This window comes from Oncorhynchus gorbuscha, linkage group LG05 (assembly GCF_021184085.1).
Source record: "Oncorhynchus gorbuscha isolate QuinsamMale2020 ecotype Even-year linkage group LG05, OgorEven_v1.0, whole genome shotgun sequence".
Classification (NCBI taxonomy): domain Eukaryota; kingdom Metazoa; phylum Chordata; class Actinopteri; order Salmoniformes; family Salmonidae; genus Oncorhynchus; species Oncorhynchus gorbuscha.
The window spans coordinates 58285818-58405186 of record NC_060177.1 but is presented as its reverse complement, the minus strand read 5'-3'; the positions used below and the strand labels follow the sequence as shown (position 1 = coordinate 58405186).

Sequence of the window (119369 nt, the reverse complement as noted above, 5' to 3'; positions counted from 1 at the left end):
GGAACTAAAACGCAGGACCACAGTATACTGCACCTTTGGTAGAACCTGAATGCTAAATCTGAATGGAACTGCAATGCATATGGAAATGTAAAGCAATGGATGTCAATGTCGTCCTAAATATAGTCAAAGAGGAGGAGGAGATCGAGGCCAAACACACAATCGACAGTAACATTGTCCTGTTTAGGTTATCTGGAGATTGATCAGTGGAGCTGCTGCTTGCATCATGTCTGTGATCCGGCCCAGGAGTGGTCCATTGCCAGAGGGGGGCCTACTTATCTGCTCAAGGCTGAGCGAGGCGAGGGGATTTTGACAGGCTGTACTAACAGCAGCCCCTCTTCTCTCCCCTGACAGGATCCCCTCCTTCACTGACTGACCTCCACTCTCAGGCCCACTCAAGGCTGGAGGTGTGGAGTCCCTTTCAATGGAGATGTATCATGCAGGGATAACAAAGGGTATGAAGGGGAAAATGTATCCTGTGCATGGATTGTGTTAGATGGTGTACACCTGACATAATAGCAAAACCTATCAATACCACTATTTACTATCTACCACTCACAATAGAGACACGGGCAATACCGTGAGAAATGCAGTATACGCAATTCAATGCGTTATGATGACACTATAAAAGTCACAAAATCAATAACATTGTCAAGACCAAAATGTTCAGAACCAAACATGGTTATAGTATGTGTTGTGCAGCTCCCAGTCAGGACAGGGTTGAGAGATCTTAATTGCAGGCCCCTGCAGCGTTAGGTTTTAGTTGGCCCACCATAGCGGGAGCTGCCCTTTAGAAATGCCACCCTCTGAGCCAGGTTCTCTTATCAGAACTAAAAGTCCAATATCCTATCTCTTTGATAAGAGCCAGAGGTTTGATAAACACTGAGTTGGAGCTGAGATATAAGAGCACAGTACCACAGACTTTAGGGGAGGATTGCTGCTTTGATTAAGATGTGAAGACAATCTAGAGGAAATGACATCTTTACTTGTCCTGCCAAGGGGTTTCGTCATAACAAGCCTTTGGGATTCACGCATTCCTCCAACTGCACCATCATGTGTTCATTTTGTTCGCTCAATGCCTTGACGATGTATGCTTTTACTCTAATGTGACTTTGTTGGTAGCAGTGGTGGTGTCAGTGTTTAATTGAACTAGCCCCGTGACACCTGCCTGTGCTTTAGGTTGAGCCCATTTACGTTACTCTTGGAGACATGTCAAGGCTAGGCCTGACCCCCTCACCAAAATGAGAGAGATACAAGTGAAGAGAGAGAGAGAGAGAGGGGGATGGAGAAAGTGAGGTAGGAAAAATCCTTAGAGAGGGTGGATAAAGCCATAGAAAGAGAGAGAGAGAGCGGGAGAGAGAAAGAGAGATCGAGAGAGAGAGAGATAGAAAGAGAGAGCATTTCGGTAGCATGTAGCATGGACTGTAGGGAAATGGTGGCATCAGAGAAATGTGAGGGAACAAGGTTAGATCCCTCTGAACGTGTGTCAGTTGGCGGAGGGTGAGGAATGGTGGGATTGTTATCGTAAGGCTGCGGGGCTGGAGTGAGCCAGGGTCAAGGGGAACAACATGATAGGGCTCCCCCAAGGAGAGGGGGGAGATGTGGAGAGGGGGGAGACAAGAGAGAGAGGGGGAGATGACCACACCTGGAGAAACCACGCTTCAGGAGCGTGGCAGAAAGGACACAGGCCAATAAATCCAAGAGGACACTGATAGGCCTGAACTGTCAAGGCTGAAAGACGCTTGAATCTCCATAATGATCTTCGGGTTGTTAAAGGAGAAATCTGCAGTTTGAACAATAACACAGTTGGGCCTGGAGAAATGTAACCACTGTCAAATTCATAGACAGAGCAATGCATGCATTGACTGATCATCCATGATATTAAAATGAATAATTTTAACCATGTTTTGGGGCTATGTTGCTTACAAACAATGGAGTAGAGCAAGCTTATATTTTGAGTTCTTACTGTATATGCTATTCTTCAAGAATCAATGGGTATATAATGAATGTAAAAGTTTAACAAGTAAAAAGTTTTTAAAAATTCAATCAATGTACCAATGCCAGATTGCCCAACAGTCGGTCCCTCTCCTTGTTCGGGCGGCGTTCGGCGGTCGAAGTCACCGACCTTCTAGCCATCGATGATCCTCTTCATTTTCCTTTGGTTTTGTCCTGTCTTCCATCACACCTTGTTCCAATCCCATCAATTACATGTTGTGTATTTAACCCTCTGTTCCCCCTCATGTCCTTGTCAGTGATTGTTTGTTGTAAGAGCTTGTGCACGTCTGTCCTGGTGTGCGGCAGGTTATGCACCCATTCTTTGATTGTCCTGTTTTCTGGTGGGGTTTTTGTTATGAAACTGTGCCGTTTGGAAACACTGTTTTTTCTCTCCTGCGTCTGACTTCTCTGCCACCATTATACACCCCTTTTACAAACAGGAACAAATGACATGTCTGTTGAGTTTATAAGGAAATAACGATTGAAAATGGATTCAAATATTTTTTTAAATATTGTTTAAGATATGTTTGGCCTTATAAATATACATATATTTTAAACATATATATTTTGTTCTTGTCTCCTCAAATTACCTGTCTGGTGTCAGAGATTTATAATGGACACAAAGCTATAAATGCTACAATCTTACCTAATGAACAGCTACCAGGCTGTTGTAACCTTGAATGGGCTTCTGGCAGACACCAACATTTGAACATCTGGTTGTCCAGTTAATCACTTCAATCTGATTCCCTTCACTAGAGCATGCTCATAAATGGAAACAACATTTTAATAAATGCTCATATCAAACATTGAGCGATATAACCCTGATTCTCAGGGCCAGGAAATGAAATTGAGGGAAAACAAATGAGAATTTGTTTAAAGTTTTGTTTTTGCGTCTATAACACTTTGGAGGCAAAAGAGATTGAGGACTTTTAGATCTGTCTCCAAATTTTGAGAGGAGAGTTTTGGTCAAGGACAGCCCCAGGAGGTTTGCCAGGCGGTAACAGTAATATCTGTACTGTACATGTTAAAGTGGCTGTACTGTCCAGAGAGTCCATATTGACAGATCCACCTCAAACGTTTATTATAGTACACTACTCTGTACGAGACAACTGGGTTGCTCCTGTCTTTCTCATTACTGAATGTTTTGCCAAACAAACATTTATAAATGCGGTTTCTGAAGATTTCTGACATGTTAAAATGTGGAGGACAGAGAATTTTTGGACTGAAGTGAAAGCGGAATAATATTCTGAAGAGAGATGTACCACAACAATGGACTATATAGGCCCTTTTGACGCATACCAAGTTGATACTGCATGAAATTACTTTGACTGCTATAATGGATTATCAAACCAAAATATAGTGATATGTTTAAGTGTGTGCAAGGTTTCATTTGAGGATGACCTTGTGAGGGCATGTTTCTATTGTTGTTGAACACAAAGCTGACTTCTCAAAAAAGAACTAACGGAAAGGGTTGTTAAATTTCAGTAATAAGTCAAGGCCAAGGAATGGTGTTAATGTATTGAGGTGCTCCATCTATGCTGTAGGCCTTGTCTTGCATCTCCCAGCTCTGAGCATCAATAAGACTAAGCACAAATACTGAAAGGGCTGCATTGTTTTATTGGTTTCTCACAATTATTATTCAATACCGTCTCCTACTACCTTATTATTACTACTTACTTACTTACTTACTTACTACTTACTTACTTACTTACTTACTTACCTACTTACTTACTAATTACTTACTTACTTACTAATTACTTACTTACTTACTAATTACTTACTTACTTACTCAGTGGTATAAAGTACTTAAGTAAAAAATACTTTAAAGTACTACATAAGGAGCTTTTGGGGGTATCTGTATTTTACTATTTCTATGTTTGACAACTTTAACTTTTGCTTCACAACATTCCTAATAAAAATAAAGTACTTTTTACTCCATACATTTTCCCTGACACCCAAAAGTTCTTGTTACATTTCGAAATGCTTAGCAGGACAGAAAATGGTCCAATTCACACACTGATCAAGAGAACATCCCTAGTCATCCCTACGGACTCTTATCTGGCGGACTCACTAAGCACCAATGTTTTGTTTGTTAATTATGTCTGAGTGTAGGAGTGTGCCCCTGGCTGTCTGTGAATCTCAAAAATCAAGACAATTGTGCAGTCTGGTTTTAATATAAGTCATTTGAAATTATTTATACTTAAGTATACATACTTTTTGAATTTTAGTAAAATTTCTTCTGGGTGACTTTACTTTAATAGTTTAAACTCAAGTATGACATTTGGATACTTTTTCAACCACTGTACTTACTACTACTACTTACTTAGTACTTACTTCCTATAACAATGAATAGCTAATACAATCCCCAATGCTCACAGTAGGCCTGCTGTGCAAGCTTCAACCACTACTGAAAGAGTGTTTGCTTTTGTCATCCTTGGTAGTTTATATGCATTAGGATGGTAGTCCATATACATAGAGTAGACCACCAGAGGGCATAACTCCAAAATAGTCATAACAGATACACATGTTCATCTTGTCCATCACATTTCATCAAACCCCATGGTCTATTGTAAATGTGACTAATATGGATATATGCAACTCTTTGAGGGGAAAAAAGATTTGAGTTCCAAAGTAATTCTAGCTCTTAATTAAGCGTTTGTGGGAAGACACTGGCGGAAACCCCTTGCACGTTTGCTTTCTTAAGATGCTATTGTAGTTTGACCATCTTTGCTCCTCCTCCAAGTGTTTTGTTTGGTTTAGTTTGTGCAGTACCCTTACCCAAAGGACAAACGGAAGACACTGACATGTGTATGGAGCCAGAGGTTATCGTATTGTTCATGCTTGCTTTGTGATTTGTTGTTGACAAATAGAAATGTAGTCTCTCCATATGTGTATACTCTTCTTCGAATGCAATCTCCACTTTCTTCTGAGAAAGCAGTGTCCTTACACTTTCTCCTGAGAAAGCAGTGTCCTTACACTTTCTCCTGAGAAAGCAGTGTCCTTACACTTTCTTCTGGGAAAGCAGTGTCCTTACACTTTCTTCTGAGAAAGCAGTGTCCTTACACTTTCTTCTGAGAAAGCAGTGTCCTTACACTTTCTCCTGAGAAAGCAGTGTCCTTACACTTTCTCCTGAGAAAGCAGTGTCCTTACACTTTCTTCTGGGAAAGCAGTGTCCTTACACTTTCTTCTGAGAAAGCAGTGTCCTTACACTTTCTTCTGAGAAAGCAGTGTCCTTACACTTTCTCTCCTGAGAAAGCAGTGTCCTTACACTTTCTCCTGAGAAAGCAGTGTCCTTACACTTTCTCCTGAGAAAGCAGTGTCCTTACACTTTCTCCTGAGAAAGCAGTGTCCTTACACTTTCTTCTGAGAAAGCAGTGTCCTTACACTTTCTCCTGAGAAAGCAGTGTCCTTACACTTTCTTCTGAGAAAGCAGTGTCCTTACACTTTCTTCTGAGAAAGCAGTGTCCTTACACTTTCTTCTGAGAAAGCAGTGTCCTTACACTTTCTTCTGAGAAAGCAGTGTCCTTACACTTTCTTCTGAGAAAGCAGTGTCCTTACACTTTCTTCTGAGAAAGCAGTGTCCTTACACTTTCTTCTGAGAAAGCAGTGTCCTTACACTTTCTCCTGAGAAAGCAGTGTCCTTACACTTTCTTCTGGGAAAGCAGTGTCCTTACACTTTCTTCTGAGAAAGCAGTGTCCTTACACTTTCTTCTGAGAAAGCAGTGTCCTTACACTTTCTCCTGAGAAAGCAGTGTCCTTACACTTTCTCCTGAGAAAGCAGTGTCCTTACACTTTCTTCTGGGAAAGCAGTGTCCTTACACTTTCTTCTGAGAAAGCAGTGTCCTTACACTTTCTTCTGAGAAAGCAGTGTCCTTACACTTTCTCCTGAGAAAGCAGTGTCCTTACACTTTCTCCTGAGAAAGCAGTGTCCTTACACTTTCTCCTGAGAAAGCAGTGTCCTTACACTTTCTCCTGAGAAAGCAGTGTCCTTACACTTTCTTCTGAGAAAGCAGTGTCCTTACACTTTCTCCTGAGAAAGCAGTGTCCTTACACTTTCTTCTGAGAAAGCAGTGTCCTTACACTTTCTTCTGAGAAAGCAGTGTCCTTACACTTTCTTCTGAGAAAGCAGTGTCCTTACACTTTCTTCTGAGAAAGCAGTGTCCTTACACTTTCTTCTGAGAAAGCAGTGTCCTTACACTTTCTTCTGGGAAAGCAGTGTCCTTACACTTTCTTCTGAGAAAGCAGTGTCCTTACACTTTCTTCTGGGAAAGCAGTGTCCTTACACTTTCTTCTGAGAAAGCAGTGTCCTTACACTTTCTTCTGAGAAAGCAGTGTCCTTACACTTTCTTCTGAGAAAGCAGTGTCCTTACACTTTCTTCTGGGAAAGCAGTGTCCTTACACTTTCTTCTGGGAAAGCAGTGTCCTTACACTTTCTTCTGTATCATTCAGATAGCTCTTCTTTAAGGCACGATTGATCCAATCAATAACTGGTAAACGGTTGTTACACTTGGGTGAGATGGCTACACATAAACTGACGTTCTACATGTTGCATCCAGTCAGTCTGTTCTACTGTAATTCCATCCTTGTCTGAACCATCAGCATGTATTTTATATTGCATAATTATATAATGAATGCATTCAATTAAATGTTCAGAGAAAATAATAGGTACTTTTTGAATTACTTTTTTTGCGTGACATATTTACTCTTCTTTTTTGTTTTGTTGATGTGTCACGTGTAAAAGAGATTAGCATAAATGCACTTTCACCTATAAAGCAATTGTTTTCCGATAAATTTTTTATCCCAGAGATTCTGCTGTTTTAGCAGAAAATAGCTGCGGAGGGCACAATGAGCAAAATATAAATGATGAAGTCAAAACAACATCGAAGCCCCAATCCTGCTCTTTATTTATTGTCCTAATATATCTCAGAGACAGAGACAGAGCGCTTCTGATGCTGGGGTACCATTGACCTGTAGCCACAGCACACTCGCAAAACAAAAGAGTGCTGGAAACAAACATTAGATAGGCCATATTTCTGGGATTCATTGACAAGAGGCCTAGCCTGGTGTCTGCCTCTGCAGGCCCTCTTCCTCCTCCTCACCCTGTCCTGACAGTAGGCTCAATGTTTGTTTTCTGCCTCTTAGATATAATAATAGGATGTGTTGATAGCCTAATCAGGGACCTTGTTTTTGCCTAAACTGAGACCTTGGAGGGTCACTGCCCCATACTAAGATCCTTCACTGCAGTGGGCTCAGGGAACTATAGGATACATACAACAGGGAATGTAGGATAGATGTCTCATTAGTCTTAGTCTCATAGAGCTAATGCCTCTGTTACAGTAACACTTAATGCTGCTGGTGCAATAACAACCAATTAGAAGTTTCTTTTTCATTCCGTCTTTGCAACGGTGAACCGTATGTGAATAGTGTAATTCAAATGTAATAGTTTAAAACTCCTGCTTTGCACCACCTCATAGGATAATAATCATGTCCACAACCTGCAAACAATGGGCAGAATGGAGAATGGAGCAAATGTTTATCATGATTCATGAACAGGAATTCCAAAAGACATACCTTGTGGGTTTTGTATTTCTCCAGCTATGCAGACCAATTGATACAACTAGAATGACTAGATAACCAAATGCCTGGTGTAGACTTGCAATGTTTCACCACAAACGTTATGAGCTTTTACACATTCAAACATGAGGTTGAATCGATCTTGGCCTTGATGTAATTATAATAGACAGGCACTTGAGCACAATATCTTAAAGGTTCAATACAGCCGTTTTATCTCAATATCAAGTCATTTCTGGCTAACAATTAAGTACTTTAATGTAATTTTCTTCAATTACAATGGTAATATATAACCCAAAATTTCTCAAGCAAGAATTTTGCTAGGACTGTCTGGGAGTGGTCTGAGTGAGGGGCCTAATTGGACGAGCCTAATGGGAGGGATATGTAACCTCATAGTGTGGAAATATATATAAAACAAAGGAAATTGCATTTTGGACTGCACTGGGCCTTTAAGAATATAGCATCTCTATACAATATCTCCCCTCACCGAACCTATGTTCTAAATCCACATCATTAACTGGGTGGTTCGAGCCCTGAATGCTGATTGGCTGAAAGCCGTGGTATATGTGTGTAACCACTTTATAATAGCAATAAGGCACCTCCGGGTATCCAGTCACTCTGTGTTGCGCCGTGCGTAAGAACAGCCCTTAACCATGATATATTAGCCATATACCCCCCCCATGCCTTATTGCTTAATTATACAACGGGTGGGTCTAATCCAGAATGTTGATTGTTTAAAACTGCATTACAGTCAGTGTCTATTCCACAAGTTACCACCAGGCTAAATCTATTACATTAAAATGCCTATTTACTCTGTTCCATCTGACTGCGCAATCCACTGGCTCATCAGTGCAGCCAAGCAATTTATAAACTTGATCTCCACTATAAAAAGCATCTAGACACTATCTCACATTTCTTTTAGACTAACATTTCGTTTTTAACAGCGGAAGATGTGTATACACTTTGCTGTCTGTCTCTCCGACATTTGAAACATTGTTTCAATATTCAAATTTGTTCATGGCTCTCATGAGGAATGGAAGACCCAAGAATGACCTCTGCTGCAGAGGATACGTTAATTAGAGTTACCAGCCTCAGAAATTGCATCCAAAATAAATGCTTCACATAGTTCAAGTAACAGACACATCTCAACATCAACTGTTCAGAGGAGACTTGTGTGAAAAATATCCAGCTGTCCCATAGCAATGAACATGTTGGGAGTCAAGACGAGACAGACAGGCACACAGCCAATCGAAATCATGAATCAACTGGCATCATTTTTATGGATATATATAAAGAAATGTAAATTGAAACAAATGTCAAACCCAACAAAGTGCAGCTAGTTTGCCTTCTTTCCAGCTTCAGTTTGAAGTGATTGTGTTATCTGTGTTGTTGGCTTGCTCCTCTGAACAATAGTGTCAGAGAGAGCCGAACAGATAGAATGAACCGAACAGATAGAATGAACCGAACAGATAGAATGAATCTAGCCGGCTTGGGTAGCAACCCTCAATTTGTGTTGGCACTATATCTTGTGGAAGGATTAAATAATATTTTTAATACAAATATGTCAGTCATTATTCGATATGTTGGTAACCCGTTGTACAGAAGTGATAATGCACTCGAAGTCGGTGTTATTGTCATGGTTTGCCGGCCCTCGACTACCTCTCGAGCCCATCAATACCCATGCCAATATATCCTCCTAACACCGGCTTCCTTTGCATTATCACTTAATTGTACACACCACTCTCATTAACACAGAACATACTGTATACAGAAGTGGTTATTTCAGACCCGATTCAACTGCAGATTTATTTCTTAGAACTCAAGAAAAACCTCGAGTTTTATTAATTAGATTAGGCTGCGCTGGTGGCAACAATATCATGGAATATGGACTCAGGTAATTATCATTCCTGATTTTATAAATGTACAATGTTTGGTTAAACCACTAAGTTCAAGTTCTCCCTTGGAGTTTATCCTCGGGAATTGTAGATAGATGGTAGTGGTTCAGATGATTATGTGTGCCTCGATGGTCACCGAGGGGCTTGCATTACACAATGCATTGACCTACTGTCATTAGATTTCTGAAGTATATTAATGACATATTTTCTACAATTGTAATGCGATTCCGTATGGTCTTTGTCATAGCCAAAGTATGGCAGTTTCACAGTAAGAAAACATGAATAATTACATTACCTGATGGAACTGCCATACACAGTGCTCAATGATAGACAATACAATATGGATTGTTTGAAATATGTCCATTTTGTGGCATATATGATACTGATGAGGTTGAGGACTGATAGCCCCGTACGATACACTGTGTCTGTATGTGTGCATCTCAGTTATTGTATTGCTTGGATTGTGAGAAAGGGGCGCATCATCGTATCCGTGGTCGTCACATGACATGTCGATGACCAATAAGAACTTTAGTAACTTTTTTTGCTATTTAATAAAGAAGGAAGAGCAAAGACAAAGCTGGAAATGACTGCAGTTATTCGTGGAGATCCCCATTTTCCTAAACCATCTGTTTTTAGGCTAAGTATTTGTTTTGTATATTCGGATTTTATAGGCTAAAGTGGCCAAAGCTTTGCAGCATCTTATTTAAGGTTGTATTATCGTCGACGTCTGGCCTACCTCATAGGCAATTAAATGTTGGGAGAAAAGGCACAAGGTAAGTCGAATAATCCGCTAGTTGAATCTGTACAATTGTCTTCAATTTTGGATATGCCAACATGAACTTTGTAAACCCACAGATAGGCTTATGAAATATTTTATACATATAGCAATATGCCTCTAATGTTTTGTTGTAGCAAGCCCATTTCGAATAGCCTATTTAAAGTCATTAAGAATGAGATAGACCACAATTTTAATAAAGAAATTCTGTCTGCACTTCCCATATTTGTGGCTAGGCCGTAAAGCATAATGCATCCTGACACATATGATATAAACCTTCATTAGGCAATCTGGGAAATAAGCTATTCAAAAGAATTTATCCTTGAACACTTTTATTTTTTGTTTGTTTGGCTTCTTCATGTCTCAGTAAGAAAAAGAAGAAAAATATTACGCTAGCTACCTAGTTTGGCGCATTTGAAATAAAAGTGGTACAAAATGAAATGCTTCCTCTCCACATCTGAACTTGAGGTTATAGAGTAGGCTAATAGATTTGCATAATTGCCAGAACGTCAAATAGAGTCAGTGTGAATCAGTGAATCTAATTTAATTCTACAAAATAGCTTATACCCGAACAAACTAATTAAGCCTACTTATCGAATATAACCTAATCTTCCTATTTTGTAATGAATTATTAAAAAAAAGAGATAATAGACTAACGCTACTTGTTGAAATGTATTGTTGAAACAGCCTTGAAATATAATTAAGTCATATGCAAAGGGCCTGCGTTTCCTTTTATAAATCTACCTAGCATATATCTAAGGCCTGTTGATGTGAAAGTATACGTCTATCATTTGATGCGTAGGCTATAGACCTACTAATTTATTGTAAAAACAATATTGCTGTTCACATCAATATGGCCTAATTTAGTCACATAATTAAAATAACGAAAACTAAAACGACTGATGATTATGAGAGAGTAATATCAATAACAACAAATGCATGAATAATAACAACAGTAATTGTAATAACGATCGATATAGCCTAACAATGCTACATAATGTTAATATAAATGTGATTATTATTAATCATCATGCTAATACGATTAAAAAGAAAATAATACTAATAATAGGCCTACTAACAATATTAATAGTAATGGCTAATATCACCTTCGGTCATCCTCTGTTCCTATTTGATGGTTCACGGCATTCTCCTTCAGATTTGACATCTCTAACCGTTCAACATCTCTAATGTTGCAAGAAAGAGTGCACCGTACCGCTTAGGTTGTGTCCGAAAAATAGGTGGTCGCATCCACTGATCAATGACCAATCTCCCAATAGAAGAGCCTTGATTACAGCACCTGTGTCGAAGGCTATGCGTGCGAGGTTTATACAGACAGAAGACTACTGAAGCTGAAGCGCGCGTGGCGGTGTTGTGTGTTTGGATTATACAACGCGTTATTCTATCCTGGTTTCGGGCATTTCTTGTATGCGTCTTATATTTGGTGTCTTTTGGGCTCAATGAATCTGTCTAATCATGTGCCTGTTTAATTGTAGGATGTTTGTTACCCCTAATAGACGTAACATAAAAATAAAATTCAATTGGATGTGTATAAACTATTAATATAAAAATGGTATCTATGCTCGCATACAGTATGGAATCATCGGTCTTATTTTTGTGAAATAGATCAGCTCTCATTATTAAAATGCGAATATCACTAGATCAACTATTTATCGTGTTCAATGTGGAAATCAATAAACTTCTGCATTCTTCGCCTATGTACATTATGATTTGTCAACCCATATTAAGATCATAATTATTATTAGCCAAACTTGTTTTTGTTAGGTTTTAGGACTATTGGAATTACGTTTGATTTAAAACAGACATTTTTGTCACAACTGCTATGAATCCTGCAATTTCGTCCTGCATTTTACAATGTGTCATGGGCAGTAAATGCATTCGATTAAGAAACGGTACATTATTTGAATTAATTGATTAATGACATCCTGCGTCACCGTTTTTCTTGACCCTTGATTTTATTCGCTAACTAGGCGTCCCTTTGAAAGTAATGGACTACACCTATGATGCCGATTTGGAAGAATTGTGTCCTGTTTGTGGAGATAAGGTCTCAGGATACCACTATGGACTCCTTACATGTGAAAGTTGTAAGGTATTTTCATTTGGAATTACTCATGATTTAAAATGTCCCCCCCCCCCCCCCTTGTGTTTGTGGGTATTGTGGCCCGTCAACCTAATGTAGATATTTTCTCCAGGGCTTCTTCAAGAGGACAGTCCAGAATAATAAGAGGTACACTTGTGCAGAAAACCAGGAGTGTAAAATAGACAAAACACAGCGGAAGAGATGTCCCTTCTGCCGATTCCAGAAATGCCTCAATGTTGGCATGAGATTAGAAGGTATGGTTCTCCTCATCATTTTACCCCTTAATTTGACCTTATCAGTGAGAGCATTTCAACATTATTGTCCAGAAGAAATATGCCCTTTATGTTGTGGCATATTTTTCCATATGCAAATCAAATTTTATAATTGTAGATCTATTTGCATTTTTAAAAATCATTTGCTAATCATCTAAAATATGTACATTTCTTCTTTATGGTCAGTAGGCCTACACTAAAAATAAAAGGTATCTGGAGCATCCTAGGGGTTCTTCAAATTGAAACTGTGGGGAACCCCTATAAGTTCTTCCAAGAACCCCATTTAATGGATCCTCAAATAACATTTTGGGGTACATTTCTGAACTATCCCCCCTTCCCTATTATTATTATTAATAATAATATGCATAACAATAACACACATTTTTGTTGTCAGTGTTTATTTTGACTTTAGTGGCAAAGCAGAATTTAAAAAAAATCTAATATGACGTAAACTCCGAGCAGAGCCCCCAGTTCAATGGGCATATCCTCTGGAGTGTTGATGTTAATGTGTTGATGTTCTCTGTATCTATTGCCAGACTGATTTTACAGTGAATGGTGATGGAACATGTTTCCTGTTATATTCATCACAGGTGTAGGGAGGGTGAAGTCTGTGAATCCAAAAAATAGTCATTACACAGATGATTAACAGAATATGCACACGACAGTATGCACCTTGCCCTATTTGGTAAAAGACCAAGTCCACATTATGGCAATAACAGCTCAAGTAAGCAAAGATAAATGACAGTCCATCATTACTTAAAGACATGAAGGTCAGTCAATACAGAACATTTCAAGAACTTTGAAAGTTTCTAGAAGTGCAGTCGCAAAAACCATCAATGGCTATGATGAAACTGGTTCTCATGAGGACTGACACAGGACTGGAAGACCCAGTGTTACCTCTGCTGCAGAGGATAAGTTCATTAGAGTTACAAGCCTCAGAAATTTGCATCCAAAATAAATGCTTCACAGAGTTCAAGTAACAGACACATCTCAACATGTTCAGAGGAGACTTGTGTGAATCAGGCCTTCATGGTCGAATTGCTGCAAAGAAACCACTACTAAAGGGCACCAATGAGAAGAAGATTTTTATGAATTGTTCAGCAGTCTAAAGGCTTGGGGTAGAAGCTGTTGAGGAACCTTTTGGTCCTAGACTTGACGCTCCGGTACCTGTGATTTATTTTGAATTCAAGGCACACTTAACCAGCATGGCTACCACAGAATTCTGCAGCGATACGCCATCCCATCTGATTTGGGCTTAGTGGGACGATCATTTATTTTTCAACAGGACAATGACCCAACACACTAAGGGCTATTTTACCAAGAAGGAGAGTGATGGATTGCTGCATCAGATGACATGGCCTCCACAATCCCCCAATCTCAAACCATTTGAGATTGTTTGGGATGAGTCATGTCGCAGAGTGATGGAAAAGCAGACAACAAGTGCTCAGCATATGTGGGAACTCCTTCAAGACTGTTGGAAAAGCATTCCAGGTGAAGCTGGTTGAGAGAATGCCAGGTGTTCAAAAACTTTTGACCGGTAGTGTATGCCTCCTCCTCTGTATACCTGCAGACACAGACACAAAATTGAGCAGTTCAGTCATCCGCACCCAATACAGCCAGCCTTCAAATTATTCTTATAGCATACAGTTGAAGTCGGAAGTTAACATACACTTAAGTTGAAGTCATTAGAACGTGTTTTTCAAACACTCCCCAAATGTCTTGTTAACAAACTATAGTTTTGGCAAATCGGTTAGGACATCTACTTTGTGCATGACACAAGTAATCTTTCCAACAATTGTTTACAGACAGATTATTTCACTTATAATTCACTCTATCATAATTCCAGTGGGTCAGAAATTTACATACACTAAATTGACTGTGCCATTAAACAGCTTGGAAAATCCCAGAAAATGATGTCAATGCGTTTGAAGCTTCTGATAGGCTAATTGACATCATTTGAGTGAATTGGAGGTGTACCTGTGGATGTATTTCAAGGCCTACCTTCAAACTCAGTGCCTCTTTGCTTGAGATCATGGGAAAATCAAAAGAAATCAGCCAAGATCTCAGAAAAAAAAGCCAGACTACGGTTTGCAACTGCACATGAGGACAAAGATCGTACTTTTTGGAGAAAAGTCCTCCAGTCTGATGAAACAAAAATAGAACTGTTTGGCTATAATGACCATCGTTATGTTTGGAGGGAAAAGGGGGAAGCTTGCAAGCCGAAGAACACCATCCCAACTGTGAAGCACGGGAGTGGCAGCATCATGTTGTGGGGGTGCTTTTCTGCAGGAGTGACTGGTGCACTTCACAAAATAGATGGCATCATGAGGAGGAAGATTATGTGGATACATTGAAGCAACATATCAAGACATCAGTCAGGAAGTTAAAGCTTGGTGGCAAATGGATCTTCCAAATGGACAATGACCCCATGCATACTTCCAAAGTTGTGGCAAATGGCTTAAGGACAACAAAGTCAAGGTATTGGAGTGGCTATTACAAAGCCCTGACCTCAATCCTATAGAACATCTGTGGGCAGAACTGAAAAAGCATGTGTGAGCAAGGAGGCCTACAAACCTGACTCAGTTACACCAGCTCTGTCAGGAGGAATGGGCCAAAATTCACCCAACTTATTGTGGGAAGCTTGTGGAAGGCTACCCGAACCATTTGACCCAAGTTAAACTATTTATAGGCAATGCTACCAAATACTAATTGAGTGTATGTAAACTTCTGTCCCACTGGGAATGTGATGAAAGCTGGAATAAATAATTCTCTCGACATTCTCTTGTGACATTTCACATTCTTAAAATAAATTGGTGATCCTAACTGACCTACGACAGGGAATTTTTACTAGGATTAAATGTCAGGAATTGTGGAAAAACTGGGTTTAAATGTATTTGGCTAAGGTGTATGTAAACTTCTGACTTCAACTCTACATATTCTTACCCCTGTTGATTGATTTCCTTTGAATTGTGTCCATTTTCTGTTTTACAAAGATTTTCACAAATATGAAAGATAGATGGTATCATCATGAAATAATATCAATATAGATCATATAAGGGACATATAAGGGACAAACCTTAAGTTAAGGAGATCTTTACATTTTTCAGTTAAGTGCCTGCACCTGCTGTCCTTTCACATTCAAATGTTTCAGTTTGGCAGTTAGGTTCATGCAAGAAACCCCACCAACTAAGGAGGTTCCTCCATGAACCCCACCTCCAGTGTCAAGAATCCAAAGTTTCTTCAAAGAACTTTGAGGATATTAGAAGAACCCTTGTTGAACACCTACATTTTAGAGTATAGAATGGATTTTATAGCCTGTCTTAGCAATCAGTTGCATCTGGATTGTCAAATGTTTGTGCAAAAGTTGTTGTGGTAGCTTTGCATTAGGGACAGACAACATACAGACTAGAGGGTCCGTGTGGTTTTGTGAGGGGATAGAGCATACAAAACATGACGGTGGCCAGAGCGCCGATATCACCAGTGATTCCCAGGCATGTGATGCGAGAAAGCACCTGTTTCCGTGGAGAAATGACACATTCTTGACTTGCTGATAAAACTCTGGGCTTCTCGCTGATGGTTTTAAGCATTTTATTTACATCAACAAGCTTAGTGTTACGTAACGTCAAAGGCATTAGCTTATGTTGTGTATAGTAAATTGTGTAGTAGAATAAAGGAGAATGGGTCACACTTTCAACAAACTATCTGTTGATGAGCAACTGCTTGCTACAGTTAGTGTTAAGGTTAGGGTAAGGTTTCGAATAAGGGTAAGGGTTACGTTTAGGGTTTGAAAAAGGGTTAGTAGATAGTTAGCTGAAATGCTACTGATACTGTAGTCTATCCAAATAAAGTGTTACCGGAGTATGATACCCTGGCGGTTGTTTTACATTGCTTTTTCAAAAAATGTGTTCAGGAAACTGCCAAACATTCCTGACTAAATTAGGATATTTTCCTGTGCACTTGTTATGGCTGTATTTTCAATGATAGACGTTTGACTGAGTTTCTCTTTATAAGGACTTACATAAGGAGTTATTTTACATGAGTGACATTTTTCCTTGATATCTTTCTGGCTAAAGGAGCCTAGTAACAAATGGCATATAACAGATCCACTGTTGTCGATAGCGGTTCTGTTTCTCAACGTGATGTCTCTTCTTTGACAGCGGTGCGTGCAGACCGCATGCGTGGGGGCAGGAATAAGTTTGGCCCCATGTACAAGCGGGACAGAGCCATGAAGCAGCAGAAGAAGGCTTTGATCCGTTCCACGGGCTTCAAGCTGGATTCTGCTCCTCCACAGCTCTCGCCTGTACAGACTAACTATGGCTTCACCGGCACCCTGCACAGCCTCCCATCCCTCCCCAAAGGCCTTATGCCCTCCATCCCAGCCTCCATCAACCCCACAGACTATGAGGCCAGCCTCTACGGACCCCCCTCCCTGGGGGTGGCCATGCAACCCCATGGGCCCCTGCCCACCCAGTACCAGTACACAGCATTCCCCAGCAGGGCCATCAAGTCTGAGTACCCTGACCCCTACACAAGCTCCCCAGAGTCTCTGGTGGGGTACCCCTTACCGGACGGATACCCCTCCGGTGGCTCCCCGCAGCTTCCCAGCCAGCCCCCGCTCGTGCTGGAGCTGCTGCGCTGCGACCCAGATGAAATGCAGGTGCAGAGTAAGATCATGGCCTTCTTGCAGCAGGAGCAGAGTGGCCGGGGCCGGCAGGAAAAGCTCAGCACCTTCAGCCTCATGTGTCGCATGGCTGACCAGACTCTGTTCTCCATAGTGGAGTGGGCCAGGAGCTGCATCTTCTTCAAGGACCTCAAGGTAAGCTCCCAGGCTCCAGTTCACAGGGAAACAATAGGCGAGAGATGCACATTGAGAAATTATTCTTATAATCATGATCGCATTATCATATCTTATCATTGTAATGATCGTACTTAATAGATAAGCAATATCAAGAATATTCAAGAAAAAATGATAGAGGTGGAGCTTTATCTTTTGGTTACCTGATGTTCATTCTAAAACGTTGCACCCGTACACAGATATTGGCAGTAAAGAATGAAGGCCTGTGTAAAATGATCTATTTATTATGACAGATAGCTGTCATTGTTTCTGTATCTCCTTGTTCCTGGTGGAGGCACTCAAACAGCAGCAGTTAAAGAGGTGACGCCATAACCCATTCTGTTTCCCTCTGGGTAATGATTTGAGATGCATCACTGTCCAAGCCAGATAGGCCTTGTACTTTAATTCCCTTTGTCAACTGAATGGTGCATTTGAGTTGTGCCATACGGTACAGCACAAGTTATGGCCCCAGTCAAATGTTACTCCCGGCCCCAAAGGAGAAAGACATCAATACTGCTGTCGGACACTGTGGTGGCTGACCTGGATATGTTACAAAATACTTTTCTATTTACATTTTTTTTTAGAGCGGTTCACCTGCATTGGTATCAGAAGTCTGATGGCACTACGTTATGATAAGAGCATCTGCTAAATTAAGTAAATATAAATTAAAAAATGACAATTGCAAAGCATGCTGAGAATTATTCTAATGAGCTCCGCCTGACACAAGGCCATTAATAATACCCAGTGTGCTTTGCAGTTAATTTTGGGATGTGTATTTTCATGTATACACTTACATTTTGATCATTTGGTAGACACTCTTATCCAGAGTGACTTACAGTGCTTTCAACTAAGGTAGATAAACAACAACATATCTTGCTATCAGTTATAGCAAGTAAAACGTTTCGGTATCAGTTACTGAGAATATTGTTGTTGTTTTGGGCCAGGTACTTGCAAATTAAATTCTGTACTTCAAACTAGAAAATACATGTATTTTAATTAAATGCATTTGATACATTGATCTTAATGGTATTTTGTAATTGTATTTTGTACTTTTTGCCCATCCATAATGAATGCTGACCAGTGCTATTGCTCAATGGTCACTGTGCTAATTGTTCATGATGTCCTCAGCCAGAGAATGGTTTGCGACGGGAACTTACTAATGGATAGTTTGTTCTTGTAGCACCAGATCTGAATTGAAGCGTACATTTAGAAGCAACTTTTTGCCACGTTATTGTTATTTCTCTCTCAGTCTTGTCTTCGTGACAGTGAGTCCATTGTGTGGATTATCTGATGGGCCACACTCCCTGAATGAGAAAGGAACATGGTACAGTGCTTTCAGAAGGCATTCATATCCCTTAACATATTTCACACATTGTTGTGTTACAGCCTGAAATCAAAATGGATTAAATATTTTTTTAAATCCTCACCCATTTACACACAAAACCCCATAATGACAAAAACATTTTTTAAGACATTTTTGCAAATGTATTGAAATTGTAATACAGAAATGTCTATTTTACATAAGTATTCACACCCCTGAGCCAATACTTTAAAAAAAACACCTTTGCCGGCGATTATAGCTTTGAGTCATAGGTATGTCTGTATCAGCTTTGGATTTTCTCCCATTTCTCCCATTCTTCCGTTCTCAAGCTCTGTTAAGTTATATGGGGAGCGTCAGTGAACAGCAATCTTCAAGTCTTTCCACAGATTTTCATTGGAATTCAAGCCTGGGCTTGGGTTTGGCCACTCAAGGGCTTTCACATTCTTGTTCTGAAGCCAGTCCAGCGTTACTTTGGCTGTATGCTTGGGGTCATTGTCCTGTTGGAACGTAAATCTTCTCCCCAGTCTAAGGTCGTTTTCACTCTGAAGCAGGTTCTCATCAAGGATTGGCCTGTATTTGGCTCCATTCATTATTCCCTCGATCCTTACCAGTTTCCCAGTCCCTGCCGCTGAAAAGCATCTCCACAGCATGATGCTACCATCACCATGTTTCACGGAAGGGATGATGTTAAATGGGTGATGAACTGTGCCTGGTTTTCTCCAGACATAGCGCTTTACATTCAGGCCAAAGATCTATTTTTTATCTCATCAAACCACAGAATCTATTGCCTCAAGCTCTGAGTCTTTCACGTGCCTTTTTTAATTAAACTCCAGGCGTGCTGTCATGTGACTTTTTCTCGGGAGTGGCTTCAAGGAACTATGTAGTTCTTTCAGAGTGGTCATTGGGATCTTGGTCACCTCCCTGACCACGGTCCATCTTGCCCGGTTGCTCAGTTTGGTCGGACGGCCAGCTCTAGGCAGTCTGGGTAGTTCCATATTTTTTCAATTTCCCAATGATGGAGATGACTGTGCTCTTGGAAACTTTTGACACTCTAGAAATGGTTTTATACCCTTCATCAGATATATGCCGCATCACAATTCTATAGTATAGTTTCTGCTCTGACACACTGTCAACTGTGGGACCTTATATATACAGGTGTGTTTCTTTTTAAATAATGTCCAAACAATTGAAATGGCCACAGGTGAACTCCAGTCAAGTTGTAGTGACATCTCAAGGATGATCAAAGGAAATTGGATGCACCTGAGGTCAATTTAATTAGAGTGTCATAGCAAAGGGGTTTGAATACTTACGTAAATGATACCCCATTAGACTCAAAAATACCCAAGACAACTCAAAGCTATAATCACCGCCAAAGGTGCTTCTACAAATTAGCAAAAATGTCTAAAAACATGTTTTCACTTTGTCATTATGGGGTATTGTGTGTAGATGGGTGAGAACAAAATCAATTGAATCCATTTTGAATTCAGGCTGTAGCACTACAATATGTGAAATGAGTCAAGGGGTATGAATACTTTCTGAAGGCACTGTGTCTTTGTATAGGCTGTGTCAAAGGGATACACACATTGGCCCGTGACCCCTCACTTTAGTCTTTCAACTCGGTTATTTTAAGGCTGGTAGGCCTATATGCCTCTGAGGACCCATGTTCTGATGTAGTGATCAGTGGTCAGGAGTTACTGCAGTATCATCAGTACTATGGTGTAAGACCTAACTGGGGAGGAGAATTCTGCCCCCGGACTCACAATGGTCTGAGACATAACATCAATGATAGTAATGGGGCTTTTGTTTTGAAATAATATCAGATTAAATGGTCATCATATCTGATTTTATAAAATCTTATGTAATCTCATCTAGCTATGGGATTATGCTTATGGAAAATGTGAGAGCCTGTGTGTATCTGTGTGTATGTGAGTGTGTGTGTGTGAAATGTTGTATCTGTTTCCTCCTTGAGAGAAAGTACAGTAGGTTGCTGTGCCCTTCAGCTTCCTCCCCATGACCCCCCTGATGAATCAAGATGTTTTGTGTTGGTCCTGTAGCTCCAACCGGGAGCAAGATTGGACTTCTCCTCTGGACAGATATATAGTTTCATTCAAGTGGTAGTAATTCTGTCATCCCCGTGCCAGATGAAAGTGTGTCCGGGTGCGGGACAACGCTATTAGGGGGCTACAGCAACACTCTGTGTGTCACCAGCTGCAGAGCTGCAGAATTACTGACTGAGGCGTCCTTCGGCTCCCAGAGTCATATGTACTAGCAATGAGGAGTGTCCAATCACCTCCCCTGGCCAGCCCCTCACACACCACACGCTACCGTCAGCTTTAATGGGCTAGCTAGGGGGGTGACGGAGGACACGGAGAGGTGAGGAGGTTGGAGAGGTCATCTCTGTGTCTCGTAAATGCAGCGTGATGAGTTGCGAGACACTGACACCAGACCCAGACGCTGGAAATATGGCACAAGGACCCTCATCTTCCTCCCTGGGTTTTATAGTCACCCCATTTATCTGTCCATGTAGCTATGTGTGTTTCAGGTGGAACCACACAATCCCATGTGGATGCTAGCTTTTAAGGGGGTTGATGTTAGATTGATGCCCGCTTGAGTTTGTAATATCAGTGTAGGCTGTTTTATTTGACATTGGGTTTGACATTAGATTGGTTCTCCACTACCACCAAGTTTTGCCGTCTGTGTGGAATGAGTTTAAGCTTTGAGGTGACCTGCTGTTTTCTGTCTCTTCTTTGAGGTGGGGGATCAGATGAAGCTTCTTCACAACTGCTGGTCTGAGCTGCTGGTTCTGGACCATGTCTTCAGACAAGTGCAACATGGGAAGGAGAGCAGCCTGTTGCTGGTTACTGGCCAGGAGGTAAGCAGCCTCACAGTTCCAATATAAAACTAATACAATGCTCATGTATTCATGAATACCAGAAATACATACACAGTCATACACACATGCACATTCATCATGTCGTCATGACAAATATACAACCTCTATGGAGAGCAATACATATTTGTGTAGCTAGATGTATTTTGCAATAACTTGTATTTTTACCGTAATTACTGTCATTACACTGTTCCAATGTAATTACCACACATTATTTCAGTGACACAATATAAAGTGGGACTATATCCACAAGTAGATAGATAGCCTACTACTGTATGTGGAGACCCTGTGAGTGTAAGGAGTGCCCATCCCTGACCAAATGATGACCCACACAGATGCCTGCTCTTGTTTTTCCACATTTGGTCATGTTTTGGAGATGCGGAACAGAACAGGAAAAAACAACCATCAGCTGACAGGCTTCAGCTTGTATCTGCAGCTTGTAACTGACGCCTGGGTTTGGGGAAGAGAGGGGAAATATTTGTTTTTATATTTCTCTTGTTAAAATGGCATTAATTATTTCTCATAAGACAGCAATGGAAAGGGTTTATTATTTCTATAAGCTACTATGGGAATTGGAGGATTTGACGTCCAATATGTTACATAACACATACATCTAATTAATTTAGAAAGTGGTGAGAAACTACAGCTACGGCCATGATTTGGAGTCCCATAGGGCTGCGCACAATTGGCCCAGCGTCATCTGGGTTAGGGTTTGGCCGGAGTAGGCCGTCATTGAAAATAAGAATTTGTTCTTAACTGACTTGCTTAGTTAAATAAAGGCTAAATATTTGTAATTTTGAAATACAGCTGACTCACTGTATGGCATCTATGTATCTGTACTGAAGCTGTACTGTAATTCAGTAAATTTGTACTGTATGTGGTGTGTTTCCGGCACAATTTAAAGCCTGTATACAGCAAAACATCATGTTGTCCTCCGGTGTTGTGTTGCAGATGGATCTGTCATCCATGGGGTCCCAGGCAGGGGTGACTCTTTCAGGACTGGTCCAGAGAGGACAGGTGCTGGCTGGAAGGCTGCTGACACTGCAGGTGGACAGGAGAGAGGTTGCCTGCCTTAAGTTCCTCCTTCTCTTCAATCCCAGTGAGTAGACCACATGGATACACACATATATATATATACATATATACATATATATATATATACACACAGTTCCAGTCAAAAGTTTGGACACCCCTAATCATTCCAAGGTTTATTTATTTTGACTAGTTTCTACATTGTAGAATAATAGTGCAGACATCAACAGTATGAAATAACACATATGGAATCATGTAGTAACCTAAAAAGTGTTAAACAAATAAAAATGTATTTTATATTTGAGATTCTTAAAAGTAGCCACCCTTTGCCTTGATGACAGCTTTACACACTCTTGGCATTCTCTCAACTAGCTTCATGAGGTAGTCACCTGGAATGCATTTCAATTAACAAGTGTTTCTTGTTAAAAGCTCATTTGTGGAATTTATTTCCTGGTATACAGAACATAGCACTATTTGGTAAAATACCAAGTCCATATTATGTCAAGAACAGCTCAAATAAGCAAAGAGAAATGACAGTCCATCATTACTTTAAGCCATTATGGTCAGTCAATCAAAATATCAAGAGTTTTGAAAGTTTCTTCAAGTGCAGTCGCAAAAACCATCAAGCTCTTTGAATAAACTGGCTTTCATGAGGGCCGTCACAGGAAAGGAAGACCCAGAGTCACCTCTGCTGCAGAAGATAAGTTCATTAGAGTTACCAGCCTCAGAAATTGCAGCCCAAATAAATGCTTCACAGAATTCAAGTAACAGACACATCCAAACAGGAACTGTTCAGAGGAGACTGCATGAGTCAGGCCTTCATGATCTAATTGCTGCAAAGAAACCACTACTAAAGGACACCAATAACAAGAAGAAACTTGCTTGGGTCAAGAAACACGAGCAATAGACAATAGACCGGTGGAAATCTGTCCTTTGGTCTGATGACTCCAAATGTAAGATTTTTGGTTCCAACCGCTGTGTCTTTGTGAGACGCATAGTAGGTGAACAGATGATCTCCGCATGTGTGGTTCCCACTGTGAAACATGGAGGAGGAGGTGTGATTGTGTGGGGGTGCTTTGCTGGTGACATTGTCAGTGATTTATTTAGAATTCAAGGCACACTTAACCAGCATGGCTACTACAGCATTCTGCAGCAATACAACATCCCATCTGGTTTGAGCTTAGTGGGACGATCATTTGTTTTTCAACAGGACAATGACCCAACATACCTGGCTGTGTAAGGGCTATTTGAGATGGTTTGGGATGAGTTGGACCACAGAGTGAAGGAAAAGCAGCCAAGAAGTACTCAGCATGTGTGGGAACTCCTTCAAAACTGTTGGAAAAGTATTCCAGGTGAAGCTGGTTGAGAGAATGCCAAGATTGTGCAAAGCTGTCCTCAAAGCAAAGGATGGCTACTTGAAGAATCTGTAATATGAAATATATTTTGATTTGTTTTGATGTCTTAACTATTATTCTACAATGTAGAAAATAGTAAAAAAGAATGAAAACCCTTGACATTTTTTGGTGTATCCAAACTTCTGACTGCTACTGTATATTCACGGTGTACTCTACCATATTAGATTACGATTATTATTCTTATAAAATATATATTATTAATATACCATTTAGAAGATGCTTTTATCTAATGCGATTTACAGTCATGCATGCATACCAGTGCAGTGCAGTGAGGTTGGTGGCTTGGTAAGCACGGGCTATTATCAAAGCCAGATTTACTCACAAATAAACCTTGAAGCCCAAGTTCACCGTGCAACAGATAGCTCCGACAACCAGAGTGACATAGGCTATTAACTGAGATTGACAAACAATTCTCACCAAATGTAAATACCAATGTAGACAAAATACAGAAGTGATAGCCTACGATGGCGACATGTTTGATATGATCTGACAAAATGACACTGAGCTCTGCCATAGACCGATGTAGCATCCACAGTTACAACGAATAGGTGGCACTGAAAGACCAATATATGGACACATTTCATCCGCAAACTCCATAGCCTTTCACAATGGATTTACAAATATTTTTTACACCTACATATATTCACTCAGGGCCAGTTTATTAGGCACAACCTCGTTCCCAAAAATAGTTAGCTCCTACAGACAGTGAGTCATGTGGCGGCGGCTTGCTATATAGAACAGGCAGACAGGTATTGAGACATTCATTTACTGTCCGACTGAACGTTAAATTGGGCAACACAAGTGACCTAATTGACTTTGAGTGTGGTATAATCGACCGTACCAGGCACAGCAGTTCCAGTATCGGCCTGGCTTTTTCACAAATGACAAAGTGCAGGGTTTCTCGAAGATGGTGCGGCAAAAAACAACAACATCCAGTCAGCGGCTGTCCTGTGGGCGAAAACAGCTTGTTGACGAGAGCAGTCGAAGGAGAATGGCAAGAACCGTGCAAGCTAATAGGTGTGCCACAAACAGGCAAATAACGGCGCAGTACAACAGTGGTGTGCAGAACGGCATCTTGGAATGCCCAACCTGACGGTCATTGTCAAGGATGGGCTATTGCAGCAGACAATCACACCGGTTTCCACTACTATCAGCTAAAAACAAGGAGAAGTGGCTCCAGTGGGCACACGATTACCCACACAGGACAACTGGGGAGTGGAAAAACATTGCCTGGTCCGACAAATCCCGGTTCCTGTTACAGGATTTGGCGTAAGCAGCATGAGTCCATGGTGAAATCCGGACTGGTGTCAACGGTACAGGCTGGGGGCGGTGGAGTGATGATGTGGCGAATGCCACAAAGAATTCCGGCTGTTCTGTATGCAGAAGGGGAGGATCTGACCCAGTACTAGATGGGTGTAGCTAATAAACTGTAATTAAAAAGTGTAATTAAGTGTAATTAATAAGGTTCTAACTAAATTATCATGTCAAGAATCGAAATGACTGAAAAATGCCATTCAGAACGTCAAAAAAGTGTCTCATCGAAACACAAATGTTGCTTGATAAATCAAATGCATTAAAGGGATGTTGTCCGTAAATCCAAACCATAAACAGCTCGTCTACTTTAGGGCATGAAATACATATTAAAGCCACTAAAGTATAGACAATGGTGAAAATGAGGAAGTAAGCTACAAAGTCACATTTTTTACAAAGATATCTGATAGGACAGCGCCCCGGGGGCTGTCCTATCATGTGATAGTCTACAGGTTAACTCCGTGGTGCTGAATGGACAGCAGCACTATTCTGATGTTCATTCAACAGTAGCCTAACTCACACAAAAAAATATTGCATTGAAGTCTACCTTTACTTGTAAATGAAGTACAACAGGGTGAAACTCTTGGTAACAGCGTTGTATAAGTCTTATTTAATCCTTTGGAGTTTGAAAAGTCTCTCAGTCTCAATTGACATGAGGGCCAAGGATGCTGCAGTTGTACTTCCCCAACACTCCCAATACATCATCAGCAAAGGCCGTAGCTTGTTTGTCATGCTTACATCATCAAATCCCCAAAGTCACATAATGCAACATCACAGAGATCTGGGCTTTGTAACATCTTTGGTCTCATCTACTTCTACCACATCAAATGGGCCTGTATTAGAAGGACGTCCTTTCGAATCACATCACTGACTGCTTCAATCAAATCATTCTGTATTCTGTTTGATGTACCCCAAAAACACTGTGGAAGTCTCTAGGTGTCTAGCTAACCTTTCATCTTTTTCAGCAAAGGTATACAATCATGCCACATAGTTGCTACGATTACATGAGCTTGTACTCTAATCATTACCGTGAATTTTGAACTCTTGTTTCCCCCGGTAGCATGTTGCTCTAATAAGGTCCTTCAAAACGTTTTCCCGCTAATTGATTTCATTTTTGAACATTTGTGCTTATTGCCTTCTGCCATGTGCTAATTGCTGCGCTGATGTGCAAAAATTGCCTAATAGGTTATGAACAGTTTAAGCTAAACGATCAGCCTCGTTGCTTTTAATTTTTTTTATGCTAGTGGTTGTATTAATTTAGGATCTATCGCATCCCACAACTGGCCCAGAGTATGTTTGGAATATTTATTTATTGCACAGAAGGACACGTTGGTCAACAGAATAGGTCAACTTTTGTACTATGGGGGATAGTAGATTGACATAGGCTAGTGCTTTTGCTGTTCGTCAGGCCTACTAGTCTTGTTGGCTGACTAACAGTAGGCTAAATGTGAACAGTTCTAACATCTTCAATATGCGCCTCGGAATTCAATAAGAGGGACCCGCGCAGTTACATCCCGAATGTGTCTGTCTTCATCCACTTGTAGCCTACTTCTTTGCTAAAATGCCTGTGAGAAAGGACCCGATTACTTGACGGCATTGGCTACATCTGAGAGAGCAATGTGCGTGAGAGGTGCTTCGGAGCACCGCAGCCGGGAGAAGGGGATTATGGGCGGGCCTTAAGGGGCCTGGCCCGCCGTACTGCACCTTCTTGCCCGTCCAAATACAATACTGAAATATACACTACCGTTCAAAAGTTTGGGCTCACTTAGAAATGTCCTTGCTTATTTAAAGAAAAACATTTTTTGTTCATTAAAATAACATCAAAGTGATCAGAAATACAGTGTAGACATTGTTAATGTTGTAAATGCTATTGTTGCTGGAAACTGCAGAGTTTTTATGGAATATCTACATAGGTGAACAGAAGCCCATTAAACAGCAACCACCACTTCTGTGTTCCAATGGCATGTTCTGTTAGCTAACCAAAGTTTATCATTTTAAAAGGCTAATTGATCATTAGAAAACCCTTTTATAATTATGTCAGCACAGCTGAACAATGTTGTCCTGATTAAAGAAGCAATAACACTGGCCTTCTGGAGCATCAGTATTTGTGGGTTCGATTAGAGGCTCAAAAAATGGCAAGAAACAAATACATTTCTCCTGAAACTCGTCAGTCTATTCTTATTCTGAGAAATGAAGGCTATTCCATGCGAAAATTGCCAAATAACTGAAGATCTCGTACAATGCTGTGTACTACTCCCTTCACAGAACAGCGCAAACTGGCCTTAACCAGAATAGAAAGAGGAATGGGAGGCCCCAGTACACAATTGAGCAAGGGGAAAAGTACATTAGAGTGTCTAGTATTAGAAACAGACACCTCACAAGTCCTCAACTGGCAGCTTTATTAAATAGTACCCGCAAAAGAGTTGCAAAGAAAAAGCCATATCTCAGACTGGCCAATAAAAATAAAAGATTAAGATGGGCAAAGAACACAGACACCAGACAGAGGAAGATTGGAAAAAAGTGTTATGGACAGACGAATCTAAGTTTGAGGTGTTCAGATCACAAAGAAGAACATTCGTGAGACGCAGAAAAAAACAAAGATGCTGGAGGAGTGGTTGATGCCATCTGTCAAGCATGGTGGAGGCAATGTGATTGTCTGGGGGTGCTTTGGTGGTGGTAAAGTGGGAGATTTAAACAGGGTAAAAGGGATATTGAAGAGGAAGGCTATCACTCCATTTTGCAACATCATGCCATACCCTGTGGATGGAGCTTAATTGGAGCCTGTTTCCTCCTACAACAGGACAATGACCCAAAGCACAGCTACACACTATGCAATACCTATTTAGGGAAGAAGCAGTCAGCTGGTATACTGTCTATAATGGAGTGGCCATCAACCCATTGAGCCGTTGTGGGAGCAGCTTGACCGTTTTGTACGTGAGAAGTGCCCAGCAAGCCAATCCAATTTGTGGGAGGTGCTTCAGGAAGCATGGGGTGAAATATCTTCAGATTATCTCAACAAATTGACAACTAGAATGCGAAAGGTGTGCAAGGCTGTAATTTCTGTAAATGGAAGATTCTTTGACGAATGCAAAGTTTGAAGGACACAATTATTATTTCAATTAAAAATAATTATTTAAAAACCTTGTCAATATCTTGACTATATTTCCTATTCCTTTTCCTAAACATAATTCCATGTATGTTTTCATGGAAAACAAATACATTTCTAAGTGATCCCAAACTTTTGAATGGCAGTGTATATCATTTATTTCACTGAGACGCGCACCGACAAAAAGGCGCATCAATCTCAGATAAAGTGTCCGTGCGAGCAAAACAGCCACCCCCTGTTTTGCCAGGTGTATAGTCTATGGACAAAAATAGTATTGCAAGCCACATTATTTCTGGTCAGACAGCGTCAGATACATGTGCTACAGATAGCAAGACAGAGGGGCATGTAAAATATGTGTGAAGATAATGTGTCTTGAGTATAATTTAAAATGTTGATACAAGAAGAAGGGGAGGGGTGTGTGGCGAAGATATGCCACATCTCTCTCCAAAATACATGCACTCAGCTCTCCGGAATGTGCTTAGCTGTCCCCCGCCAATTCTTGCGCATAATTGTTTCATTGTGTGAATTGTTGCATTTACTATATTACATATGTTATTACATATGTCACCGGTAGGCCTAGTAAATGTACCGTTAAACCCTGTAATTTGGGTACATTCATTTATGTTAATGAATGTAACAGTTACAGTAATTGACTGTTCTTTAGAGTCCATTAAAATGGGTTCTTTAGAGTGCTACACTATAAATAGAAAAGGTTCCTTGAGTATCCTTTAGGGGTTCTTCAAATTGAAACTGTGAGGGAACCCCTCTAAATTCTTCAAAGATCCTTTTGAGCTACCCCCCCCCCATATTATTATTAACAATAATAAAATGCATAACAATTACACAATATTTTAGTTCTCAGTGTTTATTATGACTTTAGTGGCAAAGCAGAATAAAATATCAAAATATGACGTAAACTCCGAGCAGAGCCCCCAGTTCAATGGGCATATCCTCTGGAGTGTTGATGTTAATGTGTTGATGTTCTCTGTATCTATTGCCAGACTGATTTTGCAGTGAATGGTGATGGAACATGTTTCCTGTTATATTCATCACAGGTGTAGGGAGGGTGAAGTCTGTGAATCCAAAAAACGTTAATTATACAGATGATTAACAAAACGTGTACAGGACAGAATTCATACCTTGGTTTTTGTGGTTAATGTGAATGGAAAAAAAAAACAGTTTTGATAATGGTTTTAAAACACATACCTTGTCCATAATGTAGAGGACAATGGATTTTCATTGAAGAGGTAAGGAAGGAGGATGGTAAAAGTGATCTGCATAACATACCAATACCAATTGAAATATGGCTCCTCCTCTGTATACCTGCAGACACAGACACAAAAGTGAGCAGTTCAGGCATCTGTACCCAATACAGCCAGCCCAACATTCATATCGCCAAGCATCACACGGAACACATCCACAGCCAAACTCATTCCATAAACCAGTCTAAATAACAGGTTGCGCTGACAAGGAAACAAGACATAAGTGAGCAACCTAACAGCTAGACTTGTTTACAATCTACCACATCTCTGGTGAGCACAAGAGACTAATGTAATGGTGTTTAGAAAATAAATGCGTGTCAGATAAGCTAACAGCAACTAAATTCTTTATGATGGCAGACATGTTTGTTTATATTTGACTTGGCGAAAACTCCCTAATCCCAGAATGCCATTCACTATAAGATGCAAAGTCACAGATGGCTGCACTCATTGCCTGAAAAAAAATGAATTTAGTTGAGCCACTTTTCAGCATATTACAAATCGTCAATGTACTTGTTACAGTGTACAGTATACAAGAACCGGAGCACATTACTTGACAAGTCGTTTACTGTTTTTGACAAATCAAAAAACAAATCAAGTGTTTTCACCTCACAGATCATCGCACCAAATACAAGCCTACTGCCTGACCTAACCGTAGCGAGAACGCTAAACAGGGATAAAAACATTTTAGGGGGATTTGTGGGGGGGTTCGTTTAATTTGTAATTTGTGGGGTTTTTTCAGGTCCGTGGGGTGTAGAAATAGGATAAGGTATCATGGGGGGATATGATGCAGGAAATATTACTTTGATGGGGGATTTATCAATAAAGGGGGGACAACCACAAGACAAGTTTATACGCTAAATAAAATTAAAACCCTTGGAAAGGAGGGTCTGAGCTGACAACCCTGAGGTACCAAATTTACAATCTGATGCAGTTCAAAACAACTGGGAACTGGGAAATCTCATACTTCCGACTTTAGTGCGTTCAAGACAACTAGGAACTCAGGAAAAAATTAGCGCTGACTGGGAAAAATCCCTTTGACCGGTCATCCAACTCGGAATTCCAACCTGGGAACTCTTTCTAGAGCTCCGACATTCTGACCTGAAGGTCATTGATGTTATGATTTTACCTATTATTCACAGTTGTCTTGAAAGCACCATAAGTCAGTTGAGTGGTCGATCCCTTGTTATAACATCTTTGGTCTGACAGACGCTTACATGACAACCAGAATGGAATGCATTGTATGATGTCAACAAACATGGCACCACACATAGCTGGCAAATAGCTTAGCAGTAGCTCATCATCATCAGTACAACATTCAAAGAAGTATTTTACACACATCATGTGTGTCCATTACAATCGATGCAAGAATCGTAATGCATGATTTGTCACCAGTACTTGAAAACATGTGAATAAAACAGTAAATACATTATGATCCATACATACATATGGTGTGCTACAGCAGAAACAACAACATGATATACAGAAAATAAGCAACTTACTATGATAGGATCGCACACATGTCCATAGCCCCATTGTAAGGAAAACAACTACGAAGGCAATGCGGGCGCCAGACAGAAAATGTGCTGGGGGAAAACGTTTGTGCAAGGCCTGTTCTGACTAGAGATGCGCAATGTACTTGATCTTGGGAAACACTAGGGAAGTGATTGGGCTCTTGTTGAAGAGAGAAGTTTGTCCGCTCAGTAAAGCCTCAAACATAAATGGTGCGCAACAGTGAAATTAGTTATTTTTTATGCAAATTAACGAGGAGGCGGGTCACACCTCAATTCAAACTATTGTTAGAAAAATAAACTTGTTTGAAAATAATTTGAAATTGACAAGTTGAAACATAGCCTATATATAATTAGCAGGCAGCGTGCCTTGGTTTGAGGGCAGCATGGGTAACTGTCCTGATGTGTAACAATCACATTTTGGAACAGTGACAGCATTCTGACATCACCTGCATGAAAAAACTCAGGCAGGGGTGACAGTTAGATATATTTGTAACTCGTGTGATAAGGTTAAATTGAAGAGATCGTTACATTTTTCAGGTAAGTGCCTGCACCCGTTGTCCTTTCAAATTCAAAACTAAATGTTTCAGTTGGGCAACTAATGAAGCTCCTCTGTGAACCCCACCTCCTATGGGGTTCTTGGAACAATTTTCAGTGTCAAGAACCCTAAGGTTCTTTGAAGAACTTTGAGGATCTTAGAATAACCCTTCTTGAACCCCTCATTTTTAGAGTGCTACGTCATACGAGCCGGATTTCTGCCTGCTTGAACGCCAATAACTCAGATACACATGAAAACATGAAATTACCCAAGGAATCGATGGAACATCACTAGATGCACAAAAACAATATTACATCCAAAATGGGTGAACCTGTCCTTTAACTCATCACTTCCACCAAGAATAAAGTGAGCTTCTTCTTCATTTTTTCTTCACCTCACACAGTACGTCAACGAAGTCTGTTTTTTAAACATCCATTGAGAATGATAATAGTTCCTCACAGTATTTGAAAAATCTTTCCAACACTCTCCTGGCCTCGATAATCACCAACCCTCGATGTGAAAGAGCAAAATATTGTGGTCTGATGATCCCGTATCCAGTGGAAATTTCATAAAAAACAGCTGTCTGTCCCGAGCTCACTGGTGCAAGAAAGTCTGAGGGCCCAAAATAGGCTAGTTGATACAATGTTGCAAGTTTGCTAGTGACAGCTTTGGGCTTGACCCAGTTGAATGATTTGATACATCGCACTTCACCAGCATAGCTAAAGTCAAGACAGATAGAAAGGGAGACAGACAAGCAGAGTAGATAGAGTAATGCGATTGAAAGAACGTGAACTTTAAACAGGTTATTTTGTACTGTTTATTTGTCGGCTTAGGCCTATGTATTTGATGATGGAAGTTATAGGCCTACTGCTGCATTGACCTATAGTCTATCTCTGAGTTACATGCAGCCCCCCCCCCCCCCCCCGCCATTGGATCAACAGTGTTTCAATGTGTCAATATAGCAGAGGCTGGTGCTCTCGCATTATTTACATTTTTGTCATTTGAATTCAGATGTTTATGATTAATCACGTGACAATGATTTTGAGAAATGAGAACATTATTATTGAAATGAAACTGTTCCACGAAAAATCATCATAACTGGCATGCAGACCGGTAGAAATGGTAGGATAAATTGTAAACTTAAAAACCTACAGGCCGCCGATGGTCTTTACTATAACACCCATTAAAAAAGAACGGACTACGGAAATCTGCCTGCCCTGGCATACCCTGACGCCTTTCCTGAGGTTTTAAGGCAGTTTTAGCATTAGATTTGTTTTGCACATAAAAAAAACAACAGAATAGTTTCGAAAAAACATTAAATAACAGAACATAATGACAGTTTTATATAATTTTATTTTCTATTTGTCTTTTCATAACAGCTTTTTAAATGAGATTATCACAGTGTAAGCACTGACTGCACAACATACAGCTCATGTATAGCTCATTACAGCTAGTCCAAGAATGGAATAGATTTGTGATAGACCACATAACAGGACTTTTTTTCTCATCCTTGAAAATGATCATGGCCTTTCAAGTTCTGAATTTGATTGGGTTTGAAGTACTTCTACACACTTTTTTTGTAATGTTGCTGTGGTTTGGGCAAATAACTTTTTCAAAAGCTTTGTTGGAAATAGGTTTTAGTTGACAAGATGGTTCGGATCTATTCAACCCACGCTGTCCCATTTATTTTGAAAGGCAGTAGTGACATTTTAAATGGAAATGTCACAGCCATTGATATATTTTTCCAGAAGGATCCAACTGTTGTCTGAACCAAGCCTTTATTCTCAGGTAAATTCAATTAATTAAATGCAGGGCCTTATCAAAAGGCAACATTAACAAAGAAGACAACTCTACCCATTATTCCTTAATAGCACTCAATGGAACAATAATGGATGGGCCTATCATTGGATAGTCTGACTGACATTCATGCAGTGCCTTCTTCATATGCTGTGTGTGTATAGACAGCAGTTGCCCAGATTCCCTTAAGCGACTGCTATTTAGAGCCAGCGAGCTGGGAACAAAAGGATTTAGAATAATGAGAGCACTTGTCACAGGCAGAAAATATTACCATCTCCGTTGAATGTTTCATTCTCTCGCTCCCTCTCCCTCGTCTTTCAATCAATGAGTCGGGTTTATCAGGGAAATTTAGTTGCCCTTAAGCGTTTTGAAAAGATTATTCAAAATATTGAATTACTATATGAATACCTCTCCTGGCAAGACTCAGCTGATGCTGAATGGAGGTCCAACAAGATGCTGATGCTAAGACGTAACACTGGGATTTGAGGAGCAGTTTAAAATATATGTATCAATATTCTCCCACTTATGTGATCATCTAGAGCAGTGGTTCGCAAACCTTTTATAGTCCGGTACCCCTTCAAATTTTCAGAAATCTGGCAGTGGCTACCGATTAAATAACATTTTCACAGAACCACTTGTTGCAATTTCGATGAGGCTCTCTTGTTCAGATATCAGTAAGTGGCCTGGAGACAGGGCATGAATGGGATAATGAATCCAGTTATTTGTGTAGTCCATTTTGGGAAAGTACCTGCGTAATTGTGCACCCAACTCGCTCAGGTGCTTCGCTATATAACATTTGACATTGTCCATAAGCTTGAGTTCATTTGCACACAAAAAAATCATACAATGATGGAAAGACCTGTGTGTTGTCCTTGTTAATGCAGACAGAAAAGAGCTCTGACTTCTTAATCATAGCCTCAATTTTGTTCTGCACATTGTATATAGTTGCGGAGAGTCCCTGTAATCCGAGATTCAGATCATTCAGGCGAGAAAAAACATCAACCAGAAAGGTCAGTCGTGTGAGAAACTCATCGTCATGCAAGTGGTCAGACAAGTGAAAACGATGGTCAGTAAAGAAAACTTTAAGCTCGTCTCTCAATTAAAAACAACGTGTCAATACTTTGCCCCTTGATATCCAGCGTACTTCTGTATGTTCTAAAAGCGTTACATGGTCGCTGCCCATACCATTGCATAATACCGAAAATACATGAGGGTTCAGGGGCCTTGCTTTAACAAAGTTAACCATTTTCACTGTAGTGTCCAAAACGTTTTTCAAGCTGTCAGTCATTCCCTTGGCAGCAAGAGCCTCTCGGTGGATGCTGCAGTGTACCCAAGTGGCGTCGGGAGCAACTGCTTGCACGCACGTTTTCACTCCACTATGTCTCCCTGTCATGGCTTTTGCGCCATCAGCACAGACACCAACACATATTGACCACCAAAGTCCATTTGATGTCACAAAGCTGTCCAGTACTTTAAAAATATCCTCTCCTGTTGTCTTGGTTTCCAGTGGTTTGCAGAAGAGGATGTCTTCCTTAATTGACACCCATAAATGTAACGGACATATACCAGGAGCTCATCCACCTGTAACATACAATTCACTGGCTTGTATGCGAAGCAGTCATTGTTTCAAAACATCTCCTGCCTGATGAAGATATTGTCTGTATAGTTTTTTGGGAGTCTTTTCCCCCAGCAATGTCCCAGCCATATCCATGGCAGCAGGAAGAATGAAGTCCTCCACAATAGTATGGGACTTGCCTGTCCTAGCCATTCGGTAGCTCACCATATAAGACACTTATAGCCCCTTCTTATTAATGGTATTTGTTGCTTTTACACATTTCTTACTACTTGAAAGGCGTCTTTATTCTCGCTCAAAAAACTCACATGGCTTTTTTTTCAAATGGTCATGTTTAGTTTCTAAATGTCTGCACAAGAGTGAAGGTTTCCCGTGAGTGAGTAACGATTAATGTGATTGGATGTTAATTATTTGACTAGGCTACTAGTATTTGACATTTCGCTGAACACAAGATGGTTTCATTTTATTTTTGGCAGTGAAACGAGGCTACTCAGGCGAGAAAATAACCTCACCCAAATGTATAGCCTCATCGGAAAATCTAAATGTACTGTTTGAAAACGTGAAGAAAAAATCTAGATATTTTAAATACGAATCACATATTTTTGCCGTACCCCCGATGGTATTGCACGTACCCCAGTTTGAGAATACCTGATCTAGAGAGTAATTAAATCCCCCCTAAAGCTCTTTCCTGTGTCCCTGTCCAGATGTAAAGCTGCTGGAGAATCAAGCGTTTGTGGAGAGTGTTCAGGAGCAGGTGAATGGGGCTCTGCTGGAATACACTCTGTGCACCTACCCCCTGTACCTGGACAAGTTCAGCCAGGTGGTGATGCGTCTGCCAGAGCTGAGAGCCCTCAGCACCCAGGCAGAGGACTACCTGTGCTATAAACACCTGAGTGGGGAGGTGCCCTGCAACAACCTGCTCATCGAGATGCTGCATGCCAAGAGGGCCTGTGTATGAGCACCACGCTACCATCACTATATACCAACAGACTGTCTGTGGGACTGACGCTGTGGAAGCCAGACAGGGTTTACGATTACAGCCCAGAGAGAATGATGTGTGAATATGGACTTGTGTTTTTGACAGTTCTTTAAATGTACATAGATAACATTTACAAAAGAAGCTTTGTTATGATACTGTACGCAAATGTAACTTTGCCCTTTTCTTGAATTCAGCAGAGTGAGGTGTTATATCAGAGCTAGTGGAGAAATTTCAGATTCTTCAGATGAAAGAGGCACTATAACACACGTCATTCAGACTTGTCCTAGCCTTTCAAATATAGTGTAAACACTACATTTATTTGAGCACTTGTTCCTTTGTAAATTGTCACCAACTTTACCACAAAGAAATTGTTGTGTGAAAAATAAGTTATGTTCAATATATATTTTTTTCTATTAGATATTGATATTCTAATATATTAACTACACGTGTTTACAAGAATCACATAAGCACACTCATATTCAGTTTAACCTTAGAGTCGATGTCTTTGCCACTGTGGAAATCTAATTAGCATAATACAAAAATCGACATAAATACCTGTCAGTTTAAGCTAGAGATATATTTTTGATGTTGCATTGGATGCGTCTCAATCCACCACATCCTCCGTCGCAGTTCCGCAACTGCGGTGAAAGGTGACAGAGCTAGAGCGCTGTTTGTCAGACCATGAGACATCCCCGAAAATCAGTCTTCTCACAAAATCACCTCCATGGAAAGATGAGACTATCACAAACACAAACATGTCGGTCTGCTCTAGGACACCCACAGGCCTCACATGACATGTCTGAAGGTCCCCCGGTACCAGTTGAAAAAATGTATGGAAGTACACTATCTGTTGTTCCATGTAGTAAATCTGTTATTCAATGCTTTTAAGGCCAAAAATAGCAGTAAAGGCCAAAAATAATTTTTCATCAAATAATTTGTACATATTTTTTTGTGGATACTTCAAGGGGTCTTAAACTTCAAAAATCAAATAGCGAAATTATCCTTGGTATGACCTTCTTAAAACAATTCCATATATCTTAGAACCCCCCGGGTGGGTTAATGACAGTCTGTTACTCCAATGAGATATTTGCTTATAGTGATAGAAAGAGAGAGAGAGAAACAGTGGAGATGGAAAATGTGGCAGTGATGTGTGGGACAGAATGAAAGGAAGCCATCTTTGTTTGCAGCCATTTCTTATTAACAGATGACTGGAGGAGGGCCCCAGAAAGAGAAGCCCACATGTGAGGACAGAAAAATGAACAACAAAGGAAACAATCTCTTATTAAGTAGACATGTTAAACATGAAGCTTTACGGTGTAAATCCTCTTACCAAAGACCTATCCACCCTGGCAACAGAGCCAGGTCAAGGATATGGGGTCGTGCACTGTGGATGTTCTCCAGTCTTTTTGTAGTCACATAATGAATGAAAACATGCAATTGGCGATGTATGCAATGTTTGCTTTCCAAGGTAAACGTGAAGGAGATATAGGGAAATCCAATTGTATTGAAGTGTAAAGAGAATACAGACCAATCGTACTTGAGAAATGGCATATGAAGTGGAAAACAACAAGTATCAGAATTGCAAAGGTGTGAGGAACAACAGCAACAAGAACAACATGTAACACGCACATATCTGTCATTTCAGCACATATCTGTCATTTCAGCACATATCTGTCATTTCAGCACATATCTGTCATTTCAGCACATATCTGTCATTTCAGCACATATCTGTCATTTCAGCACATATCTGTCATTTCAGCACATATCTGTCATTTCAGCACATATCTGTCATTTCAGCACATATCTGTCATTTCAGCACATATTGAAGCAATATGTTTGAATTGGTCACACAGACATGGCAGGGTTGGCTCTATTCACTTCTATTCATAACACTTGCCTTAAGATAACCCTGGCTTGTCTGTCTGTGAATATATGGACCATGGTTTAGTAACTGATGTGAGAGTCATCTGTACCTCTCCGCTGTAGTACATTTCAATTGGGAAACATGAGAAGATTAACACAGTGAGCTGTACCAAGCTCAGATGTTTCAACAAACAGATGTCTCCGTTTGTAATTGGTTCTCTTGATGTTGCTTTTGCTTCTATTGTGTTTTTACCTTATTCCGTGAGGTCCCAGTCTTAGTCGTTTTTGGTGATGAGATCTGTTTATAGTCCTCATTCTCAAACTGTCTGTGCTGGTCCACTTTGTTTCCTCTCTCAGCAATTTGAATGCTTTTCAAACACAAACAATCCAAATGTTTTTTTTCTTTCTTGAAATATATTTTATTGTAATAGCATCACACCAATAAATGCAATTAAGTAAAGCTCTACTTATGTGTTGTCCATTTCTATTGAACCATCCTGCAATTTATCAATGACATTGGGGTCATATATACCCAATACATTCTTTTAAAATACTCGGGAGGCTATCCAGGATAGTGGCAGCAATTTATGAGTCATGATAATGTCATTCCTAGTAACGTGAAAGTCTGTGATTTTTGGCTGATAAGCCAGGGCTACTTCACAAATACATGTGTAAATGTACATTTCAGCCAATGACTACAAAGGGCACAAAGATTGGAGGCCATTAACAGTAATTAAACAATACTTTTGAGGAACAAAGTATAAGGGCTTTGGAAAACCTATCGTTTTCATACAAATCTTAAAATGTATTGTCACGAAACAGATGAACTAGCATGCTAATACTGTTGCACTCGCTAAGTATAGGGGTCTTAGGTCTAGTCAACTGGTCTCTAACCTAATTTAAGATGTGTATATATGTGAGAAATCAGTGCATGAGGACAGTGTTATATGTACATGTACCCAGGAGAAAGCAACCTTAGATCCAGGGGCAGCTCCTTCATGACCTCTTTGATTGTTCAAAGAGGTGATGAAAATAAATATATACAAAAAGGAAAAAACATGACCAGAAAAATAATTCTAAACAAAGTCAAGGGTGCACATGGCTACCAAGAAAACCCAGCAGCCTCACTGCTCTGCAAGCTGGCTCACTCTTGTTTCCAATCAACACTTAACAAGGATCCACAATAATAATAATAATAATATATGCCATTTAGCAGACGCTTTTATCCAAAGCGACTTACAGTCATGTGTGCATACATTCTACGTATGGGTGGTCCTGGGAATCGAACCCACTACCCTGGCGTTACAAGCGCCATGCTCTACCAACTGAGCTACAGAAGGACCACAAGACTTCCTGGCTGAGCACTTGAGCCAGGGATCTCCTGCCCCCTGGGCATGAGGTGTGGAAGTGATTGGTAGTGTGCTTATCTGTCCTAACACTAACCCCCCCCCCATTCATAACAGTATAAAATTACATCAAACGAGAAAGTACAGTATATTCCCCGTGGGATCTAAATCGTTTCATGCAACCACTTGAGCTGTAGTGAATAATGTGTCTCAGTTCAGAGCGCACCTTCCTGTAGTGGAGATAGGGAGAGGCCAGGATTTCTGCTGCTTGTTGTAAGGTAGGGGAGGCCAGGGGAGGGAGGAAAGACTTGGGGAGACAGCCAAGCTGCAACTAGCACAGTCTCAAATACACATAGTGGTTGTCTGGTGATACAGTAGGTGGACAACAGGTGATAGGCTTCATAAAGTCTCTTTATGAGCTGCCCAGTCAGTCCACAGTAAGTCAGCAGCCGATCTCTACTATCTAATACTGTTGATCTATGAGATGATCTGTCATCCTACTATCCACGTTCTCACACTGACAACACAATCTTGTTGTCTGGTCATATGATTTCTTACAGTAGTAAAACCCTTTAATCCTAGATTCAAAGGTTTATATCCAGTTTACAGTGATAACTACTGTCTAGTTATGTCTGTAAAAACAAAAAGTACACACACACACACACACACACACACACACACACACACACACACACACACACACACACACACACACACACACACACACACACACACACACACACACACACACACACACACACACACACACACACACACACACACACACACACACAAATATTATTGTAAAAAAGCCTAAAGGTGTGATCCAGCCACTCTCCAACAGAAAATTAAACTGAAATCTACATGCACATGACAAACGTTGTGTTGCCTCTGTAAAACAGCCATTTCATAAACAGCAGATGATTCCTGACCCTGGGGCACTGTGGAGGAGGAGCTGTCCTCCTAAAATATGCTTCCTGCATCACACACTCTGTGTGTGTGTGTGTGCTTGCGAGTACATATTTGAGTCTTTAATTCTGTATGTAGGGTGTGTGTGTGTGTGTGTGTGTGTGTGTGTGTGTGTGTGTGTGTGTGTGTGTGTGTGTGTGTGTGTGTGTGTGTGTGTGTGTGTGTGTGTGTGTGTGTGTGTGTGTGTGTGTGTGTGTGTGTGTGTGTGTGTGCGTGCGTGCGTGCGTGCGTGCGTGCGTGCGTGCGTGAATGTGTGTCTATTTACACTATCTACTACTATATGTGTATGAGAGTAGATGCATCTATTGTGTGTATCTGTATGTGATATTCACTGTGCAATTCTTCTTTCTTTCCACCAGTTTATATGATACATGTGCCTTGGTGTCCAATTCCATCAGCAGCCTGTTGTAACAGAAGAGTAACAAAACATGTATTATTCTATCATCGTATTATTTATGTCTAATATAATACATGTTCCTTTCTTTGCAAAAAGGAAACGACACAGAACATCTATAAATGGTTGAATCCTTACAGATTAGACCTCACAAAACCTTCAGTATTGTCCCAACACAGAACCTCTTGGGTGGATTGAATGTGTCTGTCTGTCTGTGTGCGTGCGTGTTCGTGCGTGTGAAACAGTCCCTCTGTGGGAGCAGGTGTTTGAGTGGATGATCGGCTGTAGTCTGATTGTCTAACTAATGAGGAAAATGAGGTTTCCCAATGTTCTGACAAACAAAAGTAACAGAGAAAAAAATCATTCAACCTTTCTGATGATCAGACACATGGTGAAGGGACCTGGCCCACTTCAACGAGCCAAAGAGAGCTGCCCATATGTTTACATAACTCACACCTGATGTTATTACATGTAGGGAAAGTAATAGTCCAGTCAAAACATACTTTCAATCTGAAGAAAAGATACTAACTGAAGGGAATTCAATTACGACGGAATTGTCAGCAATTTAGCCTGCTTCCTTACTCTATGTGTGTCAGCCACATTATATTTAATAAACCAAGCTGAATAACCCAAGAGTCAATTGACGCACCGGTGAGTAACATCACAATCTGCTTTTTTTTTTTGCATTGGTTGCGTCTCAATCCACTGCGTCCGCCTATGTCGTACTTCTGCATTGCGGTGAACGGTAGCAGAGCCGGAGCGGTGTTTCTCACCGGTACTGGTTTAAAAGAATGAATGGAAGTATGACAATTGTGTCACGCCTTGGTCTTAGTATTTTGTGTTTTCTTTATATATTTGGTCAGGCCAGGGTGTGACATGGGTTATTGTGGTGTGTTTTTTGTCTTGGGGTTTTGTGGAGCGTCTGAGGCGGTTCTCAATCAGAGTCAGGTGATTCTCGTTGTCTCTGATTGGGAACCATATTTAGGCAGCCATATTCTGTGAGTGTTTTCGTGGGTGATTGTTCCTTTTTAAATTTTTTATTTTATTTCACCTTTATTTAACCAGGTAGGCTAGTTGAGAACAAGTTCTCATTTGCAACTGCGACCTGGCCAAGATAAAGCATTGCAGTGTGAACAGACAACACAGAGTTACACATGGAGTAAACAATTAACAAGTCAATAACACAGTAGAAAAAAAGGGGAGTCTATATACAATGTGTGCAAAAGGCATGAGGAGGTAGGCAAATAATTACAATATTGCAGATTAACACTGGAGTGATAAATGATCAGATGATCATGTACAGGTAGAGATATTGGTGTGCAAAAGAGCAGAAAAGTAAATAAATAAAAACTGTGGGGATGAGGTAGGTGAAAATGGGTGGGCTATTTACCAATAGATTATGTACAGCTGCAGCGATTGGTTAGCTGCTCAGATAGCTGATGTTTGAAGTTGGTGAGGGAGATAAAAGTCTCCAACTTCAGCGATTTTTGCAATTCGTTCCAGTCACAGGCAGCAGAGTACTGTAACGAAAGGCGGCCGAATGAGGTGTTGGCTTTAGGGATGATCAGTGAGATACACCTGCTGGAGCGCGTGCTACGGATGGGTGTTGCCATCTTGACCAGTGAACTGAGATAAGGTGGAGCTTTACCTAGCATGGCCTTGTAGATGACCTGGAGCCAGTGGGTCTGGCGACGAATATGTAGCGAGGGCCAGCTGACTAGAGCATACAAGTCGCAGTGGTGGGTAGTGTAAGGTGCTTTAGTGACAAAACGGATGGCACTGTGATAAACTGCATCCAGTTTGCTGAGTAGAGTGTTGGAAGCGATTTTGTAGATGACATCGCCGAAGTCGAGGATCGGTAGGATAGTCAGTTTTACTAGGGTAAGCTTGGCAGCGTGAGTGAAGGAGGCTTTGTTGCGGAATAGAAAGCCGACTCTTGATTTGATTTTCGATTGGAGATGCTTGATATGGGTCTGGAAGGAGAGTTTGCAGTCTAGCCAGACACCTAGGTACTTATAGGTGTCCACATATTCAAGGTCGGAACCATCCAGTGTGGTGATGCTGAGGGCATCTAGCTTAGATTGTAGGACTGCCGGGGTGTTAAGCATTCCTGTCTCTGTGTAGTTGTTCACCAGACAGGCTGTATAGGTTTTCACGTTCCGTTTGTTGTTTTGTATTTATATAGTTATTTCATGTAATGTCGATTCTACATTAAAGAACATGAGTAACCACCACGCTGCATTTTGGTCCGCTTCTCCTTCAACAGACGAACGCCGTTACAAATTGTTTTGTGACTACCCCAAATAAAATGTTAAATATGAGTAAAAAACAAACTACAAATATTTCCTGACCTTTCTTATATTTCCGAGATATAGGACAAACACATCAAAAGTTTGTTCGTTATGATACAGATTTGTTCTATTATGTATGTGTTATTCAATGCGTTTCTCTGGGCTATAGTATTAAAGGCCAAATTCAATATTTTATCAAATCATTTTTTTTATATATATTTTTAATACCTAAAGGTGTCCTAAAATTCTAAATTAAATACCTAAATGATCCATAGTATGACCATCTTAAAACAATTCCATATGTCAGCTTAGAACCCCCTCCTCCCCCCAACAGTTTACATGCTGACGATCAGGACACGCAAGTTGAAATATCAAAACTAACTCTGAACCAACTATATTAATTTGGGGACAGGTTGAAATGCATTAAACATTTATGGCAATTTAGCTAGCTAGCTTGCTGTTGCTCGTTAATTTGTCCTGGAATATAAACATTGGGTTGTTATTTTACCTGAAATGCACAAGGTTCACTACTCAGACAATTAATCCACAGATAAAAGTGTAAACTGATTTTGTTTCTAGTAATCTCTCCTCCTTCAGGATTCTTCTTCTTTGGACTTTATATAGTGGTTGGCAACCAACTTTAAGGTGCATTACCACTACCAACTGGACTGGAGTGTAGACCTCAGTTCATCTTTCAATCACCCACGTGGGTATATGCTCCTAAAAACCAGTGATGAGATGGGAGAGGCGGGACTTGCAGCGGATCAAGCGTCACAAATAGAAACAAGTTATTTTTTAACACCTGGCTACGCAGACGCTCGTTGACGCACGCGAGCAGTGTGGGTGAAATGACTGAATAACATGTACTGTATGTGTACATTTATTTTGCAAAGCACGCGATGCGAGCGGAGTGGTCAGCATGTTAGATTTTTAAGAATTTTTAAGTCAGATTCACTGTCAAGGAAATTGTGAAATTACCTGAAGGCTTGAAAGCAGTCAGTTGAACCACCTGGGAAAGTAAAACAGACATGTTGATGTCTGGGAGATGGAGCAGCATTCTCAAATACACAATGAACCATTTAGGAGTGATCATAGGCCTAATAGGTGGATATGGGCTCTTTAGATGCATAATACCAAACATACCTGGTTTCCTGATGCTGGTTTCAAGGAGAAGCTCACAAAACTACTTTCTTTTCCATAACTCTCTGAAAGACAAAAGGGCAAAATCCCACCAGTTATTCTCCTGGTATTAATGGAATTCATGTCAGGTGGTGTAGAACACCTGAGTGTAATATCCAGACTGCATGACTCAACTAACCGCCTTGCACCACAACCCACCACTACCCAATACTAATCCACCACAACCCACCACTACCCAATCCTAATCCACCACAACCCACAACCCACCACTACCCAATCCTAACCCACCACAACCCACCACTACCCAATCCTAACCAACCACAACCCACCACTACCCAATTCTAATCCACCACAACCCACCACAACCCAATCCTAATCCACCACAACCCACCACAACCCAATCCTAATCCACCACAACCCACCACTACCCAATTCTAATCCACCACAACCCACCACAACCCAATCCTAATCCACCACAACCCACCACTACCCAATCCTAACCAACCACAACCCACCACTACCCAATCCTAACCTAACCCACCACTACCCAATCCTAACCCACCACGACCCAATCCTAACCCAACCCACCACTACCCAATCCTAACCCAAACCACTACTACCCAATTCTAACCCAACCCAGCCCAATACTACCCAATTCTAACCCACCCCAACCTGCCACTACCCAATCATTAACCCAACCCAACCCACCACTACCCAATCCTAACCCAACCCACCATTACCCAATCCCAACCCAACCCACCACTACCCAATCCCAACCCAATCCAATCCAACCCACCACTACCCAAACCCATCTAACCTGACCCAACCCACCACAGCCCATGCCTCACTCCAGCCCCAGGCCCACCCACCCTATTCTGCCTCTCCTACCGTTCTTGATGACCAGTGAGGTAGAGATGGTGCTGCCGGGGCCTGAGGTCTCGCTGGTCTCTGGGCTGGAGGGACGGGGCAGACTGTGTGTCCACGACTGGGCCGGACCCCTCTGGGATGGCAGGAAGCTGATTGGCTGGGAACAGTTCTACAACCAATAAAAATGCGTGGAACTGTTTAGATGAAGCTGTCTGATTGAGGATTCAAAGCATGTGCATTCTGAATTAGCACAGTGTTTTTCTCCAGTTGGAACATGAAAATGTTCGTAAGGATGTCGCTGCATGCTTTTTGGCTCACCGTGAAAGACAAGGCTTTCCTCTTCTCTTTGATCCTCTTAATGGCATTCCTCACCTTTAAGAAAAGCAGACAATACCATCAATAGCTTGTACACCCACTGACGTATTTGGCAGCGTCAAGTGGTTGTCGTGCCACAGATGGACAACTACATTCGGAGAGAAAGAAGCCTCGCTGAAAGAGTTCTTTGAAAACCTACCTCACTATTGTAAACCGCATACACCAAGAATATGTACAGGCCCTGCAGAAAGGGAAGGACAGACAATAATATATTACCCATGGCTGTAGACTACCTACAATATGTGCTTTATCCTGGCTTTAGTGAGTTAGACAACTTGTTGATGAGGCTGTGTAGATAGAAGTTCCTGATTGTACGATGATGACGAACTTCTTCCTGCTCGGTGAGAACAGTGGGTTGTTTCTATAAGTATATTTTCCGCTCTGAGGAAGACTGTGGTTTATCTCCTCTCCCCTCTCTTCTGGAAGAAACCTCAGTAAATCTAAATTAACTAGCATCTCTTTGAGGGGTACTCCGGGGCCAGCGTCCAGCTCATTCACATTAATTAACAACCGTGCTTGAAGTTCCTGAGAGAAAGAGAAAGAGAAAGAGAGAAAGCCAGGAACACAGAGAGAGAGATATACAGAGAGAGAGAGATAGTGAAAGAGAGAGAGGCAGAGAGAGAGAGAGAGAGAGGAATAGAGGGGAAGTCCAGAGTACCTCCAGCTGATTTACAGGGCTTATCAGGGGTATGATGGGAAGGGAGGTGGAGGTAAATCTGGTGATGGGTCAGCCTAGAGAACCCCGGAGCCCTGCCATGACCTGTCCTTCAAAGGCCCACTCTGAGCCACCCTCTCCCCCACACAAACGCATACGCGCACTCACTCACTCACACACGCACGCCACACCACACCCACCACTCCACTGGACCTGCTGCAGCCCAACTCTGCTTATCTACAGCAAGCCCACCTCCCTCCTCTCTGTGTCTCTCTCACTCTCAGTTTCTCTTGAAACAATTACATACAATGATCTTTCTATGGGTGCTTTGCTCACCTGAAAGGCATTGAGAGCAATGAAGACATACGCCACCACCATGGAGAGGTGCACCAGGACTCCACACAGCCAGGTCAGGCCCAGCACCGGCAGTAGAATAAGGACTGGTCGTGTCACAGCCCTACAGAAGTCATACTGTCAGTATAGTGAAAACACCCACACTCACGCACCAACCCATATGAACACACACACACACTGATGTACGCAAACGTGCACGCTTATATTAAATGAAAATCCTGCATAACTGCACACAATTAAATGGTTTGGAAAACCACAGCTATACTTGATTTGACTGGATTCAATTTAAATTCAGTATAAGTTAATGTCACATTAATATTATGTACACTGTGTGTATAAAACATTAGGAACAACTGCTCTTTCCATGACACAGACTGACCAGGTGAATCCAGGTGAAAACTATGATCCCTTATTGATGTCACTTGTTCAGTCCACTTCAATCAGTGTAGATGAAGGGGAGGAGACTGGTTAAAGAAGGATTTTGAAGCCTCGCGACAGTTGAGTCATGGATTGTGTCTGTGTGCCATTCAGAGGGTGAAACGGCAAGTCAAAAGTTTTAAGTGCCTTTGAACGGGGTCTGGTAGTAGGTGCCAATCGCACCGGTTTGAGTGTGTCAAGAACTGCAATTCTGCTGGGGTTTTCACACTCAACAGTTTCCCGTGTGTATCAAGAATGGTCCACAACCCAAAGGACATCCTGGCAACTTGGCACAGCTGTGGGAAGCATTGGAGTCAACATGGGCCAGCATCCTTTTAGAACTCGTCCGACACCTTGTAGAGTCCGTGCCCCGACGAATTGAGGCTGTTCCGAGGGCAAAAGGGATAGCATCTCAATTTGAGGAGGGTGTTCCTAATGTTTTGTCCACTCACTGTATATGTTCTGATTTGGAAGTTAGGACTTTACATGTTTTTTTCCCTTCTATAAATTCCTCTCAAGGAGTGTAAGAGCCATTTTGTCCTGCTTAAAGGACAGGTAAAACATGTATTTTGGAAGTAAAGGGCATGTTAAAGTGTCCAGATAAATGTTTTGGGTATTTTATTTAAAAAAAATGTTGGCTGATTTTCAAGCCTTTGATCATGTTTTCTCTGTGCCCCTGCAACTGCAGAACGAGCATGAGAAAGTCTACTGCTGGTGTCTGGAAAACGTCATGAAAACGATGCGTGCACTTAAATGGGGCAAAAGGCTGTGTGTTGTTGGGATTTCGCATGGCCACATAGCTAGCAACAATGACAAGAATCTTCCATGTGGAGAATCGTAGGTGGCTCATTTCAGGTAGATTTATCTTGTTCTTGACACCATGTAATGTTTTGAGGTGTTTTGACTGATGTCATGTCTATGCTAATATGGCTCAAATTCACTAGCTAGCTAACCAACAACTGTAACAATGTATTTGAGAGAAGTGCTCATTGTGCAAATATTTGTATGTTTTGTCAGAGACAAAATATAGTTTACATGTTGTCAACAAACTAATAGTTATCAAACAACCAACCCGTCTATAACATACCATTTATATCCAAAATACAGATTTGGTTTAAAAAAAAAGTGAACCTGTCCTTTAATATCAAAAGAAATGCAACAAAAAGCATAATACACAGAGGACCTTCGATGGCATTGGAGCACAAACATTACCATCATGTATTCATCCTCACATAGCCAGAAAAGTTCACAGGGCACTGCAGCCGTGCTCTTCGTTCTTTACAATCATCCCTTTAATCTGTTATATGCTTATACGTGAAATAACGTTAATGTTGCCTTGTGAGGTTGTTTGTTCAAAATGCTGGTGCCGTCGTCTTGCTGCACAGGGGCCGGGAGATTGAGTTCACACTGAACTATGTCCACAAGGTCAAAGTGAGCAGTTCCTCTTCTTTTCTTTTTCAATTGAGTCCTCCTTCTAATGTTGTGACATCATCACATTCTTACAGGGAACAGATCGACTGCGGAGGGGGCAGAGATGACTTGCTTACTCCTTCACTCTCTTTACAAGCAAATGAACAGGCGATGAATGAAACAGAAAATAGAATTTCATAAATCTATTATGAAATACGCTCTTGGCGTTCATAGATCAGCAGGGTGTACAATACACATGTATTTATCTTGTCTCCGCAGGTAGCCAGGACTGAACCCTAGGCCCGGGTCCCTGTTTAGAGTCCACATTAAGCAGACAATGAGCTCAGTGAAAAGCTCTCTCTCTCTCTCTTTCTCTCTCTCTCTTGGACCAGGTGGTTGGCTGATAAGACCCATACAACTCCCACTACTTCAAACTCAAACTACCTCATTCTCACACAGTCACCGTCTCTCTGCTCAGTTTGTCTGTGTGGATCAGTCACTTGTGGATTTGAAAACCTCCTACTCCATTGCGCTTCAAAGGAAACTTATTCTGACTCATCCCTCACTGGAGTTGTCTCATTGTATCTCACACATATAAAGCATACCGTGAAAAGCCACCAAGGGTTGGATGTTGGGGTCGAGTCAGGCTCGAAATACAATTTTTGTGTCCTACGTTTTCATGACACGTGTGTTTGTGAGTGAGAGAGCAGGAGAGTCAGGGAAAGAGAGGACAAGTGAGTGGATGAAAGAGATGATAAGATAGAGTGGATGAGTGTCAATGAGAGAGTGGATGAGAGATAGAGAACAGAGAGAGAGAGAGGGGAAGAGATACACTACAAGTATGTGGACACTCCTTCAAATTAGTGGATAGGCTATTTCCACCACACCCATTGCTGAAAGGTGCATAGAATATAGCACACAGCCATGCAATCTCCATAGACAAACATTGGCAGTAGAATGCTACCTTTCCAACAAGTCAGTTAGTCAAATATCTGCCCTGCTAGACAACTGTAAGTGCTGTTATTGTGAAGTGGAAATGTCTAGGAGCAACAACGGCTCAGCCGCAAAGTGGTAGGCCACACAAGCTCACAGAACAGGACCGCCGAGTGCTAAAGTGTGTAGGGTGTAAAAATTGTCTCTCCTCGGTTGCAACACTCACTACTGAGTTCCAAACTGCCTTTGGAAGCAAAGTCAGCACAAGAACTGTTCATCGGGAGCTTCATGAAATGGTTTCCATGGCTGAGCAGCCGCCATGCGTAATGGCTGAGCAGCCTAAGATCACCATGCGTAATGCCAAGCGTCGGCTGGAGTGGTGTAAAGCTTGCCCCCATTGGACTCTGAAGCAGTGTTCTCTGGAGTGATGAATCACTCTTCACCATCTGGCAGTCCGACAGACAAAACTGTGTTTGGTGGATGCCAGGAGAACGCTACCTGCCCCAATGCATAGTGCCAACTGTAAAGTTTGTTGGAGGAGGAATAATGGTCTGGGGCTGTTTTTATGTTTCCAGCTAGGACCTTTAGTCCTAGTGAAAGGAAATCTTAACTCTACAGCACATTCTAGACAATTCTGTGCTTCCAACTTTGTGGTAACAGTTTGGGGAAGGCCCTTTCCTGTTTCAGCATGACAATGCCCCCGTGCACAAAGCGAGGTCCATACAGAAATGGTTTGTCGAGATCGGTGTGGATGAACTTGACTGGCATGCACAGAGCCCTGACCTCAACCCCATCGAACACCTTTGGGATGAATTGGAACGCCAACTGCGAGCCAGGCCTAATTGCCCAACAACAGTGCCTGACCTCACCAATGCTCTTGTGGCTGAATGGAAGCAAGTGTCCACAGCAATGTCTAATGGAAAGCCTTCCCAGAAAAGTGGAGGCTGTTACAGCAGCAAAGCCAACTCCATATTAATGCCCATGATTAGGTATCCACATACTTTTGGCCATGTAGTGTAGTGTATAGTATATACATATATATAGTTGAAGTCGGAAGTTTACATACACTTAGGTTGGAGTCATTAAAACTCGCATTTTAACCACTCCACAAAGTTATTTTTAACAAACAAAACTTTTGCAAGTCGGTTAGGACATCTACTTTGTGCATGACACAAATAACTTTTCCAACAATTGTTTACAGACAGATAATTTCACTTATCATTCACTGTATCACAATTCCAGTGGGTCAGAAGTTTACATACACTAAGTTGACTGTGCCTTTAAACAGCTTGGAAAATTCCAGAAGATGATGTCATGGCTTTAGAAGCTTCTGATAGGCTAATTGACATAATTTTAGTCAATTGGAGGTGTACCTGTGCATGTATTTCAAGGCCTACCTTCAAACTCAGTGCCTCTTTGCTTGTGGTTCTTCTGTAGCTCAGTTGGTAGAGCATGGCGCTTGTAACGCCAGGGTAGTGGGTTCGATCCCCGGGACCACCCATACGTAGAATGTATGCACACATGACTGTAAGTCGCTTTGGATAAAAGCGTCTGCTAAATGGCATATATTATATTATTAGATCATGGAAAAAAACAAATAAATCAGCCAAGACCTCAGAAAAAAACTGTAGACCCCCACAAGTCTGGTTCATCCTAGGGAGCAATTTTCAAATGCCTGAAGATGCCATGTTCATCTGTACAAACAATAGAACACAAGTATAAACACCATAGGACCGAGCAGCCGTCATACCACTCAGGAAGGAGAAGTGCTCTGTCTCCTAGAGATGAACATACTTTGGTGCGAAAAGTGAAAATCAATCCCAGAACAACAGCAAAGGACCTTGTGAAGATGGAGGTAACAGGTACAAAAGTATCTATATCCACAGTAAAACTTGTCCTATATCGACCTAACCTGAAAGGCCGCTCCTCAAGGAAGAAGCCACTGCTCCAAAACCGCCATAAAAAAGTCAGACTACGGTTTGCAACTGCACATGGGGACAAAGATCGTACTTTTGGAGAAATGTCCTCTGGTCTGATGAAACAAAAATATAACTGTTTGGCCATAATGACCATCATTATGTTTGGAGGAAAAAGGGGGAGGCTTGCAAGCCGAAGAACACCATCCCAACCGTGAAGCACGGGGATGGCAGCATCATGTTGTTGGGGTGCTTTGCTGCAGGAGGGACTGGTGCACTTCCCAAACTAGATGGCATCATGAGGATGGAAAATTATGCGGATATATTGAAGCAACATATCAAGACATCAGTAAGGAAGTTAAAGCTTGGTGGCAAATGGATCTTCCAAATAGACAATGACCCCAAGCATACTTCCAAACTTGTGGCAAAATGGCTTAAGGAAAACAAAGTCAAGCTATTGGAAGGGCCATCACAAAGCCCTGACCTCAAACCTACAGAACATTTGTGGGCAAAACAGAAAAAGCGTGTGCGTGGGAGGAGGCCTTACAAACCTGACTCAGTTACACCAGCTCTGTCAGGAGGAATGGGCCAAAATTCACCCAACTTAATGTGAGAAGCTTGTGGAAGGCTACCTGAAACGTTTGACCCAAGATAAACAATTTAAAGGCAATGCTACCAAATACTAATTGAGTGTATGTAAACTTCTGACCCACTGGGAATGTGATGAAATAAATAAAAGCTGAAATAAATAATTCTCTCTACTATTATTGTGACATTTCACATTCTTAAAATGAAGTGGTGATCCTAACTGACCTACGATATGGAATTCTTAAGGATTAAATATCAGGAATAGTAAAAAACTGAGTTGAAATGTATTTGGCCAAGGTGTATGTCAAATTCCGACTTCAACTGTATATATATATATGTATATTGAGAGAGAGAGAGAGAGAGAGAGAGAGAGAGAGAGAGAGAGAGAGAGAGAGAGAGAGAGAGAGAGAGAGAGAGAGAGAGAGAGAGAGAGAGAGAGAGAGAGAGAGAGAGAGAGAAAGAGAGAGAAAGAGAATGGGCTATAGCGTGGGGACTCACCAGGTCAGGTCAAAGGTGTGGAGTTTAGATGCTGAACTGGGAGTGTGCTTCTTTACGCGACGACGAGCGCTGGACACCGTCACCATGACAACACGGCACAGCACCACTGCATTGACCTAGGAGTACCCAAAGTCTCAGAACAACCGATGGACATGCCATATTGTTGCCGTGTGACACATGTATGACACATTAGTAAACATCACATGCAAGCACACACACACACACACACACACACACACACACACACACACACACACACACACACACACACACACACACACACACACACACACACACACACACACACACACACACACACACACACACACACACACACACACACACACACACACACACACACACACACACACACACACACACACACACACACACACACACACACACACACACACACACACACACAGAAACGCACACACAGGCACGCACACAGTAAATAAGTGGAGTGAAGCTACATACGGCCAAGATTAAAAGAACAGGTCCCACAAAAGCCCAAATCATATCAGTCTCGACATTGAGCCAACAGTGACTGTCTGCTTTGTACTTGTCCAGGGATATCGTCAAGGTTACACCAACAATCACAACAGGCAGACCTGCAAAAATAACACAATATGTCTTGCTTTTAATTCAACAGGTCTCTTATATTCATACAACACATGCATGTCTTTAGTGAAGAGAGTTTACATTGCTGTTGTACAGGGCCAGGGACTACAGAAGACACCAACTGTTCATTCCCCAGCCCTTCTATTTAGTCTGAACAGGTGAACACCTCAGACAGCTGGCTGGTATATCTGGGCATCTTAGAAAACATCATCATGAGTGTGTTAAGCTTTTTGAATGCACACACTCTTCAATGGGGTCAGTAGGAACACAACCTTTGGTTTAGATGAGTGGTGTTCCAGACAGCACCGTGTTCTTACCAAACAATACTTCTATGTACTATAGCATATAGGCCAAGGTCTTATGTGAGTGGATGAGTCCTGTGTGGAACTTTTGGGAACATTGTATAGTATCATTTAAACATGAATATCTTAGCGGAGTGAGGTGTGATTCTGCATGGTGTTTTACCCCAGCCAATGCCGTAGTACATCTTCATCCGGCGGTCTTCGCTGATGTTGACAGACACCACCTTACTCCACAGCAGCAGCCCCTCCACCAGCATCCAGGAGAAGGAGGCCATGAAGAAGAGGTGCAGCAGGGCCGTCACCAGCAGACATGCCCCCTAGTGGACAGGAGGGACATGGCATTGACAGGGTTCCCATCGCCATAGATATCTGTCCACCACTTACTCTTCCATGGTGGCACGGGCTCAAAAACAATAGAAAGTAATGCACATATAGTACTATAATCCAGAAAAGAGAATGGATTCCTATCATACATTCAACGACAGAAGCAGCTAAAAGCCTACAGACTCCTGGATCACTGACACAACTGACCCTGTGCCCTCTTCTAGTCCATAGTACCCATGACCATATACAGAGAGTGAGATGTTTAAAGACAGACACAGCCATGTAAAGAGTCCCACCTCGTTAGCAGAGGCCCAGTCACTGCACATCAGCAGCAGCTCAGCTATCCCCAGAGCCACGATCAGGTTCTTGTGGACAGTGGTGCGGTCAGACTTAGGAACTCTGCCCCCACACCACACCAGGAGAGACAGTGGAGAGGGACACAGAGAGATGATCAAGGTCAGACCAACATACAGACAAACCGACCGTGAGTCAGTCGTTATACAGTCATAGGAAACACAGCAGCAGTTTGTCTGCTCAGCATAGTAAAGAGAAGTGATGTACGGGACAGAGTGAATCATTCAAACAGACAGATGTATTGTAGCCTCCACAAGCTAGTAGATTCTTCGCTGGAGCAGGGCACCACTCACCCCACAGCAAAGAAGAGGATGAAGGTGAAGAGTAAGCCACACAGGGACACTCCGCAGCCGATGAACGTCATGACCTGGAGGGCTCTCTCACTCTCTGGACTCCTCTGACACACAGACACACATGGGTAGGTATTTATCAGAGATTAGAAACTGGGTGGTTCGAGCCCTGAATACTGATTGGCTGACAGCCGTGGTATACCACGGGTATGATGACACATTTTTTTTTTACTGCTCTGATTACGCTGGTAAACAGCAATGGTAGAAGAAGTGCTGCGTTGTGCGTAACAACAGCCCTTAGCCGTGGTAAATTGGCCATATACCACACCCCCTCGGGCCTTATTGCTTAACTATAAAACAGGTTGTTTGGATCCTGGATGCTGATTGGCTGATATGCGGGTGTTGTGGGACAACAACTCCCGAAAAATACCATGACCTGTTAAAGTCATATCTCCAATGTCCACAACACAGGCAGGAAATTCATAAACTATTTTTCCATGCTACTATTTGGTTTGAAACAGTCGGGGGGTTGTATAAACCTACATGGCTGCCTCCACGACCTGTTCAACAATGTATTATTTTACAAATGCAATCTCTCCCGTGCCAGGAAAGAAGAGGAATGCACTGGCTGTCACCAACCAGCGCCAGGACCATGGACAGTTCTTCCACTCATGTACCATCAACGGAAATGTCACTATTAACATCCCCAACTATCTTGGTTAGCTCAGCTAGTGGCCTATTGGATATTTATTAAATCATTCTTTATTGAAGTTCTTCCCTCTCATCATTATTGAATCTCTGCTAGCTAGCTACATACCAATAATTTGTTTAGCATAGCAACATTGAATGAATAGAATGATTAGAATTAACGACTGGGTCAAAACATAAGACAATGACTAACGACCAGCCCATTTGTGTAGCAACTTCACAATGCAAAAACAAATTTACTCTTTAAAATAATGTTTTTAATTTAATTTATTTTTTTACCCCCTTTTCTCCCCAATTTCATGATATCCAATTGCGGCCGCCTCATGGGTCTCCCAGTCGCGGCCAGCTGCGACACAGCCCGGGATCGAACCCGGGTCTGTAGTGATGCCTCTAGCACTGCCTTAGACCACGGTGCCACTCGAGAGGCCTTTATTTAAAACATTTAATTAATAACCATTTTATAACAGCGATAATGCCCTCGAACCCGGGAATTATCGCGTGACAACTCCCTCCAAGACCTGTATTCAACTTATTGGCATGTAGAACGGTTTCCAAATCGTTTATCAAAATATGAATTAAATATTTTCATTAATAACATTATTTTGAAGAGTAAATTATATTTTGCATTGTAAAGTTTCTTCTCATGTTTTGACTCACTCAGAACAGCGCGTGTCGGGAGTTGTCACATGATAATTCTCGGGTACCCAGGCATGACTACTGAACTATAAAGACTATAAGTGTCTGTTGACTGTTCTCTATTGTACTATTTCACAATGTGGAATGTGAGGAATTGTGGAGGGTAGAATGGACCTTTACCTGGACTTCATAGACTTGCAGCAGCAGGGCAAAGTTGGTGGTGTGGTTGCAGAAGCAGACAGTGGAGTCGTAGTGTTTAGAGATGACCTCACAGCCTTTAGTAGACCACCACCCACCTGCCTCTGGCCTAGAGGGGCACAACAGTTTCATAACAATGTATGGTAACCATTCGATTCCCGGGACCACCCATACGTAGAATGTATGCACACATGACTGTAAGTCGCTTTGGATAAAAGCGTCTGCTAAATGGCATATATTATTATTATTATTATATTATTACAATAATAAATCTGATTTCTATAGATATAAGCAGGTTACTGTTTTTTGTCATGAATGTTGTTCTGGAGGCAGCTCTGCAGAGTGGTCACTAGCAGCCACAGCCACAGCCACACAGTCATACAATTTTAACCCTAACCTTAACCACACTGCTAACCCTAATCTTAAATTAAATCCAAAAAGCACATTTATACAATAAAGTCAATTTTCTCTTTGCAGCTGGCCCTCTAGAGGAAATCGCTCAGTTCTGCCTCCAGGACAAGACTCATCCCAATAAACATCAACCTGCTGGACATAATGAGAATTTGCTGTCATTATACTCACATCAGATCAAAGTCCCAGAATGCACAGACTGGGTCATACACGGTCCCTGCAGAATTCTAAAGCAATTGATGGAAAAGGACAATTTCACACTTCACACGGTAAAGGACAGGCTTATGAAGGAGAACAAGGGGGATATTCAGTATCATATTCTCTGTGGAGGAGGCAGAGGTATATAGTGCATAGAGGAATATAGTCCATGTGAGTGTGAGACACTGAGGTCTTTACTTGAGATCTGTGTTGGAGCTGGAAGCGCACAGCCATGCTGACAGGCTGTCCGTCCCCCAGGACTGTAGTAGAGATGACAGAGGAGCCCAGGATGGTGCCCAGGTACCTGACACACAAAGCGCAGCACAGGCCATATGGTGGCAGATACACATAAGACTGGATATCAACACTGGATCATGCTCGGTAGGCACTAATGGAAAAGAAAAGTCTTCATGGAAAATGAAAATGCATGTTCTTAAGGGACCGATTAAAATCTACAGTCATTCATGAACAAAACTACTCGCCCTGTTTCAAATGATTTCTCCTGACTTCGTGCCTACTGAATGTGACCTTGGTCTGAAAGAAGTTCTCATCTTCCATACCTCTGGATGCCATCGGTGACGATGGGAATCATGGTGATGTTCTCCTCCGCGTTGAAAAGAGGCCGCAGGGAACTGTACCACGTGTTGACCACAGTCACCTTCTGGAAGCCTGCTCATACAACATCAACATCAACATCAATATCTCCACTAACCAAACTATGCGTCTCTCTCTTCTAAGAACACTAGACAGCTTAGCAATGCAGCAGTAAGTGGAAACACAGATCAACGTTATGTCTCACAATAGCCAGTTAATATAGATTGTAATGAGTAGTTGACTAAAGTCAAGGCCTCGGGAGTGCAAATGGATGAATACATACTGTCTGTATTAGTACATATCCCACTGGGCATGAACTGGCTGAATCGAAGTTGTTTCAACGTCATTTGTCAATTTATTGTGACGTGGAATCTTCGTAGAAAATAAATTACATTTAAAAAAAGTAATCATCGTAAACTGTTGTTTTGAGGGTGAAATTTCAACCACAGGATTATGTCATCATGGTAACCAAATTTCAGCATAGACAAATCTTGTATAAAATATGCTGAATATGTACCTTTCAATCAGTGTCAGATCTTCAACATTATATTTGCTATCAAAAAAATAAAATAATTGTCTGGGCAGCACCTCCTACTGGAAAATGGATCTATCTACCGATCCAGTGTTTAAACCAGGCCAAGCCCTGCTTAGCTTTGATATTACCAATGTGACTATTACCAATGTGCTATCGTGAGAATGAATGTTGAGAGATATCCACTTAAAAACTAAATAGATTCATTGTTGCTGTGGAAATCATTCTAAAGGGTAGTTTTAACAGAGCAACTGAAATGTAAACATACTTAATCACTCATATATCATTAACAATGCTATTTAGGCCTATATAGAATTTTCTATTTTATTTATTTAACTAGGCAAGTTAGTTAAGAACAAATTGTTATTTACAATGATGGCCTAGGAACAATGGGTTAACTGCCTTATTCTGGGGCAGAACAACAGATTTTTACCTTATCAGCTCAGTGATTCGATCTAGCAGCCTTTCGGTTACTGGCCCAACACTCTAACCACTAGGATACCTGGGGTGCCAAATTCATTAACAGCTATTGTTTAAATTCAACACAGAATTCAACTTATACACTAGGACAAGAGTTTCAGGTTCTGTTTGATTTCAAACATGTGCATTGCTCGTGTTTCTTGACCCAAGAAAGTCTCTTCTTATTATTGGTGTCCTTTAGTAGTGTTTTCTTTACAGCAATTCGACCGTGAAGGCCTGACTCATGTAGTCTCCTCTGAACAGTTGATGTTGAGATGTGTCTGTTACTTGAACTGTGAAGCATTTATTTGGGCTGCAATTTCTGAGGCTGGTAACTTTAATGAACGTCTGCAGCAGAGGTAACTCTGGGTCTTCCTTTCCTGTGTCGGTCCTCATGAGAGTCAGTTTCATACAAGCGCTTTATGGTTTTTTCAACTGCACTTTCCGGATTAACTGACCTTCATGTCTTAAAGTAATGATGGACTGTCGTTTCTCTGTGCTTATTTGAGCTGTTCTTGCCATAATATGGACCAAATAGGGCTATCTTCTGTATACCACCCCTACCTTGTCACAACACAAGTGATTGACTCAAATGCATTAAGAAGGAAATAAATTCCACAAATGAACTTTTAACCAGGCACACCTTTTAATTGAAATGCATTCCAGGTGACTACCTCATGAAGCTGGTTGAGAGAATGCCAAGAGTGTGCAAAGCTGTGATCAAGGCAAAGGGTGTATACTTTGAAGGATCTCAAATATAACATACATTTTGATTTGTTTAACACTTTCTAGGTTACTACATGATTCCATATGTGTTGTTTCATTGATGTATTCAATATTATTCTACAATGTAGAAAATAGTACAAATAAAGAAAAACCCTTGAATGAGTAGGTGTGTCCACACTTTTGACTGATACTTGATCTTCTGCTTGGATAGCTCCATCTGTGTCACTGACTTGGTCTGACTTTAATTCCACTTTGTAAACAAATGAATAATTGCTTGGTTGTCTCCATCAAACCTTATTCAAAGTGCATTTAATGTTTGATATGATTTAGTTCTTTAACGATTTTTGGTTGAGATGGAGTCGAATATTCAACATACCCATTATTAATTTGTAGACGAACTGGAATTCAAGCCAGTGACACAGATGGAACTATCCAAGCAGAATATAAATATCCTTCAAGATGTTGATATTTGGTTGCGTTGACAACCAAACACAATTCAAAATCACTTTTGATATAAAATAAATTGCCTATTAACTTCCTGACAACCAGTTTTTACATTGACAAAAAGGATCCGAACTTTAAGAGGTTAAATGTTGATATTAGGTTAGGTTGTCGAACCAAACACAATTCAATATTATTTTTGTAATACAGTAAATAGCCTATATTACAAACTAAAATAACATTCAACATTAAAATGAGTAACACCTCCATGGCCACATGTTGAAGTTATTGTAACTATAAATGTCTTCTTATGTCATCATATAAAGTGTGGGTGTTCAAGATAACATGGATAGGTTGTCGCAGGATTGTGGAGATCTTCACAATTGCTGCAATAATCTGTGCAGAATCTCGAAAGGCATTGATCACTTGCACCATGTACTTTTAACGTCATCTCAAATGCAATCTCGGCCATTTAGTTGTGCTATTCGATAAAGCACAGTGATAACACATGAATCTGTTATATAAATAAACAAAATATCGGACATTGTATTCCCATTTGAACTTTGCTGTGATTTTACATGGTTGAAAGTGCAGTGGGTGACAAGAAACCCAATAACCTGACGTTGTTTTTCCATTGCAATTTGGTTGTGCTTTTAGATGGTTGAAAGCATGGTGACAACACACTGGAAATTGAACAAACTTTACATTTTAGTTTTGAGTGGGTGAATGTAGGTTGTAATCTCATTGATCAACATCTCAACCAAAAATGACCCAGTTATCCCCATTGAAATGACATGGTGTGCCCAGTGGGATGTGCTGATAAAACACTGCTTGATAAATGTGTGGTATTTCAAATAGAATCCTTCGTCACTAGGTGTTTACTGTTGGAATGCGGAATGCATGGTTGAGACTGTAAAGCACTAGGCCATGGCTGAAGGAGTGCAGATGAGATACGGACACTCTCAGGGTTGTCTCTCACCGTTGTCATGGAGATTCTGCATGTTCTGCGTGGGGACTGAGATACAGTCTATGTTGGTGACGCTCTCTGGACCACAGAACTTAGGCCCGCTCGATCCCTCTCCCAGACTCTGCTGCTGAACCTCCAGTTCTGAATCACATAAAGACATATTCTCAGTGGAATGAACAGAATACTTTTGTAAGAGGAATGGTTGTAGTAACAACAGCACATCCTAGAAAAAAGTGCTAATGAGTAAACATGGAAAGGACAGAAAGGCCTGGACACTAAATGTTCCTATTTGCTATCAACCATCTGGGACCTGATGAAGAGCCACTGTGGATAGGAATGTTGTCATTAAAGGTGTGGTGTATGGTCAATATACCATGGCCGTGGAATACTCGCTACATACCACACCTCCTCGGGCCTTATTGCTTAATTCTATGGTCGGTCCGCTCTTTCAGCCTTTCAGCAGCTCACACTAACATACTAGAGAATGCACTGTACTCTCCTAAGTGACTCACTGATGTTGGACCTGTGGATAAGTAGATGGTCCGTTTCCGTCATCAGCTGAGTGCTCAGACTGGTCACCATGCGGTCAATGCTCTTGACCACAGCCATCGGTCCACTCACCACCTGGGGCACAGGGTGGGGAAAAGGGAATGGGGTTTAATCATGGCGATACACTAGTCATTGGTAGGGCCAGGAGTTTGACCTGACCACGTGACCTAACCAGAATATAAAGCCCATAACTAGGACCCAGAGTTTGGTCAGGTGGTCAGGAGACTCCTGGCTGTGGTTATTGGATAGAGCAGAGACTGTGGGTGAAGCATTGCTATGTGGATGTTTCAGTCCTCTAGCTGCTCTAATACATTCAGCCTGGCTGTGCTGTACTGCTGTGACCTTGGAGGGTAGAAAGGCCTGGGGGAGGGGAGGTGGGTGAAATGGGGGAGGCAAAATCTCGGCAACAATATGAATGCTTCTCAAATGCCTAGCACTAGGATACATAGACTTGCAATACTTGCGGTTTATATGAAGTACAATGTTAGACATGTCTGAGTAATTGTTTTGGATGTGATATGTTAACCATAATAGCACAACACACTTCACTGTGCTCCTTTAAAGAACATTCAACAAAGACAATAATGGATATTATCTTCAAAATGTTCACACACATTTAAACATGACCAGAGATCATAATAGTCTGTTAAAAAGTGCTGCTTACAATATACAAATTAGACCTGTTTATTGTCATGACAGATGTTGATGCAATCCAGAGCAGATTAAATTGAGTGTATCTGCGATGAAGTTTGATCAAGATTCAACCCTATGTGCTCTGTACAAATACACTTATCTAGCCAAGCTTAAGCATTCATTTGATAGTTTCTCATTCACAGTATCCACTTGATCTTACTGCCCTCTAGTGGAGATATGCTCAAATAATACTGCCATACTCCGTATGATGTCATGTTTTACGTTTTGTGTGGACCTCAGGAAGAGTAGCTGCTGCTTTTGCAACAGCGAATGGGGATCCTAATAAAATAGCAAAATACCAAACACTCCAGTAGTCATGTTTATATTCCCAACACCTTGGCGGCACTACCGCCACCGTATCCCAGACGATGTTTTAGTCTGCCTCTCTGGTACCTGATGTAAGAAGGGCTTTATAAATACATTTGAATAGTTGATTGGTACCTGTTTGATGGCCTGCCACTTGGGGGCGTTGTCCTGGCTGATGAGTCTATCAGCCACAGTGATAAAGGTGTGGCTGAGTTCCCCGGCGCTGATGGTGGCAAGGCTGTCGTTGCCTTCCGCGGCCGTGTCTGTGGGCACGTCTGCAGCCCGCGCTAGCAGCTGGACCAGGGACAGCATGTCCCCTGGCTGCAGCCCCTCCCTGGTGTCCTCCAGGGCCTGGCTGGACATGTTGAGCAGACTGGACGCCTGACCCCAGCTCATCTGGATCCCTGGCTGCCCCCCCACCACACCCAACACGCCCTAATACACACACACAGATAGATGCACGCGGGGACGCACGCATCCACACATACACAGCAGAGGTTGGAGAGGAAATCCCAAACAGGGTTCAACAATATTGAACTCACTGACAGAACAACGTTTATTGCTGTGTCAAGTTGAGTAGGTTAGAGATACATCGTAAATGTCCTAATCCAGACAGGCAACCAATGATTTGTAGTAATCAGTCTTTACCTGCGTTCCATTGGAGATCTGCATGAGGTGGTGCATGAAGGGACTAGGATGGGAGCGCTGAGACTCACTCAACTCCTTCATCTTAACATAGCTCTCTGTAAGAAACAGTCGTGTCAAAGACAGTCCCTGGTTCCTCTCTGATGTTTGGTGACGGTAGTTACTAGCATTGTACAAAGTCACAAATATTAATGTTCAGTCAGTTTCCCTCATGTGATGCAAAATGAATTTCACTAGTCTGTTCAGAAATAGACAACTTATGGGTGTACAGTAAAGAGCCATGTTCGTTACAGTATGTAAGTAATGGTCTGGTCGTAGGTCGTGGCAGTCTAGGTAGTGGTTGACTCACCCCTGCTGGTCCTGCAGATGAAGGGTAGTGTGGTGGAGCAGTCTGCAGAGTCATACAGGGGGAGCTGTTGGCTAGACCAGCCCTCCAGAGTCCTGCAGCCCTGTATCTCCCTCTGCTTGTGGACCGCTGCTCACACACACACACACACACACACACACACACACACACACACACACACACACACACACACACACACACACACACACACACACACACACACACACACACACACACACACACACACACACACACACACACACACACACACACACACACACACACACACACACACACACACACACACACACACACACACACACACACACACACACACACACACACACACACACACACACACACACACACACACACATTTTGTGATTTGTGACACCTCTGCTTAATCAGTAGTCCTCTACGTTTTTGGTTTAATTCAGCATGCTGTAGCCTAACATAACTTTGTTGAAATCGATAGCAATTTACAAGTGCAATACTATTATACTTTCATATTCAACATATTCAACAACCTTTGAAAACGTAGACAATTCCTTCCAATTGATTTCACCGTGTTTTTACTGAGAATGTATGCTGGCAAAAAGCCCCTCCATTGTGAGTCAATTCCCTTGTTACACACATCAATGAAATCCATTATTTTTCATGACGGTTAAACATTTGATTGGTTTTCACTATTGAGTAGAGCTCCATTCTCTTCGTAAAGCGGACCTCATACTTGCGCGAATTCCCCTCCCTCTGCCCTCCACATGGCCGTTAGCCAGTGAACCACGCTAAAACAGTTTCCTCTCCCCCATGTATGTCTCTCAGACAGACATCCTGGATGTGTTAAGGCAGACAGCCACTGGGTTAACTGGCCTCTTTCGAGGTAAATCACCCAGAAGGATTCAAACAACCAACTGATGGGAGACTGGGAACAACCACCACTGCCTCAGTATTGGATGAGTAATAGAAACAGATTGGTCTGGAAGAAGGGCTGTAGGTTTGCCATAGAAAGTCCTATAGAGGACGTACCATAAGATCATTGAAAGGCTATGTGAAAGAATCAAAAGACCAACATTCTGATCAAAACCTGCAGGAGGCAACCCAAATAACGTGAGCTGAATTTTATGTGTGAGCACATCCTTCATAAATGGGAAGTACCTCGATAGGAGCAAGAGACCACAAAGGGGCAGGTGAAACAATATGGCTGATGGTAAGTTATGGCGAAGATTCAACTAAGTTGACAATATACCAACCTGGAATCAAAAGATCAACCAATAGAAAAGAGCTGATCAGATTATAGCTAGATTTTATGTAGGGGTATCTCAATGCTGTGTGACTGTAGGTGGAGTCTCACCTGGGCAGAACAGCATGGCTGGCACCTCTCTGACCACTGGGTGACGGGTCATATTATCTATACTCCAGGTAAAGATTGCGTCCTGGGTCAAAGATGAGCAGCCATTCAGGGCATGGAACTGCCTCTGCTCCAAGGCTGTGTCCCAGACATTCAGATCTGTGATATTCCCCACAAAGGGCTCGGTGAAATTCCCTCCAAACGAGTCCTGATCCTGCCCCAGGATAAGTATGCCATCTCCATGTATGTCCCTGGGGGTGTCAGACCCGGAGCCCATGTCCCCCCTCTCCCCATCTACATAGATGGCCCAGTGGCCGTCAGTCTTGCGCCAGGTGACACAGAGGTGGTGCCAGGCGCCATCGTTGGGGAAGGATGCCTTGTAGGGGCGGTGCTGCCCATGAACAATGAGCGCCAGCAGGATGCGTCCTGCCCCGTCCAACTGCCCGCGCAGCTGGAACTCGTTGGTGAAGACGGCCGCGGCGTAGGAGTACATGGTGGACACCTGGTACCACTGGGGGTCCCACTGCACGCGGACACACACGCTCACAGCTGGCATGGCCGGGAATGTCATGTTGACACGGCCGTAGCCCTCCTGGGAGTCCCTGGGGAAGTTCAGGGCTTGGAACAACACATCTGAACAGGTAGAGACAGGAGGGGATCACTTTCAACGCTAACCCTAACCATAAGCCTAACCCACAACACCCAAGTACAGATCATCATGCAATATGGCATCAGGACATAAAGATGTAAGATCTTAATTTGAGCCAGTTTTCTACAGCAGGAAAACAATCCTGCAGCAATTGGAAATGTGAATTATTATGTGGATTATAATTAATGGACATTTTTGTAGGGTTTGATACATTTTCCCATTAGGGCAAATCAAGTCTGAAATTTCAAAGTGGACATGACAAACTTTAGTAGCCTTTTTAAATTTTAAATACACTACAAGTTTGTGTTTCCTGCTGTGAAGGACAATTATCAGCAACAAAAGAGTGATCAAATTATGATCCTATATCTGTAGGTGTTTAAGTTGCTAAACTTACACTGTTTGGCAAGGGCCAGAGACCTGCTGATTGGCCTGTTGGGGTCTCTGACCCACATGGGTCCTTGCAGGCCTGCCTGCCTGATGAGCTCCAGGGTTCCCTCCTCGTCTTCAGGCTGGCCCAGGGTGGTGAGGGAGCTGAACTGGCCCCTGCAGAAGCTCCCTGCCTGGGAGAGGGCCAGGGACACATTGACCAGCCGGAACACCCAGTCTGATGTTTGATGGACCAGGCGCATACTGCTGCCCTCTGTCAATATGACACCAGGAGCACACAACCACAAATAGGCATGGATCAGTCCACATGTGGATATTATACTTTACAGGAACACTTCTGTCATCTCTTTGAGCAAATCTCTATGGAAACAACATGGAATAGCCTTGGCATACAAAAGAGTTTCAAGCATTGTGCATCAGATTGTGATTGGCAGTCCCAGAACTCACCATCTGAGCCACTCTCTCCTCTGTCTAGCCCTGGCTGAGTTGGCTCACATTCACACAGCACCTACCATGGAGGAAACATTTACTTTGCTTTATTCTGTTGGCTATGGCATAGACATGTAATATCCTTGATGTGTACTTATCCTATAATCTCAAAATATAATCAAACAGAATAATCAGTCAAATGAATAGCTGTGTTAAGCCTTTGAAACGTATCAGGTCTACCAACAAAAGCATGAATTTCTCAAAAAGAACACTGAACATGGTGAACTTGTTTCTCTCTCCAGTTGATTTCCTAGTTTACATAAGAAAGGAATAGACATTACCACTATGTAACAGAGCAGAACCAGAGTCAGCAGGGTTCCAGTCATCTCTACGTTCCACAGCTGGAAGAAAACACAATGCTTAACTGGCCTCTGCCTTTCAGGGAACATTTAGGTTTACTTCAATGGATCATACTGTCGTCTCTTTTCATATCAAAGAAATTCAGCTCTGTTCAACAATAAAATGTCTAGCAAAGCGCAAACACATACCGTGTGGTTAAACAATATTTGAAAGATGATAAATACTATACTATATTTTTGGTATATTTCTAAGAGAACTATGTCAAATAAAATAGCTGTATGCTACTCCTTATCTAACACATATGAACGGTACCTCAGACCCAGACTGCAACATGTGATGAGTAACTGGGCTTAATGTAGACTCAGGCTGCTCCCGCTCCAGGTCTTACTGCTCAGTGTTACTCCAAGGCTGCTGTAACTCTCCTTAAGTCCTGATGACCACTACTCCCATGTACTGTGTGTCCTCTGACATATGTTCAGTCCATTCATCCAGTGTCCAGCTCCAGTCTCCAGCATGTGCTGGCTAACTGGCCTCTGTAGAGAAGCCACTGCCATACATGGTGAGGAGCGTCTGTCTGTTGCTGCCAGCCAGGAGGGGCAAAATCACAGCCTTTCTGTCCAACAGTCCACCTCTGCCTCCAGCCAGCCTTCTCCCCCCTCTCCCTCCACCTTCCTCAGCACCCATGAATCAGAAGCACACTTTGTCATGCAAATAGGGCCATAAAAAAAGATCTCTACTAACGCAAGCAGTGTCAAGCGTTTGGCACAGAGAGTTCATCAAGACCAGCAGGGTGGCAGACATTTCAGCACCCCTCCTATTAATGTATTCTACTGCTGCTGAGTTCCTTTAAGTTGAATGTATACATACAGTATCAGTACATTAATCAAGGAGATGCCATTTCACTACAGATGATAATAAATGCAACCAAAGTAAATGATTTGGCATCATCTATTTCAGGTAGTTCATTCCGTATGTAGAACAGACTTACACATACTTTCTTCTTAGATGTACATAGTGTACAGTATAGATTTGTACACATTTACAGCGAGTATACTGCATTCCTGCACTGTATATTACATTAACAAAATAGTATGGACACACACACACACACACACACACACACACACACACACACACACACACACACACACACACACACACACACACACACACACACACACACACACACACACACACACACACACACACACACACACACACACACACACACACACAAGACAAAGAGCTGCATTATTTATTCCCCCGCGCTCCAACTAACCCACCCTCTGAAAGCCACACCACAGACCCAGATCCACAAAGCCTGTTGCTGCTGCATCAAGATGGCCAACACTCCCCTCCCTTTATCTGCTACCTGAACAGAAGCCGGCTGTCTCCCCTCATCCAGACCATACACACTGGTTTGACCACGTAACCATCTTTCGTGAGTTTGCATTTGGAACAATTTAAATGGATGCATGTCTCTCAGATGTATTGAAGGGTTGAAGATGTGCAACAGGCACCTTCAGATTGTTTCAAATTCCTCAGTTCATTGCAGAACATCTAATGTCTGCATGGCCTATTAATCATCTCAACAGGCTTTATGAAGAGTATAAATTAGGTTCTAAGCACGTGTCTCTGTCCACCTTCTGTGTAAACAGTATAAGCCCAGTGTTGCTGACTCACTGCAGTAAAACACATTAGAGGCTGATGCATAAAACGTAACTACCACCTGTTCGCTCAAGCTGACAAAAATAATGGGTATAGTTGTTTCCTCTGCTTCAGGATGGCGCAAAGGACACACAAGCAAATACTTGAAACTCATGATGATGTTTACTGGAGTATTGACGGCTCATGTCATTTGACTTTTCAAAAGGAGTTGTGCGTTTCACATGGGGGTTGAAGTTTATGAATCAAGGGATTTGTCTTGTGTGTTGGTGTGAAAGGGGCATGCCTTCAGGAAAGGTCTCTGTATGCACAGGACATTTTAAATCGCCATTCAAAAACATATTGATTTATGGTTTAATTAACTAACTGACAACACTCCGGGTTGCAATCTGGCTTGCAATTAAACAAACTAGTTATTGTCAGGGATTTCTGCCCTAAGTTCATACAAGAGACCACAGGAACCTTCTTTGATCAGAGGTTAGTTTGTTTAATACGGATTGCAAGTATATACTTACAGTCATTTTCAACTAACACACTCAGTTCAAAAGATGGTGTTTTCCCTTTTTATCCCCTACTGAGGTTCATCCCGCCCAGGGTGATGTCCCTTAACCTTAATACCATATAAGCTCATAATTAATAGTTGCTAATACAATGATGTTCCTGCTAGGCGGAGTTCAGCTTATTGTTATTTGCAGTTAGTGTCCCAATCCTTCCTCCTATTGCTATCATGTGCCAGCAGAAGTAAAACTGGAACACAGTATCAACAGGAACTGAAAGTATAGTTTTAACAAACAGGCACATGACTTTTGTACAGTTGACCTCTTCATGCACTTACAAAGTGTCTACCACTGATTCTTAATATCAAGATAAAGCAAAACCTTAATCCTTGCATAGGTGTTCCTATAATGTACAGATAAGACAACATCTACAGTTGCCCCTCTTAGGACAACGTTTACAAACCAAATGGGCCATCAGATCAATTTGTGCCCTGTGCTCAGGGTTTGGATCAATATCATCAAATTTGAATTAGCTAATATAGGTCAAATAGATTAGGATCAGGTTCACTCTCAGGATCAGGGTTCAACCTCTCCATTCACCAGGGCATGCTGAGAATAGTGTCAACATCTTAAGTACACAACTTCTTTACCCATGTCATACAGTTATTAACATACTAAGAACATACTCAAATCAATCGGTCAGTTTTCAAAAATCTTTCAGTACCCAAATCATAATCAAAACCCAATTAATTATCCAACCCAAAATTAGAATGACAATGCTTTGGTGATTGGTCCTAGTACTCAATGTTAAAAACCCTCAACATAGCACATCAACACTGGCAGAATGTATATTTATATTAATAGACAGGATAATTATCCATAATTATAGTATTCACTTTTTATCATGATTATAACCACAGATCAGTATCCCAATGCATCCTTAATCTAAATGATAATATTTAGCAGTGTGTTAGACCTCTACGATCAACTTGATACCCCAAATTGAAGGCAAGCCTAGGTCAATTTTGGGCACAGTAGACCCCCCCCCTTCAGGCACTCAATCTTCTGGCGTCTCTTCATAGTCTTCTTCAGATAGCTTCATAGTGAAAGTGGATGGCCCATGATAATGTCCCAATTTCAATGTCTCACCCTAGCCAACCAGCATACCAGCAACATGAGAGAAGTTTTGGAACGGATCTCTCTCCATGCTTACTCCATGTGTACTCATGTCGCACTCCTGAGAGAAAAGGCATGCGAGAAAAGCAGCTGATAGCTTTGATTGGATGCTGTACACCGGTTGCTGGCTCGGACTCAGGTCTCTCGGTAGAAGTGATGCAGGACAGCGTCGAATTGAACACCTTTGTTGCTCTTCTTCAGTCAGTTACAGGGGGTTTTGAGGTCCACACCGTTCTCGTGGACAAATGATTCCTACCATGCAAACGACTGCAGTCACCCTCATGATAACCTCAAGAGAGGACAGATCAGAAACACAGTTTAGTTCAGTTCATTTCTGATTCAGGAAATCCAGACAAGCATTGACAATATGACCATTAGTACTTTCACCAATTACTCTTAACACAAATCTCTAAACATATGTCAAAGAGAATTAAAACCCAATCTGTTGAAAGCAATTTTTCCCAAATTGGCTTATACCCCCCATCACACTGTCAACTTCACCGCATAGTCACAGGATCAGGAAGTTAGACCTCTAACCCCTCTAACCCAGCAGACCCAATCTGGTGAGATTTGTATCGAAACAGAACAGAACAAGCAACACGACAGTACACTCCTTCATCTATCACTCGATACACTCCTTCATCTATCACTCGATACACTCCTTCATATATCATTATTCCTCATTTTTGACACAAGACTCACAATGTGAGGAATGTGTTAAAATAACAAAACACCACTACTGGTTAAAAATGAAACAAAACAATTTCAAATAATAAAATCGAATTAGAATCACTACCCATAATAACTGAAAAAAGAAAGAAATTGTACCCATACAGTCATAGGAAAACAGACTGAAGACAGCCTACCCTTATTCAAAGGCAACGCCCTCTTCTTCTTCCCGTTGTTCCGAATCACAAATATGACCATGACCTATAAACTTCATCATCATTTTCAGTATTATAAACAACCTTGAAATCAGTATTTATTATAAAATGATTTTCACAACACTAATCAAACTTCAGCTATTCACTTCAGTCCATCTTATCCTTAATGTGATTTGGGCTTACTGCAGGGCTTTCTGAAAAGGTACTGGGATTAAGACGTAGGGTGACATCGTGACAGCCATGTTGAGGAGTGGGAGGAGTATGTGGTGTGTCGGTCCGAGGGACGAGATGTGGGATGCAGTGGAGACATGACTACCCAAACAGGTATTTCAACTTCAGTGCAATGAATCACAGAGCAATGAAAGCAGTGCTGGTCAACACATGTGGAGAAGGCACCACAACATTGTCAAGGGGCTCCCAGAGAACAGCAGCAGCAAGGAGGTAAAAGTCTGGCTGAAAAAGCACCTATTTAACAGCTGCATGTTCATGGTAAAGAAAGAGGCCAGGACTTTGGGGGAAGCTCTGACCTACTACATAACTTTGTGTGTCCTGGTCTTGATCCTATCCACACAAGCAGAAGTAGATTAGCTACGATTAGTATGTCAGATCATAACAGTCATTGTAGATATGGGGAAGAGAGTGTCAATGGCTTGCTGACATGAGAAGGTCTGAAAAAGGTGTTGCTGTTTTTGGGATACTGCAAACGGCAAGTACATGATGACTGCAGTGTTAAACCACTGGAGAAATATCTCTCTGAGTGTGCAAAAATAGTGCGGAGTGTTTGTAAACTGGTTGCGTTGGGCTCACTGTAAACGTCTGCGTGTTCAGACGCCTTGTTTGGCCACAATGGATTTTTCCTCAGAGCAGCCTTGTTTCACCCAAAGTCAACACTCCCTAACAAATAAAACAATTAACAAATTTGCAGTTTTCAAATGTTAAGCTTAAATTTCACACATGAAACACGTGTGTTACATTTAGAGTTCACATGTTAACACCACCTCTTCCCATGTGAGAAGAAAAACATGTTTTCACTTTCACACGTGGAATTGCAAGTTCACACGTTATTCTCATCACATGTGAAAAGGTGGCACTAACATGTTGCAGTAGCAATATTTCCACATGTGGAATTGCAAATTCTGTAATGCCATAATGTAAAAAGGTAACTTAGTCTACCTGAGTATAATAATTCATGTGTTTGAAAAAGTATTATTTCTTATTTCTGAGACATCCACTCAGAGTGTTACTGCTGCTGGCTCACGCCTCTGTTGGTCAGTGGCCGTTTGAAGGAAACCAGTGAAAAGAACAGAGAATCTAGCGCTCAATGTCTCCTTCTTTATCTTTTTGAACATGTTCAAATTAGGGCTGTCAGAGTTAATCAAGTTAAATTTTTTGTCATTTTTGTGATCTTTTTTTGTTTTTTTGCATTGTCTGAAAGCGTTCAAAACGGCAATATTCTTGTAATGCTTTTTTAAATGCTTTTTAAATGCTTTTTGTAATGCTTTTTGTGATGCTTTTTTAATGCTTTTTGTAATGCTTTTTGTAATGCTTTTTGTAATGCTTTTGTAATGCTTTTTTAATGCTTTTTTAATGCTTTTTGTAATGCTTTTTTAATAACAAAATCTTAAATTACAGCTCAATTTGAGCAAATTATGAATTTACGATTAATTGTGTTTAATCACAGCAAATTCTACAATAAATATATATATATATATATTGACAGGACTAGTTGACATTAAAATGTGAAAATGCACGTGAAAGTTTAGCAGACATGAGTCTGTCATGAGTCTGTCATGGTTGCTCATGGTCACGTGATGAGGTAGCCCCGCCTGCGACTTCAAAATTAATGTTGGCCCTCTTGGTCAAATGGTCAACACGTTAGCTTCTCCTGTGGGAGAATCCCTGCAGTTACAAAAGCACACGTGGAACGTATAATATCACGTCGGAGTTTGTTCGCATATGAAAAAAGTATGTGAAACATCGTAAGTGTCTGAAAACCACGTGTCTGACTCGTGAAAATGTCACAAGTAACATTTTTCACAGCATTTGTTCAAAAAATGCGCAAGTATGTGTCCGAAAACCACATGCTTTTTCACACGTTCTTTTCACGTGATTTTGTCATGTGTTTTTTTGTTGTAAGGGCTGCTCTACTCAGATGGACAGAGTGAGAGAGGGATATTCATGTTTATTTGTTTTACACAGTCAAGAAGTCCATCTTTTACGAATGTGACTGAATCACATAAAACATTTACAGTCATTAACAAGACATCCATGGACTGTAAAACGAATAAAGTACAACATTTAGGCTTCTGAACTTCCTGACTATGGTCACACCTTCTTTAGCTTGGTGTCAACAAATATCCATGGTAAAGCAGTCAACAGCTTAAATTAATCAACATTTGGCCATGATGTCATACAAATACAAAAGAGCCCAGGAGTAATTGAGCCCCCCCTTTCACCCTCTTTTCTCTCCCCTTTCCTCCACTGTAACTTTGTGGCCTTTGCCAAGCAGTGTATTTCCATGACAACCTGGGGATTGTAAGAACGGCATGGAAACGTCAAACACTTGCCTTGGCGGGCTCACATCAGAGGAGACAAAGGGCCAGTGAGCTCCATGTGGGGAGTGGATGAACACTATTCCCAGAAGCACCAGCCCACTGAAGGCTGCCCATACACCCTGGGATACTGACACCCCCATTGAATTTATCTTGTTCAACAACAAGATTCTACACTATATACAGTATATAAACGTAGGTTGACACCCTTTCAAATGAATCGATTTGACTACTTCAGCCACACCCGTTGCTAACAGGTGTATGAAATCGAGCACACAGCCATGCAATCTACATACACAAACATTGCCTTACCGAAGAGCTCAGTTACTTTCAACGTGGCACCGTCACAGGACGCCACATTTCTGCCCTGCTAGAGCTGCCCCGGTCAACTGTAAGTGTTGTTATTGTGAATTGGAAACTTCTAGGAGCAACAACGGCTCAACTGAGAAGTGGTAGGCCACAAAAGCTCACATAACGGGACCGCCGAGTGGTGAAACGTGTGACGCGTAAAAATCGTCTGTCCTCATTTGCAACACTCACTACTGAGTTCCAAACTGCCTTTGGAAGGCACGTCAACACAATAATTGTTTGTCGGGAGTTTCATGAAATGGGTTTCCATGGCCGAGCAGCTGCACACAAGCCTAAGATCACCATGCGCCATGACAAGTGTCGGCTGGAGTGGTGTAAAGTTTTCCACCATTGGACTCTGGAGCAGTGGAAAAGCGTTCTTTGGAGTGATGAATCACGCTTCACCATCTGGCAGTCCAATGGACAAATCTGGGTTTGGCAGATGCCAGGGGAATGCTACCTGTCCTAAAGCATAGCGCCAACTGCAAAGTTTGGTGGAGGAAGAATAATGCTCTGGGGTTGTTTTTTTAATGGTTCAGACTAGGCACTTTAGTTCCAGTGATGGGAAATCTGAAAGCTACAGCATACAATGACATACCAGATGATTCTGTGCTTCCAACTTTGTGGCAACAGTTTGGGGAAGGCCCTTTCCTGTTTGAGCATGACAATTCCCCCATGCACAATGCAAGGTCCATGCAGTTTGTCGAGATCGGTGTGGAAGAACTCTGCACAGAGCCCTTACCTCAACCCAATCGAACACCTTTGGGATGAATTGGAACGTCGACTGCGGGCCAGGCCTAATCGTCCAACATCAGTGCCCAACCTCACTAATGCTCTTGTTGTCATGCAGGTGAAAGAGGACCCAAAAGCGACTTAACAGAAACAGAGTTTATTTAATTCCAAACAGGGAATAACAAAAATCCTCTAGTCTGTAGAGGGGAATAACTGGAGAAGTTCGGCCACAGACTGCAGGTCGGGGTACCAGGCCGTAGTTGATAGAGACACCTGCTCCACGCAGCATCTGATGAAGGCAAAAACACGACAGGACAGGTGTACACAATCACAGCAAAAACACGACAGGACAGGGCGTGTATAATCACAGCATGGTGAATACTAAACAAGGAACCGACATACAGGAACGGAACACAAAGGAATAAATAGGGACTCTAATCAGGGGAAAGGATCGGGAACAGGTGTGGGAAGACTAAATGACTTAGGGTGTAAAATGGGAGCAGGAACGGAACGATGAGAAGAGAGAGCGAGAGAGTGAGAGAGGGAGGGGGAGAGAGAGGGATAGAAGGAGGGAAAGAACCAAATAAGACCAGCAGAGGGAAACCATGGGGAGCACAGGGACAAGACATGATAATAAATGACAAACATGACAGTACCCCCTCACCGAATGTTTGACGCACTGGACTGAACCATGGCGGCAACGGAGGAAATCATCGATGAGTGAACGGTCCAGCACGTCCCGAGACAACCCAACTCCTCTCCTCAGGATCCGTAACCCTCCCAATCCACTAGGTATTGGTGACCCCGTCCCCGAGAACGCATGTCCATGATCTTATGTACCTTGTAAATAGGTGCTATCTGTGATACGGGAGGGACTAAGACGAACGGGGGTGCGAAGACGGAACACAGGAGACATGGAAGACAGGATGGACGCCCGAAGATGTCGCGGAAGAAGCACGCACAGCGACAGGATTGAGACCTGGGAGACACGGAACGGACCAATGAACCTGGAGTCAACTTACGAGATGATGTCAAAGAGGAAGGTTAATATGGAAAGCCACACTCTGGCCGCAATACCTTGGACTCTTAATCCTGGTTTATTGGCGGCTCTCACCGTCTGTGCCCTGTAACGGCAAAGTGCAGACCTCACCCTCTCCAGGTGCGCTCACAACGTTGGACAAACGCTTGAGCGGAGGGAACGCTGGACTCGGCAAGCTGGGATGAGAACAGAGGAGGCTGGTAACCCAGACTACTCTGAAACGGAGATAACCCGGTAGCAGACGAAGGAAGCATTGTGGCATGTTTGTCTGCCCAGGGGAGCTGTTCTGCCCAAGAGCAGGGTTTCTGAAAGAAAGGCTGTTATGACCAATCGTCTGAACCATCAATCAGCACCTTAGACTGGGGATGAAACCCGGAAGAGAGACTGACGGACGCACCAATCAAACGACAGAACTCCCTCCAAAACTGTGACGTGAATTGCGGGCCTCTGTCTGAAACGGCGTCTAACGGAGGCCATGAATTCTGAATACATTCTCAGAATGATTTGTGCCGTCTCCTTAGCGGAAGGAAGTTTAGCGAGGGGAATGAAATGTGCCGCCTTAGAGAACCTATCGACAACCGTCAGAATCACAGTCTTCCCCGCAGACAAAGGCAGACCGGTAATGAAGTCTAAGGCAATGTGAGACCATGGTCGAGAAGGAATGGGGAGCGGTCTGAGACGACCGGCAGGAGGAGAGTTACCCGACTTAGTCTGCGCGCAGTCCGAACAAGCAGCCACGAAACGGCGCGTGTCACGCTCCTGAGTCGGCCACCAAAAGCGCTGGCGAATAGACATGCCTCGAACACCGGGATGACCAGCTAACTTGGCAGAGTGAGCCCACTGAAGAACAGCCAGACATGGAAACAGGAACGAAAAGGAGGTTACTAGGAAACCACCTCCATGTGCGTGATCCTAAAACCTGTCTTTCAATTCCCCAGACTGTTAACCCGACAACACGCCCATAAAAGAATCCCCCGGGATCAGTAGAAGCCACAGAAGAACTAAACAGACCATCAGGCTTGGTGTTCTTGCTACCCGGACTAAAATCACAAACTCGAAACGATCCTAAAAACAACGCCCAACCTTGACCATATTAAGTCGTTTGGCAGAACGGATGTACTCAAGGTTCTTATGGTCTGTCCAAACGACCTAAGGAACGGTCGCCCCCTCCAACCACTGTCGCCATTCGCCTAAAATGGCGAGCAGTTCCGGTTACCCACATCATAGTTGCGCTAAAATGGCACAGGCGATGAGAAAAATAAGCCAAATGAACCACCTCAGACTGGAATCGCTGGGATAAATGGCTCCCACGCCTACATCTGAAACCAACCTCGACAATGAATTGTCTAAAACCAGGAGTAACAGGATAGGAGCGGACGTAAAACGTTCTTTTAGAAGATCCTAAAAGCTCCCCGGAACCGGACCACTAAAACACGTCTTGACAGAAGTAAGAGCTGTGAGAGGGCAGCAACTTGACCAAATACGAATGAAACCCGATAGAAATTACGAAACCTAAAACGCTGCAACTCGACACGTGACCTTGGAACAATCACTAACAGCTTGGACCACCGGAATCCATCTGAATGCCTTCAGCGGAAATAACGGAACCGAGAAAAGTAACGGAGGAGACGTGAAAACCACTTCTCAGCCTTACGTAGAGACAATTCTCTAAAACGCTGTAGAACACGTCCATGCTGAACATGAATCTCTGACGGAGAAAAAATCAGGATATCGTCAAGATAGACAAAAACAAAAATGTTCAGCATGTCTCTCAGAACATCATTAACTAATGCCTGAAAAACAGCTGGCGCATTGGCGATACATCCAGAACCCGGTACTCAAAATGCCCTAACGGAGTGTTAAACGCCGTTTTCCACTCGTCCCCCTCCTGAAACCACGAGATGGTATTACATCCAACTAGTAAACCACCTGGCTCCCTGCAGAATCTCGAAGGCTGATGACATAAAACGGATAACGATTCTTAACCGTTATGTCATTCAGCCCTAAAATCCACGCAGGGGCGCAGAGTACCGTCCTTCTTCTTAACAAAAAGAACCCCGCCCCGGCCGGAGAAGAAGAAGGCACTATGGTACCGGCGTCAAGAGACACAGACAAATAATCCTCAGAGCCTTACGTTCGGGAGCCGACAGAAATAGTCTACCTCGAGGAGGAGTGGTCCCCGGAAAGATCAATACTACAATCATACATCCGGTGAGGAGGAAGGGAGTTGGCTCGGGACCGACTGAAGACCGTGCGCAGATCATGATATTCCTCCGGCAAAATCGCCAGGTTCCTCCTGAGAAGTAGGGACAGAAGAAACCAGGGATGGCAGACATTAAACACTTCACATGACAAAAACGTTCCAGGATAGGATAGAATTACTAAAATTAATAGAAGGATTATGACATACTAGCCAATGACCCAAAACAACAGGTGTAAACGGTGAACGGAAAATCAAAATAGTCTCACTGTGGTTACCAGATACTGTGAGGGTTAAAGGTAGTGTCTCAAATCTGATACTGGGAAGATGACTACCATCTAAGGCGAACATGGGCGTAGGCTTCTCTAACTCTCTGAAAGGAATGTCATGTTTCAACCCATGCTTCATCCATGAAACAACCCTCAGCCCCAGAGTCTATCAAGGCACTACATGTAGCACCCTAACCGGTCCAGCGTAGGTGGACCGACAAAGTAAACAGGACCTTGATGGAGAGACTTGAGTAGTTGCGCTCACCTGTAGCCCTCCGCTTACAGATGAGCTCTGGCTTTTACTGGACATGAATTAACAAAATGTCCAGCAACTCCGCAATAGAGGCACAGGCGGTTGGTGATCCTCCGTTCCCTCTCCTTATTCGAATGCGAATCCCTCCCAGCTGCATGGGCTCAGTCTCAAAGCCAGAGGAGGGAGATGGTTGCGATGCGGAGCAGGGAAACACCGTTGATGCGAGCTCTCTTCCACGAAACCCGGTGACGAAGATCTACCCGTCCTATGCGGATGGCGAGAGCAATCAAAGAGTCCACATCTGAAGGAACCTCCCGGGAGAGAATCTCATCCTTAACCACTGCGTGGAGTCCCTCCAGAAAACGAGCGAGCAGCGCCGGCTCGTTCCACTCACTAGAGGCAGCAAGAGTGCCTCAATAGAATAATCCGTTATGGACCGTTCACCTTGGCATAAGGAAGCCAGGGCCCTAAAGCCTCCCCACCAAAAACTGAACGGTCAAAACCCGAATCATCTCCTCTTTAAAGTTCTGGAATTTGTTAGAGCAATCAGCCCTTGCCTCCCAGATAGCTGTGCCCCATTCTCGAGCCCGGCCAGTAAGGAGTGAAATGACGTAAAACCCGAGCTCTCTCTCTAGAGTATGTGTTGGGTTGGAGAGAGAACACAATCTCACACTGCGTGAGAAAGGAGCGGCACTCAGTGGGCTGCCCGGAGTAGCAAGGTGGGTTATTAACCCTAGGTTCTGGAGGCTCGGCAGGCCAGGAAGTAACAGGTGGCACGAAAGACTCTGGAACTGTCCAGAGAGGTCGGAAACCTGAGCGGCCAGGTTCTCCACGGCATGGCGAGCAAAGACAATTCCTGCTCGTGTCTGCCGAGCATGGCTCCTTGGATCTCGACGGCAGTGTAACCAGCGTCTGAATCGCTGGGTCCATTCCTTGGTCGGTTCCTTCTGTCATGCAGGTGAAAGAGGACCCAAAACCGACTTAACAGAAACAGAGTTTATTTAATTCCAAACAGGGAATAACAAAAATCCTCTAGTCTGTAGAGGGAATAACTGGAGAAGCGGCCACAGACTGCAGGTCGCATATAGGCGCAGGCCGTAGTTGATAGAGACACCTGCTCACACGCAGCATCTGATGAAGGCAAAAACACGACAGGACAGGGCGATACACAATCACAGCAAAAACACGACAGGACAGGGCGAAACGCAATCACAGCATGGTGAATACTAAACAAGGAACCGACGGGACAGGAACGGAACACAAAGGAATAAATAGGGACTCTAATCAGGGGAAAGGATCGGGAACAGGTGTGGGAAGACTAAATGATGATTAGGGGAATAGGAACAGCTGGGAGCAGGAACGGAACGATAGAGAGAAGAGAGAGCGAGAGAGTGAGAGAGGGAGGGGGAGAGAGAGGGATAGAAGGAGGGAAAGAACCAAATAAGACCAGCAGAGGGAAACGAATAGCATGGGGAGCACAGGGACAAGACATGATAATAAATGACAAACATGACACTTGTGGCTGAATGAAGCAAGTCCCCGCAGCAATGTTCAAACATCTAGTGGAAAGCCTTCCCAGAAGAGTGGAGGCCGTTCTAGCAGCAACGAGGGGGACCAACTCCATATTAATTCCCGTGATTTTGGAATGAGATGTTTGACGAGCAGGTGTCCACATACTTTTGGTCATGTAGTGTATATGATGACGCTGAATGCTATATTACATACTGTACTACCTTAAGCAATCTGGAGTTGCTGCAAAGTGTCATATGACTACAGTGTAAAATGGGCAACAATGTTCTGAGAGTTGAGGGGATACCTGCACAGTTCTGCTATGTCACTCCATTACAGAGTGATCATTACTACACTGTACTTTTCTCAGGAATGTTTGACTCTGGACTGAACACATGTAACTATCTAGAGTCCTGTGAATTCTCTACAAAGCCAATTCTACTCGTATCGGCTAATTCTAATATGGCAAGACTCATAATTTACTCAAATTTGGTCAACATCGGGCCAGTGCTATCTGTGATATCGCATGTGACTAACGTACGAACGAGCGGACGGACAGAGACAGATCCACAATCCCTTACCCGATTTCCTCGTGGGCACAACAAAGACTATGTGAGTCCTCTGACAGACAAGGCTAACCTGTAGTCAGATTAAGAGATGATTCAAAGAGATAAAAATAATATAAGAATACACTCATAGATCCGATTTTATGGAATTATTAAAAGGGCAGGGGGTAAATCTGTAAGTCTGGGGTTCAGAAAATGGCGGAATGTAGCATCATAAAAAAACATTCCTGCCTTGCCGGCCATTCGGGGCATGTTTGTCTGGCCTAATCTGGCCAGAGCAGATAATGTTTATGACCGCCCCTTGAACCATCAATCAGCACCTCTGCTGGGGAAAGGGTCACACCGTCGCTACGGAGACCGCCTTTAAAAGCAGCGCCATAAATGTTGTAGGGCCGTTAGGACAATAGAAAAGACAGAAGAGGAGAGCGACCGAGCGAGAGAAAGAAAGAAACAAAAAATAGACCGAGATGGTCTGATGCAGTCACAGCAGAGTGCAGTCTAACATTAGCTGTTAGCTGTATGTCAATGCACTGTGCCACTGCCAGGTCTGCGTCTGACCTTATATACCCCATATCCTAAAACATCCTAAAACCACCCCATATACATCCTAAAACCACCTCCATACATCCTAAAACCACCTCCATAAAACTACATCCTAAAACCACCTCCATATCCTAAAACATCCTAAAACCACCTCCATATGCATCCTAAAACCACCCATATACATCCTAAAACCACCTCCATATACATCCTAAAACCACCTCCATATACATCCTAAAACCACCCCATATACATCCTAAAACCACCTCCATATATACATCCTAAAACCACCTCCATATACATCCTAAAACCACCTCCATCTACATCCTAAAACCAAAACCACCTCCATATACATCCTAAAACCACCTCCATATGCATCCTAAAACCCCCCATATACATCCTAAAACCACCTCCATATACATCCTAAAACCATATACATCCTAAAACCACCTCCATATACATCCTAAAACCACCTATACATCCTAAAACCACCCCATATACATCCTAAAACCACCCCATATACATCCTAAAACCACCCCATATACATCCTAAAACCACCTCCATATACATCCTAAAACCACCTCCATATACATCCTAAAACCATATACATCCTAAAACACCTCCATATACATCCTAAAACCACCCATATACATCCTAAAACCACCTCCATATACATCCTAAAACCACCTATATACATCCTAAAACCACCTCCATATACATCCTAAAACCACCTCCATATACATCCTAAAACCACCATATACATCCTAAAACCACCTCCATATACATATACATCCTAAAACCACCTACATCCTAAAACCACCCATATACATCCTAAAACCATATACATCCTAAAACCACCTCCATATATCATCCTAAAACCACCTCCAAAACCACCTATACATCCTAAAACCACCTCCATATACATCCTAAAACCACCTCCATATACATCCTAAAACCACCCCATATACATCCTAAAACCACCTCCATATACATCCTAAAACCACCTCCATATACATCCTAAAACCACCTCCATATACATCCTAAAACCACCTCCATATACATCCTAAAACCACCTCCATATACATCCTAAAACCACCCACATATACATCTATCCTAAACCACCTCCATATACATCCTAAAACCACCTCCATATACATCCTAAAACCACCCATATACATATACATCCTAAAACCACCTCCATATACATCCTAAAACCACCCACATATACATCCTAAAACCACCTACATATGCATCCCTAAAACCACCTCCATATACATCCTAAAACCACCTCTCATTTCAGACCTCTTTCTCACTGAAAACCACCAATGGATAAAACTGTGCTGGACATCTACTGTGAACTCGCTCTGTCAGTCGTAAAGCTTCCCACGTCTGTTGATGGAGTCTACTGTATATTCTAAACTTAAATGTCCATTGTTCAAGTTTAAAACTGAACTCAAATGTCGGTCCTTCAGCAGTTCCTGAAATCATTCACATTTTGTGTGGCCAAAGAAAATGGCGAGCTTGTTCTGGTCCTCAGCAACTAATCATCGAGCACCATCTAGCATTGAAACATTATGTTTAGCCACTTCCTCCCCATGACACTTCAATATCAACCAATTATGATCGGGTTTAATTGGATTTCAAGGCGTAACAGGTGACATGCAGATACACAGTAGAGATGTGTGGTGAAGGGTCTGAAGAGAAGAATCAAAAGCCTGTCATCTGTTCCTCTGTAAGGTCTCTCTCTCCTTATCCCTATCTGAAGGTGAACTATTGCCTCTTTCAGTCCACATCTATCATAGCCTTGGAGCTCTCTGCTGCTACGAATGAAAGGCTTTCCATTGGAAATTGCATTTGTGAAGAAAGTACAATTCCTGCAACGAAGAGGTGACTGTCACTGTGTGGATTCCTGGAGGATAATACGTTGAGTTGCAGTTAGAAAGGACAGATATGTGGATGTTATGTGTGAACGTCTGTCCCCTGATCCCACGTTTGAGGCACCCCAATCCCCCCACTTGAGAGAAACATATGGAACTGTGGATTTTGAATGAGGTTGTCAAGCGCAGGTACACCCATCAAATTGTGGGGATGTCTACAGCGGATAATGGAATTGTTTCGGGGAGTTTGAATAAAAATTATAATGCATCTAAAAATGAGAAAATGTGTCACTATAACTGCACCCTCGTTTTGAACTATTCTTCCTATTTATCCAGTTCAGTAATCTCTATTTTCAAATGAACAACATTTTGCTAAATGATTTCTTGTCACTGCAGGCTTGGTGGATTTCAACACATTTCATCTGTAAAAAGCATGGTGAGATATAAAAGGCCATAAGGACTAAACTTTGAGCTACAGTCCACTTGGATTAACAGTGCAGAAGAGAAACTCCCACAACAACAAAAAAATAGCATCAGAACCAGAAAGTAGGAAACGCTGCTCAGTTGTTGTTTTTTGTGACTGCTAAATTGGGTTACAGTCCATTGCAGAGTCACAGAGCATGCCAGCTATTCCCACTGATACACTGACACCAAGTGGCAGGATTCTATATATCCTGCAAGTGACCACAAGACGAGCATCAGCCTCCTACACTACACATGCACAATTCTAACTGAGAAATCCAAGTACACTGATGTGACTGCAATCGGACAGAAATTCCATTACCTTATGAAAGTTATGATTAACTGCACAACATACTTTTCATCAATATAGAACACTACATGTAACTGCCAAAATGAAGGACACAACAACATAAAGTGTCATAATATGGAGTTGGGCCACCAAGAGCTGGAACAGATTTTTTAGATTTTGGCCACTAGATGGCAGCAGTGTATGTGTAAAGTTTTTAGACTGATTCAATGAACCATTGGATTTCTGTTCAAAATGTTGTATCAAGACTGCCCAAATGTGCCTAATTGGTTTATTAATACATTTTCAAGTTCATAACTGTGCACTCTCCTCAAACAATAGCATGGTATTCTTTCACTGTAATAGCTACTGTAAATTGGACAGTGCAGTTAGATTAACAAGAATTTAAGTTTTTTGCACATATCAGATATGTCTATGTCCTGGGAAATGTTCTTGTTACTTACAACCTCATGCTAATCACATTAGCCTACGTTAGCTAAACCATCCTGTGGGCGGGGAACCCAATCCCGTAGAGTCTAATTGAGTTGAGAACTGGGGACTGAGACCAATAAACCATTCAGTGACCACTCGTGCCTTGTGGATGGGGTCATTGTCATGGCATCCAAAACAATGTACATGACCTTAAGCATGATGGGATGTTAATCGCTTAATTAATTCAGGACCCACACCCCTGTGTGGAAACACTTGATTTCAATACATACTACATGGACAAAAGAATGTGGACACCCCTTCAAATGAGTGGATTCGGTTATTTCAGCCACACCCGTTGCTGACAGGAGTATACAATCGAACATACAGCCATGAAATCTCCATAGACAAACATTGGCAGTAGAATGGCCTGTACTGAGGAGCTCAGTGACTTTCATCGTGGCACCGTCATAGGATGCCATCTTTCCAACAAGTAAGATTTCTGCCCTGCTAGAGTTGCCCCGGTCAACTGTAAGTGCTATTATTGTGAAGTGGAAACGTCTAGGAGCAACAACATTGGTAGGCCATTCAAGTTCACAGAACGGGACCGCAGGGTCCTCGGTTGCAACACTCACTACGAAGTTTCAAACTGCCTCTGGAAGCAACATGAACTGTTAGTCGGGAGCTTCATGAAATGGGTTTCCATGGCCGAGCAGCCGCACACAAGCCTAAGATCACCATACACAATGCCAAGCGTCGGCTGGAGAGGTGTAAAGCTCACAGCCATTGGACTCTGGAGCAGTGACAACGCGTTCTCTGGAGTGATGAATCACGCAGTCTGATCACCATCTGGCAGTCTGACGGACAAATCTGGGTTTGGTGGATGCCAGGAGAACGTTACCAATGCATAGCACCAACTGTAAAGTTTGGTGGAGGAGGAATAATGGTCTGGGGCTGTTTTTCATGGTTTGGGATAGACCCATTAGTTCCAGTGAAGGGAAATCTTAACGCTGCAGCATACAGTGACATTCTAGACAATTCTGTTCTTCCAACTTTGTTGCAACAGTTTGGGGAAGGCCCTTTCCTGTTTCAGCCTGACCAAGGACCCACATTTATTTAATTAAGCAAGTCAGTTAAGAACAAATTCTTATATACAATGACGGTCTACACCGACAATGCCTCCGTGCACAAAGTGAGGTCCATACAGAAATGGTTTGTCGAGATCGGTGTGGAAGAACTTGACTGGGCTGCACAGAGCCTTAACCTCAACTCCATCAAACACCTTTGTTTAAAAAAAAATGTTAACCTTTATTTAACCAGGAACGGCTCATTGAGATTGAAAATATCTTTCTCAAGAGCGTCCTGGTCAAGATAGGCAGCGCCAAGTCATTACCAAAATTACAGACATACAGCATGAAAAACTACAAGTAATCTAGTAAAAACCATAGAATTCACAAGAGTATAACAAAAAGAAACAGCCAATTAAAAACATTGACAGGTCGGGGAATCAGTCTCAAGATCATTCATCGGTGATTTAAAAATACCAATCGGGACAAATTCTTCCAGTTTGAAAGTGTTTTGTAAGGCGTTCCAAGACAATGGCGCAGAGTACATAAAAAGTCCTTTTACAAATTCAGTTCGGACATCGAATTGGAACGTCGTCTGCAAGCCAGGCCGAATCGCCCAACATCAGTGCACTAATGCTCTTGTGGCTGAATGGAAGTCCCTGCAACAATGTTCAAACATCTAATGGAAAACCTTCCCAGAAGAGTTCAGGCTCTTATAGCAGAAAAAGGGGGACCAACTCCATATTAATGCCCATAATTTTGGGTTGAGATGTTCAACGAGCAGTTGAACACATACAGTGTACTTTGCATCCCTCATCTACTCAAGTGTTTCCTTTATTTCGGCAGTTACCTGCATGTGGGCTTACTTAAAGCCATCAATTCCCAGCTGAAATTCAAAAATGTCCACTAGGTGCTGCTGTTGGGTAAGGACTCAATGCTCAGTGGCACCAGCTTGTGAGTCAATAATGAGTTATTATTGTTCAGACGTCTCATTCACAGACAATTGTTCATCTGGGCTGCCGTTCTGTTGATTACTGGAGAGACAGGTTTCCCTGTTCTGGTTTACCTGCTCTGACTTTGTCACCTGCAGTCACAGACTATGGATATGAATGAGATGGGAAGGCAACAATTACCTCAGCCAACACTGTGAAACAGCTGTGCAATTACGGAGAACAGAGGTTTGCACTTAGCCCGCTCATTGCCCCAGCGACGTGGCTCACCTCACGCTGCAACCCACAGCACAGCAGCCATCACAAACAGCTAATTAAGGCCTCATCACACCTGGAGAGTAACATGCGGATCTCAATAGAAGACATTTCAGAATGAGAGATTTCAGTTCTGCAAACCTTGACAGGTCTCATGATGCCAAACATCTACCCCTCATTACTGTATACATTACAGAGGAAATCATATAATCTTAATAGCCCAGGTAAGCAATAGAATATGTACTGAGTGTACTGAGTGCTCTTCCATGACATAGACTGACCAGGTGAATCCAGGTGAAAGCTATGATCCCGTATTGATGTCGTCTTCAATCAGTGTAGATGAAGGGAAGGAGACTGGTTAATTAAAGAATACTTTCAACCTCAAGACAATTGAGACATGGATTGCGTATGTATGCCATTCAGAAGGGGAATGGGCAAGACAAATCATTTAAGTGCCTTTGAACGGGGTATGGTAGTAGGTGCCAGGCGCACCGGTTTGTGGCAAGAACTGCAACGCTGCTGGGTTTTTCACGCTGAGCAGTTTCCCGTGTGTATCAAGAATGGTCCACCACCCAAAGGACATCCAGCCATCTGGACACAACTGTGGGAAGCATTGGAGTCAACATGGGCCAGCGTCCCCGTGGAACGCTTTCGACACCTTGAGTCCATGCCATGAATTGAGGCTGTTCTGAATGTGAAAAAGGGGGAACAACTCAATATTAGGAATGTGTTCCCTAATGTTTTGTATGCTCAGTGCATATACATGATGTACTGTATGTGTTATGCAGGCTCTCTACCTCTCAGTGGCCGGTTCAGGTACAGTATAGTACATTTGCTATTACATAGGAGCTGATTAGTATGTCCCCACCCTCAGTCACTCTCTGTGTGCCTGATATGAATAAAGCAGAGCAAGTGATTGGCTGTGGTTGACAGGCTGTGTGAGCGACGTGTGTGTGTGGCGGAGCTGTGTCGGACAGTGGCGCTGGCTATGTTCTGGCTGTGTCTAACAGGGCAGAGGGCCGTCAGTCAGAGGTGTCTGGGGCCTTGTCTGCCCAGTGTGCTGTGACTGAGGTTTATGAGGCACCGTGAGAGGGCTCCACGCCTGACCGACTGGTTGCTCCCCAGAGTCTTGACTTCCGGGAGGATTCACTATGTACAGTACCATAAGCCCTCTGTGTGTGGATATACTGTACATTGAACATGGTCCCAGATCAGTGGGTTAAAGAATGGTTCTGGCAAGTGGCAACACCGAGGCTGTGGGTTTGAATCCCACACGTGCTACACTCTAAATATACTGTCTGGATGGTCCGGATGTGTCAGTGTCTATTGTGGATCAAAGCGTCTGCTGAATGACAGAGTTTCAAAGGCATGAGGTTCCAGTCATCAGTAGAACCACTACAGGGGAAGGAAGGATGGGCAAAGAGCAGCTTCATGAACCAGATGACCTTCACTCTACCTGGGCTTCTCTCTGACTGCAGGTCATGACAGGGATCAACTCAGAGTATGGAGTGGGCTCACAGCTCAGTCATATATTTCCTGTCCTGAGATAAAAAGAAACGTCTACAGCTCAGTCTTACTGTGATGATGAATGCAATCATTGTTACAATCAGTGCTGCATGTAAATGTATCCGAATCTAATTGTATAATAGAAGGCATGATACAGTACATGATTACTTTCATGCTATCTTACAGTGTAGCATCCTGTATATTTTCAATGTCATTGTACACAGTAAGACTTAGCTATTTTGTGATGTGTGATGGTTTGTAGTTTTGGCCACTTGGAAAACTGACACACCTGCACTTTTCCCCTCTACAGTATTTCCACTTATACATGATTCAAATGATTTATAAAACATGGAGGCCATGTAGTATTAGGTGTGTTGCTGATGAGGTAGAGGAAAGGACCCACATGCATTTCCTGTGTCTCTGAGGGCTTCTGAGGAGATTTGCTGCTTACTCAGGAGTGAAAGCATCAAAAAAGTGTTTGTGCTGACAAAGGACAAATGGGATTTTTTTTTCTAGCAAACGGTGCAGGATTGTGTCGAGTTGCTCAAAGTGTCAGGGAAAATGTCTCCTGGTCGACACCTCTAATGAAATGTGTGCATGAAATTAGAGCCCACGTTTGCTCGCTGTGTTTTTGGCTGTGCAAGCTGAGGCAAGAGAGAGAGAAAGTGAAGGGAAAGAGAGACCAAGAGAGGGAGAGAGAGAGAGAGGGGGAGAGGGAGAGAAAGAGAGAGGGATGTCTCTTCGCTCTATTGTGTATAAATATATCTTTTGTACCCTGTAAGTAGGAGCAAATTGAATATTCATGAGTAAGTATGAATAAGTGCTCTGTCAGCCAGTAGTGTCACTGATAGATGAGGGGAGGGCCAGGCTGGGGCTCCAATGGCAAGCCAGGCTTCTCCACAGAGGACCAGGGGGTTGGTAGGTAGGTACCGAGGAGGTTAACTCTGGAGATGGGATAGAGAGGTTAAGTTACTGCAACCCATTCTCCTTGCATACATTTAACTTTAATATAGCTCAGTGAATGGGTACTTGACAGTTTCTAGACTTCCTCTCAATTCGGCTGCAGTCTGCAGGTCTCATGATCAGTGAAGCTGAGAGGACAGGCCAGTGGACCCTGAACTGAAAGGTGTGTTTTTTTCCCCAGCCGGTTGGTCTGGAGTCTGAAGGCTCCTCTCATTCCTATTTTCCGGGCAGTCTGTAGCCCAGGACCTTCTTTAATTCACTCTTACAAGTTCTCACAGTTGCTACTCAATCCCCAGTGCCCTCTCTCTCAGAGTTAAAGGCCGAGCCAGCTGACATAGATACAGCAACGGATCATTTCCACCACAGTCCATCTCAACCTCCCGTATTTTTATATGATAATTTTATTAATGAGGATTTTCTTCGGCCTAGCCTGCACAGCTTGTCTGTACAAGTGCAAATGGGGGATGTTCCAAATTTAAAATGTTCTGTTGAGGGGATCAACGGGCTCCCAGGCCAATACAGAGCGATGTGTTTGACACGCTGGCCCAATGGCTCCAGTTACCAGCCAACCAGACAGTTGCTGGGCCAGATGGCCTCCTCGGGCAGACAGGGAGGGAGGGAGCACTGGTGCTGAACTCACACAGCCCAGGGGACTGAGAGAAAACGCCAGAGTTATTACATCCAAGACATTGCAGATGGGTCTTGATGCGTCTTGATGCATAGACAAACTGGAGGATTTTGCCAGTCATGTCAAGGGTCTTTGTAAAGTACCATGAGATCGAGTCCAGTAGCGTTTAGCTTGCACTCACTCCCAGGTGTGCCAATCCGCCAAACCATCCCTGACTGTCATCCCTAATTTGATATTAGATTAAATACAGTAGGATGTCATATACTCATGTAAATAAGATGCTAGAGACATAGTAAAGTATGCCCAGGAACAGCAGGCATTTTGGAACCCTTTAAAGTGAAGGAAATAGAGTTTCTGTGCTGCTATCAGGTTCCAAAAGAGCAGTCACAGCCCATAATATAGATGGTCCAGTGCTCCCTTCCTGCCTCCACACTGCTCTTTGTTTTCACTCCTGCCTTTTGGTGATAATGTATTGGATACCGGGTGTGTAATGGTCCTCAAGCTCTGCTATACCCACTAACAGGCATTTCTGTCAAACACATCACCATCACCGTGCTCATTGATTTGTGTTGCCTTTAAAACAGGCCGTTTCCTCCACACGAAGCCCTGCCATAATTGGGTCTATCTTAAATGATTCAAATAAGGCGGTCCGTTTCTCTCTCTCTCCCTCTCCTCCGTTGCTCCAGCCATCACTGTCATCCACGCTTATTTCATTACAGATTCAGCAGACTTGATAAAACAGCGGGGGTGCCCCATTCCACACCGCTTAACCAGCCAGCCCTCGTCCAGGCCCCAGACAAAGAAGTGGTCAAGCGAGGCAACAAATCACACCAAATGGAGCATTTGCTCTTTGTGCAGTCTAGTTATGGAAACTGATAGCGGTGTGCAGAATACTGAGTAGGTCTAATAAACGCTGCAGTGAGGATATCCTCTCCTAATTGGATAGAGGAACGGAAGCGCACGCGGTTCCCCCTTTTTGTAGCTCAAATGAGCTCTATGAAATAGCCTAATAGCATACACACATTGGGAGTCTGCTTTGCTGTCACAGATAAATATGTTCTCTCAGGGCTAATTGCTCTACGGATTCCAGCCCAGGCTCTAAGATCCAGTGACAGGACGCTGTTGGCGCCGGGCCTTCCGATCGCTTGGACTCCGTTGTGTTGAGGACGAGCTGTAATGCTGAAATGCACAGCACGTTCGGCCATAGCCGTACTACTTCAGAGAGAATGGGGAGCTTGATATAACTCCAAACCTACAGTATAAATTCAACAGAGGTTCCTGTTTTAGACACTTCTGACAGCTGTCAGGTGGGCATGGACGGATGAACTAACACATGAACAGATAGACAAGAAAATATGATAACATACACTGCGTGTCATACATTGAAAAGAAGCCAAGTGCAGCAACACCAAGCAGAGTCCACGATGAGCGACATAATTGAACGAGTGAGGAATGACAGCAATCGTACCATTACGTTAAAGATTTCTGTCTCATTTAAGAAAAGAAAGATGTGCCAATTTCCTTGTCTAAAATCCAATGCGCTATTAATATGCATGTGACGTGGGTCCCGTAACTATTCTATGGAAGTGTCTTTGTCTGGATTGGCCTCGAGTCGTCATGAAACATTAGGACCGCCTGCTGGACACGGATTCCCTCCTGACCGGTGAATAACAGTACAAAGGGCTGCTAAATCATTGAGATGACTGCAACGCTCTGTCCAGTCTGTTCTCCGTTCTCACCAGAGACAATAGATCAACCACGAAGACATAAGAGCACAGCAACAGGCGTTCTCCACTGGGAGACGAGGCCTCGGTCTGCCTGCTAGCTCGTCGAGGGAGCACCACGGCAGGGGGCTTGAGACCTGGGTGCCTGTGGAAAGATGCCTGATTATCAGTGGACCTCATAACCAACCCTGTGGGTGAGAGAAAAGACACGTTGAGCTGATCCAAATGGTCACGTCATTTGAATGAGTTGATAACTCAGCATGAGAAGGTGGAAGGGGTGGCTTCGATGTCTTCTTTACTTCGGACCCCCCGGTGTCAACATCATGGGGAGAGGGAGGGCTTTCTGCTAGTCTGGTACTATTCAGGAAATGACCCAAATATGTGGCAAGGTCATCCCCCGGCTCACTTCATTGGAAGATTAGCCTGGGTGGGGGTGGTGGTGGGGGTGGGGGTGGGGGTGGTGGAAGGGGGACAGGGGTGGGTGTAGTTTAAGAAAAACCCTCAAGAACATTATGATTTATTTAAGTGAGGAGAGAGAAATATGAATAATGTATTGGCTATAAGGAACATGAATCTCTTTTGTACTAATTGTCAGGAAGGCTCGCATCCAGTGTCTGAGGGTAGAGGGGCTGCAGGACCCACAGATCACAGGGGTGCGGCTCAAAGCCGGCTGTCCTACAGCCATGGCCATCGAATTGCAAATGAGCTCAAGGAGCCTAATTAATGGAGTGCTAATGAAAGAAGTAGCGTTTTGGTGCTGCCGCCCGCCGCCCGACGAGGAAATAATCTCCTCCCTCCCCCCTCTCTCTTCCTCTCTCTCAGCTGAGATGGCTCGTGCCATTGAAGTTGATTGCAGAACGCATCAATATGTGAACAAAGTTTGGAGGAGAGAGAAGGGGAAAAAAAATTTGCATTCATTTGAAGAACAGGCCTGTTATTTATTCTGTAGCTTTTGGCACATTTCTGGTTTTCCGCTCCCAGGAGGAGAGATGGAGTACGATATTTAAGATGTGTGACGGGCGATAATGGCAACTTCTTCAATTCCCTCTCTCTCCCTGTCTCTGTTGTTTGTACTGTAGAGAGGGATGTTGAGGAGAGTAAGGCAGCAGTGAACTGAGAACTTTCTCTTTCTTTCTCCCTGTGTCTCCATCTCTCTGTGCTGCGGTTGGAGGGTGGGGTGTGCGTGGCAGCTAGCAGTACAGATCAGAAGCCCTGCCCCAGATGCGGTGCCCTGCAGTTGTGTCTCCTCTCTTTGAAGCCTCTGTGCACCTCTAAACCCAACCCTGGGGCGCTGCCACCGTCTGCAGGGGCCTGGTGCCCCAGCCTTGAAGACGAGGGGCCCCGGACTCTGCCACCGCCACAGGCATTCACTACATACATACCCACACACATTCGCACGAACGCACGCACGCACGCACACACACACACACACACACACACACACACACACACACACACACACACACACACACACACACACACACACACACACACACACACACACACACACACACACACACACACACACACACACACACACACACACACACACACACACACACGCGCGCACGCACGCACGCGCGCGCACACACACACACACACAATCATTTTTTTGCCCTGTAAGTTTGTGGTTATACCTCACCATCTAGCTATCTGTTCCCCTCTCATGCCTCAGTAACAGTGATGTGGTTATGCTTTACTGGTATCTTATTCAAATGCACCAGGTAGTGTGATCTGAGCTCCGGTTTTTCCTCAGCCTCTCTCCTGCTGTTCTCTCCTGCTGTTTTCCCATGCTGTTCTCCTCTCCTGTGGTTGTCCTGCCATAGGGTTACCATGTCATCAGGCTAGAAGAGACCCCCTGCCCTCTCCTGCTCCTCAGCTCATCTGAAGATGCCCCTAACCCAGATCCTCCGCCCCCCGCCTCCTCCTTCAGGGAACAGGGCTGAGATGGATGACGGGGTACAGCCGAGTCCCCCAGACAGCCTGATTTATGGAGGCCTCTTTCCTCCTAGGCAGAGTGTCGGCACCTGAGGGCCCGCCTGGGGAGTGCTGTGGGATGCCCGCCGTCTCAGGCCTGACGGCCCCCAACTCCCGCTCAGCCGTGATGCCAAGTACCAAACGGCCACTCCAGAACGCTCACCATCCGTCATGTGGGCAGCCAGGGATCTTCCTTAAAGAGATGAAACACAGAGAGCAGGACAAATGAGAGCCGCTCCCGCCCTTTCCTTCCCTAGCTCTGTACCCACAGACGCTGATCTCCACTGCAACACTTCATTATATGAGCTCAGCTATCGTCTATTGTCAGGGGGAAGTTATAAGATACCTCCCTGCTTTTGTTTGAAAGCCCCATACTATCTCTAATAATATGTCACCATCACATGTACACAAAGCTACAGCGGTTGAAAGCTTGTGTTATATTGTATTTTCAGCTGAAAAAAAAACAGTGGTAATCCAATAGCAAAAGAAAGACTATTGGAACATTGTATGCTACTCTAATATTGTATTGCGTCTACATTGAAATGATATGGTATAGTCATGTGCCACTTCAATAGAACACAGGCTGTATTCTAATATTGCATCAACGGGTTTGTGTTCTGTTGAATTTGAGACAGGACTCAGGACGTCTCAGCTTGTGGTGGACAACACAGAGTTAGGAATAGGATCTCTGTGGCGGACAACACCACCGCTGTCGTAATGACAGGCTGGGACTGGGTAGTAATGTCTTGTCATCAGGACCCACTGTATCCACAGTACAATGTTATTACACTGACTGCTGCTGGTGGTGGGTCCAGAGCCTGTCTGGCTGGGTTTCAGGACAGTCTGGGAGGACATCTGTTGTCAGGCCAGAACCACACACTAAACACAAGTTTACCACTGAGGGCAATGGAGCCTGCGTAAGTGACTGGGGCAGGAGCCAGAGACTCAGGGCTGGAGGGTTCCACGGGTTAGGGAGGTCCATAATAATTCAGAGTTATAGAGGGGTAGGGGTGAGGGGCAGCAGTTGAAGGAGTTACAAGCCAAGGAAACAGTGCTGCCATCAGCCAATTGCCTCCTGTGGCCTCAAGCATACAAAGGAAATGAAACTATTACTATACAATATCTGATTTCATTCACGTATATGATCATAGCAGTGTTTCTGTCCACCATCATGCGATCAGACATCATACTGTAGAGAACGGAACAAAAACCACATACTCACACACCTACAAAACACAAACAGCTGAACGTATATATAAAAAATCCTAGCTATTTCATGTCGCCAACACTATTTTGTGCACAAAGGAAATGCTGTCCCAAAACACAGTCTATTATTTTCCTTTATTAGCTCTAACTGACGTCTAGCGCTAACCTAATGCCATGCTCCTTTGACTCTCAGCAGACCGTTTGCGAGCGCAGATGAAAATGGCAATATGAGGATGACAATATGAGGGAACAGTGGTGATGTTCACTGTGTAAGTGCTGTTTTTGAGTGTTATTTCAATTAAAAAGCAGATAAACTGCTGATTAATTCAGCACACTTCCCAATTACAGATCAAACGGGCCTCCTGGGGAAGCACAGACCCAAAGACGGCAGATGCCGAGCACACACTCAGGCATATTTCATACGGCGATGAAATATTAAGCTGGTCTGCGGCGTTGTGGCACCACTGGGTGTCTGTATTGTTGAGGGTGTGACACCAGTGAGACTGATATCTAGGACATGTTTGGGGACACTTTGGGGAGCGTGATGAAATATGATGCCAAGCTTAGACAACTGATAGAAACTCAGAGACTATTTTATATTCCATATCACAGCACCCAGGAGTGTTGCTTGTAACAGTCCAACTAGAGGACCTGTTTTGTTGTGTTAATAATCGTATTTTCCCTTTGAGAACTCGCGCTAAATGATCAAATAACTTCCACCACTAGTTCTCTGTTTCCTTGATGTAAGGAGTGATGAAGGCCTCCGCTTTGATCTTCAACTAATCCTGGTATGTTCTCCTGTGATATCTGAAACACGCTACACTGTCCCAGCCTTCCCTTCTCTCCCTCCACAGAGGGATGTATCCACAACTCATGTGAGGGGTGAGGAACAAAGCGCTGTAACTGCTCTCTGGACAGGACTTTGGTTGGTTCAGTCTCTCTTGCGGTGCCGCCTCCCAAATGAGGCTGCAGCACTTTGTAACCACCACTTTGTGTCCCAAAAGGCACCGTCCCAATAGCGCTGAAATTCAATGTGGCCATAACACAATAAATCATCTTTTAAGCACTGGGAAGAGCAGGTGCATAAACAGTGTCGACGCTGCTTTCTCAATAATTGATCAAACCTACACAAGGGGCGCTGTTTATTCTGTCCCACTCAGATACCGTTTTAGTGGAGGGCCTGTCAGACACACACGCGCACACACACACACACACACACACACACACACACACACACACACACACACACACACACACACACACACACACACACACACACACACACACACACACACACACACACACACACACACACACACACACACACGCAAACACGGTCAGTGTTTTAGAGGCGGCCGTGTCTGTCACCATAATGAATCCCACTGTGATCATTCTGGCTGCTGTGGTCATCATTCTCTGACCAACACACACACACACACACACACACACACACACACACACACACACACACACACACACACACACACACACACACACACACACACACACAAAAGGCAGAGGAATTAAAACACACACACACACACACACACACACACACACAGGGGGATTTCATCAAAAACTGCATGATTAAAGTTTGTGACGAAGTTTGCCCAGAAAAAAAAGGCAACTCTTTTTAAATGTGAGTCTGAGCAGCTTACTGCCTGCACATTCATCATGCGACCCCTCGTGGAGTTGCCTGTGGGAGTCTGGGGACAAGTGTGAGATGGAGGGAATGGAGAGAGGAGGGCTGGAAGGGGGAGTCTGAAAGAGAGGGGGTGTGGAAAGAGGGAGATGGGGGACAGTTTGGAGCCTTGAGCAGACAGACTCTTCGAAGGATGCGTCTGTATCTATACCGTCGAGGGATACTCAGCATTAAGGGGAGTCTCCACAGCCCTATACTGAAAGACTGCTATACAGAGAGAGGTGGATACCACAGTCCCCACTCTACAGATCAACGCCTCCCTCCTCCCTCTATAGTGTCATTTGTCCTGCAGATTTCATTGGGTTCACATATTTTGTTGCTGCTACTGTTTATTGTTAGTTTTTTTGGTACTTTTACCCCTTTTTTCTTCCCAATTGGTAGTTATAGTCTTGTCCCATTGCTGCGACTCCCATACGAACGGGCGAAGGTCGAAAGCCATGCATCCTCTGAAACACAACCCTGCCAAGACGCGTTGCTTCTTATACACTGCACACTTAACCCGCTGGCCAGCCACACCGGTACCGGAGGAAACACCGTATAACTGGCGACCGAAGTCAGTGTGCAGGCGCCCGGCTCGCCACAGGAGTCGCTGGAGCGCGATAGGACAAGGAAATCCTGGCCGGCCAAACCCTCCCCTAACCCGGACAATGCTGGGCCAATTGTGGTCCGCCTCATAGGTCTCCCGGACACGACCGGCTGTGTCACAGCCCAGGATCGAACCCTGGTCTGTAGTGACGCCTCAAGCACTATGATGCCTTGTCACTGTACCACTCGGAAGGCCCCCCTGCTACTGTTTATTATCTACCCTGTTGCCTGGTCTGTTTATTCCTAGTTATATGTACATATCTACCTCAATTACCTCGTACCCCTGCACATCAACTCGGTACTGGTACCCCGTGTATAAAACCAAGTTATCATTACTCATTGTGTATTTATTACGTGTTTCACTTTTCTATTATTTCTCTATTTTCTTTCTCCCTGCATTGTAGGGACGGGCCCCGTGAGTAAGCATTTCACTGTTAGTCTACACCTGTTGTTTACGAAGCATGTGACAAATAACATTTTATTTGATTTGTTTAATGCACCGACAAAACATCTAACAAGCAACCAACTGCATGTTTCATTTACATCTTATCTCTGGTACCTGAGCACCTTCTCTACAGCCAGCCAGCCAGCCAGCCGGTAGCTAGATGTTTAGTTCCCCAGGAGCGTTAAGTGCATATCTAAATAGTTGATGAGCTATAAGCTGTTGGGGAAAGTGTCGCCAGCGGCGCCTCATTGAACAGTGCCTATGAGAAGCCCTGTGGGAGCGCTTTAAAGAGGATCCCCTGGATCCATCCCGCTGCTAGAGAACCTGGAATAGGAGACAATACTGGGCCCACATCCCTCCCGGCAGGCTGTTCACACACACAGAAATACACACACACGCACGTGCACACACACCTCATCCCTAAAGACGATTATCAGAGGAAGCTCTCTCGTTTCATTTCATTCAACCCAAATATCTACACTGGAGAATGAATGGGAACACTGGAGATACAATTGAGGAGCATTTAGGAGTTGAAAAAGTATGTGTTTTAGATGATTCACTAGTGCCTACTGTATTTTTCAGAGAGCTTTGTCACTCGCCAAATGTCACTACCTTCTAACACTATTGGGCCCAGTGGCCACACTAAGGTGAAGAGTTACAGTACATGTCTGTCTGACAGTGACACTCAGATGCTACAGTTCCCAGCTGCTCTGCTGTGGCTGGCTGGTGTTGGTTGTGTTTCCTGTCTGCCACAGAGAGAGAGAGAGAGAGAGAGAGAGAGAGAGAGAGAGAGAGAGAGAGAGAGAGAGAGAGAGAGAGAGAGAGAGAGAGAGAGAGAGAGAGAGAGAGAGAGAGAGAGAGAGAGAGAGAGAGAGCTGGGGGTTCACGTCTGCTACCGTGGAGATGGAGGAGCTGGCTTGTCTAGAATGGATCCCACCCCCACCCCAGGGACCATTAAGCTGAAAATAATTGGCTCAGAATCTCCCCCTTTCATCGATCCTTTGGAGTCAGTGAACTCTCTGAGACATAGTACACACACACACACACACACACACACACACACACACACACACACACACACACACACACACACACACACACACACACACACACACACACACACACACACACACACACACACACACACACACACACACACACACACACACACACACACACGCACACACACACACACACCATCCCCACAAACAAATACATACACAAACACGTGGTTGCAAGTATCTGAGTGCACAGACGCATGTACTGTACTGTACTGTACTGTACTGTACTACACACACACACACACACACACACACACACACACACACACACACACACACACACACACACACACACACACACACACACACACACACACACACACACACACACACACACACACACACACAAGTAAGCAGCCCAATAGAAGGAAACATTCTTTGTCTTACAGCAGCAGTCACTGGTTCTCAGTGGAGGTTAAATGAAGTCTATTTCTTTATCTCTAAAGATGTATTTTGTCTTTGACCCCAACACTTCTATATCTCATGTGTCTCAGATGACAGTCACTGCACCAGTGTGTCTCTCCTACGACTACAACTGTGATGTTCTGTAGCAGGACCACTACTTCTGAAGAGCCACCAACAGAGGGAGCCCATGCTTTTCCACAGACAGTGTAGAGTAACACTGTTCTTCATAAAAGGGCTGGGCTTGCATGGTGAGCATTCATCTTAAATTACCTCCCTCAATCTTAATATAGTCAACTCTGGATTTAATTCAATCTATATGCATCTGTCTTCATCATTCCAGAGGCTGCTGGAGGAATACATATCGCCATGACTCCCATCATCAATACTGGGTGATGAAGTGAGTCCACACCGTCTCCATGAACAATTGATGGCCACTGAGTATAAGAGAAGGGGGGTGGGGGTGTATCTCGCCAATATATCACTCATCAGTCTGACTGTGGCATTTTACAACATGTCCAGTTGTTAAATATGTCATCTATTTGTACTTCCATGTCTATCCAGGATGTGTCAAGGTAATTAGGGGTCCTCATTTCCATCCTTTAAAAATGAAGTTAATAATCTCACGCCCAACCCTCCATAGAAATAGGTCAGAGATAATTTAATTTGTTTATCACATTTTCTCCCATTAAGAGTAATCAGATAAATACTGCACTAGGGCCTGTGACAGAGTAGTCCAGCCACTGATCAACCATCACATTAATTGAATTTAATGGGAGACGGGGAGCGGTGGGGCGATGGAACGCAGCGAGGGCATGGACCACTGCTTCGCATGAGTGAGGATGAGCGGGGGTCAGATTAGTTCCTCTCATGTCCACACAGACTAGGGCACAACCAGGGGAGATGTCTGGACACACAGAGGAGAAATCACCACGGCAATCGGAGCAATGCAACTAGAACATTCCAACCACAGTCCATTTCCTAGAATCAGAATGCCAGCTTTGCTAGCAAAATGTCATCTGCAATGCTGTAAGCTAAGCTCCCTGACTGTGATATATCTTTACTGTACTATAGAATGTAAAATACATCTTCATCTCCCATAAATCACCATTCATATCAATCAAAATAAATGTTTACAGTACATAATGGAGTAATTCATGCCACTCATAATCACAAGACTATCTAACCAACCCAGGAAACACTTACAGTAGATAGTAGAGCACTGGCTTCCCAGTTACCTGCAGTCCCCAGGCCCAGAGCCACATATTGTTGCTTCTTCCTAAGGCTTGATGTGGATCACAGGAAGCAACATACACAACAATCAATAGCCACGCCTCACAGGAAGAACATGGGGTGCAGAGACTTCACAACCTATCTACTCTGCAGGCAGCTTGATTTACTCCCTATCTCTCTCTCTACACTCTAGCATTCATTCCTTCCCCTGGCTGTGAGAGGCAGTAAAGAGAAGCCCATGTTGACAGCAGAATGAACTGAGCTACAACTCTGACACAGCCTTTATGGAGCTGCTGCTGCTGCTCTGAAAAAGACATAGCTACTGTAGCCTCCTCTTCTCGCAGCAGTCTGGAAATGCTCCTGGTGTGTCTGTCACTTCCCCCCAGGCTGTGTGTGTGAGTCTCTGTGTGTGTTTGTGTGTGTGTTTGCGTATGGCTACAGGCACTGTGTCTGTGTGGTGGCAGAGAGGGTTGAGGGGTGCCTGTGACATTGGGGCCAGCGTGGCTACAGCAGCCATGTCCCCCCACCCCGTGTCTCCTGCTGACCTCTCCTGTATAATCACCCCTGTCACTCTGTCACCCCCCCCCCCCCATCCCTCTGAACAAGGACATCACTGTGACGAGACCTTTGTTGATGCTACTAATCACACTCTGCTTTCTGATTAAAACTCCTCTTTACATCATCCTATGTAATCATCATGGAAATGTACAATCAAATCTACCACAGCATTCTGTTTTGACTGTTACTGGAGTGAGTTAATCTTCATGATTCTGCCCCCTAATTTTGGTTCAAAATGATTAGACTGGAAATGGCTGCTGTGTCTGTCTCAGCCATTTTTAATGGGGAGACACCAGATCATGGCTGTGGCCTCTGACCTCTGCTCTGTGACTACAGCTCATTATTATAATCAGGGAGTGCCAGTCAGGAGGGGAACGGGGTGTGGGCCAGGGTGAGAGGACACCATCGCACTCGGCTCTGGAAAAGTCACATTCAACCCACATTTAGTTCTTTAAAGGTTTCTCTGAAAATAGCTATTCATTAGAATGAGTGAGTGGTCTGGGAATGTTAGATAATATGTTTCTAAAGACTCCTTTTTCACAATAGAAAATAAGTTTCCAAAATGCACATGATATTTTTATGGCATACCCAGAATGTTCCATGTGGCATGCACAGTCCTGATTATGATCACAGACCGTCCTGATTATCTTCGACTTTGGCGCAATCTCTGACCCTGCCCTTATCCCTGCTGGCTCTGTCCCTACTCTAGTCTCCTCTGACTGCTCCACTGCTCCCTCCCCCTTCCCCTCTCCCTACACAGCCTCTCCAATCTCACACTAAGATCTTAATTAGCAGGTGCGCTGCTATCCTCAGACAGACATGGCTGAGCCAACACTGTGCCAAACATGCATCTGGTGACAAAACGACAACACTGCTCAACACACCAAAGCTCCATGCCATAGGGAGGAAATAGGACAAATTAATGGATGTTCAAACTGAACAGCTTTTTTTTGGAACAAGTGAAGTCTTTTTAAAGCATGAGTCCCTCTCTTTCTTCAGTGGGAGATGTCTATTTTATCTGCTGTGGTGTAGCTACATGTAAGTAGTAACCACCTAAGTTCGGAATGCTTGGTTTGGGCCCAGAGTGCCAGTGGAAGTCATCAGAAACCATAATCCCCTTCTTTGATCAACCTGCCGGCGCTTCCCCTTCCCCCCGCTTGTCTGCCTGCTTGGGAGAGAGAGAGGAGAGACCCTCGGTGAAGAGATTACTGTGTTTTAACGTCTTTACAGAGCCGTAATGGGCTGATCTCAAGTCAGCAGCTGGCAATGAGAGGTAGACGAGATTGGCTGGGACATTGTGGAGCTGTTCCGGGATCAGCGTTCAGCTCCTCACTCATATGGATCTGGCAGAGCGTTGTGAAGCACACCAGAGGTATGGGTGACTCATATGGATCTGGCAGAGCGTTGTGAAGCACACCAGAGGTATGGGTGACTCATATGGCGGACACTGTCCGTGTTAAACGGCAGAGAGACGCCACGGAGGGGTGAAGTGTGGTTATAACATTGTGTGGTAACCCAGGAACTTTTATTTCAAGATTCCGGTAAGATGCAACTTATCATTGATTAGAAGGTCTAAGAATGAAACACAGCTTTATACAGGCCAGCTTATGAAAAACACAGAATACTACACAGACCACAGAACAGAAATCAACAGCAGGAACCATCCCAACTTTCTAGACTGGAGATAAAGAGGGAGATTTTTGTTATAGGTATGCCACACACACACACACACACACACACACACACACACACACACACACACACACACACACACACACACACACACACACACACACACACACACACACACACACACACACACACACACACACACACACACACACACACACACACACACACACACACACACACACACACGCACACACACGCAAATACACACCAACCAACCAAACTGATTTAATAAAAGAGAACAGGGAGCGATGGGGAGGGGGGGGGGATCGATGTGGGCTCCCCCAGCCTCAGTCAGTGGAGAGTTAAAATGCTGTTAGACTCCAGCCGAGCGGACACACTCCCTAACCGGCCAACCTCCCTCTCATTGATTTTTTATTTAGCTCCAAGCAGTGATATGTGTTCCATGCACACAGAACATACCGAGGCTGCATAGCCTGTCAGAGCAGAAATCAGGCCCCATTGAGCCTGGCCAGCCCGGCCGGCGCAGAGCGCGGAGGGAGAGTAGTCTGTTAACAGAATTAAACTATTATTTAGTTTACTTTCCATAGAGGCCAACAGAGACAAGACAAGACGGCCTGACAGGAAATCCAATTCTCCTTACTGCAAGAACAACATGCTGCCTCAAATGAAAAGGTTTTGCATGTGTGTGTGTGTGTGTGTGTTTGTGTCTGTGTCTGTGTCTGTGTCTGTGTCTGTGTCTGTGTGTGTGTGTGTGTGTGTGTGTGTGTGTGTGTGTGTGTGTGTGTGTGTGTGTGTGTGTGTGTGTGTGTGTGTGTGTGTGTGTGTGTGTGTGTGTGTGTGTGTGTGTGTGTGTGTGTGTGTGTGTGTGTGTGTGTGTGTGTGTGTGTGTGTGAGAGAGTTTTGGGATATACTGTATAACAAAGCTGGTTTAAATATTCAGACATCAGTATTGTGATCACTTTCAGCCTCGCAAGTGGACACTGATATAATTTTTTATAGCAAGCATAAACCTACCTCACCGTCCTACCTCATCAAGCAGGCAGACCAGGGATCCCATGTCAGATTAGGAGACTGTACTGTCATGTCTCCTTTTAGAGTATGGTTGGTTCCTAGAGAAACAAAAGCATATCAGACCTAGTGATCATGACAGGTTAACAATAGCCATTCATGCCTGAAACATCTAACAACAAGGATAACATGTAAGGTAAGACAATACACTGAGTATACGAAACATTAACACCGGCTCCTAATAGCCCAGGTAAGATATACAATATACACTGAGTGTACAAAACTGCTCTTTCCATGACATAGACCAGGTGAATCCAGGTGAAAGCTATGATGTCACTTGTTAAATCCACTTCAATCAGTGTGTAGATGAAGGGGGAGGAGACTGGTTAAAGAAGGATTTTGAAGCCTTGAAACAATTGAGACATGGATAGTGTACAGAATGTGTGCCAGAGGGTTCAGAGGGTGAATGGGCAAGACAAAAGATGTAAGTGCCTTTGAACGGGGAATGGTAGTAGGTGCCAGGTGCACAGGTTTGTGGCAAGAACTGCAATGCTGCTGGGTTTTTCACGCTCAACAGTTTCCTTTTGTATCAAGAATGGTTCACCACCCAAATGACATCCAGCCAACTTGACACAACTGTGGGAAGCAATGGAGTCAACATGGGCCAGCATCCCTGTGGAATGCTTTCAGACACCTTATAGAGTCCAAGCTCCGGCGAATTATATTAGGAAGTTGTTCCTAGTATTTGTTAAACTCTGATAGCATGTATGGACCTTCTGTGACGGCAGATCTGTAAACACTATCTAAACACATGCACAATGTCCATCTATTCACTCATCTTAGACATATCAGTATTTTATGTTGTCCTATAATTGTCTGACAGTGAATTGAACCCTTACGAAATAAGGGGTGAAAAGAGATAGCTAATTTAAAATACTGCGTATCACACCTTTTGTTTGTCCTTGAGATGGAATACAATACAGTGTGCTATTCTGTATTAGTGTGTCTATTTACTAAGACACTTGAATGTGAGTACTAATTTAATCATAAAGCACATTCTTTACAAAGGAGTCTGCGACTCAAAGACAAAAGCGAGACAAAAACATCCTGGATAATTGGTTGGAAAGAGACACAAAGAAGGCGAGAATACATCAAATAAAACTATTTTATAAAACATTTGCTTATCTACACCACATTATCTACGAATTAATATGTCCATTTCATCACCACAATTCATTTCTCCTTTAACCAGGGTTATTCAGAGAGGACAAACCCCCCACATTAGCAGCCTGCAAGATTCAGTCAGACCAGAGCACCTGTCACACTTGCAATCACTAATAGACCCAGGGCTGATTCTGGGCTGATTCTGGGCTGCACAATTCACCTGTCATAGCAGCCACCTCGCCCACCTCTCTGCTTCCTGCCCTTCAGAGCAAGGGCACTGTTAGCACACATGTCAAGTCTTGGATGGAACAAGAAGGACACTGGAACAGATGAAAGAAGGTGGGAAAGGACTCGCAGTGGATTTGCATACTCCTGTGATCCTAATATATACAGGTTGCCAACCTCGGGGGTCAGAGTTCAGCGTGGTTGCTAGGGGAACGAGGCGGCTCTAGCCATCACTTGCTCGTTAGAGAGCTGCGGAGTAGGTCTGCCAACTGTCTTCATCACACTGTGGCCATGTCTGTACACCACCCTGGAGAATAATGAGACCTCTGCATACAGGGGCACACACACACACACACACACACACACACACACACACACACACACACACACACACACACACACACACACACACACACACACACACACACACACACACACACACACACACACACACACACACACACACACACACACACACACACACACACACACACACACAGACAAGAATGCTCTCAGCAGACACACGCCATGGCACACAAAACACAGATGCAACACACACACATAAGACATCTTACACACGGATAAACCAAGACAACAGTATTGCTCTATTTTTGACAGACTGAAAATGTTTCTGCCTATTTTGAGAACTCATTCCCTTCTGCCTTAATCCCAAAATGCGAAGCCCAGAAATAAAGCTTGAATACTGTGCATCTCTCCATAGCTTCCATAGCATCAATTAGCTCTTTTTGTGCAGCTGAGCATTTCCTCTGGTGGGCTGATGTAAACAAGGAGATGGAAATGAGGCCCAGCAGTATAATCCAGCCAGGGTGCAGGTCTGAGAGTAATCCCCCCCAGAGCTGCTCTGGCCTGGGGCATGCAGAGGGGTAATCCAACCCCTCGGGACCTCATCCACCAGCCCGCTTACACACACACACACACACACACACACACACACACACACACACACACACACACACACACACACACACACACACACACACACACACACACACACACACACACACACACACACACACACACACACACACACGGAGAGAAACAAGCATACACAAAAGAACACACACAAATATGCACTTTGGTTGATAACAACACTTACAGTTGAGTAGCTGAGTAGTTGTACAGTTCCCATTGACTAATGTGATGATTTTATAACTATGTTATAAGTTACACACAAAACTATTCTTAACCATGTTATTCCCTCCATTACTCACTCATAGCCTGCCAGAATAATTTACTACATTTTTTGGATGTAAGTGGTTTATTAAAACTCTAAACTGATAACACTTGTAATTCCCCCTATCTTATGTTCAGAACCTTTGATTTGCATTCATTGGGGTTTCACACATCTTTCACCACTGAGTTATTCATTCAAAATTGAAGTTTCCCCCTTCTGATGACCAGGTGGCGAATCGCATCTCTGCATGTCTGGCAGACATATCAGTGTGGATGACGGATCACCACCTCAAGCTGAACCTCGGCAAGACGGAGCTGCGCTTCCTCCCGGGGAAGGACTGCCCGTTCCATGATCTCGCCATCACGGTTGATAACTCCATTGTGTCCTCCTCCCAGAGCGCTAAGAACCTTGGCGTGATCCTGGACAACACCCTGTCGTTCTCAACTAACATCAAGGCGGTGGCCCGTTCCTGTAGGTTCATGCTCTACAACATCCGCAGAGTACGACCCTGCCTCACACAGGAAGCGGTGCAGGTCCTAATCCAGGCACTTGTCATCTCCCGTCTGGATTACTGCAACTCGCTGTTGGCTGGGCTCCCTGCCTGTGCCATTAAACCCCTAAACTCCCAGAACGCAGCTCATCTGAACGCACCTTCCCAAGTTCTCTCACGTCACCCCGCTCCTCCGCTCTCTCCACTGGCTTCCAGTTGAAGCTCGCATCCGCTACAAGACCATGGTGCTTGCCTACGGAGCTGTGAGGGGAACGCCTCCTTGTCGAGAGGTGCGCTCTGCGACAAGGACGGGAGGGGGAGGGAAGACGAACGGGGGTGCGAAGAAAGGGCTTGACACAGGAGACATGGAAGACAGGATGGACGCGACGAAGATGTCGCGGAAGAAGACTAAATGATCGCACAGCGACAGGATTGACGACCTGGGAGACACGGAAAGGACCAATGAACCCAGCGGAGTCAACTTACGAGAAGCTGTCGTAAGAGGAAGGTTGCGAGTGGAAAGCCACACTCTCTGGCCGCAACAATACCTAGGACTCTTAATCCTGCGTTTATTGGCGGCTCTCACAGTCTGTGCCCTGTAACGGCAAAGTGCAGACCTCACCCTCCTCCAGGTGCGCTCACAACGTTGGACAAACGCTTGAGCGGAGGGAACGCTGGACTCGGCAAGCTGGGATGAGAACAGAGGAGGCTGGTAACCCAGACTACTCTGAAACGGAGATAACCCGGTAGCAGACGAAGGAAGCGAGTTGTGAGCGTATTCTGCCCAGGGGAGCTGTTCTGTCCAAGACGCAGGGTTTCTGAAAGAAAGGCTGCGTAGTATGCGACCAATCGTCTGATTGGCCCTCTCTGCTTGACCGTTAGACTGGGGATGAAACCCGGAAGAGAGACTGACGGACGCACCAATCAAACGACAGAACTCCCTCCAAAACTGTGACGTGAATTGCGGGCCTCTGTCTGAAACGGCGTCTAACGGGAGGCCATGAATTCTGAACACATTCTCGATGATGATTTGTGCCGTCTCCTTAGCGGAAGGAAGTTTAGCGAGGGGAATGAAATGTGCCGCCTTAGAGAACCTATCGACAACCGTAAGAATCACAGTCTTCCCCGCAGACAAAGGCAGACCGGTAATGAAGTCTAGGGCGATGTGAGACCATGGTCGAGAAGGAATGGGGAGCGGTCTGAGACGACCGGCAGGAGGAGAGTTACCCGACTTAGTCTGCGCGCAGTCCGAACAAGCAGCCACGAAACGGCGCGTGTCACGCTCCTGAGTCGGCCACCAAAAGCGCTGGCGAATAGACGCAAGAGTGCCTCGAACACCGGGATGACCAGCTAACTTGGCAGAGTGAGCCCACTGAAGAACAGCCAGACGAGTGGAAACAGGAACGAAAAGGAGGTTACTAGGACAAGCGCGCGGCGACGCAGTGTGCGTGAGTGCTTGCTTAACCTGTCTTTCAATTCCCCAGACTGTCAACCCGACAACACGCCCATAAGGAAGAATCCCCTCGGGATCAGTAGAAGCCACAGAAGAACTAAACAGACGGGATAAGGCATCAGGCTTGGTGTTTTTGCTACCCGGACGGTAAGAAATCACAAACTCGAAACGAGCGAAAAACAACGCCCAACGAGCTTGACGGGCATTAAGTCGTTTGGCAGAACGGATGTACTCAAGGTTCTTATGGTCTGTCCAAACGACAAAAGGAACGGTCGCCCCCTCCAACCACTGTCGCCATTCGCCTAGGGCTAAGCGGATGGCAAGCAGTTCGCGGTTACCCGCATCATAGTTGCGTTCAGATGGCGACAGGCGATGAGAAAAATAAGCGCAAGGATGAACCTTATCGTCAGACTGGAAGCGCTGGGATAGAATGGCTCCCACGCCTACCTCTGAAGCGTCAACCTCGACAATGAATTGTCTAGTGACGTCAGGAGTAACGAGGATAGGAGCGGACGTAAAACGTTCTTTTAGAAGATCAAAAGCTCCCTGGGCGGAACCGGACCACTTAAAACACGTCTTGACAGAAGTAAGAGCTGTGAGAGGGGCAACAACTTGACCGAAATTACGAATGAAACGCCGATAGAAATTAGCGAAACCTAAAAAGCGCTGCAACTCGACACGTGACCTTGGAACGGGCCAATCACTGACAGCTTGGACCTTAGCGGAATCCATCTGAATGCCTTCAGCGGAAATAACGGAACCGAGAAAAGTAACGGAGGAGACATGAAAAGAGCACTTCTCAGCCTTCACGTAGAGACAATTCTCTAAAAGGCGCTGTAGAACACGTCGAACGTGCTGAACATGAATCTCGAGTGACGGTGAAAAAATCAGGATATCGTCAAGATAGACAAAAACAAAGATGTTCAGCATGTCTCTCAGAACATCATTAACTAATGCCTGAAAAACAGCTGGCGCATTGGCGAGACCAAACGGCAGAACCCGGTACTCAAAATGCCCTAACAGAGTGTTAAACGCCGTTTTCCACTCGTCCCCCTCTCTGATGCGCACGAGATGGTAAGCGTTACGAAGGTCCAACTTAGTAAAGCACCTGGCTCCCTGCAGAATCTCGAAGGCTGATGACATAAGGGGAAGCGGGTAACGATTCTTAACCGTTATGTCATTCAGCCCTCGATAATCCACGCAGGGCGCAGAGTACCGTCCTTTTTCTTAACAAAAAGAACCCCGCCCCGGCCGGAGAGGAAGAAGGCACTATGGTACCGGCGTCAAGAGACACAGATAAATAATCCTCGAGAGCCTTACGTTCGGGAGCCGACAGAGAGTATAGTCTACCCCGAGGGGGAGTGGTCCCCGGAAGGAGATCAATACTACAATCATACGACCGGTGAGGAGGAAGGGAGTTGGCTCGGGACCGACTGAAGACCGTGCGCAGATCATGATATTCCTCCGGCACTCCTGTCAAATCGCCAGGTTCCTCCTGAGAAGTAGGGACAGAAGAAATGGGAGGGATGGCAGACATTAAACACTTCACATGACAAGAAACGTTCCAGGATAGGATAGAATTACTAGACCAATTAATAGAAGGATTATGACATACTAGCCAGGGATGACCCAAAACAACAGGTGTAAAAGGTGAACGAAAAATCAAAAAAGAAATAGTCTCACTGTGGTTACCAGATACTGTGAGAGTTAAAGGTAGTGTCTCAAATCTGATACTGGGAAGATGACTACCATCTAAGGCAAACATGGGCGTAGGCTTGTCTAACTGTCTGAAAGGTATGTCATGTTTCCGAGCCCATGCTTCGTCCATGAAACAACCCTCAGCCCCCGAGTCAATCAAGGCACTGCATGTAGCACCCGAACCGGTCCAGCGTAGATGGACCGACATAGTAGTACAGGATCTAGATGAAGAGACCTGAGTAGTAGCGCTCACCAGTAGCCCTCCGCTTACTGATGAGCTCTGGCCTTTACTGGACATGAATTGACAAAATGTCCATCAAATCCGCAATAGAGGCACAGGCGGTTGGTGATCCTCCGTTCCCTCTCCTTAGTCGAGATGCGAATACCTCCCAGCTGCATGGGCTCAGTCTCTGAGCCAGAGGAGGGAGATGGTTGCGATGCGGAGCAGGGAAACACCGTTGACGCGAGCTCTCTTCCACGAGCTTGGTGACGAAGATCTACCCGTCGTTCTATGCGGATGGCGAGAGCAATCAAAGAGTCCACACTGGCGGGAACCTCCCGAGAGAGAATCTCATCTTTGACCACTGCGTGGAGTCCCTCCAGAAAACGAGCGAGCAGCGCCGGCTCGTTCCAGTCACTAGAGGCAGCAAGAGTGCGAAACTCTATAGAGTAATCCGTTATGGATCGATCACCTTGGCATAGGGAAGCCAGGGCCCTAGAAGCCTCCCTACCAAAAACTGAACGGTCAAAAACCCGAATCATCTCCTCCTTAAAGTTCTGGTAATTGTTTGAACAATCAGCCCTTGCCTCCCAGATAGCTGTGCCCCACTCTCGAGCCCGGCCAGTAAGGAGTGAAATGACGTAAGCAACCCGAGCTCTCTCGCTAGAGTATGTGTTGGGTTGGAGAGAGAACACAATATCACACTGGGTGAGAAAGGAGCGGCACTCCGTGGGCTGCCCGGAGTAGCAAGGTGGGTTATTAACCCTAGGTTCCGGAGGCTCGGCAGGCCAGGAAGTAACAGGTGGCACGAGACGAAGACTCTGGAACTGTCCAGAGAGGTCGGAAACCTGAGCGGACAGGTTCTCCACGGCATGGCGAGCAGCAGACAATTCCTGCTCGTGTCTGCCGAGCATGGCTCCTTGGATCTCGACGGCAGTGTTACGAACGTCTGTAGTCGCTGGGTCCATTCTTTGGTCGGATCCTTCTGTCATGCAGGTGAATGAGGACCCAAAAGCGACTTGGCGAAAACAGAGTCTTTAATCCAGAAAAGTAATTCTACAAACATAAGACATAATTCCACTCGTAATGACGAGAACAGACTGGAGACTCGATCAAGAACTGCAGGTTGCCTCGGGAAGGCACTTGAACCTAGCAGACTCAGACACCTGCTCTCCACGCAGCATCTGAGGGAAACACGACACGACAGGGCGATACACAGACACAGCACGGTGAACAATAGACAAGGATCCGACAGGACAGGAACGGAAAACAAGGGAAGAAATAGGGACTCTAATCAGGGGAAAAGATAAGGAACAGGTGTGGGAAGACTAAATGATTGATTAGGGGAATAGGAACAGCTGGGAGCAGGAACGGAACGATAGAGAGAAGAGAGAGAGGAAGGGAGAGAGAAAAAGGGGAACGAACCTAAAAAGACCAGCAGGGGGAAAATGAACAGAGGAAAAGCAAAATGACAAGACAATCTAAGACAAAACATGACATGAACAGGCAGTTAACCCACTGTTCCTAGGCCGTCATTGAAAATAAGAATTTGTTCTTAACTGACTTGCCTGGTTAAATAAAGGTAAAAGAAGAAAAAAAAGAAAACCAGTCAGTATCTGGTGTGACCACCACTTACCTCATGCAGAGCGGCACATCTCCTTCAAATAGAGTTGATCAGGCTGTTGATTGTGACCTGTGGAATGTTGACCCACTCTTCTTCAATATTTGTGTGAAGTTGCTGGATATTGTCGAGAACTGGAACACTCGGTCATGTTCATTGTCCGAAGCTTATGCCTGCCCATAACTCCACCTCCACCATGTCCACATGAAGCCATACGCCATGTCTGCTATCGGCTCGGTACAGTTGAAACCGCGACTCATCCGCGAAGAGCACACTTTTCCAGTGGCCACCTTCGGTAGTGCAAACCCACAGCTACATCAGCTGTCCAGGTGTCCACAATCCCGCAGGTGAATAAGCCGGATGTAGAGGTCCTGGACTGGCATCGTTACACATGGTCTGCGGTTGTGAGGCCAAGTTGGAAGTACTGTCAAATTCTCTAAAACGAGATTGGGGCCGTCTTATGGTAGAGAAATAAACATTACATTCTCTGGCAACAGCTCTGGTGGACATTCCTGCAGTCAGCATGCCAATTGCACACTCCCTCAACTTCAGACATGTGTGGCATTGTTTTGTGTGACAAAACTGCACATTTTAGAATGGCCTTATATTGTTCTCAGCACAAGGTGCACCTGTGTAATGATCGTGCCGTTTAATCAGATTATTGATATGCCACACCTGTCAAGTGGATTATTATCTTGGCAAAGGAGAAATCCTCGCTAACAGAGATGTAAACAAATTGTGCACTAAATTTGAGAGAAGAAAGCTTTTGGTGAGTATGGAAAATTGCTGGGATCTTTTTCATAATTTTGAGTAGTTTGATTAAGTGATAGTTTATTGTATTTTTAACAAATGAGAAGGAAATCACATCGAAGTAAATTGAATATTGCATTTAGATTTTTGTGCTGAGAGTTGTGAAAATGTACCATAAACTTGAGAAAATTGCACCAAAGTGATTGAAAAAAATGGTAACAATATACAGTATCCCCGTTCCTCAGTCTCTGAAGAGAGTTGGGAAGCCAATGGCTGTAAGAAGACAGTGAGAATAGCGATTGGTAGGAATAAAGGAGGGCAGGTCAAATCAAATCAACTTGTATTGGTCACATTTAGCAGATGTTATTGCAAGTGTAGCGAAACGCTTGTGTTTCTAGCTCCAACAGTGCAGTAGTATCTAAAAATGATTCACAACAGTACACTCAAATCTAAAAGTAAAAGAATGGAATAAATAAAAATATAAATATTAGATTGAGCAATGTTGGAGTGGCAATTGACTAAAATACAGTAGAATACAATACAGTATATATAGTATATATATATACTTACTCATCTGAGTATATACATGAGGTGAGTAATGTAGTATGTAAACATGATTTAAACATGATTAAAGTGACTAGTGTTCCATTATTAAAGTGGCCAGTGATTCCATGTCTATGTATATAGGGCAACAGCCTCTAAGGTGCAGGGTTGCATAACCGGGTGGAAGCCGGCTAGTGATGGCTATTTAACTGTCTGATTTCCTTAAGATCTAAGCTGTTTTTTAGTCTCTCGGTCCCAGCTTTGATGCACCTGTACTGACCTCGCCTTCTGGATGATAGCGGGGTGAACAGGCCATGGCTCGGGTGGATGATATCCTTGTTGATCTTTTATTCCTTCCTGTGACATCGGGGGCTGTAGGTGTCCTGGAGGGCAGGTAGGTTGCCCCCGGTGATGCGTTGGACAGGCCGCACCACCCCCTGGAGACCCCTGCAGTAACGGGCGGTGCAGTTGCCGTACCAGACGGTGATACAGCCCGTCAGGATGCTCTCAATTGTGCATCTTTAAATGTTTGTGAGTGTTTCACGGGCCAAGCCAAATTTCTTCAGCCTCCTGAGGTTTACCTTTATGCATTACCCAGCGAGAGGGCAGATGCTCCAAGGCAACGTAAACAAATGATTTCCATATTGTCCTCTTAGGAATGAGTTGCATGCTGGCTTTTAACATCCTGGAGAGAGTGCAGAGAGAGTATAATAACAGTTTAATAAGACCAACTAAAGAACTGTCACACACACACACACACACACACACACACACTCACCCACACACACCTTATTGACTTCTAAAAAACTGCTTAACATCAAAATAATAATTTATTCATGTGTTAAATTTAACCCGTTCCACTCCACCTTTTCAGAGGCCAATTAGCTTTGGCTGCCTAATGAGGCTTGACAGCATGAACAATCCATATAATTAACACTAATGGCAACAATAAACTACTGACAACCAGCTTTATGTACAGTTCATGTACAAACCCATACTGTTGTCGTGTCTGAACTATCATTAAATGTGAAGACTTATTTATATCAAATCAGTTCTCTAGGTTTAATTATTACGTGATTAAACTAATCATGTAAACATGAATTAACTAGGAAGTCGGGGCACCATGGAAAATGTTGAGATTACAAAGTTATAATTTTCCGAATATAACTCTTCAGATATTTTTATATCTGATCAATTAGTCTTATATTAATGAATTATTAATTGTTACCTCATTAGTCTCATTCAAAACGTCGTAAAATTATTGGTTATCTGCATGAACCCTACTTTAATGAATCATCTATATACGAATTTGCTTAATTATTTATCTACTAACTAACTAAATTATCACAGAAATACATAACAAACAAACAGTAGATGTTGGTTACTAATAATGATAGAAGAGTCCCTAGTGGGCTAAGCTGATATGACGGCTTAGTACAGTAGACAAAGGAAAGGGGTGGGGACTGAGAAAGAGCGGGAATGACAAAATGAATTCACTACTCACAGTGGATAATTGTACTCATCGACATGAAGATACTTTGCACATGAACGGCCACTCATTCTTAAAGAAATTCCAATGAACATATTTATGCCTGTATGTCGTTGTTGTCTCTCTGTTGAAAACACTTGATCGTCCCACTTTCCAGAAGTCACAATGTCTTTCTTGATTGTAGGTGGTTAGAATGGATACTTCAGTGTACCATTCGGGAAATGTTCTCATAGAACAAATGCTTTGGCGGTTGTCGGTATTCTCGTTCTAGGTTTACGTCATTTCTAGCTGCAGACTAGTAATTTGTGTTGTCTAGAATTTTCTCCTTCTGTAATGAATCGATAGTCTCAGAATTGAACCATTTCTAGCCATGTAGTCAACACTACAGCTGTATTGTCTCCGTGGCCTATAGAATTGTAGCCATTCCAACGTGGGGACAACGTCCCGGTGTTCTCTGACTTCTTAACCATTCGAGATGTCCTGCTTACCGTGGGTCTCTTTGGCATGAAATGTACATTTCTTCACAGGTGGTTTTATACTCTGGTTTAGAAAAGGGCGGTTCCATGACGCCAACGTAATGTCTATGCTCATGTGGGCGTGGCCATTGATTTGCTTAACTTTATATGAAAACCCATACTCTCATACAGAAGGTTAACATCACATTACATCGTTTCATAAATAGTTTCATGTTTAATCACATACGTTTCACAATATTAAGATGTAAACCTTGACAACTGGGAAATGTACACTTTAAGAGATACAGTTATGTGTGTTTCCTGTCCTTCATGAGATGAATGAAACACCCTCGTCATGACTGTACAATGAGCTCGTCCTCCTATAGCTCCTTCCACCAGCCTCCAACATATTTAACAATTCACTAACTAAACTGCAGTGTATCCAGGGCATGGTATGGATCACATTTACTTTTCTCTGACAGGGAGCGTGTACAGATTTGTCAGCCTACTGAGCGGTGTGTATGTTTGAGGAGTGTGAGGAGTGAGTCTGTGGTCCGTGGAGAGGTGCTGTGACTGCGCTGACATGTGTCCGACAGCATGGCCTGCTCCTGGGCGTCTCTCTCACACGCCACTGGCCAGACTCCCCTGAGCTTCATACATAATGGAGCAGGCCACAGACACACACACCATCCCTCATAATGATCTGCACTGGCTCTGCTACTGTGGCCTTACACACTGATGCAGGCACGCACGCACGCGCACGCACGCACGCACGCACGCACGCACGCACGCACGCACACACACACACACACACACACACACACACACACACACACACACACACACACACACACACACACACACACTTGATAATCCCTACAATGCCTGTCAGTACTAGTGGAGCAACATATTATAACCAACCAATCACAAAGCCATTGATGCCAGTCACTGCAGTATAGGAAATGTGAGTTGTAAATTAAATTGGACGAATCTCAACCTCTCTTCTGCTTTAGCAGTGGCCTGAACACACTGGTAGAGCAGCACCCTGGCCATACTGTGGCAATCCTGACCTTTACAAAAGTCTCCCTGATACATTGTTGCAGTACTACGCTTCCAATGGTCCTGATGAAAAATGGCTATGTTGTGTACTGAACAAATTATCCATGCAATGCAAAGCACACAACTAACAAAAACCAGAGCAGAAACTCTCCAGTCACATAGAGGGTAGTATACAGACCGTCATTATACTTCATAGAGGCCTTGCTGGTTGTGTTGTGGCCTTCATTAAGCCTCTCATTTAGGCTGTGGGTCCCTCTGCTGCCCTTTACTGTGTGGCACCATGGTGCTCAGAGAGGGAGGATACAGGATACTGCACCCTAACAAAGAGCTTCATTTGGGGGGTGTCAGTGGTGATGCAGTGGGGCTGTGGGTGGTGAGGAAGGGGCTTCATTATGAATGGTACTTCATGGCCATTACTGTTAATAAGCCCTGGGCCAGGGTTTGATTCCCTTAGGCTTAATGCCTATGTCCATACTACTGTAGCGATCCACATGAAGCAATGTATTGAGCATGCATTGTAATTATGTAATTATGGTTATTGGAGCAGTAGTCTGTGAGAGGATGTTGGGTTGCCATTTCCCCCTCACCTACATGTTCAACCCGTCCACACCTCCCAGCGGAGCAAGATTATGATCACTTTATTGATCCAACCAAATTTTTTCTTCCGCTTTTATCCCATCCCGAGGGTTGGAGAGGTGAGCGGGCTGCCACAATGGGCACCGGGGGAGCTGTTGTTGTCGGGGGTTAAAGGGATACTTCAGGATTTTGTCGTGCAGTTTAAAGGAAGTTGCTAACTAGCGTTAGCGCAATTGCTAGCTAGCGTTATCCCAATGACTGAACCACTATGCTAACGGCTAGTATGCTACTTAGCATTGGCTCGCAAAACTACCTCTAAGTTTCTTCATATTGGAGGCAGAGACATAAAAATGCTATCCACAAGTTCATTCAGGGAAGTAGTTAAACACCTCACACATATGTTTATGGGCTTAAAAAGACGTACCATGTTTATAGAGATTAAATGTATATATATTTTTTTTGCAAGCCAATATTACACTTTATATACATCATAGAAACACCAGATTTTAGACATTTAAAAAACTTTGTTTATTAATTATGAAAAATATTCATATAATTCCACCCATGAGGCTACTAGACTGCAGGAAAGGGCAAGGAACACTGGCATCTTGGATTTGATACTATCAACCCTACAGTTGCCAGCTCTCTTCCTGATAGATTTTTCAAGTTGGACCCCGGATTTGAACTGACAAGCCTCTGGTTGCTGGCTCACCTCTCTAACCGCTCGGCTACCTGCCACCCATACTGGACATTGATGGTACTAAGCACACTGCCACAGTGCCTGTGGCACCACATCACATTGGCCTCACCATAATCAGTGTGGAGGACCAATCCTCCATGCTGTTCCAGTGAAGGACACAACCTCAGGCAGCTGTATGTGAATATTCCCCTGATCACTGTGTCCTTGGATTTGGACTCGTGTTGCTCAAAATAGACTGTGAAAAAACAATGTGAATAATTAATCAAAAATACAAAAAAGAAAGCGAAAAGTTGAAAAGCAGGCTACACTTTGCCTCTTGAACATCAATAGTGTGGTTCTGTATCCCCTCCTCCTCTCCATCCAGGGCATGGAGATGGGGGGAGCAGATCAGAGAACTGTGCCCAGAGAGGGCTCAGCCTGCTGGGGGCAATGCTTCTGGCAAACCCTCTTAACCCTCCTCTGACCTGAGGAGCACCACAGCTCCTCCACGCTCCAGACAGTGGGCAGAGAACACAGCTCGCATACTAATGCACTTAGTCTGAGGAAACTATTGTACTATGTCCAATGAAACTCTGAATGAAAGAATCAAACATGACTCATTGCTTCGTTTCTTTATATTACATTTTAAAAGTTGTGACAAATGTTGTTTGATTGTCTTTTGCAGTAGGAATACTCATTACGGATGTGTAAATTGGCCACCATTTCAAATCAAATCAAACGTATTGGCCACATGCTGCCTGAACAGGTGTAGACGAACAGTGAAATGCTGATTTACTGGTCCATCCCAACAATACAGAGAGAAAAAAGAAAAAAGAATGCAAAGATAATAACACAAAGAATAAATACACAATGAGCTATACACATGATGTACGAAATAACTGAGTTAGATATGTACATATCGGTAGGGCTAAAGTCAAAGGGGGGTCAATGCAGGTAGTCCGGGAACCCACTTGGGTGGCGGGAGCCTTCTTCTGACACCGCCTGGTATACAGGTCCTAGATGGCAGGGAGCTCGGCCCAGTGATGTACTGGGCTGTGTGCACTACCCGTCGTGGTGCATTATGGTCAGATGCCTAGCAGTTCCCAGAGTCCACTATCAGCTCCTTTGTCTTGCTGACGTTGAGGGAAAGGTTCTTGTCCTGGTACCACACTGCCAGGTCACTGACCTCCTCCCTTTAGGCTGTCTCATCGTCGTCCGTGATCAGGCCTACCACCGTGGTGTCGTCAGCAAACTTAATGATGGTCTTGGAGTTGAGCGCGGCCACGCATCAGTGGGTGAAAAGGGTGACAGGAGGGGACTAAGCACCTGAGAGGCAATCACGTTGAGGGTCAGGGTGGCGGATGTTTCATTGCCTACCCTCACCACCTGAAGGAGGCCCGTCAGGAAGTCCAGGATCCCGCTGCAGAGGGAGGTGTTCAGTCCCAGGACTTAGTGATTAGCTTGGAGGGTACTATGGTGTTGAACACCATAGTGAACATCATTTGAACATCAATGAACATCATTTTCACATCGGTGTTCCTCTTATCCAGGTGGGAGAGGTGACTAATGTGACTAATACAATTGTGACTAATAAAACTGATCAAATTTGATTTGATGTGACTAATACGATTTGATTTGACCATATTCCAGTCTGTGCTAGCGAAACAGTCCTGTAGCTTAGCATCCGCTTCATGGACCTTTTCTGCACTCAGCGTGTCACTGGTACTTCCTGTTTGAGTTTTTTCTTGGAGGCAGGAATCAGGAGGATAGAGTTATGGTCAGATTTGTAAAGGGAGGGCGAGGGAGAGCCTTGTATGCGTTTCTGTGTGTGGAGTAAAGGTGATCAAGAGTTTTGTCGCCTCTAACTGCACACTGATATGCCTGACAATGCACTTGATTTAGGATGTGGGTCATAATCTTCTTTCTTGAATACAACTGACGACAACTGAAAACAAGCGTGTTTTACTCTTTTATTTGAGCAGTGGACAAAGGCTTGTTTTGATTGTATCGTACACAGATACCAACGTTTTGTCTGAGTATCGATAGCAACTGTAACTGGTCCCATGCTGCTCTAATGAGGATGGGGCTCTTAGGTGTGGGGCCTGCTGGCCCCTGTGGCCCTTGTGGCAGGGCAGGGGTCTCTGACCTGTGGGGTTTGTGCTCTGTGAAATGCCACCGAGCTCCAGAGACCTTTCCACCAGTCTGACTTATAGGGAATCAATGAGGGCTCGCTCACTGAGCTGCTGTCTCAACTGCCACAGCTGGGATTCACTATCGACTGCTGGAGCACGGCTACTGCTGAACACAGCACTGCACTGGCCAGGCAGTCAGGAACACTCCACATCAGCCCACACACACACACACGCACACACACACACACACACACACACACACACACACACACACACACACACACACACACACACACACACACACACACACACACACACACACACACACACACACACACACACACACACACACACACACACACACACACACACACAAGCACACACCTCGGGAAAACGTTTTGGGATTTCAACCATTAACTGAATTGACTAGAAGACAAATAGCTAGGATGCAGTAAGATGTGAGTACACTTTGTGCAGGACTGCAAGTTGACTATAATGAGCTTTGTATTTGCATGCCCCTATATCTGTATCTGTGTTTGAGTGTGTACCACAACGTGTTAAGTGTGAAAAGTGCACTAAGTGTGTATGTGTGTGTGTGTGTGTGTGTGTGTGTGTGTGTGTGTGTGTGTGTGTGTGTGTGTGTGTGTGTGTGTGTGTGTGTGTGTGTGTGTGTGTGTGTGTGTGTGTGTGTGTGTGTGTGTGTGTGTGTGTGTGTGTGTGTGTGTGTGTGTGTCTGTATTTATGAGTAGTGTAATACTGTTGTTAAAGGCTGTGTTTCCCAGCTCGGCACACACAGTGCACTGTGCATGTCAATGACTGTAGAGTACAGCTGCCTTATGGTGAGGTCACTGCTCTGATGGCCTGTTCGGCTCGCATATGACAGGCCTGGCCCTGTACACCTCGCCAAGAGGGCAGGAGAGAGGCCAGCACAGGACCACACAACCACCCTCCACGTTCACACCCCTACTCGTATCCCACGCCCCCCTAACACCCCCGCGCTGCCTGCGAAGCTCAGGAAGAGAGCGTCCCACTCCAGCGGACTTCAATGAACCTCCTCTTTTCACTGATACTGAGCCAACGCCTGCCTGCCTAGCCAGGCGCATCGTCAATTTCATGTTTTGGCTGCCCACATTGATTTTAATAGAGGTTCATGGATCATACTGCTTCCTCCATTTCAATGGTACAATGGGAAGCAGGAAAATGGCCTCTGACAGTTTCAGCGATACAGAGATACATGGAGGGCTCTCAGCCCCCTCCACCAATCCTTACTTCTACTGTACTCGCAACTCAACACCCCTCTCCCACCACATCACTACAACTACAACACATAGAGCCAAAAGCTTACAAGCAAGCATATGGTCCACATTCAACATCCAAACCTCCCATCAGCTTTTTTTTAACAATCCCTGTTGTTCCCTTTACAAACACATGTAACCTGAGCCTCTCTCTCGCTCATTGTCTCCACTGCGACTTGTAAAAGTGGCAGAAATGTCACCTACTTCATTTGTGCAGCAGTAAAAGCCCAGCTGCCTGGGGAGCCGTCAGCGCAGCAGAGACGAGCAGCAGATGTAGAGGCATCGATCTGACAACTTATTAAAGAGGAGCAGAGGCAGGAGGCGGGATCAAGAGCATGACACTGACAACCTGAGGGGCCAGCATCTCTGTCTCTCTCTCCCTATTTTTGTCTCTCGGCTTTTCTCTCTCTCTCTGTGTGTCTCTGCCTCTCTCTCTTTCTGTGTGTCTCTGCATCTCTCT

At 43.6% G+C, this 119369-nt stretch overlaps 2 protein-coding genes across 5 annotated transcripts; one reads left to right on the top strand and one right to left on the bottom strand.

Moving 5' to 3' along the window:
- Positions 1-10030: 10030 nt before the first annotated feature.
- On the top strand, positions 10031-38498 carry LOC124036153 (nuclear receptor subfamily 5 group A member 2-like). Of its 4 annotated transcripts, XM_046350347.1 has the most exons (7): positions 10031-10231; positions 12222-12340; positions 12444-12585; positions 16761-17419; positions 21511-21630; positions 22600-22747; positions 35895-38498. In XM_046350347.1, exons 1-7 carry the CDS (start codon positions 10210-10212, stop codon positions 36146-36148), a joined length of 1464 nt encoding a protein of 487 aa, XP_046206303.1. In that variant the 5' UTR covers positions 10031-10209; the 3' UTR covers positions 36149-38498. The 4 variants fall into 4 exon arrangements, with proteins under 4 accessions (XP_046206303.1, XP_046206305.1, XP_046206304.1 ...); XM_046350349.1 differs by lacking the exon at positions 12222-12340; XM_046350350.1 differs by lacking the exon at positions 12222-12340 and having other exon boundaries at positions 10108-10231; positions 12431-12585.
- A 2057-nt stretch (positions 38499-40555) lies between these two features.
- Positions 40556-66210, bottom strand: LOC124036151 (adhesion G-protein coupled receptor D2-like). Its single transcript, XM_046350346.1, has 26 exons — positions 65971-66210; positions 65640-65699; positions 65317-65377; positions 64877-65122; positions 63837-64466; positions 62489-62614; positions 62143-62237; positions 61630-61929; positions 60459-60570; positions 59959-60087; positions 56788-56896; positions 56426-56531; positions 56201-56256; positions 55601-55727; positions 54080-54183; positions 53729-53831; positions 53272-53425; positions 52663-52796; positions 52186-52301; positions 46406-46526; positions 45554-45595; positions 45358-45411; positions 45061-45208; positions 44176-44237; positions 44011-44041; positions 40556-40749 (listed from the first exon to the last, which is right to left on the bottom strand). Exons 1-26 carry the CDS (start codon positions 65989-65991, stop codon positions 40742-40744), a joined length of 3255 nt encoding a protein of 1084 aa, XP_046206302.1. The 5' UTR covers positions 65992-66210; the 3' UTR covers positions 40556-40741.
- Between the last annotated feature and the right edge of the window lie 53159 nt (positions 66211-119369).

Coding starts and splice junctions, on each gene's coding strand:
- LOC124036153 (XM_046350347.1), top strand. CDS start 10,210: ATGTTGGGAGAAAAGGCACAAG. Junction 12,341..12,443: donor TTACATGTGAAAGTTGTAAG/GTATTTTCATTT, acceptor TATTTTCTCCAG/GGCTTCTTCAAGAGGACAGT. Junction 21,631..22,599: donor TGCTGGTTACTGGCCAGGAG/GTAAGCAGCCTC, acceptor GTTGTGTTGCAG/ATGGATCTGTCATCCATGGG.
- LOC124036151 (XM_046350346.1), bottom strand. CDS start 65,991: ATGTTGCAGTCTGGGTCTGAG. Junction 62,238..62,488: donor CATCTGCAGGACCAGCAGGG/GTGAGTCAACCA, acceptor TGTTTCTTACAG/AGAGCTATGTTAAGATGAAG. Junction 53,832..54,079: donor ATCCTCTTCTTTGCTGTGGG/GTGAGTGGTGCC, acceptor GTGTGGGGGCAG/AGTTCCTAAGTCTGACCGCA.